Source organism: Lontra canadensis, unplaced genomic scaffold (assembly GCF_010015895.1).
Source record: "Lontra canadensis isolate GAN:19392208 unplaced genomic scaffold, GSC_riverotter_1.0 scaffold21, whole genome shotgun sequence".
NCBI lineage: Eukaryota > Metazoa > Chordata > Mammalia > Carnivora > Mustelidae > Lontra > Lontra canadensis.
In genome coordinates this window covers 101,038-222,933 of record NW_022631015.1, presented here as the reverse complement: position 1 = coordinate 222,933, position 121,896 = coordinate 101,038, and the positions used below count along the sequence as shown (strand labels likewise).

The 121,896-nt window shown below is 40.3% G+C and overlaps 1 protein-coding gene across 5 annotated transcripts; it reads right to left on the bottom strand.

The window, feature by feature from the left end:
• Positions 1-11,286: 11,286 nt before the first annotated feature.
• DUSP22 (dual specificity phosphatase 22) lies at positions 11,287-93,268 on the bottom strand. Of its 5 annotated transcripts, none has more exons than XM_032861429.1 (8): positions 92,907-93,268; positions 77,894-77,927; positions 69,112-69,194; positions 49,066-49,115; positions 39,352-39,426; positions 36,123-36,294; positions 35,573-35,645; positions 11,287-11,366 (listed from the first exon to the last, which is right to left on the bottom strand). In XM_032861429.1, exons 1-8 carry the CDS (start codon positions 92,925-92,927, stop codon positions 11,302-11,304), a joined length of 573 nt encoding a protein of 190 aa, XP_032717320.1. In that variant the 5' UTR covers positions 92,928-93,268; the 3' UTR covers positions 11,287-11,301. The 5 variants fall into 5 exon arrangements, with proteins under 5 accessions (XP_032717320.1, XP_032717319.1, XP_032717321.1 ...); XM_032861428.1 differs by lacking the exon at positions 11,287-11,366 and adding an exon at positions 91,610-91,663 and having other exon boundaries at positions 33,533-35,645; positions 92,907-93,267; XM_032861430.1 differs by lacking the exon at positions 11,287-11,366 and adding an exon at positions 33,533-33,778 and having other exon boundaries at positions 92,907-93,267.
• Between the last annotated feature and the right edge of the window lie 28,628 nt (positions 93,269-121,896).

The following is a 121,896-nucleotide window of genomic DNA, read 5'->3' as shown; positions in this document are numbered from 1 at the left end:
AGGCACCAAGGAAGACATAAGGATAACCATTACATGGAGCCTACCACACTATGGACCTGGACCATGCCCACACAATTTACCCACAGGAGGAAACACAAAGCAGAATGAAATATAATTATGACAAAATGGAAAAAGAGAAGGGCAATTGAGGGAACTAGAGAGCCTCATGAAAATGGCATTTGACCTGACCCTTGAAATCACAAGGTTTCAATACCATAGAAGAGAAAAGGACACTCTAGGCTGAGACCAAAATGGACAAAGTCCTGAAGTATGACAGAGGGGATATTGGTAGAAGAGGATAGTCCAGGGTAGAGGTGAGGATTCAGGGTAAAGGGGCCAGAAAGGATACGTGAAGCCCATCAAAGGAGACCATGGAAGGCCTTGAAACAAACTATTTTGTTGGCAGAATGTTGGTTCTTTATCATCACTATGATCCTAGAGATTCAGACTCAGTCAGTAGAACTAGGAATCTGCATTTCCATCAGACAATGGAAATTTTGATTCAGAGGTCCCAGGACCAAAAGACTTTAGACAACCTATAGCAGCAGGGAGGTACATTAACAGTTTTGGAGCAGGAAGTGTCACAACCCAGCTCAAGTTTCAGACACACAACTTTGCAGTGGGTACAGCATGGATTGCAGGTACAAGAGCATGCAGGTGGAAGGTCTAGGTATTTCTGGGTCTGGGGCACACCCTGGGGACCAAAAAGGTCACAGAGAAGGAGGCACTGGAGCAGTCATGACTCTGAGGTGTGGCAAGAGAGGGAGACACCAGACATACTAAGAACGAGGAACAGGAAATGATGACAAAGGAGTAACATTTAGGATGGAGGGTGTTAATTCTGTCTTGGGAATTTGGGCATGAGGCACCAGAAGGATGTTTGGGCTGACTGTGCTATAAAAAGTAGTTGGAATTCAACTTTGGAAGCAGGTTAGGTAGGGGATAAGGCATATATGGCCTACTGGCAGACAGGGAAATAGCGGAGGACTCGTTAACTATCTTAAACATAGTGGATATTTCAGTTAACAGCAGGCTTCTCTATTTGCCTGCCTCAAACTTGTAAGGTTGGGGGCAGTGGGAGGTCAGGAGGAACTAGGTTTCCTCTGACCATGGATGCTGATCACTTCCCTCCAAGGAGGTTTCATTCAGTGTGGCTGTGGAGTGGTTCTGGGTGGGAACGACCCAAGGTAACTTCCTTTAAAGGCTGCTGTAGGTTCCTTTGTCCTGGAAGGTAATGCTGCTCTATGCCATGCCCAGTCAGAGCAGACTTGTTGGGAGTTGTGAGGGAAAGAAGGAAAACAGGTGCCAAGTGTGAGCCGGCAAAGGAGGGAAGATGGGGGAGCTTCCTATGAATACCGTGACTTTTAGGAGGATACTTCTCCCAAACTGTTTTTGAAACATGAAACTTTTCTGCCTTGCCCTGGAATGAGGGCGTCTGGGAGACAAGCATTTAGTCAGGGACCTGTTTGCATGGTCTAGGTGGACTGTGGGGATCAGTGTTCTGTGACAAACTACAAAGAAGCCGATCTAACACCTGGTCTACAGCTTACTACATGTGTTTTTTTTTTTTTTTTTCACTGATTCCTCAATCATGTTTCACTACAACCTGATGGAGAAGTGAAGCAGACATTATGATCCCATTTTTAGAGATGGACACACTGAGATATATGGGGTTATTAGAGGTGTCTGATGTCAACAGAAAGAACTGAACAGTGAGGACAGCCCTCAGCCACATTCCTCATTATGAAGTGGGCTCAAAATGATTAATATTGAAACAATTGTTCAGCTTCATTAATAACCTCTCTGTCTGGAAAGTTCTTTGCACTTATCTGTGCCTGCTCTCTGCCTTTCATCAGGTGTTTATTCAAAGACCACCAGGCAGGGGAACTCTCCAAGCCAACACTTGCCTAATCCTGCCTAATCTTCCCACGTGGCTCTTCACAATCTACTTCTGTAACTTGACGGGTTTTTTTTTAATTTTTTAATTTTAGATTTAACAGAAGAGTTGCAAAAAATAGTACAGAGAGTTCCCATACACCTTTCATCCAGCTTCCCCTTAGGTTAACATTTTATTTATGTATTTATTCACTTACTTACTAACTTAGTTACTTACCTATTTATATTATGTTCAGTTAGCCACTGTATAGTACACTGTTAGTTTTTGATGTAGCGTTCAATGATTCATCAGTTGCATATAACAGCTAGTGCTCATCACAACACATGCCCTCTTGATAACCATCACCTGCCTACCCCATCTCCCCACCTGAAACCCTCTGAAACCCTCAGTTTGTTTCCCAGAGTCCAGAGTCTCTTATGGTTCATCTCCCTCTCTGATTTCTCATCCTTCAGTTTTCCCTCCCTTCCCCTATGGTCCTCTGTGCTATTCCTTATGTCCCACATATGAGTGAAACCATATGATTAATGTCTTTCTCTGCTTGACTTATTTCACTTAGCACAATCCCCTCCAGTTCCATCTATGTTGATGCAAATGGTGGGTAGTTATCCTTTCTGATGGCTAAGTTCTATTCCATTATATATATGAACCACATCCTCTTTATCCATTCATCTGTTGAAGGGCATCTCGGTTCCTTTCATAGTTTGGCTATTGTGGACATTGCTTCTATGAACAAGGGGGTAAAGGTGCCCCCCCCTTTTTTACTACATCTGTACCTTTGGAGTAAATACCTAGTAGTGCAATTGCTGGGTCATAGGGTAGCTATATTTTTAACATCTTGAGGAAACTCCATACTGTTTTCTTGAGTAGCTCTACCAGCTTGCATTCCCACCAACAGTTAGAGGGTTCCCCTTTCTCTACATCCTCGCCAACATTTGTTGACATTGTTGATGGCTTATCTCAGCTTACTAAAGCGTGAGCCCCATGAAGATAGGGACTTTGATGCTCTTGCTGATTGGCATAGCCAGTGCATAGAACACTTTCCACCCATATTAGATACTCAATCAGTGTTTTCTGAATAAATAAGCAAATGATCACTGAAAAGAGAAAATACATACCCATTTAATATGAGATCAAAGATAAACCATATGAGACCCCTTACTCTGAGAAATAAACTGAGGGTTGCAGAAAAGGAGGTGGGTGGGGGATGGGGTAACTGGGTGATGGGAATTAAAGAGGGCATGTGATATGATGAGCATTGGGGTGTTATATTCAACTAATGAATCACTGAATATTATATAAAAACTAATAATGTACTATACCTTTGTTAATTGAATTTAAATAAAAAATAAATAATAAATGATACTTTATGAAACAACATCTGTATGGCTGAAATAAACAGTCTTTCTAAAAAGCAACTGAACATTCTTAAAAAATGTTTATCTCAGCATTTGTTACATAAAGTTTGGAATTAATTTAAATATCTAATCATTGAGGAGCAATTAAATATATGTTAGTACATTCACATAGTTGGGAAATTTATTTATGAAAATTTTTGTTAGTTTGGGGAAAACGCTTATGATATAAAGTTAAGGGAAAAGAGCAGAATGCAAAATCGTATGCCTGATATAATCTTAACTGAGAAAAATGCACAAGAGTTAGGGAAAACCCCAACATGTGTGGTGAGGTCACACATTATTTATATAAATTGTTTTTATCTCATTTTTTTCTGATGTTTACACTTTTAAGGGCATTGAATGATATTATAATCAAAACCATCAAACAGTTCCTTAAGAACAGAAAATTAATACATATTAAGATTCACTGACCATGTTGATTTATGTCAAATGCTGTGACAGTATCTCTTGACCTCCACTTTTACTCAATCCCTCAATCTATGCCAGCCCTCCATTTTCTTCCTTCTTACTACTAAGTTCATTTCTTAAACACATCTTTGATGCAAATTACTCCTATTTTCACATATATGTTTTTTTCTGCATTGCTTGCAATCTGGTTTGAGTTGAAGCTCTTGGCAGGGAAATATAGAACTTCATTGTCAAAATTTGAAGATGATATTCTGGGTTAGGTATTTTGGGGAAATACAAAGATATATTAGAGCATGTTTCCTTTCCTTAATAAATTTTCAGTTGGGAGCTCTAGTTCTTTGGTCTTTGCCTTGGAGGAACTACTTTTATTAAACCACCAATGATATTCTTTGGCAAAAATCCAAAGGCCTCATCCCTTTCTGAGCCTCTGGGCTTCTGAATTTTGTTGCTTAAACTGACCTGCCCCTATTCTGTGACATCCCACCTAGTCTGGTCTTCAGCAGGAGTCTGCACCCTTAATCATAGCTTTCATAATCCTTTGGGCTCTAACAGAACTCCTTTCCTGCTTCTCAGAATCTCTAGGGCTCATAGCACTCTTGAATCAACCCCGATTATCTGACCAAATACTTCAAAGATGTTTATCGTCATGACACCAATTACTCTCATAACCTTGGGCCCAGTGGCCTATGCTGACCTCTTCAACGAAAAAAAATTATCCTCAAAATTTGCCTCTAACCTCTACCATACCCCTGTCTCCTAATGATTCAAGTGCTCTGTCTTTAGCAGGAAAAGGCAGATTTCTCTGCATCTGGGAATATTTTCTTCACGGCCATAATTCAACCATTCAACCACAGCTTTCTACTTCCTCTTCCTGGACTAATCCTGTCTGTTCTAGTCACCTTCATAGGCTGTCCCTTTTCTTTACACAAATTCATATCTTAGAATATGTGTAATACCTATGGACTTTTTTTTGGGGGGGTACAGTGATACGTAACTTTTAAAAATTATTTTTTATTTTTTATTTTTTCAGTGTTCCAAGATTTTTTTTTTAAGATTTTATTTATTTATTTGAGAGAGAGAGACTTTGTGGAGACAGAAAGAGAGAGAACAAGAGCAAGGGGAGGGACAGAAGGAGAGGCAGGCTGTCTGATGAGCAGGGAGCAGGACACAGGGCTCCATCCAGGACTCCAGGATAATGACCTGACTGAGGGCAGACACTTAACTGAGTGAGCTACACAGGTGTAACGGGCATGGTTTTTTAAATTGATTTTTATTTATTTAATTTAAAAACCACTTTATTGAGATATGATCGACATGTAAAAAGCTATACATATTTAATGTATATGACTTGAGTTTGGGGGTAGGTATACATCTGTTAAAATCATCATCAAGATCAAGGATGTAAATACATGCATCACCTCCCGAAGTTTCCTCTCATTCATTACTATTGTTATTGTTGTTGTTGTTGTTATTGTTATTGTTATAATTTTGTGATAAGAACACTTAACATATGGGATGCCTGGGTGGCTCAGCTGGTTAAGTGACTGCCTTTGGCTAAGTTCATGATCTCGGGGTCCTGGGATCCAGTTCCACATCAGGCTCCTTGCTCAGAGGACGCCTGCTTCTCTCTCTGCCTGCCCCTCCCTCTGCTTGTGCTCTCTCTGTCTCTCTTACTAATAAATAAAATCTTTTTAAAAAATAGAACATTTAATATAAGATCATCCTCTTGGCAAAGTTTGAGTATGCAGTACAGTATTATTAGCTATAGGCACTACACTGTATAGTGGAACTCTAGAACTTACTCATCCTTCAGGAATTTTGTACCCTTTGACCACCACCTTCTTCTATCCCCCTCCTCCTGGTTCCTGGCAATTTCCATTCTACTTGCTGCTTTTATCAGTTTGACTATTTAAATTCTAATTATTATTGAGATCATACAGTATTTGTCTTTCTGCATCTGGCCTATCTCAATCTAATGTCCTCCAGACCCATCCATGCTGTCACAAATGGCAGAATTTCCTTCTTTTTTAAAGGCTGAATAATATTCCATTGTATGTATATACCACATTTTCTTTATGCATTCAATATAGGCATGTTTTTAATCTTTGTTTTGTGTATTTCTCTTGTAATATCCTTCTTCCATCTAATAAGTTCTAAGGGCAAAAGTATGTTTCCTATGTCTTTATTATTTTCCATAGGACTTAAAATAGCACTCTGTACAAAGTAAGCTGCCTGACAGGGAAAATGAGAGTTTGGGGAATTTTTCAAATAAATGTTACTTTTTCAACCTGCTATTGAGACAAATAAGATATTTGGCCAATAAGGTCCATCTACACAGGACAAATTCAGGTGCTTTTTCTCTTATACTTCATTTTATCTCCATAGAAACCTCAGAGATACATTTTACTTGACTCTCAACCTTGTCAGATGATATCCAACTCCACCAGAGTAAGATTAAACATCTCTGTATCCAACTCTTCCCCTTTTGTTTTTTGGACAGCAGATCACCAGAGATGTTTTTTTGATGTTTCCTCAGCCTTTCCTTGTTTTTCATGGCTTTGACACTTTGATGGTGCAAGTGAGTTTGTAGAATTTCTAAAAATTTGGATTTGTCTGAAGTTTTCTCATTATTGATTCTATTGAAGTGATGTGTTTTTGGCAGGGAACCCATGGAAATTCTGCATTCTCTTATGTGCATCTTATCAGGGGTGAACCAGCTGACAGATTTCCTTGGTGATGTTTCCTTAAGCACTTCGTTAAGGTGGTTGCAGAGTTTCTTCACTGCAAAGTTACTATTTTTCTCTAACTGATCAATCTCTTTGGGGAAATAGGTTAAGACTGAAAATATCCTGTTTCTTCTCAGGCTTAGCCCAGTGATTTTTGTATGCATCAGAGAATCTTGCTTGCAATGATTATTAGGATATTTGTCTATTGGTGATTTTATATTTACCTTATTTCTTCCATATTTATTAACTTGAATTCTTATGTAAGGAAGAGTTGCTCCTTCTCTGTCATTTATCTATCTACATCACTATAAACCCATGAATATTTATTTTTTCTGTGGATTAGGATACATTATCTCTAATTTATGGATTAGAATCCATTATTTATTTGTGAGATTATCTGGTAAACTCAAATTATTCTAATCTTTGCCAATGGGAGCTCATTCAAATTATCTCTTGTTCCTTCCCTTTCTTTTTCAAAACACTTCCTATTTTCTGGCCCTGCAAGTCTCAGGTTTATTTGGCACTTTCCTTACTCCAAACCTGGAATCAACCACTTCTTTTATTTAAATTTAATTCCAGTAGAGTTAATAGTACACTGTCATTTTAGTTTCAGTAGTACTATATAGTGGTTCAACAATTCCAAACATCACCTGGTAGTCATCACAACAAGGGCACTCCTTAATCCCCAAAACCTACTTAACTTTCCCTTACCTCCTCCCCTCTGGTAACCATCAGTTTGTTCTCTACAATTGAGTCTATTTGTTGCTTTGTCTCTTTCTCTTTCTTCCCCTTTGTTGGTTTGTTTTGTTTCTTAAATTCCACCTGTGAGTGAAACCATATGGTATTAGTCTTTCTCTGATTGACTTATTTCACTTAGCATTATACTCCCTAGCTCCACCCATGTTTTTGCAAATGGTAAGATTTTATTCTTTTTAATGGCTGAATTATATTCCATTATATATGAGAGTCAACCACTTCTCCACAAAATCCATCCTTACATTTAAAAATCTCTGCTTCCCCATCATAGTTGCATTCCAGTCACCAACTTCTCGTGGAGACTTTGGCCCCAGGAGAGTGGGGACCTTGCTTGTCCGGTCATAGCTATTTTCATACCACCCAAAGCAGCCCCTGACACAGTTTAGGAGCCCACTCTTATCTCCTTTGGGGACTTCTCTTTACTCAGTAGAGAGATCTGGTGGATGGCCATCAAAGAAATTGTGGCTTTGAAGCAATTCCAGCTTTTGCCAGCCTGGGGAGCTTGAAACTAGGAATCAAATCTCTATACTCATTTCTCTAAAACCAGTTTTTAAAGCAACAGAATTTAGGAGAGCATGTCACTCCATATACTTGAATGCTACTTTAAGCAGTCAGGAAACAGGAATATGGTGTAGGACATCTCAGTAACTATTTACTCATTATGCCTGGTATATAATATGCAGTATTGACACAAATTCCAAATAATTCATTGGCACACACTCACCAAATTTATAAGCCAACAGTTGAGAGCCAGGCAATGAGCTGTTCATTCAGGTTGTCAAAGATGTACAAGAGTATTTGGAGTAAGGATGACTCCAAATAACAAGGTATGAAGCATTATAGCTGCTTATTGTTGTTAAAATCATCGAAAATAAAGTACTTTAAAATTTATCTCATTGACAAAACATTCTAACTAAATGAATGTTTCAAAAATAAATCCTGAATGTCATAAGATAGGTCAGAACAATCTCTCCATTTGCTATTATTGCATTGTTAAACCAAGGAGTTTCACTGCTTGGATTCACGAAGATTGATGAATTGTGGCATATGACAATGTAAATAATAATTCTATACACTTTATAATAAGGAGCCAAAGATTTTGCTATCTTACAGAATTGGTAATTGTCAGTCCTGGCTCCCAACTCATATTGCAATATTGCAAGATAACAACTAGGAAGCTATTTGAGTTTTTGGACTCTCCTTTGGGAGCTAGAAGTAAAAACAAACAAAAAAAATGGGCAGAGTTGAAAGAGACACCCTTATGTTCAAATCCCAGCTCTTATTCCCAGTCTTATTCATTAGGCACCTACTATATGTCATGTATGTTAGACCCTAGAGAGATAGAATAATGAGTAGTAGGCAAGAGAGGTGAATTCCTCCTCTCATGGGTCCATATAGACCCATGGACATTTATTTTATTCTATGGATTAGAATCCAATATTATGATTATAATTATTTTTCTTCTCTCAACTCTTCCTGCTTTTGCCATTGGCTTCATCAGTTTGAATTTTGAGCCCTTTTGGTTTGTCCCCATCCTTTTTTGAGTGCTTTGCTCTTTTCTGACTCCATAGGAGGAGATAAAATGTTAAAAGAGCAATTACAACAACATAGCACTACCATGCCTGAGGTGCTTTCACCTAATAGGACTGACTATACTCTAAGCCTGTGGGATAAAGGAAGGGCTAGGGAGCTGGGAATAGTAAGACTGGTGCCTATTCCTGTGTACCATGCACAGGGGAGTGGACAGAGTGTGCAGGGGAACTGAAAGAAAGATGCAGACTGAGTGCTAGTGTGGCATGTGGCCAGAAGACAGCCAAGCAGGGCTAGATGCTGCAAAGGGTGTTAGAAGTCAAGTTAAGGAGCTCAGACATCATTTTAAGGGCAACTGAAACTTCTAAGCATTTTAAACATGGAAATTTTTAGGATTAAACTAGATTATACCTAAGATAATGTTTTGCATATAAGAAGCATTCAATAAAGGGTGACTATAGCTGCCATCCTGCCGCCATATCTACTATAATTACTGTTGCTACTATAATTACTGTTGCTGCTACTACTATTACCACTACCACCACCACTGCTACTTCTACTGCTGCCACCTCTACTGCTGCTATTCTGCTACAACTATCCCTGCTACTACCACCACCACCGCTACTGCTTTTACTGCCCCTACTACTACCACTGGCATTGTTGTTACTATTATTGCTACTTCTGCTGCTGCTGCTGCTATGACTATTACTACTTTTATGCCTTTATCCCCATCTGGGAAACTATAACCAAAGTTTTTTTTTTTTTTTTAAGATTTATTTTATTTATTTGAGAGAGAGAGAACAAGCAGGGAGAGGGGCAGAGAAAGAGGTAGGGAATACTCAAGCAAGCTCTCACTGAACATGGAGCCTGATGCAGGGCTTGATCCCACAACTCTGAGATCGTGACTTGAGACAAACTTAAGAGTTGGATGCTTAACTCACTGAGCACCCCAGGAGCTCCCAAATTTTTGCTTTTAGTGAAATCTTTGCATATCTGAGAGCCTCCAAATTGGATACTAGCCACTACATTACCCCCTCTGTTAATTTATAGGGAACTTGTTCAGACTCAATGGATGTAGTATGTGAGAGTCTGGGGAGTTGGTCCAAGGTCCTTCCAGATTTGAAGGAGCTCCAGTCTGGAGAAGACTGGTCTACACATGAAGTTAGGGCTCCACCTGAATCTTTATTACCTGCTACCATGTTAGTCTTTGGTTCATAAAAAGGTTATTTCAATCCAAATACATTTGCTCCTTTAGTAAGCATGTGTTGAGTATCTACCACATGCCAAGTACTATTCTAGGGGCTGGTATACAGTTAGTATAGGGTAAATCCTGGCACCCTCAGAGATTACATTGTTAGTGAGCAGAGCATGAAAGGGGTGTCAAAATAATATATTAGAATATCTCTTTTGATTTGTTTTAATGTTGAACTCATCCTTAGCCTAGTGACAATGGCCCCATTTTGGCCACCCAGGTGGCCACAATGCTCTCTGATCCATACAGGGTGTCATAACAGGAGGTGGGCCTTCTTGAGGCAGACACTGGTAACGGTAACTTCCTTGGTGATCATCTCAGTGCACTGCAGGGACCTCCTTAAGAGGATTTGCAGGTAAAATCTTCTGGTGTTAAGTAGACAGCCCCAGAAAGAACTATTTGCTAAGAAACTATGAACAAAAGGCAGTAGTAAAAAAGAGCAAGCAAATAGAAGAAGGCAGAGCCCGTTTTCCTAAGTAAAAGCTCTTTGTCAGCTGTCTTTTCAGATTAAAAACATTAGGTACGAATATGACAAGATCTGACAAGAAATCAACCTGCCACATTTAAGAGTCTAATGAATTGGATTAGTATCTCACAAAAGACTCCAGCACCTTGGATCATGTGAAGACACAGTAAAGCCAGGAAGAGGGTTCTCACCAGATATCAAATCTGCTGGTGCCTTGATCTTAGGTTTCCTAAATTCCAGAAACATGAGAAATAAATGTTTATTGTTTAAGCCACCAAGTCTGTGGTAGTTGGTTACAGAAACTCAAGTAAATGAATACAATATATTTCCACCCTTTGTCATTAACATTGAACTTCATACTAGATATATATTTTACTCTAAGATATTAGCTAGTGATTTCAATCCTATGCCAGGGGATGAGGAGTGTGAGCTCAAGCTTTTTCTCCCTTGACAGAGATGCATTATGTAAAAGGTTGAAGTACACTGGCTTAGAATCACCCCAGTCTTACACTCATCAAATGTATGATTCATTTGATAACACTTATGCCAGGCAACATGTTGGAAGTTGGGGATGCTGAGATGAGTAATACACCAACCCCAGCCTCAAGGGGCTTTCACACATGCACACACACTGCATAATACATGTGACATGTGAAATGCCAGTAAGTTCCTGAAGGATGAACTTCTGTGGGTGCAACAAAGGATGTGGTGGGGAAGCAGGGAGGTTCAGGGGATAAGGAGTTAAGTCCTAGAGGAGATGGGGCTTAGTTGCCTCCCTCTGAGACAGGCTTCTCCAATGAAAAAGAAGCAGGCCATCCTGAGGCATCAGTTCACTCAGAATCAAGGAAGATCTAGGATGTACAGCATACTTCAGGGACAGCAACATGTCCCAGGAGGGAAGCTGGCAACCTGCAAGCTGTTGACAAGGGCACATGTTTATGGCCACCAGACTCTGTCAAATTGTCCCACACACATCCCATTGCCCAGGGGCCACACAGCCTCTCCTAGGGAGCTGAAGGACTGTAACAAATGCCAGATGAACTTCCGAGAAATTACCTACAGACCTTGTGGTTTCCAAGTGAATCTCACTGTCCTGGGAAGGAGAGTGCCACACATCTCTATGAACATACTGGCTTCATGGGGAGCCACCTAAATTGCAGTTTCTTTCACCTCAGTCCTACCCTCAGACCCTCCCCCGGAGGCCACTACAACTGTGATCTGGGCCCCTCATTCTCTTAACTATTTCTAGCCTTTATGTGTCCATGTGTGAAGAAAAGATTAAAATTTTTGCTTGTTTTTAAAGGTTATAAAAATTATATTCATAACATTTTCTTTTATAGTAAAAAGTAAATATGAAAATATTAAATTACCAATTCTTATAGTAGGAACCTGGCTATTTGCTAGATTGTACTTTGTATATTTTACATTTTAAAAATATCTTTATATTTTTATTTATTTTGTAGTTCTTGTAGATCATCTTATTAGATGGCTTAGGATTTTCCAGTAAAGCTCGGGGACCCCAAGTGGCTGACAGCCCTGCTCCTTAGCTCCATTCCATTAAAAGTTCAGAATCCAGACTTTCTTAGCAACTTCTCTGAGACATTTACATGAGAGCTTACCAAGGGTGGGGCAAGTGCTCCTTCTGAAGCTGTCAGTATGGTCCTGCCCACAGAGCGCATGTCACAGGGGGCCATGCGGACCTGTATACAAAGGATCCACTGATCTCTTTGGATTCCTGTTGGCCTCATCTTGGCTCCAGGACAAGGCATGAAATCATGGGGGCATTTTTGCCTCACACCTTATAGCACCCTGGCTCCTATGCTCTATGTGGCAGGGTCAAAAACATGCCGACGGGGCTGCCACATTCAGTTTGAGTCCTGGCTACACAATTTCTAATTATGTGAGCCTGACCAAATTTCCCAACAGACTGAGAATGGAAATATCAGTGCTAATATGACCCTGAATGACATGAGGCTTATAAAACCCTTGACAAGTTGGTGATACCATCTTCCTCTAGCCATCATCATGCTCTCTGTGATGGAGTAAAAAATGAAATAGACCTACTTTCCCTTCAGGACCAATAAAAGTACTTCTTCTTCCTAATGATAGTATTGCATGGGTTAAAAAAACTCTTGTCAAAATGTTTGTGCTTTTTCAGTGGAGGAGACAGTATATAAATACAAAAGAGCATGTTCTCTCATTTTGAGGTGCAGGAAGCCAGTCTGCCAAGGATTGGATGACTTGACAATATTGCACCATCTACGATTGACATCACTTTTCTCTCCTGGTTGCACTTCAGGTCATAGTATGTCTCCAAAGTTGGGATAAACATTTCTGGAACACCATTTAAAAAATAATAGTAATTGATAGGGTGCCTGGGTGGCTCAGTTGGTTAAGTGTCTGCCTTCAGTTCGGGTCATGATCCCAGGGTCCTGGGATCCCTCCCTGCTGAGCTGGGAACCCATTTCTCCCTCTCCAGCTCCCCCTGCTTGTGCTTCCTCTGTCTCTCTCTCTCTGTGTCAAATAAATAATAAATAAATAAATAAATAAATCTTAAAAATTAAAAAAAATAAATAGTAATTGAAATTCTCTTATTTAAAAAATGAGTGTCTCCAAAGAGGACCTAAGAATGAGAAAGAGATCACAGAAGTCAGGCTTAAAAAGAGGAGGGGGTTACTGAGGAAAGGGGAACTACTGTCAAGATAGAGCCGGGGAAGATGTTTAGGAGTAAAGTTCTAAAAAGCAACCATTTCCTGCTGAACTGAGAGTTTCTGGCTCCTAGAGATTTTTTTAGTTTTCCCGGGGGCACAGAGTAGCCCCCAATGGAAGAGCAGTCACATTCTTAAGGGGAATAGTAAGAACAACAAACAACAACTGCTCCTTTCTGAGATTCTGAGAGCTGCATCCATTAATCGGTTCTGGAGAGAGATGAACACAAATAATTCTAAGAACACTTCCCTTCTCCCATCATTGGAAATCAAAATACTTATCTCTGGAAATTTTTTTTTTAAGTTAAATTGGGGGAGGAGGACTTCACTTACGTTTCCTATCCTTGAGACAAAGAGAGAGAGAGAGAGAGGAAAGAGAGAGAGAGAGAGAAGTTAAAGGGAAAGCCACAATCTAGTATTCTACTCTATTGTGTGAAATACAATTTGATCTGGTATTTCTGAAAAGTATTTAAATACGCAGATCCATGACTCCAGATAGCACTTCTGAAAAATAATCTTAAGGAGAAAATCACTAGACTTGTAAAACTATTGTGTGAGGGTGTGCAGGGGAGTGCTGTACACACCAGCCCCCTACACCCCCTAACTTCCTTTTGTGGAGATTGACTTTCTTTTTTAAAGATTTTATTTCATTTATTTGAGAGAGAGAAAATCTCTAGGAGACTCTGCACTGAGCCTGGAGCCCAACTCGGAGCTTAATCTCATGATCCTGAGATTAGACCTGAGCCAAAACCAAGAGCTGGACTCTTAACCTACTCCACCACCTAGGCCCCAGAAATTGACCTTCTTTCACCTCTCACTAGAAACCATGTTTGTCTTGTTTGCTGAGGTATCCCTGACCTAGAAGACTGAATGGTATATAGTAGGTGTTCGGTTAATACTTGAGTAAAATGAATAACACTGAAAAAATTGGCTGCAATCTCAATGACCAAAAAAATAGAATCTGTCTTCCCAGGATTTAGCACAGAGTAGAAACACATTGATGCAAGCAAGAAGATCAAGCATAAGATCTTGGAATCCTTTCTAGAATGAAGGAGAGCAGCTCAGAGAAATGACTGAGTCTCCAGCTGAGGCAAGAGTCTTTCTGAGCTTCTCTGTAGAATGGAAAACATGCTCATGGGATAGCATGGACTCTTAAGTTTGTTAAGTATTCACTGTATTAGTTTTGGTGTCAAACATTTGCATTAGTGCAAATCTAGTTGTTAGCAGGTTTACCCAGGCTTAAAGAGTTTAGGCTGAAGGAAGCTCTACAATTTTGAGTAATAAGAAATCAAGAGGTTTTGCCTTGGTAAAGGTTTGTTTCATGCAGATGGTGCTGGCTTGATTCCTTTCTCAAAAGCATCCTTTGCCCCATTGTTGGCCACTTGAGATCTTTCTGTCTTGTTCCAACTTCACAATAGGGTTTAAACAAGGAGAGAATATAAATCAAGTAGATTATAGTTATCAATCAGTATGGGTTTTGTAATGATGATATAGAATTAGACATATTAACAAGAAGTGTCACCTTATACTTTTGGGGGTAAAAACATCTGCTGTAAAAAAATATCTCTACTATATCACTTATATAAAACTCTACCATCTATTTATCTATCTATGCATGTATATATCTGTGTACCTGTCTCTCTACCTACCTAGAGAAAGAGAAAGAGAAATGTTCAAGAGATGTTAAGATTGCTTATCTCTAGGTGAAGAAATGGAGAAAATTTTTTACTTTTTTCTTTTATTTCATATACACATATACTATTTCAGTAATTAGCATATGTCATTTTTATCTTTAGGAAAAAATTCTACTTGTTTCATTTTTTCCTTTCTTCCTCTATGATCCTCTGCCTTGTTTCTCAAATTCCACATTATCATTGAGATCAAATGATAATTTTCTTATTTCGCTTAGCAAACCTCTAGTTTTATTTTAAGAAACACACATTCATGTGCACACACACACAGACTAAGGTTTATCATATTCTTGAACTTCAAATCCAGGTAGGTCATTTGATCACTCAGTTGAATCATCTGTCTTGGAATGACTGAGCTGGAACACTTCCATGTGAAGTTATATCTTTTTTTTTTTTAACAAACTGTACTTTTTTAGGGCAATTTTAAATCCACAGCAAAATTAAGAGGAAGGTATAGACATTTCCCATATGCCTCTTCCCTACGCCACCATCAACATTCCCTACCAGAGTGGTACATGTTACAATCGATTGGCACATCATGATCACCCAAATTCTGTAGTTCACAGTAAAGTTCACTTTTGGTGTTGCACATTCTATGGGTTTGGCCAAATGTATAATGGCATATCCTTCATTATAATATCATAGAGTATCTTCACTGCTTCTGTGCTCTCCCTATTCATTTCCCCCATGCCTGCATCTACTGATCTTTTTATTGTTGGAGTTACATATTTTTAAAGTCAAATTTTTTCTTCATTTTAAATAGGATTTTATTAATTAAAATCTTTAATTAAATTTTAATTAAAATTTAAAAAAATAATAAAAATGTTTTATTATGTTATGTTAGTCACCATACAGTACATCATTAGTTTTTGATTAGTATTGCTTCTCTCTTTGGAATTTGGATTTAGATAAAACTTGGTTTCAATCCTGGCTCTACTACCAGCTGTGTGGCTCTAAGAGAGAGAGAGAGAGAAGTTAAAGGGAAAGCCACACTAAACCTCTCACAGTGTAAGTGTCTTTTACTATAATATAACACAGACACATAAAATCTATCTGGCAGTGATGAATAAATGTGCTTATGGTAATTCTGAGTAATATGTGTATGTGTGCACACATGTGTGTATGTATGTATTGTATGTTTTATATGTTAACACATATATGCATACATTTGTGCATGTCTCTACAGGCACGTTGTGTGTGTAGCTGTGTGTATACATGGGTGTGCATGTATTATGTGTGCATGTTTTATGTATGTACATGTGTTTGTATATGGATGTATATTGCCTCAGTTTACTTCCACCACATATTTCTGATGTGACTTACTATTAGTGTAAACAGAAGGTGCTAATGAGACTCAGATATTAAAGGGCATTAAAATGTAGAGGAGCTGCCAGAAGACTCCATTCTGCTTCCTCTCTCCTCTCAGCCAGCACACCTACTCCCAATCGTCCACCTCCTTGCCCTTCTCTGTCCCTGCCTGCATCTGGCAGGACTGAGGTGGAACTGCTCACTGGAACAAAAGAGGGGTCAGAGTGAGGAGAAGTTGCCCAGGGAAGCTAAGACTCCACTGTTTATTTGTCAAATTCCCAAAGGTACTCTCTGCCAAGTATGGTTTACTGACTCATGTCACATCAGTCTCCTTTTATGTTATCAAGCTCCAAACAGAGTACTTTGTTTCTAATTCAACATCATACAAAACTCAAAAGACCTAAGAGATAGAATTCCTCCTCTTGGCATCTCAACTACCCTAGAGGAAAAAAAAAAAAAAATCAAGCAGTCAGTGAGTCCCTGGTCTCAGATGAAACAAAATATTTTAATTCTGGCTAATTTCTTCTTATTCCCAAGAGGGGTTTTATGCACCAAATGCTCGTGATAAGAACCCTTTATTTTTGTTTTTTCAGATCTGTTTTCTTTTCATCTCTGCCCCTATGAACCAAGATTAAGAATAACACATTAGATTCAAAATTCTGAAGCTGAACTGACAAAATATAACTAGAGAGCATAACATTGGTGGTCATGTCACAAAAATGATGGTGCAATTTGTTGTTAAGTAGACAATGTATTTTATTAAATGCCTTTATTATGAACCTTCCAATAGTTCCTGCAGCTTCCTGGGAATTTATGTCGTATAAGTCATCACCACTTGCTTATTTTTTGTTGTTAAATTATCACAAACATTGTATTGAGATCTCAACCAGGAAACAAGAATTGTGTACTCTTCTTTTCTTGTTCAGTGCAACCTACCAAATAAGACTTTAGAAGGTTTTAGAGTTTTCCTAAATGGTAAAATAATAATAATAATAATTTTCCATCATGCAACATTTGGTTGTAAACATGTAGCCTGATGATAAGTGAAAATTCAGTGACGTTTAACTCTAGGATTCTCAATCTCAGCACCACTGACACTGTGGTAATTCTGTGTCATGGGGGCTGCCCTGTGCACTGCAGGCTGCCTAGCAGCATCACTGACCTCTTTCTATCAGGTGCCAGTATCAGCCCCCATTTCAATGGGTGACAATCAGAAATGCCTCCAGATAACCCCCAGTTAGCCCAGTGTCAAACCACTGGTGCAATCTACCAATGATCAGGCCTCAACTCCAATAAAGGACAAACCAAGCTATTCAATAAACATGAAAGAAACACCAATACTTGCTATGCCAAAACTGTACGCTAGGTGAAGGAAGCCAGACAAAGAAGACTATACACTGTATGATCCCATTTATGTGAAATATATTGCAAGGGCAAATCTACAGAGACAGACCGTAGCTTAGAAGCTGTCATTGTTGTGGGTGAGAATGAGTTAACTGCAAATGGTCATGAAGGATCTTCCTGGGATAACCAAGTGTTCTGAATCTGGATTATGGCTGCACAACTTGGTAGGTGTACTAAAAATCACTGAATTCCATGCTACAGATGGATGAATTTATGGCTTGTAAACTTGATCTCAATAAAGTTGTTCTTTTTTAAATGGAAAAATAGGAGGATAAAATATATTGCAGAAGAAGAGAAAACATGAGGAAAACCCAATTCCATAAATTTCCTTTAACTATGGGAAGTAGTCACCTAAAAACAGAGAGATCAGATTCCCCACATTCTATAAACCTAAATGACCGTTAGAGCAAGCCACAATATTTTGCTGGCCAGACAGCTGCAACGTCTGTTAGCACCTGATGCAACTCAACGGGCTGTTTAATTAGTTCTGGTGTGTATCTTTCTATGGAAAATAAAGTGTATGCATGGTCACCCATGTTCAACATGGCAAGAAAGAAGACAGGGTGATTATTAGGGGTTTGTCTTACAAGACATTCTATGTTTTCTGTTAGCATATAAAATAATTCACATTCATGATGAAACATGCCTAGTGTGACACGATATATGAAGTGTAAAAAGGTCTGAAACCACCCAGAATCTCCCTGTTGCCCATTCAAATCTCTGCCACAGTAAAACAAACAAACAAACAAACAAACCCTCTTCTTTGGTGTGCATTAAATGACAGCTGTTGTTGCTACTCAAAGAAATTTTGGGAACTCTCTTATTGTAAAAGGACAGCACATGTCTTCTTGGAGAATGTCCAGTTGCTGTTTAAATTATTTACTGTATAAAATGTGCACTCTTTGCTTAGAGGTCTAGTCATTTTTACGGGGTTCATGACTTGTCTGGGGTGTTAGCGAAGGCGTGGGGGAACCTTCCCTGTCAAGTTAAAAATATTAACTTGGCCAAATATACAACTTTAAGAGAGGCAGCACTTGAAATTTCTAGAATCTTCAGCTCTGATGGAGCTAAGAAAAGAGAGAAATGGGTTAGAATTGGGCCTTCTGGATGGTTATCCCAAGACTTTAATCTGGCAAATTTTTTGCATAAAGGAAGGTATTGACAATAAATTAATCCTCCCCACCCATTCCCCCCATTCAGCTAGAAACTATGGGATCATGAAAGGAAGAGATAATTTCAATAATTTAAATTTCCCCCAAAGGCCATACCACAAAAGATACTTTCTTCTTTTAACAACTCTATGTATGCTATGTTACAGAACATTACAATTCTGAGAAATTCTACCCCTATGATTCAGGGCTAGTAATAAACTCTGCCCCCATGATTCGGGGCTAGTAAACCAGAGACATCATATTCAACCTGAGCAAGAAGGCAGCCAGGAAGGCCATATGTCCAACCATGATGCTTGCCAACATTTCAAGAAAAGTATTTGAAACAATAAATAATTCTAATTAGGCCCAATTTACAAACTGGAGTCTGAGAGCAGGAAGGATGCTGATCTACCTGATTAAATCCCACCAATTTCCTAGAAAATGTAATATAGAACATTCTCTTTGATTTTTGCTGATCAGCTATGATAACAGGCACTGAAATATTATCAGGAGAACAGTACTTGCCCCATGCATAGTCTGTGAAATGTACAAACAATTTTGCTAAGCAGGATTCAGGCAACAAACACATTTTAAAATTAAGCATCTCCTAAAATATGGAACTAAGGAAAAAGTGACATTGCTAGAGAAGAACCAAACATTTTTTTTCACCTGAAATGTTACTTTTTTTGTTAATAAATAAATATAAGCATCAAGTTATTTTGAAAAATTTTCTTTCCATGTATTGACAGCCATGCTCCATAATCAGGTAAAAAAAAAAACCATATTGTTTGGACAAAATAAAATCTTAGTTACCTAAGTGGTGTAAGTTAGGTTATTTTCTGAAATACTAAGTTGTCTTTTACTTCCAAAGAACATAATAGTATTCTGCTTTTCAACCTTAGAGTTTTAAACTTATAGAAACCGAAGTGTAGGGGTATTATTTCAACATCTTGACTATATTTACTCTAGCTAAGAAAGTCAGAGATATATTCACCATTATACTTAATCATTGTTGTTTAAATTATTTACTCATTGTCTCTCAAAATGGTTGCCATAACCACTTTTCAGTTACCCCATTGCTTCTTATCCTACTCAAACTTTTCTTTGGAAAAAGTTGACTCTTTTCTGTGGAACTCAGAAGTTTTTTGGGGTGTTTTGTTTTTGTTTAGGAAAAGTTTTAGGGCAAGACAAATTTTTACCTCTGGATAAGAGGACATTCACTCTATGGTCTTTTTTTTTTTAAATTAATTAATTTATTTGAGAAGGAGAGAGAGAGAGAGTGCATGAGTTTGGGGAGGGGCAGCGGGAGGAGTGACATTGCTAGAGAAGAACCAAACATTTTTTTGGAGGAGGAGAGAATCCTCAAGCAGACTCTCTGCTGAGCATGGATTCCTAATGTGGGGCTGGATCCCTGGAACCAGATTTTGTGACCTGCGCTGAAACCAAGAGTCAGATGCTTAACTGACTGAGCCACCCAGGTGCCCCAACTCTATGGTCTTAATGGTATACTAACTTATAGCTGATGATTTGGTATTAAACTGAATAGCTGTCTGTGGTCCAGAATTATATTTCTTAAAAAGTGTAACTACACATTTGATGTCTAACTATAGATGGTGACCAACCCTTCTCTCCCCCGCACAGAGTCCCAGGAGCACATGGGTACTCCTTCTGTGTGAGCACCTGCTCCTGACCTGGATCAAATTCCCTGCTGTTTGCTCAGTTCTTGGGCCACACTCCCTCACTCCCACTCCTGTATAGCTTCGGCTTTGCTCCTTGCTTCTTTCCCACACTTTTGTCTTTCTCAGTTCTTCTAGCTTGGTTTTTCTTTGCTTTTCCAGCAGTGCTCCCAGACAGAACCCATCTCTATCTGCTGCCCCTCCTAATCTAGATGTCACCCACTGGCTTGTCCAGACTTCTTCAGTGGGTCCTACAAAACCAGTTCAAATCCATACACCTCAAAAACAAGATCAGATTAAAGTCCTTGAGAAAAGGAATTTTCTTGCATAAATGTATCATGTACAGACAACATTCCCTCATAGTCTAGTTAACTGTGGCCTCTTTTACTATTTGTTTCTGCTTCATTAATTCATAAATCAATCCACTGAGAACCAACTATGTCATATGATAAAGTTGCCTCAATCTTTGTTTCTAAATTATTTTGGCAGGTTATCTTTGTGTTTTGCTCAGATGAAGAGCTCGTTGTCCATTGGTTCCAACATGGTGTAGTGCAAAGAGCACTGGACTAAGAGTCAGAACTGAGTTCCATCTAGATTGGGATCTGCTAGTTAGCCCCTAAATATGGATGCTGGTAATCCCATAGGTTTGTTGGGAAAATGAATTAATATATGTGAAGTACTTCCTAGATGGAAAATATAAAGCATTATAAGATTGACTGAATAAAAGTAATTTTTCTTTATTTGGGTGGGGGGGAAAATTTTCATAATCTCAGAAAGAAGCTATTGGACAGAAAATTGAGAATCTAAACTTTTGCTCAAGAAACCTGAAGAAAAGATGTTGTAAACTAAAACAGACATATATACCTGGATACTGTTCATGCATAGCACTGTACGAAAGACACTTCAGATCTGAATCTGAAGTCTCCCTGGGGACCCTAATCATCAGTGTGTTGGCTTAGGGCTCATCAATCGCGTTGTTCGATGTTAGCTCACATCTTTTTTAGAGAGGTGGGATTCCAGTAATAGACACTGTGTATCTCTAAAAAGTTGCTTTAAACAGCCGTTTCAACTAGTACTGTGAACTTTGTTCAGAGCTAGTTTCACAGCAAATAATCAGCATCAAACTCTTCTGAGAAATGAGTGTAAATTGTGAGAAAGGCAGTGAATGAAGAAATCCAGGAAACAGAATAAGACTATCAGATAGTAACTGCGTGGATTTGAGTGAAAGGTGACAAGGTCAATGATAGTCTAAGAAATATATAATAATTTAAAAATCAAAGCCACAAGAAGATATGTGAAGCCAGCAAAGTACGGATGGACTCTGGTTGAGGCTGCAGAAGCAATTCACACAAGGAGACCCTTTCATCTGCACCCAAAGGCTGTCTTCAACCCTCTTGAGTAGACATGTAGGCTCAGCTGGGCAAGGGTCTGACCCATTGCTGCATGCATGGTGGGGCTGTCAAAAATTTGGATTGATTGGGGCGCCTGGGTGGCTCAGTGGGTTAAGCCTCTGCCTTCGGCTCAGATCATGATCTCAGGGTTCTGGGATCGAGCCCCGCATCAGGCTCTCTCCTCAGCAGGGAGCCTGCTTCCCCCTCTCTCTCTGCCTGCCTCTCTGCCTACTTGTGATTTCTGTCAAATAAATAAATAAAATCCTAAAAAAAATTTTTGGATTGATTGACTTAAACACACAAAAAAGGAAATGAATATGCTAGCCTCTTATTTGTTTAAAATGCAAAATAGCAATAGATTAGGAGGCTGGTGCGAAGGCCTTGATAATAAGAAATTTTAAGAGACTAAGATTGAATTCTCAAACATTTGATTTTATTATTATTTTTTTAAAGAAAGGCTCAGAAACAAATGATGTCAACATGTAGGGAAGATGTTGAAGCTCCAGGTGCTAAACCAGGTCCTGTCCATTCCACAGAGTGCTCGTATTTCTGCAATTCCCAAAGAGGCAAAGAAGGTCCCAAGTACATTTCTTAAAAATTGGGTTGGTGGGCAGGAAGGACTCAGTGAACAGAGGGGCTTTTAATTCACAGATTGCTGGTCCAGAACATAAGAGATGGCAAACATGTGGCTCCAAGGAGGCACATTGGCAAGGAAACAAGAGAAAAGTTGCAGGAGTAAAAGCACAGATTTTGGTGCCCTGGAGTTCTCAAGCTGGAGGACAGAGAGGGGAGTCAGGGGACTCTTGGCTGCAGCGGGGTCGGGGGATCGGGGACTGAAGCCATGCTTGCTGGCCCAAGGAGTGTAGCAACCACCTAAATAAAGCAAGGCCACAAAAGGCTCTGACAACAGGCAAGGCTGGGAGGAGCAGAGAAAACTACAGGACCAGTGATTTGAACAAGAGTTCATGGTAGAACAGAATATGAGCCCCTACTATGCACCAGGCCCTGCCTTCAAGAAGCTGAAGGTCCATTGGCAGAGGCTTATACTTTATGTTAGAGAAATGGACTTAATGATTTTCAGCACAGGGGAAGGACAAATTTTATGACTCGGGGTCATCAAAACTTCACAAATATTTAAATTAGGTCCCATCAGCAAACAGAGGTGTACTGGAGGGGGTGGGGTGCCTGGGTGGCTCTGCCCGTTAAGTGTCTGCCTTTAGCTCAGGTCATGATCTCAGGGTCCTGGGATAGAGCCCCATCTCAGGCTCCCTGCTTGGCGGGGAGCCAGCTTCTCCCACTGCGCGTCCCTCCCCCAGTTTGTGCTGTCTCTCAAATAAATCTTTTTTTAAAGGTGTGTACTGTGATTTTTGCAATAGAAGAAGTAATCTTAATAAATTATATGTACATGGGATTATTTTATATCTGACTCTATGAAACATATTAAAGGAGATGGCAATTTAAAGACACACAAATGGGCATTCTTTGACAAAGAGAAAAGGGGAAACTTTAGCCTCCATTGGCCTCTTGTGAAATGTAGAATTTCTTACAATGAGCCTCTTAATGGAAGGAATACCCACAGGAGAATAGCATAGGGAAAATAAGACAGCTTACTCACCCAGTGTCCTCAAAACTAACCACAGTAATCTTTAATTATCTTTGAAGAAAGAACACAGAAAAAATGAAAGAAACATGTGAAAAGCTGGAGAATTTTCATTATTTTTTCACTGCTGTCTCTACAAGGAAAATAAAATGGAAACAGCCAAATCTTAGGTGGTAGGAAATGTGATAAAATTAAATTAGAATAGGGAACAGGGCACCCACTGACACAGGCTCTAGTGAAATCATACAGGTTTTCAGGGCCTCCATTATTGCTTAAGGAGAGAGGACTGATACAGAATGAAGAAGAGTGAAGCACATAAAAATGCGTATTGTTTTTCAAGAAGGACCTTGTGAACTTAGAAGCATACTTGTGCATTTGACACCCGATACTCTGTTACAAGTAGTGATCATGGAATGAAAAAAGAATAATAAGGGACATGTTATGCATGCTGTAAAAATGTTTTTATTGAATTTTATATTGGTTATCACGTCAATAAATAAAAACAGAAATATCACAGTAAAATGAAAAAGCCATGTATGAATACTTCTTAATTACAATAATGTGTATGTTGAAAAATGGGGGAAACATATACCTAGTTGTTGGTCTGTGACATTAATGAGTAATTACAATTTGTTTTTGAGCCTCCTCAAATTTATCAATGACTTCGTCAAAACAGAACTTCTCCTTATGTTAGATTTGTCGATTGATCTTCACTTTTCATGGATCATAGAACACTTGCTTTATTTTAATTTTGAAAAATTGCTTTCAGTGGAGCAACATACATACAAGTAGTTAAGAAAGGTGTTAAACTAAAGGATAAGATTGGGAGAGATGCAAAAAAAGAAGACATTTCACATCAAATTCCATAAATAGCACATCTTTATTTCTTTGGGGCCAATTCTGGTGGTCTTCTAATATGTCTGCAATCAAAGAATTGTAAGGACAAGCAAAAATCCAAGTGGCCACTCAGAATGCCAGACTGAAGGGACTGCATGTAAGATCCTTGGGTATGTCAAATCTACTCTGCACGTGCAGAAATGCAATTATCACAGAGTTTGGATTCCAGATCTTTATGAATTTACTAGAAAAGAAAAAACAAACAAAAAACCCCCAAAACAATAGACAAGCTGATTCCCTATGTCCCAGTCCCTCCCATTAACTGGGAGTTCTCCACATTTACTTCCATACAGAACATGCTGTTAATAAAGGATATAATAAAAACATGGACATTTTAAGCTTATGCATACATTGTTTAGATTTGGAACTTAGATCAACAGGGGACCTAGGTGGCTCAGTCAGTCAAGGCTTGGACTCTCAGTTTTGGCTTAGGTCATGATCTTGGGGGTCATGGGATCAAGCCCCAAGTCAGGCTCTGTGGTCAGTGGGGAGTCTGCTTGTCCCTTTCCCTCTGCTCCTCCCCCTGTTCTCTCTCTTTCTAAAATAAATAAGATCTTTAAAAAAAAGAACTTAGACAAATAAAATAATTTTTTGGGGGGGAGATATATTTTATCACTGGAATGGTTTAAGACTGCGGGCTCTGGCTGGTAATAAAAGACAGATTATCTTTTAGTTACTTGTTACTAAAATTTGTTTTTTTCAGGGTGCCTGGGTGGCTCAGTGGGTTCAAGCCTCTGTCTTCAGCTCAGGTTATGATCTCAGGGTCCTGGGATTGAGTCCTAGATAGGGCTCTCTGCTCTGCAGGGAGCCTGCTTCCTGCTTCCCCCTCTTTCTTTGCCTGGCTCTCTGCCTACTTGTGATCTCTGTCAAATAAACAAATAAAACCTTTAAAAAATTTTGTTTTTTCAATAAATCTCTGGTGGCTGCTGAGGCTGCAATCATTGTGAGGAGGAACATTTGGAATCCCCTAACTCCTGGTGTTGCTTTCATGCTTCCTCAACACCCAGCTCTAATCTGAGAACTGAGGAGAGAGGAATGGGAGAGGAGTGAGAATGGGATAGGAGGACAGAGAGGACAAGGGGAGAAAGGGAGAGGAGGCATGGGGAGGAAACAAGGGGAGATGGCTTCTAGTTGCCAGAGACAGCCAATTGAACAAGCTACATTGGAGGCTCCAACACTGGAGTTTGGGTGTATTCTCGGCAGCTTGGGTGTATTCTTGAGACACTGGGGAGAAGTATCTCTGCAAGGCTGCACTTTAGCACCAGGTGTCCCTGGATAGTGTCAGGCTGTCTTTCCCTGCAAGCATGGTAAGTGTCCCGGAGCTCTGGCCTCTCAGGGCTGCCTTGCTTGGCAGCTCAGGCCATTCTTCTGGGGCAATCAGTCATGCCTGCCCTTAGGCTCCTCTGGTGGAGAGAAGGTGGGGCTATCTTGCAACCTGACAGCCCACTGGCCCATAAGCCTCCTGCCCTCCTGTCACCAATAATCTTTTGTACCCCTAACTCTGTTTCTGCTTCTGGAGAAAGCAAACCAGCACTGTCTGTCACTACTTCAAGATGGTCATTATCTATGTTGCCTCACTTGGTAGATTCATCTTTGGAGAGGTCCCATGGGGCATCTGGTCCAGGCTATGAGACTGTTTCCCTCCTAACTGCTCTACCTTCCTGCTTCCAGCCCATTCTGATGGGCCCAAATCAATCCAAGGCCCACTCACATCTGCCCACAGTTTACAGTTCAGGACAAGATTAGCCATTTTACTTTCCAACCCTCACCTCCCTCATAGTCATCTCCAAGACAGGTCCTGGACTCCAAGTACACTCTGTTCACTCTTGTTTGTGCCTTTGCTTGCATGTCACCCTCTGCCCAGGATGTCCTTCACTCTTCTTCCAAGTTTTCCATCCCCAGCAGGATACCCTCCATGGCCTGCATTCATGATTCTGTGCTCCGCATTTGTTCACAGAATATTTGTGAATACACACAAGGCTCTCTCCAGCTCAAACTCTGAAGACAAGGCTGCCCTGCCAAATTTGTCCTTTCCCTCATGGCACATAGTGCTAACTCTGTAAGCATCTCATGAAATAGTTTTCCCAGTGAGCCCCAGGCAATATGGCACGATTGAGGCACTGCAGACTATCCTCCCTCCTCTTCGTGGGCTTCAGTACAGGGGGTAGGGGCCTCTCACATGGGCACAATTTGTAGCACAGGCTCAGATGTCATGGTTGATGGCCTTAATGTTAGAGGGTGTCATTTCTCCAGAGAGGCCATAAGAAAGCACAGATCAGCAGGGGCATACTGGCAGACATGGGTGCTTCTAAAAGCTTTCTAAAGATGAAAGCAGTGAGTCACAGGCCAAGCTCCAGATAGCATACTTCAGGACAAAGTGTGTAGGAGAACCCAGGCTCCCCACTCAGGCCCACTTTTAGTATCAGCTTGTTGACACTTAGATACTTCTTGGAAGCTTGTGGCACTTCCTCCATCCTATCACTGAGTCTCCGCCCACCAGGGCTGCCTATTGTACGGTAATCACACTGTTCTGTCCCCCATGGACGTGGCATGCAAAATCCTCTGCTGGCCAGCTTCCCATTAGGTAGAGGGAGATAGGACAAGAGGATAATAGATGGGAGACTTCTACTCTGCTTCCTCCCAGTCTCCCTTACTTCTTAAAGACCTGCCCTGCTCAGGCACCCCTGCATGGCTCACTTTTTACTTGGCTCTAGTAACTCCATCTCTCAACCCTGGCCCTCAGCCCCAGGGGTTGGAAGGAGGTCCTGTCAGTCTCTGGTTGCTTTGACATCTACTGTTGCTTTCCACGTCTCTGTCCTTGATGAATGTTTCCATGTGAGTTATTTGACTTGGGTGGCAGCAAATCCCTGAGCTTCTTGAAAAAACTTCACTGAGGTTCCTCTATTTGTATAATGGTGGCACATTAAGGACAGAATACCATCTGCTTAAAGTACCAGGCACTCTTTTTCCTCTTCCTGTATACACATGGCCATTCTATGTTCTTGCAAAGGGCCTCCTGGGGCCCTAGGGTATCTCAGTACTCTGCCTGCTACTCTAGGCTAAATCAGAAATACCCAGTCAGAGGTATGTGTGGCAGCAATAGTGTACACACAATGGCCAGGCTTTGATGGAAAGAAAAAAGAAATGCCTTTCTCATGTGCTTATTTAACTATACTTAGCAATCTTCTACCTTAATCTTCCCACTAGGCCTCTAATCTAACATAAATCCACCTTCAGAAAAAAACTTGAACATGAGTACACATGACTGTTAGCATTTTATTAGCTTAGCCTCCCAGGGGTAGTGGCATTTTGAAAGAAGTAGTGACATTTAGGCACACCTGAGCCAGATTCCTTGGATTACAATCCTCACTTGGTCACTTTCTGGCCCTGAGACTGGGTAATGTTCAAGTTTTCTAGAACTTAGTTTGTCCCATAGTAAAATCTATCCCATAAGACTGTTGTCAGAAGAGATTTCAAGAAAAAGTCTCAATGCCAGCTTCTCTCCCACATTAAGTGCTGAATAACTGTTGACCATCAAGAGGCTGATTGTCTTGTAACCTACATGGGAGCTCTTCACAATTAGAAAGGCCTTTCTAGACACATAAAATGCTACCCAGGAAGGCTATGAGGCTGTCTCTGGGCACATCACTGTGCCATGACACATGGTGTCCTCTAGCTCTGCTCATCTCTTCTACGGAGCTTCTTTACTCCAGTCTTAGAAGAAGTTCCCCACATGAGTGGGTTGCCTCCTCTGGGACTTCCCCAAGGTATTCCAGAGAATGGGGATTAAAATGGACCTTAGTCAGGCCTGTCTGGCCTGTGACTATCTTGGCTGCCTGGTCACCAGAGAGACCTTGGCCTCTCATCTCCTCCAACCTACTCTATCAGGACCTGTGCCTTTCTGCTGTTGGAAGGTGGAAGATGATGGGAAGGGGTTCTGGCAAAGCAGAACATAGGCCTGTCTGCTGTAGGATAGTGAATTATCAAGGTATGAAATGGGCTTTAGCCCACATCTTTAGTATACCTCTGGGATGCACCTGATTTTGGGAGATTCATGAAGGCTTCTGCAAACAGTTGAGAAATGGTCCTCTCCTTTCACACCTTCTTGCCTTTCTCTCTGCCACCATATCAGTGTAGCTTAACACGAACCAAGGAGAATACAGACATCTGACCCCTGGCACATGACAAGCTTCTCTAGGGACTCCCATTCTGAGGAAGCTCAGTGCTACTTGGGTCTCTTGCCTTGAAGGGCACACCCTTTGCAAAGCAGAAGATGACATTTCTTTAGTGCACATGTGGAGGGTTTTTGATTTTTATTTTCCAAAAAGGCTCCATATCAGTGCCTTGGGAAAACCCATAGCCAACAAACAAAAGGCAAACCTGCTCACCAGAAAGTATGGTTCCTGTTTGTGCTGGTTTGGCCACTTCTGGTGAAGGGTACAAGAGGCTGAGGGCAAAGCACTTGGTGATCGATCAACAGACTTGAAGGGGAGAGAGGGACCAACACCATGTTGATGGCAATGTTCCATTCATGACATATTTGCTTGTCACTGATATGTGTCCTGGAAGACTGAGAAGCTAAATGGAAAGGCCACTGTAATGCGGCCTCCTTGGGTCAAGTTGGGCAAATAGACAAATGGTGTGATCAGCATAAACTACATTATTTCTAGAAGAAATTGTTAACCCCACAAAAATAAAAGTTTTAATTTTTTTTTAACCTCTGGCTCCTATCTAGTTTTCTTAAGTAGGTCTTTGAATGAAGGATGTGCTCAGGTACAATCCCATTCATTATATCTCCTAACCCCACCTCTAACTAGTCAACATCACACTCAGAATGTTGAACTGCCTAGTAATTTCAGTCACCTGCTAAAATAGCTCTTTTGACACCAGACTCTAATAAGTGAACTGGAAACTTCAGGAAAATTAACTGCAAATTACTAACTCTTGATCAACAGTTTGCATAGATATCCAGAGCCAAAATAAACCTAAACTTGCAGATGTTCAAATACGGACTGGCAGTTCTTTCCCCTGATGGAAAGAGACACAGGCACAGCACTTGCAACGTTTAGTCGGATGCTTATTAGGTGGTTAAGCCTTAGCTGCAAAATAGATACTAATTTTGATTACTAATTTTGGTACTGGCTGAACTAATTATGTCCTGTTACTGCAGTGACAGGTCTCAAGATCTAGAGTGGGGATAGGAAAACAAGAGCAAAGTATCAAGATCTGTCTGCATGATGAAATGTGGCCAGTGCATTACATGCATCCAAGTCCATGACAGTCTCAATGAGCCCAAGGCCTCAGGAGACCCTACTAAATTCTAAGAAGTGAATGATTGATATGCTCAAGCCTCCAGTGACAAGTCAAATGCAGCTTTTTTCCCCCTCCTTCTTCGCAGTTTCTCTCTTTCTCTGGGCAATAAAAAGGAAAGGGAAGAAGAACTTCCCTCTGAAGTCTTGGTGATTTCTTGTTAAGTACATATATAAATGTAAGCATGTTGAAAGCACATTCTTAATAAAATTATTAATAACTTAGGGTCAGGATGGGAGGAGTCATCTAGTGTGGGATCACAGGGTTTTGATTTTTAGTGTGTTCCCTATTTTTATGACTAGATACTGGTGTGCAGAGCAGCTCTTCGTGACTAGCTCTAGTTGTGCAATATGGGCTCTGACATTTCCTTGGGTGCCCCAAGTACCTGCCATTTAAGGTACCCGAGCTCAAGTTACCCTTGATGTTGCACACATGACTACCCTGAAAGCTAAGGATTTCTCTAAAACTAATAAAAACATAAGACACAGGTGTATGTGCACACACACACACACACACACACACACACATATCACCAGATTTTATAAGCTGTCTCTATGCAAGAGGAACACAAAACAGACCCAGAAGTTGGAAGTGAGGTTCCCTGCTGAGTCAGAAACTAGAAAGAATAGGCACCCAATAAATAAGAAAAAAAGCCACTAGTGTGAACCTATCCCCACAGAAAAGCATAAATGCTATTGAAGACACATAAGGATACCCAAGGTTAATGAAGGTGCTCTACGTATTGCAAGGAGCACTGGGTGTGGTGCATGAACAATGAATCTTGGAACACTGAAAAAAACAAAATAAAATTTTTTAAAAAATGAAGTTGCTCTAAAAATGTGATTTAAGTCCAAGATCACCTTGGGCAGAGAGAATACATAAACTTGATGGTCCACTAGACCCTGGAAAGGTAACTTCAGGGCGCAAAACAGGAGCCTGGTAGAAATACCACTTAAGTATGTTATGGGAATATCAATCTGATTATGGGGCACACCAGATCAGGATTATCCCCCGCCTCCTGCCAAGGCTCTTAGCTCCATGTCCATCTCATAAGACAATGCCTAATGACTAATTTGGCTTCCTCCAAAATCCTGACGATGAAAGAGAGATAGCCTAGTGAATAAAATTGGTTTTCATAAATCTTTTTTTTTTTATCTTTCACAATAAATTACAAAATTGGACATTTGAGTTCCACATTGTTGTGAATCTAGTTCCTGGGAGTCTGTCCTGGGTGCATGAATAAATTTGACCTAATTTGCAAAGCTGGGATGATTGTCCTTGGAGGCCCCAGGTCTGGCAGTCCCCTTAAATCTAACCTTGACATTTCAGAACCCACACACCGACATCAAAGGAAAGTAGGATGTTGACACAAAGGACCATTGTGTTGGAAGCAAGATTCCAGAGTGTAAAGGCCACAAAACCCATAGTCCCCCACATTCAATCCAGTACTGAGAGCATTTGTTTCTCCCTTCCCAAACTCCCTCAAGCCCAAATCTATTTGCCTTCTTGGTTGCTCTTCATCTCCATCACCATGACCCTGTTCAGGGCATCATCTTCTATCACCTGGATGACTATAACAGCTGCCCCTGACTGGCCTCCAATATGGACCCTTCATTCTCCACCTACACGCCAACCAACCATGGTACCGTACCTGCTTGCTCTAGCAAGTTTAGCCAGCCCCCACCTCTACTCATTACATCTGCATAATGGCATGCATGCTTCTTGTGAGGCTCTAAGCTCAGAAATCAGCCCTGTGGGAAGCTGGCAGGGCATGACCTCTGAGCTTGATTAGCTCCAAGGGCTAGTATAAGAAGTAAACCAGTTACTGAATACTTATATACAGATACTAAGCAATGGTATCAACCTGGCTGACTGGGCCCTTGCTTGTGTGTACAGTTTTGTCTGTATCACTTACTAACACTGCCCACTCCTTGGTTCTTGCTTTAGTCACACAGAGTGTCTTAGGGTCATCCCAGTGCACTGTGCTCCCTCATGCCACCATGTTAACACACATGCTGGGCCTCTGCCTGGACTCCCCTTCCTCCCACTATGCCCAACTAATTTTAGCTCTTAAGCTTGAAGTCTCAAATTAGGTATTACTTCTTCCAAGATGCCTTCCCTGAACACTGCCTTCCTCACCCTGAAACTGGAATGGTTTTTCTCTTCCCCTCCCCTGCCACATAGCACCAGGAGCACCTATACTAGTCCTTATGACCCACTCTGTAATTGTCAATTTTCCTAACTGCCAACTCCACTGATGGGGCCCCAAACAAACTCCCCAAGGAGAAAGGGGTGTGTGTGGAGGTGGAAGCAACCAAAGAGAGGTTCTGGCTTCAGCAGCCATATTGCTTTGCTGCAGGGGTGCTGGTTCTCCCTTGACCCTCATTAGAGCCTTATAAACTTCTATGTTCAAAGTGCAGGGGCAGCTCAGCTCCTCCCTCTCACTTAACCCACTGATTCGGAATTAAAAGATCAAAATTCAAGCAAAGCAGAACTAACATTTTCAGTTTTGGGTGTATTTTTTGGCCTCTTTGAGACGTAAATAAATAAAATAATACCCTCTGTGAGTTTATAAAGCTTTACAGTGATAGTTTGTAACCCACAGAACACCAGACAATTATTAGAGGATTATTGTTGGTGCCAGATCTGGTCCTATGGCAAGAAGAGGGGGACAGGAAAGGATGTCAGGCTGTGAGGGGTGGGTGACCCTACTGGACTGAGGCCATCACCAAAACACCTATTTTCCTAATTCTGCTGCCTCATGTCTTACACACAGCACAGATGTCTCGCTGAGGCTCTGTGCTTTTCCACAGAGACAAGGCTCTGGCACACCTTCACGAGTGGGAAGTGGAGACATCTCAGGGCTTTTAAGGGTGGCACATGAGAGTACTCAGAGGTTCCTACAACTGGATTACCTGGGCTACATCTAGACAGGCCTATTGAGTCAGAATAAGCATTTTAATGACTGACACTGATCAGTGAATATCATCCCACACTGGCAGGGGCTGCTGCCAGTACAGAGAGGGTCATCTCCATTCCAGCCCCTTTCCTGTGCCCTTGTCAGGAGCTTCCAAGGCATTCAAAGCAGACACTCAGAATACAGGTGAAGCCTGCCACCTACAGTTAAAGGGTCCATGTATATTAGCTCCTGTATCCACCTGCCCTTAGTTCAGGCCCAAATTATCCCTGGAGTCAAAAGTTAAATCTCCTTCTTCTTCCCCTGGATTTAGACAAGGACAGTTTAGGAAATGGACTTAAATCGCTCTTCAAGTCAGTCTGTGTTTCTTCAAATTAAAAGCTAAATATGGAATCAGAGTAAACTTCATTCAACAATGTGCAGCCAGTGTTCATGGAGCACCAGGGCTACGCAGCCTTGTGGCAAATGCAGTAATTCCATTAGTGCCACATATTCAGTGCTCGTGTGTGGGCAAGAGAAATACGAGTCCAATTTCTGGATTTCTTTCTGTTCACATTGAGGATCAATTTTTCTCTCATGGTGAAATTAATTTACTTCTCCTAAGTGCCCTGTGTACTACCTTCTGGAGGAAACTGTGGCCTCAGCCATTAAACCGGCGTTACTGCTACAGGAGCAGATTCCGATCCTGCTTCACAACCCTCACAGGCAGAAACACATATGACATCCACACTTCAGCCAAGGAAGCGTGCATTGCACATGAAGTTAAATGCTCGGTTGCCCTTTGTTAACAAAAATGTGTAGCTTTTGGTAAAGTCCACCAAGGAGAACACAAACCATGGGTAGAGCACACACCAAGAAATATTTCCCAAGCTGGGGAATTTAAGAGCACATGAGCAGAGTTTACACAGCACAATTCTCATGAGAAGCAATCATGATTACTAAACAGTTATCAAAACAGTGCAGCAGGGCTCTTGAGATTGCTTTATAAACCCCAAAGTCAAGGTTGAAGAAGTTGCTGTAGCAGTGGCATTAAGGTAAAAATATTTTCTCTTGCTGAAGAGTATCTTTAGTTCTCAACATATATCATTACACATATATTCAGTTTAAAATGAAAAACAAGTTACACATCACTTCTGGATACTTAAAAATAAACTCTAGGTTGCTTTTCTTTTTGGCAGCACCAGCCTAAACTCTGTGGCTTTGCACTATTTCAGAAACTTCAGGTATATTACAGTCTTCTGAGAAAGGCCCAGTACTTCAGAATTCCTGCAGTAGCTGTGGAGAAAGAACATTACTGGCAACAAAAATTAAAACAACATTTCAAGACCTACAGGAATATATTTAGATGTTCATAAATGTACATACATATTTAAGCATTTCAGCTGATATCCTAAATACTTTTTCTGTGACCGTATTTACATATCTTTTTGGTTCAAGAAAAAAAAACAAAAACGTACTTAATAGACAAATTGTTTCAGCTGTAGGTAGAAAATTCCATGGCCATGCTTCTCTTTCCTGGTGTATATCTGGGGCCTTTGTGGGTGAGTAGAATTTCCCCTGGTCCTCAAAGCAGCTCACCTGTGACATACACTTTATATGCATGGGGAAAGCTGCTCTTCTTAGTCAGAGGCTCTGTTGGTGGGATTTGGAGAAAGTGGGCTGCAACATCTTTTTAGGGAGAAGGCAAGTAAACTTTTTCATTCTTGTGATTTTGTGTGCTTAAACAATTTGAGCTGTTATAAAAGACTGGACCACAAAATTGCTCACAGAATTCCAGGATCCTGTTGCTCCATGCTGCAAACTGCAGATGCTCTCCAGCCCTGTTGGGCTTGGCCTGAATGTAGAATTTTACCCACCAGAAAGCATTACTGGAGCTCAAGTAGAAATTTTAAATAGCTCAATGATACTGATGCTTTTGCCCTTTGGATTCAAAAGCAATCATGACGAAACATTTCCAACCATGAGCTGATTATAATAACAAAAATACTTTTTCAAAAAAACATTTAATGAGGTAGCTGAGATCAAATATCAAATCCACAGGATATATGATGGTGCTTAATAAGTACGCAGGCGTTTTAAAATGTATTTTTAAATGCAAACTTGCTACAGTGCCTAATAAATGCTCTTTCTTTCCAATTCCTGAAGATGCATGCAGATGTTGCAAAGACACCCTTGCAGAATTACAACAGCAAGAAAACAAGAGGTTGAGAGTAAGTGAAGCTGGACAAGAGGAGAATGGAAGAGAGCTCTGGGCATATAGCTTGGGCTGATGTGGTGTGGTCTCCATGGAACTGAAATATGGTCAGTGCCACTGAGAACTTACACCAAGAAGAACTCAGGGACATTATGGGTCGAGATGAGGGTCTTGAGGTGGTAGGACTCACAGCTTAGAGCACTTTCATTAAGATTGAGGCAATGTTCAGAGCACAGCCCCACATACCTTTCAGGGCCCCTGGAACTACCCTCAGGAGGGAGTCTGGCCTCCTGCTGCCCTCACCGTGACCACTCTAGGTTCGGTCTGCTCCCAGCCACAGGCTTGTTTAGGCTGAACAGCTTTTAAGATGCTAACTTCAAATGATTTCCATGTGGAGTCTTGGACAAAAGGAAAGGTGGTGACACCAAGCCTGGCAGCATGGATTCTGTGACTGTTCCAGCAATATGAACATTTGGAGTTCACACGCCCATCCGCATGGGCACACACGCTCACTTGCCTGCACACAGGCGCATGCATGAGATGGTGTGGGGCAGTCAAGCAGACTCTCCAAACTCAGGCAGGGCAGGAGTGGGCAGGATGAAGGGGCCTGGGGCAGGGCTGGTGGATTCATGGAGAGGGAACCTGGATCCACCTTTGCCACCCTCCCTTTCCTGTCCTCCATGGGGGCAGCCAGCACACCCGGGCACCCAGCAGAAATGCACTGAAGACAAGGGATGGAAAGGTAGGCACCAGATCACTCAGTTACTAGGTCTCCGTCGTATAGTTGCTGTAGGCCAAAGGAGGCAGGGTCTGAAAGCTGCTCCACCGCCTTGTACCAGGCTGGGACTCCACACGCCCTTGCTCTTTATATTTACCCAGAATGTTTTTGGCTTCTTCTGCATCCCGCAAAGGGCTCTCTCCATATTCTTCCTTCAGCCACTGCCGGTACTGGAGAAGTTGAAAACATAACCAAAATGTCACACACACACACCCCTGCATCTACACAGATTATACCTGTTACTTAATAGTACACATTTTGTCACATGTAAACAAGGAATAAATGGGTATTGGGCAATCATAGGCCTGTGGATGGCCAGCCAGTGTCAAGCCAGAGAAATAACTGCTTCTTCTAGGTTTTAGCCTGAGGACACGAAAGCAAGCCAAACCAAGAAAATGGCACTTGGCCCAAAGAGAAATAAACAGACGTTAATATGGGGTCTGAAGATGGTAAAAGACAACATCCCACAGCTGCAGCTGGTAAACAAGGGGCCAGTGATGACTTTAATTGGGATGCAGGTGGGGCATTCTTGTCCTCTCTGGGCCTTTCAAACTCCAACCTCCATGATCCTAGGTGTGTACAGAAAGACTGAGGCATCTTCCCAGAGGATGCTGCTCACATCACCAAAGTCCCCTGAGCATGGTTACCTGGTGGACTTCATGCTTCTCGAACTCCTGGAGTTGTCTCTGGAAGCCCAGGTTGGGGTTGGCACAGGATCTCCCTGCACGCACAGTGTGCAGGGCATCCTCCCAGCCAAAGTCGGTGACGGTCATGATGTATGCGATCACCAGAGTCACACTCCTGGAGACGCCCGCCAGGCTGCAAGGGCCAAAAGAACGCATAGGGGCAAGGGGTTTTAGTCCATGAGTCTATCTCTTGATTCATCGAGGTCAGGGGATTCTGTGGATCTCATTTTAGAAAGTCTTCCTGCCTTGGATTATGAGTGGACAGCAAGCCAGTATGAAATTACTCAGAAACACAGGCATCAGTGTCTGTGTTAGCCTTTTTTTTTTTTTTTTAATTTTTTACAGATTTTTCTACTATCGCTTCTGGCACCAGTTTTATGATTCTCTATGCTCCTGAGCCCTTCTTCAGATAGTCCCCATTTCCTTGGGCAGAAAAAATAACTAACTAAAGCACGTTGAGGGAACTTGAAGGAAGGGTCTGGGATCTATGCAATAAATCTATTTACAACCTGCAGCAGTTTAGAAGGTTTCATTTTTTTTTTTTAGGTCTGGTTTTCTTAGATAAATGAAGGCTAGATCTATAACTGAAAGCCCATTAAATACAGAAGCTCTTATGAAACAGTCTGTATTCTTCTTGAAATAACTGAGCAGAGCACAAGAGTGGGCACATTCCACGTGCTCTGGGATGTGGGGGTCAATAACGGTTAATTATATCTAGCCGGCTGAGTAAGGGGACCAATTTTAAATGCATATGCAAATTAAGGTGGTCACAGAAGGCTGTGCTGCGTCAGATTTAGAGTGTTCTAGCAACGGTTTAAGATGGGGAAGTTTAGCAAAATTCTCATTTTTAGAAAGGCCGATCTTAGATTTATATAACCATATGAAATACAAATTCCTAGAATATCAGGGCTACACATATTCAAATGATGATGATAATAGTAATAATAATATAACCATTCTTACATAGTGGCTCTTCCTTAAGCTTTTATATCAGAAATACTGAGAGAGCTTTTAAAAAATACATCCTCTTTGGCTGCAAACCTGGAGATTCTAATTCACCAGGAGCCATAGAAGCCCAGGGACAGGATTATAGACCTCCCCTTATATGGCTCCAACTGCATCCCCTCAAATTCCTTAAAGCAAATGTAGATGAACATTATAAAATCTACAATTTGTTACATGTCCTACTCTTTTTTAAAGTAAGAAAAAAAAAGTAAATCACACAATCTTAAGAACTGCATAAAACCAGCAAACTATTTCTTTCTAAAGCAATCAAACTACTATCCCTGCTTTCCTAATATAGATTACAGACCCTTAGAACAGATTAGTTTTCATGAATGGCTCCTCTGGATATCATGCACTGGATCTCTTCTGTCATAACAGAACTGTCAACAACTTCAGCTGCAACCCAGCCCAGGAGACATCACTTTACATTTCCAAAGAGCTTTCACTAAAGTAGCAACTTCTCTGGGGAAACTCAAAAGACTGTTAAGCTTTTTTTTTTTTTTTTAATCTATTTCACAACATAATATTGTCTTTTAAAATATCCGAGTATAATTGACATATGTTACATACTTTCAGGTGTACAACATAGTGATTCTATAAGTTTACATTATGCCGTGCTCACCATAATTGTAGCTGCCATCTGTCACTATCCAATCCTGTTAGACCATTGACTGTATTCCTTACACATTTATTCCTATGACTTGTTCATTCCATAACTGGAAGCCTACATCTCCCACTACCCTTCACCCTTTTTGCCCATCCTCTTCCCCCTTCCTCTCTGGCAACTATCAGTTTGTTCTCTGTACTTATAGGTCTGGTTCTGCCTTTTGATTTTTTTTATGTGTTTTGTTTTTTAGATTCCACATATAAGTGAAATCATATGGAATTTGCTTCCTCTGATGTATTTCACTTAGCATAATACCTCTCAGTCTAGCCATGTTGCTGTGTTGCTGTAAATGGCAAGATCTCTCTCTCTCTCTTTTTTTTTTAATGGTTGAGTAATATTCAATATGGAGTCTGACTCAATATAGAGAGGAAACATGCTCAGCCTGCACTTTGATAAACAGCAGAGTTCTGGCTCCAGAATGTTGGCTGCTGGTTCCTTTGACATAACAGTTATGTGATGAGTATGAGTACTAGCAGTAATGAATATTTCATAATGCATATTTTCAACTCGCTATATTGTACACCTGAAAGTAATGCCAACTATATTTCACTTAAAAATAAAACAAATAGGGGCACCTGAGTGGCTCCGTGGGTTAAGCCACTGCCTTCAGCTCAGGTCATGATCTTAGAGTCCTGGGATCGAGCCCCACATCGGGCTCTCTGCTCAGTGGAGGGCCTGCTTCCCCCTCTCTCTCTGCCTGCTTCTCTGCTTACTTGTGATCTCTCTCAAATAAATAAATGAAATCTTAAAAAAAAATAAAAAAATAAAAATTAAAAAAAAAGTAAAATATGAGAGCTAACATCCACTGAGAGCCTACCATGAGCCAGGCACAGTGCTAAGAACTTTGTGTGCATTGTCCTTGGGTTGCGTGTATTATAAAATTTTCTTTGCAGTGTGTATGTACTCATTTATATGTATTCATATCCATACAAAGTATAGCTGAATGCAGGTGGAGAGCTGTATATAAACTGTTTGATTCTAAGAGTCTATTCAGATCTTTTCAAAGCTAAGTACTAAGCTAAACACATATAAAATCCCCCATCTGTAAATGGAGAAGAAATGGTCATTCTGGTATTACACTCATGCAGTGCTAAACACGTGCTAAATACGTGATCAAAACTCTCCAGAAAGAAACAGTGTTTTGAAAGAGCACTGAGGTTTCAGGATGATCCCACAAAATCTGTACCCTCCATAGGAGGCTATTCTAAGGGAATAATGGACATGGGCTAGAAAAGAGGTTCCTGTCCAGTAGCCTTGACAGACCCTAAAGAAATCCTAACTGTGAAAATGAAAATCCCAAGTGAAAATGAAAAAAAAAAAAATTATAGCGTTCTCTTTCATCAAAAACAAATGATGACTAACAAATGGCAGGGGTCAGATGGAGTGTGTATTCAAGATTCAGAGAGCAGACAGAACTATTAGGAGATGAAATAACTAATCTAAACACACAGAAAAACCCTTGAGAGAAAACAGGCTGAGCAGAAATACCAAGCTATGATTAGGCAGAGGCATACATACCAGTGTACAAGACAGCCCTCACCCCTGAGGCGGCACTCGTGAATGAATTTAATACTTTCTTTGAAATGTCTTGTCCTGTGGGGGGAGAAAAAAGAGAGAAGTGACATCTCTCTACTTTACTCAACATATGATGAAAAGAAAAATCCGCCTGAGGTTTCTTGAAAAGGTCTCAGAGTCCCACAGCTTCAAAACCGTGGTCACACTGTCTGGGGCTGGAGCTGCCTCAGCTTTAGAATCTGTCACACACAATGCTGGGACCTGGGGAGGGCTGCCCATCTTCTGGGATTTTCAGAATTTCTCTGCAAGGAATCCTTGAAACACAGAGTTGCCACTGACTGGTATGTGTGGGGGGTGGTTTCTGCCTAGCCCAGGGGTCGGTTGGAACCACTGAATGTTCAAGAGCATACTAGTGACCCCACACTGATGATCTACACACCAGCTGTGCACATTCAATATCATCCAGGTGAAGAAGGTGCCTGCAGGCTCCCCAGTGCTAAGAGGTAGTTTACTTTTGATGATCTGAAAAACCTAATAATACTCTCCCATATTGGTCTCCCTTGACTTTGTTACATACTGTCAGCATGTTGTCAGAGGGCTGTAGGAAAAGGGAAAATAGAGCTCCAATCCCTGCTCAGCCACTTACTGGCTGTGTGACCTTGGGAGAGTCACTTAGTTTCCCTTAACTTCAGTTATAAAGTGGAAATAATGTCTTATAGGGTTGAACAAGGTGATGTATGTCAATATGCTTTGCAAACTCTGAAGTCCTTTATGACAATGAAACCATGATCCTTACTTCTTCTGACCCTTTGCTTTTTTTAACACCCTTTCTCCTGCATGCATGTACCAGCATCATTTAGAGCATGTTCTGGACTGACTAGTGGGTTAATTATAAACACTCCAAGGGCACCTACAGAGTACATGCTTTTGGAGGTCTTCTACCTTTGATTGACTTACAGAGCAGCAAAACACCTAAAGTTGCCCATGGAATACATTCATCCTCTTTTAAACACCAACTGAGTACTATTTACTGAACACTGCAAAGCTGCGGGAGGTTCATGGAAGACTGAAAATTATTTTCCAACCACACAAGCTAGGTCTATTGTTTCATGAAGGATAACAGGACAAATGAATGTAATAATGAGAAATTCAGGTATGGCATAACAAACTCAGCCAGGTATTAAATACAGAAGAAACTTAGCAAAGTAGAGGTGTCCTAAGTAGAGGTGTCCCACTAGATTAAGGTGGAGAGACAAAACAGGAAACTATAAATGCGCATGCATACACATACATATTCCATAACCAGCCATAAGGCATGATCAAAAGTCCTAGGGAATCGAACCCAAGGACTCCAGACTCTTACCTAAAATCTTTAACTATGAGAACATTGCAAGACACACTTCCGCTAACTTTCCCAGGCACAAATGCTCCCAGACATACACTTATAAAATGACTCCAGGCATTGCAACTATACTCACAAACACTGGCTTGCTCTAAAGCAGGCAAGAAAAGATTCCTGCTGTAATTCCTGAAATCTGAAATGTCAGTACTGAAAGAGATCTCAGAAAGGATTGTAAGGCAGAAGGCTGGAAGCCAGGCAGTGAAGCTGAATGCACAGAGGGGTGAAGGGATGGGGACACTGTGATGTGACTGGCAGAAGCCTGGCCCACTGGAGGCAGGAAAGAAGGCTCGGTGCTGTTAGAGCTTGTCTCTCAAGCAAAAATAGTCTGCAGTGAAGCCTTCCAATTTTTAAGTATTGAAACTGCAGCAGACATCTTGAGTTGTGCTGATTTCGTTTGGGGCAGCAAAGTTTGTCAGGATAGTCCCCCTTCCCTCTAATTCCAGCCATGGAGAAGTAAAGAAAAGGTTGTGGGGTGGGGACTTCTGGAAAAGTTTTCTCTTCCTAATGAAAGTTATCTATCTCTGCCCCAGTTTTCCTGTTAGGAAACTGGACATAAGCGTCATGCTTATAGCTGCATCAGCTGCCCTGTAACCACAGGTGATAAGCCCCTGGGTGGAGAGGCAGCAGGATGCAAAGGGAGACCTCAGGGTACTGACGGCCAGGCCTGGGAGCACCCACCATCAGGTTTCTTAGTCAAGGCTTAAAGTAAATTTCTCTGTAACTTAAAACATCAGCACCCTGCTACTTTAGTCAAATACAATCTACCTGATAGCAGCAACCAATTCAACAGTTTTAAAAACACTGAGCTAGGTGGCAGCTGAGTGGCCCAGTTGGTTAAGCTTCGGACTCTTGATCTCAGATCAGGTGTTGATCTCAGGGTTGTGAGTTCAATCCCCACATTGGACTTCACACCTCAGTGTGGAGCCTACTAACAAAATAAAAATAAAAAATAAAAGAAAGTAAAAACATTGAGCCAACTCATCTGGCCTAGGAGTGGCTACAGGCTGCCCACCTGCCGTCTGCTTCATGGTTTACACAACGCAGCCTGTCCTCCTCTGTTGGTCACTGTACATAGCAGACATGCCAGAGGGTAGGGTGGATCTGACTGCAGATCCCAGTACCAGGACAGGCTGCCAGAACTCAGAGCTCATCCCTGACTTCAGTCTAGCAGTGGCCTAGAGGGTACACATTTGTCCACTAGGTCAGCCATGCTGGGGGAGCCAAAGGTTCTGAGAGTCCTCTCCATGCCTGCCTATACTCATGCCTGTCCTTTACGGGTCTCTTTCTAGTTGAGCAGAGCTGCATCTGAGACAAGACGGGTAGGGAAGAACACAGCAACCAGAAGAGGAAAAACAAATCTCGAAATGAATGACAACTGACTGAGTAGTGAGCAAACCACAGACTGCTCCAGAACACAGTGCAAAGGCCCGAGTGACGTGAAAGTTACCAGGGCCCTTGAAGTGAGTAGGACTTCGTGTTTTAGGGGAATATGGTCAGTGCCGTGGAGCTCACCAAGATCTTGCAAAGTGAAAACAAACAAATCCCTTTACTGAAACCCGAGAGTGGGAACAACTACTTCTATCTGGCTTTTATTCCTGCATGTACCAAACCACATGCACGATGAAACCCAGGTCTTAAATACTATCGGGTATATCTGGATTCAAAAGTCAGTCTTTCCTGTCCTTTCTCAGGATAAGACAGTGGGGTGGGAGTGGGGTCAGTAGGGCAACATGCAAACCTGCCAGAGCCTAGACAGTGTGTGTGAAAGAGCTGAAGGGCCAAGGAAGTCATGAGGAGATGCCCCCACTTTGCTCCTTGCCAGCCCTTTCCTCTTTCAGTTCTAACTGTACCAACCTTAAGTCTAGGACAAACCTATAGATGGCTCCTGCCCACCACCATGTTGGGGCAAGGGCTGTGGAACCCCAGGGCAGACATCTGTGAGAGGACAGCTCACAGCTCAGCCCAGGAGTGTAAATGATGCCACTGAAGAGATGGCTCAAAGCCCCACCACAAAACTTGACTCATAAACACAGTTGGGCACAAGGCCACACCAAGCAGACATTCCTAGAAGTGCTTTTTCCAAGTAAAGCCAGGAGGCAGGAACATTTACTACTGCTTTGGTGTGTTGCAGGGAGCGGGGGTTATTTCCAGGGAAGCTGATGACATAAACTCTAGCACTGGTCACTAAACTCCCTCCTCCACACAGGAAATACCCGCGACTCTGGCTCTTGTTGCCCAATTCTCCGATATGAAGCAGAAGCACACATCTTAAGCACCATCCCACCACAGGCTGTTACAATGAACATAGGTTCCCTATTCTTGCTCTTCATTTTGTTTCTCTTCATTTTGTACCCTCACTTCCGTACAAAGACATGTGTATAAGTTCTGTTGGAGGAAATCCAGTGGGGCTCATCCACCTATATGTGTCACAAACTTACCTCATAGTGCTTGCTGCTGCCAGCAATCTGAAAAGAACACCTTGGGTAGGGCAGAGGGCACTTCAGAGGAGAACCATCCTCTGTGGGGGCTCAGCAAACTCAGCCCTGCAGTTGCCACTGTCCCCCTTTCTCAGTTTGTGCTGGCTGTCCTCCCCTTGAAGAGCCTCCTCCCTCTCTCTGTCTGGAGGCCAAGAGACAAGAACAGCCAGGTTTCCCTGACCTTCGGAGATGCACAAAACAGATGGTGGATGGGATCTAGCAAAACTACACCCCATGATGCTCATTTTTTGAGGCTGACAACTAGTTCTTATTCCAAGACTATGAGATATGGAGGCTGTGAGATCACAGATAGTCTGTGACAGCCCACAGGCAGACTGTGGGATCAGAGACAGCCTTCTCCTGCTGAGGACTCTGCTTATCTGAGTAGTAGCCCAAGGGATCTGGTCATGTATCTTGAATGGTAGCTGGGCTTACTCCAAAGCCAGCAGTATCAGAGCAGGCTGTACTGAGAGCAAAAGCCATGGAGACTCAGGACACTTCTCCTTCCGACATACATACACATGTGTGTATTTATGCGTACACACAAGCATATATGTGCATGTATGTTGTATATGAAAGCAAAGGAGGAAAAACCAAGAAAGATAAGCGCTCTTTATTTTTTTCCTCCTGAAAAAAGAATGCTTAAAAAAAAAAAAAAAGCAAAAAAGCAAAAAGCAAGCGGGTGGAAAGTTCTGAGTTAGTGAACCTGTGCTCTGGAAGGTGGGCTCGGATCAGAAAGCTGTTTCTCCTGGGGCAGGTTTAGCACAGGCCCCCAGGCTCTGTGTGGGCCCAGCTGGAGCACAGAAAAGCTCTCACCCCACCCAGAAGCAAGCAGGAAGGAACATTCTACAGTAGTACATGGCAGAGCTGCTCTATCAGCACGCAGCTTTGAACACACACAAACTACTCATATTTATATCAATGATGTCCCAAATTTCATGTCCTGCACTTAGACACTGTTTTTAATTGGGGGGAATTAAAACACACATGTGGTATGATCATGCTTTTCATTTTGCCACATAAGTTCATTTTGAAAACAAAACAAAACCCTCTTTACCACCTACTATAATGTCATTTCACAAAGAGTAGCTGAACACTAGAAAAACAAGGAGGACATAGTTTAAGACTAAAAAATAGTTGGGGCGCCTGGGTGGCTCAGTGGGTTAAAGCCTCTGCCTTCGGCTTGGGTCATGATCTCAGGGTCCTGGGATGGAGCCCCATCGGGCTCTCTGCTCAGCGGGGAGCCTGCTTCCTCCTCTCTCTCTGCCTATCTCTCTGTCTACTTGTGATCTCTATCTGTCAAATAAATAAATAAAATCTTTAAAAAAAAAGGAAGACTAAAAAATAGTTAAATTCAAAAAGTCAAGTCTTATGGAAAACTCAATATGCCTTTTCTGAGTATTTCTCATTTCTATGGGCTGCAAAGTCCTCAGGGGTCATGGGTGAGCATGTGTGTGTGTGCACATGGATGCTCAGGTAAGTATGCATCTGTCTGGAAATAGGACCACCACAGCACTCTAAGGGCCCACATCACTTTGATCTTGCAAAGTTGCTTTTTAATAATTAAAACAAAAACAACTGTAAATGAGTGAAAGAGAGAACTGGATGTACAGAAGACATCAGCTAAACTAAACAAAACATACACAAAAAGATAAGGAGGTAGAATAAGGCAAGGAAGTTTTACTGATACTTTAAATATAAGCTTACTGTATTGCTAATACCTCTTCTCCCCACAAAAACCTCAAAAAATTTAGAGACCTGCTCAATACTCAAACCACTGAATGTCACAAAGGCTCTATTGTAATGATGCAATGCTACCAACTCCACAGCACAGATCAAACTTTCCTGGACTTCAAGAAGAAGATTAAAAAAGATTTTAAAAAAGTAATTATTCCCTTAACAATGTCTAAATACAAAATACCAATTTAATAAATATTAATATAAGAATGAGTAGTTCTTTATTCATTGATAAATTAGTTATTTATTCATTAATTAAAGAAGTATTAATGTATTTTGAGAGTGAATTACAGTAATTCCCTCTCAAGTAGTTCACTCTCAAGTAGTTCACTCTCAAAATACATTAATAGTTCAGTAATTCACTCTCAAAATACATTAATACTTCTTTCTTGGATAGACAGCAAATATAATCTTATTTTTAGAAATGCTTAGAGTTCATAAAAAACACTTTCACTTATCTACCTTATACTACAAAAATTGTGTTAGATAGGTATTTTACAGATGAGAGAAACGAGGCTAAAAATGACCTGTATAAGAAACTACAGAGAGAAAGCAAAAGCAACTATTTCTCAAAGTCTGAGAAATTCTAGCCACATCGGCCAGAGAACATGAGGCCTGTGCATTTGATATAAACTCAAGGATGCCTCTAATTGTGACAAATCATGCAAAACACACCAACCTCGGTCTGTGGGGTTATAATGACTATGAGAACTTGAACTTTCACATTTCCTGACTTTGAAAGGCAAGGTGGTTGGGGGAACTGAGCTAAAATTTTAATGTGCTAATGTTATCTCCACCAGGTTTCTGTGTTTTAAGTTCCTGGAAGATCAGAGGGGGAGTTTATGAGGATTAAAGCCACGACAGAAAAATGACCTTTCTGGGCAGTTTACAGCCACTGAATGCCAAGTGAAGCAGTTAGTTTCAAAAGGTCACAAACCTCTTACTAAGCATAATTGGCAAGAAGAATTCCTGTTGGTGTAAGTATCTGTGGGGAGAGACTTAGGATATTATATTAAATATATATTATATGTATTAAATTATATCCCAAGTGAGAAATAATTTTAAAAGTTTGTAAGTTTAAAACAGGGATACAGTTTTCTAGAATTTATTTTGTCATTAAATATAAGAATTCTAGGCATCTGTAATTGAAAATGGCTAGACTAAAGAACTACTAGTTCTACTCATCTGAGTTACCCAGGGCATATTTTCCAAATGACAGACATGATTTCTCCTGTTTTTGTTAACCAGAGCATTAATATTATTTATCTCCTGACCACCTACATTGGTTAATTATACAGAAAATAAAGGTTCATTTTAGCCTATATGTCCCTAATATTTGCTGAGTAATTACTTCAGGCTACCTGTAGTGAGGTGGGTCATATAAACAGAATCAAGTGTTTCACTGGCTACGGTCTAATTATATCATGAAAGCATGCTCACTGTTAAAAGGCACATTATGCTTCCAATAAAATATTTGTAACAAGTAAAGAGAAACTCAAGCTATTTCATAGGCTGTCTCTTAACATACAAAGTATAGTCATATTCCAAACTTAACTCCACAATTTCCATGTAACTTCAGTAGAGCAAGAAGTATTTATAGAATCATGGATATCGATGTGCCCAAATCCTTATTTAATGCATAAGATTTGCTATTACTAATGGATTAAAACTAAAAGTTTCCCCAAAGAATCACATGAGTGCCTATGAACATAACTCCCAACAAGAGAGTGCCAGCTTTTCTGCCTTTTGATGAGTTATGGCCTTGACTTTATTTTCCAACTGAAACAGAGTTTGTACTGCTATAGGACTTCACTCAAAATAGCACCAGTGGCACATTCTCCTCAAGTTCTCTCTGTCATTAGCTTCACACTTGGGTGCTATAATAACCACCTATTGGAATCCTACACTACACTTTCACCAAGATGTGAGGAAAGGGCTAAAAAGGGAAATTACTCATCTTAACAAGACCTCTGCACATATTTGGGATGGGAGAGAACAAATTCAAATCTTATGGGCTAGTCCTCTGGACCCAAGGTGACTGTGTTTAGGCTGGTTTTGCCAGATCTGAACTGACCCATGAGACACTACAACTCAGAGAAATATTTTCTGTCACTCTGTCCTTTCCATGTAAAGAAATCTTTCAAATATTCCACTGAAGTGGGCCTCCTGAGCACCAAAAATTGTTATTTCAACTATCTTCTTTTGTAACTCTCAAGATATATTTACACACTCTGAAGACAGTAAAAGTATACTCTGATTTTCAAAAGTGCTTAGAGTTTATAGATATGTGATCTGTCTTCAAAAATCCTGAAGGCAGGAATTTTTCAAATGAGGGAACTGAAGCTCAGATGGGTTTAAATGACTTGTCAAGGTAGATGCAACTAGTTTTAAAGTTAAGATATCTAACATCAAGGTCTACTGCTTACTTGTTTATATAGTGTAGGGCTGCTCAATGCTCAATCTTCATTTCATACATCAGTCATTGTCCTGGACATCAAGCACAGTGCCTGGCTCCTAGCAAAGCTGAAAAGTCCTGGGGGCAATCGAGTACAGGTGGCTACCTTCTCTGACAACAAATGCCCAGAATGTGTTACAATCTGATTCCTCCAAAAAGTCATTGCCAATCAGGTATTGACAAGTTCACAGTACGTTAGAATCTCAGTTTGAGATAGGAGCAAAGCAACTGTTCTAAAAATAGCCACCAAAACATGGGCAGAAGATTGCTGTGGTCTCCAGAGAAAGGCAGTGCTCACTTCCTTCCGTATACGCCATGCCCTTCCAACCACTTCTGTTTCTTGACACGACTAGTAACCAAGGAAGTTCTCTGGTGCTTCTTCTCCTAGACGTAGGCTGCTATAGCTTTCCTAGTGATCCTAGTAAAATCTTTCCTCCACCATCCTCGATTTTAAAGATTGGCTTTTTCTGTGAAATACAGAGTTAGTGTGAAAACAAGTCGTGCATAGAATGTTATCTGTCCCTGCTTTCCAATCTACCTTTCCTGGTCTAACTCTATACCACCTGTCTCCTGTCCTACCCACCTGCTTTCCCACCTTTCCCCACATCAATCGATCTGACTCTGGCAACGTTTTTTGTTTTTTCTTCCCCCCAAACAGGAAGATCTCTCAAAATTATTGTATAATCTGTGAAAAATCTGCTGTCCAGCAATAAAAATCAAGATTGGCTGATGTTTCAGTGTTCAATAGCTTTTAGAGATGCTAGACAATTGGGATACTAAACAGAAGATTATGTGGTATATAATTCCAATGTGCAGGATTTGTAAGCAATAGAGCTTAAGAATCATGAAGGATGAATCCTGATAGGTCCGCAGACTCCCAAATTTACAAACACCGCCTTAGCTTACAACTTTCCTAATAAAATGCGGTAATGTATAATACTAGCAGGGTTGTTGTATGTGACATGCAATGTAAGCATGAGGCCAGCCTGAGAAGCAGAGGCTGGTGTCTACTAGATACACTGAATGGCTCAGTACTTCAATTCTGCTCCAGTCCCTCAGCCTGCAAGGTTCAAATCCATGCTTCAGTAAAACTTAACTCCATATCGTGGTCTTTCTAGGTCACTTTTAGACACCAAACAATGTGAATGTTTAAAGCTGTGACTGCTGTGGGTCTCCAAAGACCTGTCCCTCATTCTGCTGAAGCCTAACCGCAACCTAATTATTGTCACCTTTCCTTTTTTACTCTTTAATTTGGCTCCTAGAAAATTTAAAATTACCTGCATGGCTTACATTTGTGGTTCATAGTCTATTTCTACTGGATGGTGCTGTCTTAGACAAAACCCATTAGCTTCTTTAAACCTTTGCTTCTAGAGGCAGGATAAACATGCTAAAAGTTTGGTTTGAGGCATTGTTTCTAAAAATGAGCCTCTTCTTGTAGACATCCCATCAGTCAGTGTTATATAGTTGAAGGACTGGCAAACAAACAGTGTGCCTCCCGCTACGGCTCTAACTTCGCAGCACAGACCTCTATGCTTGGCATCAAGAGTCCCATGGCTCTGATGACGTCAAGGCACTTAACTTGCTTGACTTTACTGGTCTTTATTCATTTTTAATATCTCCAAAAATATAGGAAAAAAACCACTTACAGGTTCTGAGACGGTGAATCCGCTGCTGGAATGCACAGGTACTTAACCCCCTGTAGAATAATAAAAATAAAATAAAAAGATGATACTTAGTGGAGAATACTAGTTAAAGGAACTGTTTACTCAGATCAAAAAATAAAAAGTAAAAAGGAGAAGTTTTTCCCTCATCCTTTGTTGCCAAGGAACCAGGGGAAACTTTTTAATTAAGGTTCCTGGTTATTTCCTTGACCGTGCATACGAATATTCATGCTCTGGCTTGCAAACAGTTTGTAGGCTTAGATAAGGTTTATCAAAAAAGTGAAATAATTGAGTGCTTTCCAGTAAGTGTCAACAAGTTTCAAAACTATCATTTCAGATGCTTGTTTACATATTCAACATTTAAAAAAAAATCTATTTCATTTAAGATCCTAAGTGACCAAAAAGGAAGCACTTTAAGTAAAATCCTTAACATGATGACTAAATTACAATGTTATATTATAGAGTATTCTACATCAAATTTTAGTAATTAGAAAATTATAGTTTCCCTGATGCATTATTGGGAATTTACACATTCAAAATATCTTGATTTTTTTTTTAAAGATTTTATTTATTTATTTGTTATAGAGGGAGAGAGAGAGAGAGAGACAAAGTACAGCAGGGGGAGTGGCAGGCAGAACAGGCAGAGGAAGAAGCAGGCTCCTCTCCGCCCGAGCAAGGAATGCAATGTGGGACTTGATCCCAGGACCTTGGGATCATGACCTGAGCTGATGCCATATGCTTAATGATTGAGCCACCAAGGCATCTCTATTTTGATTTTGCTTGTTTTTCAAAAGAGAAAAGGTTTGTGTACCAAACTCACATTTTTTTAAAAGAATGGCCTAATTTGAAAACCAAAAAATGAACTTCATATAGGTCTCCATAAAAATCTATAAAAAATGTCTGTGTAAATTCATGCTATAAAAAGCCATGCTAAATTTAAGTTTTATTAAAAACCTGGTTGTTTGGAGCACCTGAGTGGCTCAGTCAGTTAAGTGTCTGACTTCTCAGGTCATGGTCTCAGGGTCCTCAGATTGGGCCCCACATTGGGCTCCCTGCTCTGCAGGAAGGAGTCTAGCTGTCTCTCTGCCCCTCCCCCTGCTCATGCTCTAGCTCAAAAAAATACATTAATTAATTAAATATATTTTTTAAAAACCTGGTTGTTTCTTCTTCAGAGGGATTTATAGTTCCAAAGGTCTTCAATGTCATGTAAAAAACAAAATCTAGAAATCTCAGCAATCTTTGCAAAACAATATGGTTCTGTGAGAACTTAGAGGAACCATTTTTAAACCCTTCCTCCTTTGATAGCCTAATCTCATAGGATCTTGCCACCATGTCATGAAAAATAAGTAGGGGAAGAAACACATCAAACACTAAAAAAGTAACCAATCTAAGAGAGTTAATGAAGGAAAAACATATAGAAATATATAGACTACCACAAGTACCTCAGCAAATAAAGTCATAAAACAACTTGTCTTTTAGAATTATTTGAATTTTTTGCAGTTGATCATTAAAATTTTATTGCTAATTCATATGAGGCATTTCTGTGGTGTATTTACTAATGTAGTCTAGTAAGGAACATCCAAATTTGTGGCTACCCCAAACTCTTCTAGACCTCCACACTTTGATACTTCAAGACATTGTGAATTCTACTTTTCCAATACAGAATCCATGTAAACTACATTTCTCAATCTCCTTTGCTATTAGGGTGTAGACTCAGGACCTGGTTTCATCATATGACACACCTACTTGAGGTGGATTTGGAAACAGGACATGGGACAAGTCATATGGGTAAAGAGCACCTGCTTGGCAGGTGCAGGTGGCAGTAGAAGCAGGTGGTTCTGGGGGCAGACGTGGCAGCAGATCTCACCAGTTGTGTGATGTGGTCTGAGTGTTGTTCCTTTAACTTCAGCTGAAAGTCTGTTTCTCCAGTTCTTCTGAGAACATAAGCTCTCAATTATCTCTTAACAAACACCTTCCTGCTTAAACAGTTGTCTCTCACTAAGACCTAAAAGATAAAATTCCCCTCTGGGTCTCCTAGTATTAGGAGAGGTCAGAAAAAAAAAAAAAAAAAAACCTTTCTTGCTTAATTCATATACACATACATTTTTTTTTCCCCAGCTCTGGGTCAATCATTACATCTTCCAACAAACTCTTGAAGATGAGTTTTACTACTGCTTCTCCATGTGAGAATACTTTACATGAGACCTAACAGGTTTGAACATGTTAAGGGTAAAGTTTAAGGATATGCTGCCGGACTATGCTCCTCCCACATTCAACCTTCACTTTGTTATCCCTAATTGCCTCCTTCTGTCTGTCCTCATTTCTTCCTGGACTCTGGGCACTGGGCTCTGTTGGAAATAACAAGGCAGTTGTCTGAAGTTCTAAAGCACCTCCAAACTCAGAGAGGTATTAAAGCAGTGATTTAAAAGGAAAGAAAATGGAAAAGGAAATGATACTGTAAAAAAAAAAAAAAAAAGTAATTTCACTACTTCCCTTCATCAGGGCCAAGCAAGCTTATTGGTATAGATACACATACTGATCATTTCATAAATCCGTCACTGGAATGACTCATTTACTTTTTTTCTTTTACTTTTAAGTGAGAGTTGGCCATGGATCAGGTCCAGAAGCTTATGAAATTCTTTCCTCCCACACACTTCCTCCAATTCAGACCAGAACTTCCAGAGGGATGGGAAGGATTCTCAGGTTTCCACCCTCCCTACCACTGTGACTGTCACCTGGGTAACTTCAATCAATCAAGAATGCTGAGGTGGATCCCCTCCAACATAGGATAAAAATGCTTGCCTGTCACACATGCTGATGGACAGCCACTTAATCCTAACAGAATCTAAAATCACCCCAGGCCATACGATGAGAGGAAAGAAAAAAAAAAAAATAAAAAAGAAGGAAAGGAAGAGAATGGGCCAGAAGAGGAGGCTAAATAGCTCTTAGCTTATTAAGAGCATTCACCATAAATTCCAATGGCAGTGTGATTGGAAAGCACCTCACTTCCTTCAGGTGTTCCCTGAGTGGGGTCCCATTCCCCTTTTTGGTGCCTGATAAGAAAAAGAAAAGGCTGCTGGCCCCATAACGACAGGAGTAAAATGCAGGAAGATGGCAAAGGGTATCCCTCCCTTCAAGCCCACAGATTGATGAGGAGGCAACTTTCAGCCATGCTGGGCCCCTCACCCTCACTAGCTGGGATGGGCATGTGGCAGCTACAGCTTCCCATCTGTGAAGCTTCTAAGGAGGAACAAAGTAGCTCTCAGCCACAAGTTTGGGGATCCCCTACTGTTAAGGAAGGACAGAGAAAATAGAAAACATAAGATCATGTTCTGTCAAAAGTAGAACAACAACAAGAACCTTCCTTGCCACATAGTAAACACTAAATATCTGTTGAACAAGGTGAAAAGCAATTAACATGAAGATCACACTACAGGAATAGTACACAGGAAGAAAACTATCATAAAGTGCCCATGCCTGGGGACTATAAAAATAAGAGAGCTGAACTTTCAGCCATGACATAGGAAGGGCACACTGCAGGCACATGCTCCAGACACCAGCCTCCTGCCTGTCCATACCACCAGAACTTGGTTAAGAATCAGCTCCCCGTGATCTACAATAAGAAGGGAACAAACTATGCAAATACAGTAAAGAAAGGAGTCAAAACTGTCAAAGAGGTTCAGCTGCTCACTGCCCAAAAACATCTATTTATCTTGGCTTAGTCATTAACAAAGCACGAAAGGTATCTTTCTTGCAGGCCACAGACTGCAGAACATACAGTACCTGAAAAAAGTCTTCAGATGCCTGCACATGTGTACAATTCATGGCAGTTAATTACTAATTCAGAAAGCAGCAAGAATGCTGACAGCATTAAGGACCTCAATGCTACAAGCTGGAGAGACTTAAAATTGTCCTAGTATTAATGGAATCCCCCTCCCAAAAATCATTCTCTCATATTGAGGTTTGTAGAGACAGAGATATGGGACAGGATGTGTTTAGCTAAATTATGGAAAACATGACAAATGAAGCAAAAAAGTAACAGATCTTATTCTAGAACAAAATTCTAGAACAATCTGAAAAATTCATAAGTAATAAAAATAACAGAGGGGAGGTGGATGTGGAGATGAGTGAAATAGGTGAAGGGGATTAAGAGCACATTTATCATGATAAGCACTGAGTAATGTACAGAATCCTTGAATCACTATATTGTACAGCTGAAACTAATATAACACTGTATGTTAACTATACTGAAATAAAAAAAATAACAGCAATTACTACAGGATTTGCTATGTGATATTTGCTCCTACATATTACCTCTTAAACTAAAAAACAAACAAAAAAAACCCCAATATTAAAACTAAAATTATCTTCTTTGAAAGAAAATTATTACATAGATAAGAATTTAGTACTTTTCATGATGTTCCAAAACAGTGATTGGTGGAAAGCCAATTAATATTAAACTTCATGGAGCTAGTAAGTGTCAAGTTACAGATTTTCAATTTAGGCAGCTAGCCGAAGAATATAAAAACCAGTTTAGCTAAGGGAAAGGGCTCAGTCTATGCTTTAAGACTGTCTTGATTTCTAGGAGGGACAAAGAATGAGCAGATAATTTCTTCTGACTACATGGCATTTTAAATGGCCTATAACATCCTGAGAATGCTATTAATACTGATAAGGTGAGGACCAGAAGGAAGAAAAGGCAAAGAATTAAGAAAAAGGCTCATATTTACACTGACCACATATACACTGAATATTCATAATAACAGGCAACACATCAGTTAGTATTACATAGTGTGGAAAGACATTAGGAAAATACCAGAAAGAAGTTAGATTTCAATGGGATCATCCAAAGAAAGTTTTGGGGGTGAAGTTTTTAGGTTAGGTTTTGAAAGAGACAACAAATATCAATTGATTGAAAAGAAAGTTAGAAAGTATTTCAGAGATTCTTCTTGCACAAAGTTTAAGGCTTTCTAAGTCCTTATTCTCAAAAGTTCTAATATTTTTGTTTTCTGTTTCAACAAGCATAGTAACCACCAAAAGTAAGGTTTTTGCCTTTCTTTGGGGCTGAAACTAAAGATTACACTTAAAACGATACATCGTCAAGTACTTGAGAAACAGGGGCAAGATTCTGATTTCAGGACTAGTAAAAAGATCAAACTCTCGCTTGTTTCAAGTACAATTTCTAAAATTCACTGTTCTTTTCTTTCTGAAACATAAGTAAGAGGCTTCTGGAGAAGCTAGCTAAAGAAAAGAAAGATCAAGGCCTTCAGAATCTGTTTTCTCCCTCTCAGGAAAACTAATAAAATCAGTTTCTGCAAGGACTTATTCACAACCTAAGAGGAAACATGAGTAGGAGACAGAGTTACTAAGAGGCCAGAATCAGGAAATCCATGTGATGGAAAAGTTATTGTAGCTGCTAATAAAAGTGATTTGATCTTGGATCTTGGTTTCTCATCTTATCCCATTCAAATACCAATAGCAATATGGGTGTACAAAGGAGGAGTCTTCTGAAAGAGATGACATTTTTTCTTTGACAGTCACATTTATGAGGTAACAGAGTGGCATGCTGAAGTGGGCTCTGCAATTCCTACACATGGAAATCTATGAACACTGATAATCTAATGCCCATTAATGAATTAAGCAAAGTAAGCTGGGGACCCCACTTAGACCTAATTCCCAAATTATCCAAAAATCTGACTCCAAAAAAGAAACAAAACTAAAAAAGAATTAAGTTTGATCAGAAGCAAGACCACAGTTTATACACCACTATAAAAAACAAAAGTCTCTCCCACTTGAGACAATCACTCTGTACTTTCTATTGTAGTAAAATATACATCACATAAAATTTACCATTTTAACCATTATTAAATACACAGCTCAGTGGCATCATGTATATTCACATCCTCATCACCACCACTCATCTCTAGAATTCATCTTTCCAGATGGAAACTCTGAACCCATTAAACACTAACTCCCATTAACCCTTCTCCCCATCCCCTGTAACCCCCAATTCTACTTTCTATCTCTATGAATTTGACTACTTCTACACTTTTTTTTTTTTTGACAGAGATCACAAGTAGGTGGAGAGGCAGGCAGAGAGAGATATAGGGGGGAAAGCAGGCTCCCTGCTGAGCAAAGAGCCCAATGCAGGGCTCGATCCCAGGACCCCGGGATCATGACCTGAGCCGAAGGCAGAGGCTTTAACCCACTGAGCCACCCAGGCACCCCACTTCTGCATTTTTATATAAACCTAAAGGCAGGTAATCTGAAAAAATTAGTCTAGCCACACTCCTAAAGGTCATAGACCAAGAGATGGCAACTGTTGACTTGAAATTGCTCAGATGTACCTGCAAGGTTTGACAGCCTTACATTTCATGGAGTATCTTACTCCAGAGAAAGCACAGAAAGATCTTCACCTAGGCTATGTATATGGATGCCATGTACATGGATGCCAAAGCCGGTACCTGGCCCATGGAGTTTGATCATTATTTCTCCTCAATTTAAGAACTTTCACATAGCCAGTAACATTTTTTAAAGGGAAAACGAATACAAAATTTTATCTGTAGAAAGATTACCTCTGGAAAAACTTTTGTATGTCTGTGGACTAAGAACTGGAAGCAGGCATAAAAGCAAAAAACAAAAAACAAAAACAGGGCTCCTGGGTGGCTCAGTTGTTAAGCATCTGCCTTCAGCTAAGGTCATGATCCTGAGGTCCTGGGGTTGAGTCCTGAGTCAGGCTCCCTCTCCAACGGAAATCTGCTTCTTCTGTCCCACATCCCACCCATTCTCTCAAACTCTCTCTCTCTCAAATAAATAAGATCTAAAACAAAACAAAACAAAACAAAACCAGGTAAGGTCTAGGGGGTAAGATTCTTGATAATCTCCTTTTTTGTTTGTACCATAATAGAAATCTCATAGGAATTACTGTAGAAAATCACCACAGAAGATAAATACAGTCCTTGAGTTGTGCTACATAACACATGTTCTGAGTCTAGGCTCTAAACTGAAGATGCATTTTCTTCAGGCACCCATTTGCCACTGATTCTTCCTGCACCAGCTAAATTTAGGAAACACTACTACAAATAACAACTTCCAAGAACTCTGTGGTACTTGATGGGGTGGGGAGGGGTGGGAAGGTCAGAGTGGAGAGACAAGATTTAGCCTTTGGTTTGATTTTGTGAGAAAAAATGCAAATGAGAAACCTCCAACACCTGTTGGCTTCTTTCAGGTTAGTCAAAAAACGACAGACATTTGACTTGTCAGATCAACAGATGAGGACCCAAATGCTTATTTTTGCTCAAGTTATTTCAATGAAAGGCTAAAGCAGGCATGGTCAGCACACTGAATTTCCTTGAGCCAGCATGGGTGGGTTATAGGAAGGTGGTGAGGGAGATTCATGCCAGCTCCAACCTACCACTGAAAGCCCTCTTCTGTGATTTCAGTTGTGTCTGGCACCCTTGATGTATTCAGTGTGACTCATGAAAACAGGGCCAGTTTCAGCAATCTCTCCAAACCAAGTAATTCTACAATATTACTTAATGAATGTTAATGATAAATGACCATACCAGAAAAATTACCATGATTGAAAACTGATGCTTGGAAATCAGGAGAAATCAGCAGTAGCTCCTTCAGAATCACAAGCTACCACTTGTTAAAGATATAAAGGTAAATTTGCCTCAGCTGCTACAACATATCAGTGGATCCATCCTCTCTGCAAAGTAAAGATCCTCTTCAAAATCCTTCAGCACTTGTCTACAACTCACCTCCCAAGCTCACCTCCACCAGCTCACCAAACTCCAGGTACCTGGCTGCCTGAGAATCTCTCCAAATGTTCTGTACTTTCCTGCCCACTCCTCCCCAGGGTCCCTTCTTCTCCCCTGCGTTTGTTTCCTCTGGAATACCCTTCTCTTTCAGGACTCCTCCCAGGGGCACTCCCTTAGTGGAACCACACCTGATGTAACCCACCAGCCCTACCCACAGAGCTTTCCCTGACATCATCTCCCTCCACCTCAGGTTGCTCCAGCAACCTGTTCTAAATGCCCTGACACCACCCCACATGGCTGGCACACAGACTCCTGGAAGATGCCAACATGGTTGGCAAAAAGGCCCATGTTTACTGGGACACAGTCACACCTGTTCATCTATGTATTGTCTAACGCTCCTTTCATGTACAGGAGAGAGCAGTGTACTCTCACAGGAAACTTAGGACCCACAAAGCTCAAAATATTTACTATCTGTCCCTTGATTTAAAAAAAAAGGGCGCCTGGGTGGCTCAGTGGATTAAAGCCTCTGCCTTCGGCTCAGGTCATGATCCCAGGGTCCTGGGATTGAGCCCCACATTGGGCTCTCTGTTCAACGAGGAGCCTGCTTCCCCCTCTGTCTGCCTGCCTCTCTGCTTATTTTTGTCTATTTCCCAAACATAATTGGGGGGGGGCATCTTCCTTGCTCTGTTTTAAGGATTGGCTGGTCAACATTCCACAGACTTCCTTTGGGGGCTTTCATTCCTTTGAAAGGGTAGCACTTCACCAAATCTTCCCTCCCCCACTGCTGCCATTGAAAGCAATCTGATGGTCTATTTTTATTTTGACAGCTGCATCCTCTTGCACTGGGCATAGAAGGAAGTCCCAGGCCACCTTCATTAGAGCCTGAGTAGGACTCGCAAGGAGTGAGTGAGCACTGGCTACCAAGGAGGCCAGAGATCCTTCCCTCACTGGGGTCATTAGGACCTCAAGATGACTGGTTGAGGCTATTCAACCACAAGGCCACCACACATGCAGGAGCAGCAGCAAGAGAGGTTTCCATGAGAAAAGGTGGCTAGCCTCAGTTTAAAGGAACACTTAAAAAAACCCCAAATACTTGGAAATGTTATTCTGACTTTCTTTGTTAGCTACAAGATCATTTTTGTTCTTTAGGGCATAGTATCAGAGCATTCTATAATGCAGTTTAAATTAACCATTTACAGTAGATTTGTAATTGCTGTCTGCTTGGGTGCTGTGGGGCTGGTCGCCTTGACAAGGTATTTCATTAATTTAATGTAAGGTAAAGTCCTTTTGGACCAGTTCCACCACTGTTAAGCCCCAACTGCTTTAAAAACCAGTACACTCTGAAACAATCTCTGTACTATTGTGCTTAGGAATAGTTTCCATAACCAGAAGGCTCACTTCAAGGTCTGGGCTCAGCTATGTTTGTCTGAGATGCCTTCTCCTGATCACACAATATCAGAAAAACTATCTCTTTGCAACCATTTAAAGGATAAGAGGACAATTCAAAGGCAGCTTTCCCACATGTTCTCTTCCTTCTTTGGCAGCTGGCTGTGCTTTTCACCAAGGGAATCTTATGTATTATCTCCCTTTAATTGGGGAAAAATCTGAGAAGCAAACAAGCATGTCCATATTGGTCCTCAAGAGAAGGAGGCTCTAATTCAGATTTTAGGTGCATCTACTTCTTTTCCCTCACTAGTGCTGTATGCAGGTATGGCTCGACTAGCTCAAACTTTGACCATGCATTTCGTTTGTTTTCCCATTAGAAAAGCAGATTAGAGCTAGTTGAAAATGCCACTGCTCAGTACTGAATGTTGAAACTCAACATCTGTACTAATTGTGGTGATAACTGAAAGGAGAAATAATTTCTCAATTCAAACCCAGGGCTTGACAGCATCCTCTGCCCCAGGACACACACAAAGGTCTACAAAACATGTCAGGAGTCAGACCACAGAGAGGGGGAAACACTTCAAAAAGCAGTACAGGCACGACGTGTCCACCTAGCCTGCGCTGAGATGATGACACTAGCTAGGTGCCACTGCTTTAGTCATTTTGGATCACTGCTTTAGTCAGTTTGGATCACTTCCCTTGCAGCTGTGGCAGGCACAAGGTCCACCTGCAATGCCTACCAGCAATGAAGTATTAGGAGCACCTGAAAATGGCAAATTTGCTTAAACCAGTCTTCAGTAAACCAAGCTACATTTAAATCATTCTTTTTCTTATGGCTAAAAACAACAGCACCTACAGAGCCATTGTACCCTGCTTTAGGTCTTAACCAACCAACCAACCAACCAACCAACCAACCAACCAACCACATATAACTTCTCATTCCAACTCTTGACTGCAGACTCAAAGTTCCTTCACCTAAGAAGCCTGAAACCTGTTCAGTCCTCTTGGGCTACATGTCCTCTGACACTACCATCATGATGGTCAGATTTCCCACAGTCTGCCAGCCACATGCTGTGCTGTCCTAACCTACAACTACAAACATATTTCCCTTGGGATACTGACTTTGGTTGTTTCTTCCAAACTAAGCTGCTCTTCACTTTTAAACTCCTTAGCAAAACTAGGCCCCTATTAAAGCTTTCCAGATTTTGCTGCTAGATCACTCTCCCCCTTCCAGTGCTCATGGCACTGGAAGGGTGCCATGTTAAGGGTCGACGGCCAAAGAATGGCCAAACTGCATTGTATCTGCACCAGAGCTCCTTCTCTCCAGCCCTTCTGTGCCCTGGGGTGCCCCTAAAGGGATTTCTGTGCCTGTCTCTTCTGAACACTGAGCCCCATATTACTTCTCTTTGTATTTTATTCCCAATCCTTACTACAAGGTAAGTAAATGTCTGCTGAATCTGAAGGAATACCTCCTAATTTAGCCAAAAAGAGAACTGAATATGGCCCCACCCTTACCCCACCACGATGACCACCTTCTCCACTCTAAAATCAGCCAACTTCCACACATCTTCTATGGCTCCAGGGCTTATTTCCCCCTTCCTGACCAGCCCGGAAGGGCTGCTCCTACTCAAGACATATCTCTCCACTGAACCAAACCATACTAGTCCTACAAGGCTGCCTAAACACCCCTATTTACAAATTCTTCCCCAAATTCCCCAGTCTATTAACCTAAAGATCTTGTATAAATGGACAGAGCTTTTACCCTGTGCTTTAGCATTTATGGGCAATTTATGTAGTTGTGTCAATGCCTACTATCACTCCAGCTAAAGCACAGAGGGGAGACCATGTGCTACATGATTTTTCTGAAGTCCTGGTTTGGAGATACCAGGAGATCTTGCCACTGTTATATTTCCCATTGAGGAAAAGGAGGGATGCAAACAAGGCAAGCCCACTTCAGAAATACAGCCCTCAGCACACAATGTGCTCATGACTTGATTGCACAGGGAGTCAGGACAAGATGGACAAGACAGGGCACTCTGCAGGAAATATTAAAAAACAAAACTGGGACTTGAGTTAGAGAAAATTTTAGCAGGAGTGTTTTATAAAAGTCCAGTTTTTGGAGAGGCTGGTCAGTAAGTTTGAGCACTAAAGAGAAGGTCCACACCTGAAATGCATGATACTCTAGAAAGCCAGAGAAAAGAACAGTTAACATAGATCTGTTTCAATTAGAGACAAAAAAGCACTGTTTCTTCTCTAGAATCAATGAGGTACTAGAATATTTCCAGTTCCATTTAGTCCATTCATGCTGGAATTCTGGTTTTAGAACTCCATTTGCAAGTGAGCTTGTCACAGAAGGGTCAGCAGCCAGATGGAGCTGTATTATGCACTTGACTGCCCACACACACGGAACTCAGATACAGCTTGATTCAAGAAAGAGTGATTACTAGACAGTTTTCGATACCTACCATAATCATTTCTATTTGAGTCATTTCTATTTAAGTCTGGGGTTGGCTTCAAACAAATTTACCTCAACACATGAAAGCTGCTGGAAGACTTTGGTATGGTAGGTACCACTGATACTTGGGTGGCATCAAAGAGACTTTCTTAGAGAGGTGAAAACAACCGGGGTTCACTGGAAATAGTTGTCAATCTGAAAACCATGGTCAAACAATGATTTGTTTTCGAAGGCCCTGGACCTCGATAGTGTGATGTTTTTTGCAATGCCAGTAAAATAACAAAAATCATCCATACTGGATACAATGGCCAATCCAAACAGGAAACCTTGCCCAAAGCTTCAAGTTGCATCACTAGGGAATCTGTGAATCTTTAAGAAAGGACATAAACTCATTTAAGTGAAACAATCAAGTAGAAGATAACTGATACCAAAAATAAAATCTATACAGTTGAAAGGTTTTTCTTGGGCTATCTTCTCCCTTTTAAGATTAAGATGATTGAAATGAATGGTTTATACCCCCTGATCATGGGCAACAAGGATGCAACTTGCTTAATGTCAAACATGCACATATGAATGCATAGGGAAAACTGTTACCACAGAACCCATTCTGGCCAAACCTGAACAACCAAATGCAATCTACTAGTCACTACTACAGACACCAAGAGTATGGCCACCCACCTGCCTACCTTCCTTCCCTACCTCCCTTCATTCAAAGAGAAATTATGAAGATACTTCTATTGTGAAAAATAAATAAAAATAAAGACAAAAGTGAAACTTATCCTTCCTACCCTCTTCTCCCATCCTATTCCACTTTACGATTCTGAGCAATCTAGTATGGTCCTTCTAGACCCTTAGCTGTTCATTTATGTGCATATATATGTACCCACAGAAATATATAACTAATATTTAGTTTTACATAAATGGGATCATATTATGAATATTATTCTACAACTTGCTTCTTTTGCTTAACAATTACCTTTTCCCTGTGCATACATATAAACCTTACTCTTCTTTTTGAATTGCTGCAGAGTATTTCTTAATATGGATATATCATAATTGAACATTACCCTTCTGCTGAATGTGTGGGTTGGCTCCAATTTTTTGCCATTACAAACACAGTTGCAGTGAACATCATTGCCCATACCTCTGTGGGTATAGGATGAAACATGTGGCTTTCATCAGTTATCTCTCCTCTTAGGGGAAATATGCTATGAGAAATGTGGCCTATAGCTCCTGTGATTTGAAGGTCATGAGCAGGGTGGGCCCCTGGGTCCCAGGAGCTGAGGACTGACATGGGCCTCATGCAGAGCTGGGGGTGACACCATGCAAGTCTCCTGTGTGGCTGCCAAAGGAGGACCACAGGCAATGAGGATCTTCCTCCTGAACCAGAACACAAGCCCATGTACCTTGAATGTTCTCCCAGCTTTTCATGATCTGCCTATAAACTCCTTAAAATCTGAAACAATGCCTCAACCAACTCTGCCTCCACTTCAAGCTTGCTGCCTTGGCTGTGACAAACCTTTTAACTTTTCATTCACTGTGTCTTAGATATACTTTCCTCCTCATAGGACCAAGCTTCTAATGCAAACCAAAGGCAGCTGAAGGATCCTTAAGAAATCAATCAGAAAGTCACAGAAGTGTCACAGGGGATTCTTGTTTCTAACTTAGCAAGAGGTTAATTCTGAACTAGAGTCCATTTGCTAACACTCATTGACATGGGAGGAATGGAACAAACAACCCACATAAGTGAGGTGGCACTGCATTAACCAGATCCTCTGGCTTCACTTATTACTCATGGTTAATAAATCATTCTTGGTACAGCTCTTTTTTCACACTCCTTAATGAGCCACAAATGACCAAAGATATGATTTCTCACTTTGGTATGGAGCTGAAAATGCATGTGGCTCTCAGTTCATCAGTAAGCATCTGCAGAGGGGCCCCTGTGTGCCAGGCCCAGGTTGAGTGCTGGGGAAGACCAAAGAAATCCCAATGTGGCACCTGCCTGCAGTGAGCCTGAGGCCAGCTGAGGACCTTGGACACAGGCAGTGAAGAGCTAGTTCATCAAACAGTGGTTAAATGGCCATTCAATACACTATAGAAGCTGTCAGAGTGTATACAATTCATCATCCAGTTAAGAGTACAAACTATAGCTTCTCTTTAAAATATTATAGAGAAAAGGGAAGAAGTCCTGAGGTTGGAGGGTACTGGGAGTGTCCTTCTCAGAAGAAGGAAAGCTGGGGCTGAGCTGTGAAGAAGGGTAGGGCTTAGGGAGGCCAGAGGGTAGAAAAAAGAACACACAGAAGAATAGTTTCTTATACTTTAAATACCATTTAGCACCTTGGTTCTAGTTTGCTTTACACTTGGGAAACCAGCTAAACTTTTGAGGTAGTGAAATGGGGTGGGTCACCAAACAGACATACAGCAGATGACCAAGGTCTGTCAAGGAGGCTCTCAGTCCCCCAGCGCTGCTGTTCAAGTAGAATGAACATATCACCATGGTAAGAATTTTCTCATAAATAAATGGCTAATGAAGACAGCAGTGTAGACATGTAAATAACAAGATGTTTTAGAACCAGAAGACATGACCAACTATAAAGAAAACTAACAAAATTAAATTGTGAGCTAGGACACCTCAAAAAAAAATGTCTTTAGTGTTAAAGGAAATACAAAATAGAACCATCAAGAATATGTGCCTTCTATGGCAACATCTTTTTCTTTGGAAAAAAAAAAAACTTTGGTGGTTCAAAGTATAAAAGTCAAAACTTAAAATGGAAAAAAATATATAGCCAAGCTGAACTCAAGTTCAAAACCTACCTTTTGTAAACATACAATACCCTGGTTTGAATAGATGCATATAAACTACCGTTTTTTCTATTTAATCCTAAAATATACAACATTTAAAAATTTAAATTATTTGGAGAATTAGTCCAGCAAAGGAATAAGAATACTTTTTAAAGCATTTTTGTTGATAGCAAAAAATAGTTTTGTTTCCTGCAGGTGCTCTGGTTAAATACACAGAATGAAAAATGAAACAAACTCTGAAATTTTTACATTAGAAAGATAGAGTTTTGTTTCTTTTTTCAGGGGAAGGGAGAAATCTTTCATTGCTCAATATTACTTCCTCAGCACCTATAAACAATATGGGGTTCCTGATATGAAAAAGCACCATCGTTGTGACAGCAATTTTTATCACCCTACAAATCTGGAGCAATCACTAGGCACTGAAGACACACTCACAAATAAGGAAATACCCCAGAAAAAGCAAGCAACCCCCAAAACAAGTCTTAAACATAGAAAGAGACAGAGGTTTTTTTCCTCTTAAATATTTTAATTACAGTTCTAGACTTAATTCCAATGTGAAATTAAGAAATGTGGCAATTAATTTTTCCACCTAGTCCTGTCACTTGTTGGAGGTGATATGAGCAAGTCACCAGGTCTGATTATGCTATGAAGGAACTAGGACAATGCTATCTGCTTTGCTGGGCTCTCAGAGTTCTTAGAGGATTGAAAGAGATTGGTGTGACTGTCATGGATTCAGAGCTCTACCAGAAGTCATATCTTGGCACGACCAGCTTTCTTCTGGTTGGAATGCCACTGACCAGATTTTTCAAATTCCCAGTCATTTCCAAAAACCCAGTCAAACGTCTCCAAATTCATGTGGCAGAGGAGGGACCTTATTCTCTGAGCTTCCAAAGCCTCTGTTCCTACTTGACCTCTAGCACTGAGGGCCTGTCCTAAGCTGAGCTCTTCCTTCACTGGACTTAATTATTAGTCGTATTTATAAAATATCCACAATATATATCTTGTTTATACTCTAAGGGCTTCACTGGGGCAAATATTGGTATTGATTCACTTCTGTTATTCCAGCATCTGTTCCAGGGCCTGACATGTAGCAAGAACTCAACTGCTCAGTTAATCAATAACTCTTTGTCTTCAAAGGAAAGCACTGTCTGGAAAAGAGGCTTGATAGTGTGAGGATGGCATTCACAGCAAATAAAATGAAACAAAAATTTTGTTAATTAATAATAATGAAAAATAAAATTCTGTGCTGGTGCGAGTATGGGCAAACAGTAACTTTCATACGCTGCCAATAAGGGCACAAATGGGATAACCCTTTCCAAAGCCAATGTGGAAATATCTACTAATACTATTTGCAGATTCACAAGCATCAGTCATGCAAGGAGAGGACCAAGACAGTAAGGTGCTCTGGGGGAATCTCTGGCCTGGGAAAGAAGACTCAGGTTTCTACCAAGCCACCCAGACCAACTATGGAATTATAGGCAAGTCCCTTCATGTCTCTGAACTTCAGCTTCTTTGTCTGAAGTGATAGAAACACGGTAAGTGATTCTTGTGAATCTGTTCAGCTGGGATGTCTAAGTCAAACATAGAGCAGTAGGCATGGAAAGGGAGTCAGAGCTCTTCAGAATCTTAGATTTTAGTTAAGGGCTGACTCAAATGAATATAAAGGCCCCTAAGTTTCTACTGTTCCTAAAAATCTTCATTTTGGAAGATCTACTCCTCAGATATTCTTTTGCAGAAAGAGGAATTGGAGCTTTGGACCTCCTTCTCTTGGCTCACCACCTTGCCCCATGGTTCAAAGGATAAACAATCTTGTCTCATCCACTGGGAAGCACCAAAGATCACCTGGCTTCACTAGATGACCAGAGGTGAGGTGAGGCCCTGTCACTGCAAAGGCCTGAGAACAGCACCTTTTATTCTTTCATTGCTTTCCACCTATAGGATTGCTAGAAAGATACAAAACCCTGCTAACACTCTGTTGGGCAACCTGTCTAAAAAGTACCCGAATAATAGAGAATCACATCTAATCTAAGTGAAATCAACCAAGTCACGATTTCTTTTAAAGTCCCTGCCAAAGTAAAATCAATAAATGCATACTAAAGATGAACTGAGCATGTTCATGAAGTTTTTCACAGCAAGTGCACTTTATAGTATCATCATTGGTCAGTGCAACAGGCTACAAATCATTACAGCCACAGAGGATGTAACAGGCACAACAACTGTGCAATCTTCCATTCTACAAATATTGGGCTCTCACAACAATCTATACTATGCTAATCTATACAGCCTCATTTGGTAATAAGATCAGGTTTGGCGCCTTTTCCTTGACCACAGTTGGCTTAGTTTACTAGTTATATAAGCACCCCTCTTAAAAAGTGCTCATCCTAGAGTCTCACCCTGGACTCTAAGGGATAGCATATCCCTTTCCTGAGTTCTTCTTAATCTGAATGTTCACTACTGTATTCAGCAGAACGTAGTCCCATGGGATGTTAATAGGTAGTGTGTTCCATAAGCAGGCACACACACAAACTGGTTCCCTATTTAGAGTGACAAATGTGTGTCTTCAATGCAGAACTTGGAAGATTGTATTCTGTCAATAAATCTGTGAATCCTCCGGAGGAGCCTATGGTGTGCTAAATTCCCTAAACTTCTTTATATTTTTGAAAAGCATCATATCCCAGGCATACTGTTCAACTATCTATCCTTTCAGAATCTTCACGAAGCCCTTGACCTATGACCTCTGCTCTAGAAACCACATTGCACAATATGACTGCCCTCTCTCATTTAGCCTCCATCAGATTAAGAGCATACCTAATGATTGCAAAAGCCTTTGATACCTGATACTAAGCACCCAGTGCTTTTAAACCCATTCAGATATTTGCTGGAAATGAACCAAAGACGTACCTACAGTGTAGTGACCAATATACAGCTACCTGACAGCAGGGCTTGGAGAACTCCTGCATGGAATAAGTAGCACTGAAACCCTTCAATTTTAAACGATAACAACCTTGCCATTCCCACCTGGCCCCAGGCTAGTGCTGCCCAGAGTAAGTTAGGGGCCATTCAATAAACATGCATGGAGCTTTGAAGATCTTGGAACATGAAGGAGGTCCTAGCATCCCTTATCCTTCCACCTTTTATTAGGGCTTCTTATCAGGTTGGGGTTCAGCTTATTGCAGTTGCCTGGCTCTGAACACAATCTGTCCTCTCACCATCATCCCTGCTTTACTTCCTCCCAGAGCTGCTGAAGAATAAAATCCATCCCTCAATTCACTACCAACTCCAAACATTATCCCTGACTCATCTCAGGCTGGGTGAGATCATGACTTCTGGAACTGAATTTAAAATTTAAGACTGGGGCGCCTGGGTGGCTCAGTCCATCAGGCATCTGCCTTCAGCTCTGGTTGTGGTCCCACAGTCCTGGGAGACCCGTGTCGGGCTCCCTGCTCAGTGGAGAGTCTGCTTCTCCCTCTGCCTGCTCCTTCCCCTGTTTGTGCTTTTTTTTTTTTCTCTCTCTCTCACTCTCCCTCTATCTCAAATAAATAAATAAAATCTTTAAAAAAAATTAAGATAGAAGAGTGCCTTTCTGAATAGGCAGAGGAGTAAACAACATCCTGAAACTTCGGGGATCCTGGCAAAACTCCTCTACCCCAGTACCTTATGTGAGCACATGAGTTCAAATGACTTTCAGTACCTGAGTTTTCCCCACTTCTGCAATCTGAGAGGTACTATTTTAATTTTTTTTATAAGAATGTATTCATGAATTATTTGTGAACTTAAAAATGAACAAAATGAGAGGGGCAACATTAACCTATGTTATGCTATAAAACAATGGTCTAACTCTTAATGAATATGAAATCACAGGAAAGTACTTATAATTAAGCTGAGGTAATAACAGCATTCAAAGACTACAACAAGATGTTGCTAAGTAAAAGCTGTCTCTGAAGGAAAGGTATGGTTTCTCTTTTTTTTTCCAAAGCAGAATTTGTCCTTATAGACTGAAATATGAGAGAATAAAAAGGAATACTGAGGAGGGAAATGCAGTTTTCCCACAGCTCTGAGGTTTTTATACAATGTCTCTTTTTATGGGGTTACAGTCCCACCTATTTTACTTTCTAGGTCTTTGTTTCCCACATGTAACCTGGAGGAGGTTGGACAAATAAACACTAGAGTTCCTTTAATTTCTAAAACCTGAAAGTCTTGCATCTAAACAGAAGTTACAATGTGAACAGATTTACGGCCCATGTTCACACATGGCAATGTGTTCCATTAAATGAAACATGAAGTAGTGAGGCAGGCCTGGAGGGTGAGAGTGGGAAGGACATCTATGTAATTTATTAAAATAAAGGAAACCTCAAGCCTCATCTTGTGATTTAAAGAGGAAGTTAATCATGACCATTTTGCATTTAACTTATTATCTTGGCCATAGCTTGGCTATATTTTAAATATAAACTATTGTTAATGGAGATGAAGAAACAGAGTAGCCATTTTCAAAGAAAATGTTAATCTGGAAAGAAATGATGTGCTATTGTTCCTGTTTCCAACAAAATCATTCTGTCACACGAATTATAGCACCTTAAACAACAACAACAACAACAAAAAACAGAGCCCAAACAACAGAAGGAAGTATGAGTTCACAGGTCTGGAGAAGTGAACGGAGGTTTCTTCACCACCTATGGCTCTCTGGTACTATTAACATTTAATAGAATCACTTATTAATCCATGTTCCCATTTCTTTTACAATAACTGAAAGCCGGCAATTCTAATGGCTAAGGAAAATAGATAAATTTAAAATGCAAAGTATACTATCTACTCTTGCATAATATGAATTTAAATGAAAACAGCTTGAACTAGGATTATTTCTTCTAGAACCAGTCACACCTCCCCTCCTAAAACCCCACCCTAAAACAGAAGAACACATATGTACCCCAACCACACACATATTATTTTCTTAAAAAAGGTAACTTGGGCTCTGTCGAGGCTAATAAACAGAAATAGATTACTCCTGGCCAACAGCTCAAACCGTTCATTAGCATAAAATTGAAAATGTTTTTGGAATTAGTGTACAGGCAGACACACCCTGTTTACTTGAAAACTTAAACCTTAACAATAGCTTCTACACAGATAGCCTCTGTATCAGAAGCCCTGGAACTCTCCAAGGACAATTTATCTTCTATTGTTTTTTTGTCTTTAAATGCAAATGGTATATAATTGAGCTTCAATGGAAAAAAAAAGAATCAAGAAATGAAGAACCTGAATTCTTTTGGATTCTAAAACCAGGGATAATATTGAAGGGAATGCAAATAAGTTTTAAACATCCTTAAAATCCAGAAGTAAATGCAGCATCAGCTTATTCTTTTGGCATTTAGCCAAGAAAGCCAAACTAACAACGTAGCAAGAGAATAATCAGAGAAAGAATACACTCTTCCACCATGCCACAGACAGGGCACAGACACAAAATTATGACCTGGAAACAAAATTAATACGACCTGGAAACAAAATTAATATGGCCACAGGTACATAGCATTAACAGGGGCACACTGATGTCAGAGAGAACATGGTTGCCTTTGCTAATGTTTTACGCACTCCCAGGGAATACAAAGACACATGCACGTAGCTCTCTCTTACCTCCAACAGAGGCCTGGCACTATCATGGACAGACAGAATATGTGTCACCTTGTTCTTACTCAGTTGCTCTGCATCTCTGGCGTCTGTCATAGAAGAAAGAAGATGATCATTTTATTCTTCACTGCAAGTGAATTATTTACAATGTTTAGCTAGGAAAAAATACAAAATGCCTTGCATATTTTTTTTTTTTGCCTTGCATATTTCTTTCTTGAAACCTCAAAACTGACCATACCCAGAAAAACCTAGACCTAGGGAATTTCAGACTATTGCTTTAATGTATTACGCAGATAACTAAATTTATTTCTGATTGTCAGATTTTTTGGATATGAAGTGGTCCACTTAAAACTAGAAATGTATTTAGATTAATAAACATTATAATCATGATTGTTGCTCTTTAAAGAAAGTGAACTTATAAGGTCATTTTGTAGTTGTCATTTGTTATTAATGATCAATAATTTAAGTTAAAATCACATACAAAAGATCCACTTACTATCCACCCTCATGTCAAAGGCAGGGATGGGCTTAAACGCAGATTAGACTGTGGTTTATAACATCTATGATTCACCTTCAAGGCAAAAATAAAAATGGAACATTTTCTGGAAATCCCAAACAGAATAAGTTATCAGTTAGCTATTTAATTATCTGCATATAAAACTAAGGAGACACCAAATTTACATTCCCTTCTAGTGCTCCTACCTAATGCTGCATGAGAAAGACTGAATAAGTATCCTCAACTTGAAACCCTTCTGTTAATCTACAAAACAGGAGTCCAGCAAGAAAAGGCTCCCTGCATGCCCTTGTCCTAATCTGGGACAAACTTTTTTAAATGATACAGGGTAAAATGAACTGAGTGAAATATTTATTTATCATGTTTCTAGAGAATATTAATGACATGGGAAAATGCTTAGGATATAATGTTAAGCAGGGTGTAAAAGCATGAATCAAACTATAAATACAATATGAACTCAATGTATAAAAACATAATAAAGACAAACACACATACAGAGGAAATACTGCTATAGGGAATTAGCTCCAATAGTGATAATCTTAAAAAGATGGAATTACAAGAGCTTTAAAAATTTTTAAATATATATATATATATGTAACACAAGAGGTTCTGAAAGTTTAACATGCCTATGAACTAAGTTGAAGCTCCAACTTAGTTCAAGATCTATGGCAAGGCAAGGAATCTGCAGTTGTTGTTGTTGTTTTTTAAAATATTGTTTACGGGGAGCCTGGGTGGCTCAGTGGGTTAATCCTCTGCCTTCGACTCAGGTCATGATCTCAGGGTCCTGGGATCAAGCCCCGCATTGGTCTCTCTGCTGGGCGGGGAGCCTGCTTCTGCCTCTCTCTCTGCCTGCCTCTCTTGTAATCTCTCTCTCTGTGTCCAGTAAATAAAACCTTAATAAATAAATAAATAAATAAAATATTGTTTATTTGTTTATTTATTTACTTAGGAAGGGGGAGAGGAAGATAAGCAGACTCTCTGTTGAACACAGAGCCAGATGATCCTGGGCTAGATCTCATGACCCTAAGAGGAATCTACAATTTTGAGAAGCTTTGATGATCATCCAAAGACTGAAAAACTTTCCTAAATGTTCTGCAATAAACATGTACTACTGTAAGCTCAGAAAAAAAGTCTTTAAAAGTAATATTAAAATGTTGGTTTTAAGACTTTCTTACAGTTCCAACCATCCCAAGCTTTAAATTGGGATGTGCTTAGCAGCCATTGACATAACACGTATAAGACTCAATTCCAAACACCGCCCAGCCCCCTCTGCCCCACAACTATCACAAGTTTTGGCGTCTGTAAGTGGGAACTGAACAGGAACAAGAATCATTTAGGATCCCACTGGCAGCCAGCTTCCACAGTCTCACCAAAAGGCAGTTTTCCCAATTCCCACCAGTATGTATGTTTTAGCCAAGTGGAGAAGCAAGATCAAGCTGGAGCTTTCAGTGTTCACAGTGGAGTGCAGACGAGCCATAGCAGCAAATGGTTCAAGGAGGAGCAGCAAGTCAAGGGCTCCAAACCAGTCTCCTGACACTCCAGGACAGAATCTTCTGGATTCTGACCCTGCCCAAGATTTGAATTTTAAAGATCTGTTTAAAGAGGGACTCCTGGGGCGCTGGGTGGCTCAGTGGGTTAAGCCTCTGCCTTTGGCTCAGGTCATTATCCCACAGTCCTGGGATCAAGCCCCACATCGGGCTCTGTATTTGGCAGGGAGCCTGCTTCCTCCTCTCTCTCTCTGCCTGCCTCTATGCCTACTTGTGATCTCTGTCAAATAAATAAATAAAATCTATAAATAAATAAATAAATAGGGACTCCTGGGTGGCTCAGTCGGTTAAGTGTCTACCTTCTGTTCAGGTCATGATCCCCGGGTCCTGAGATTGAGTCCGGCATTGGACTCCTTGCTCAGCAGGGAGACTACTTCCCCTGCTTATGCTCCCTCTCTCACAAATAAATAAATAATCTTTAAATCTTTAAATAAAATCTTTAAAAAATAAAAAGATCTGGGGGGCGCCTGGGTGACTCAGTGGGTTAAGCCTCTGCCTTTGGCTCGGGTCGTGATCCCAGGGTCCTGGGATTGAGCCCCCCATCAGGCTCTCTGCTCGACAGGGAGCCTGCTTCCCCCTCTCTCTCTGCCTGCCTCTCTGCCTACCTGTGATATCTCCCTCTTTGTCAAATAAATAAATGAAATTAAAAAAATAGATCTGTTTTAAATATACTTTTTCCTTTTTTATAAACAGCTTTGAGATAATTTACATACCATAAATTCAGCCTTTTAAAGAGTATGATTCAACTTTTTTTAGTATATTCAGAGTTGTTTAACCATCACTGCACTCGAACTTTAAAACATTTTCAGCACCTCATAAATATACTTTTATAACACAGATTAAAAATAAACAAAAAAAGTGGTTTGGTAATAAAAGTGTACATTTTTGAATATGGAATGAGATCATAAATGAGACAACAGACTGTAGGGTTCCAAAGAAAACAGAAGCAACTCTTGGACAATGTTCCTTTTGCTCTATGCTCCTTTCTATTTTATCACAGGGCTGTGTATACTGATATGCCACCTGGGATTACCCTATCCCATAAGCATGGTATCTAACTACTTGAGCATACATAAAGCACTTAATCAACATTTTGGGATGATACCATTGGACTTCTTATTCTTTAGGACTACAAATTATTGACAGTTCTGGATGACTGCCTATAACCACCAGCACTAAGGTAACAAGCTGTGAATGCAGCTGTAAGACATGGGGTTATCAGCTTACTCACATGCATGTGAACAAGCCTGGAGGTTTCACACCAGCTCTCTTCGTACACAAATCAAAGGGGTGGAACTTAGTCCTTTGCTGCTCAAACCAGGGTCTGCCAAGCAGCATCATGGCATTACCCAGGAGCCTACTGGAAATGCAGACTCCCAGACCCCCTACATATCTACATGATCAGAACCCACATTTAAAAAAGAACCCCAGAAGACTATGTGCACTGTACACATGGAGCTCTGCAGGGCCCTCAGGGCATGAACTATGACTGGGTGCCAATGGTGCCCCTTCCCCACCATGGCATTTTGATGCCACTTCTAAGTCAAAAAACAACTCACAGCCTCTTGCAATTACAAATGCAATATTACTAATGCAACACTATTAACAAACCAACAAGAAGATTACAAATTAGAATTCACATGGAAAAAATCTAGAAGAATATACACTGGCCATGGTTATATTGGGATGTCAGTTTGGGGAATTTTCACTCTATTTAACATATTTCTATCACATTTGGATTTTTAAAATTTTCATTTTATTTTAACTGATGAGCCTACATTCCTTTCATAACCAGGAAAAGAAAAATTTAAAAAAACCACTATAAAACTCAACTGAATTACACTAATAAGTAAAATATTCAACTCCTTCATCGGTAAAACAGCTAACTGTACTCTTTTCTCTTTCCACCAACATTTCCTCTGGCCCCTGGACTCCTGCCCTCTCTTGCTGCCTGCCTCTGTCTACTCTCCTAAGGCCTCACATGCCCTTTAGAAGAAGCAAATGTCATTTTTATACAGTGGGAGCACTGAAATAGAAACACCTACCTGAACTTTCTCCTTTGCTGTGACATGTTCCCTCCGTGGAAGACCCCATCCATCACTGATAGGACCTTGCTAAGAGAGCAAGTGGATTCCTGGAAGATACTGTCTTCAAAAGGCAAAGTGGCAGCCACAGGCTTCCTTAGGAAGGGGAATTAGTGCTCTAGATCTTATTCTGATACAGAAGATGTACAGGGGTAACCAGTGCTAAGATGTGTGAAATGCCAGAGTGGCCATGGCAAATATGCTAGTCCAACAAAGTCAAGCAGAATTGTCTCTAAACAAAATTAACAGAAGTGTATTTGAAGAAACACTAGAAAACAGTGCCATCAATATAAGCGCTCTGAAAAAAACAGATATTTGGAAGGAAAGAACTTCTTTGGTAATGCCTTTCCAATATCACAGCACCTTGTTACACTGATTTGTGGACTCAAAAGCATGATCATGCAGGATGAGAGAGGGAGGAAAGAGAAGGAAGGTCTCTATTTTAAAAGGACCTAATTCTCTCTGTTCTGACCCTGAACCCCAAGCCATGTTCTGAGTCTTTTCTCAAAAAACTTTTGCTTCCCAAATTGAGAATCTGCTCAGTGGTAGGTAAGTGATTCTGATCTGTTTTTCAATTATGCTTGATTCCACTGTGAAATTAATGAATCCTAGAGTTACTAATTATTGTACATAACTATAACTTCTAGAATTGTAAATTAGCTGTTACTGTGTTCAACCTTTAGGTGGGTATATTTCCAACCTGGGATAGGGGCCAAAATGGGCAGCTCCTACCTGTTTCCTTCTGTACAAAATGGTGGGCTCTGATATTTATTGGTGCCAACCTTGGACAAGTTTTTCTGTGCCTCACTCTTCTCACCTTTAATGTGGGAAAATGGTAAGAGTACCATCTTAAAGGGCTAGTACTAGCCCTTAGTACCATCTTAAAGGGCTAATATTGGAAATACTAAATGAAATAAAATGCTTACAATAGTGCTTGGCTCACCTGTAGTAAATGTTATCATTGCCATCATTAATATTATTATCATTGGGACCAGATTAAGTCTCAACGCTGCAGTATGGGCTTCAATCTCCATCACCTCTGCATGTTTCCAAATATGTGCTTACTACAAAGACATCTGAATTCTAGCTCTTGTTCCACCACCTAATGTTCACCATTCACAATGCAGTTCTCTTGGGCAAAGTTAACAGCAGACTACCAGAGATCAGTGTTCAGTAGTTCACCAGGTCAGTCTTATCTTAACAACTGGGGAACCACCACTGGGAACCATGACCATTGTCACTGGCAGACAGAACAAAAGCTCTGAGACCTCAAACATGTCTCTATGTACATAACCAGTACACACACATGGTGTGAGATTTGTTTCTCAAATTTCTAGAATTTGTGGACATCTTCAATGAGGGCTTCTTCCGTCAGCTCACATCCATTTTGGGATCTGCCAAGTTATGAAGCAGCAGATAACTGACCCCTCTTGGTCTGGGATGGAGCTGCCTTCAAGCTTCCACTCCCACCTTCCCTTCTGGCTTCCGGGCAGAGCCAGCTGCAAGTTAAGGCACCTCAACTGAGAGACTCATCAAAGACTAGACTCCAGAACCTGAGTTGGTTTGTGAGTTTTTCTCTAGGTGGAAGAAACACCAGGACCTGGTGTTGGAAAGTGCTTTGTGATTCATTGCAAGTTAAAAAAAAAAAAAGAAAGAAAGAAAGTTGCATAGTGACATGTAAAGGATCCCCACTGGAAGGAAGGAAGGCAGGGAGGGAGAAAGGAGAGGCAAAAGAGGAGGAGAGAGAGGTGGGGGAGGGGAGGAAGGAGATAGGACTGGAGACTACTCAATGATTGGATTGAGACCATATCCACCAGAACCAAGGCCTTGGTAACAGTGCCAGTCCGCACCATACAAAAATGAAGATCTCTCAGAAAGTTAAAAAAAATTCCATTAATTTTTCTTTATACATTTTTGTACTGGTTATTGTGTTGCAATAGGCACATATTGTTTGTAATTGAAAAAGAAAAGTAAATTACTAAATGAGACATCGTGCTAAAGCACATATGACAGCTGGATTCACTTTCCAGGAGCAGTCATGATCCTTTCACCTCAGTCTTCCATACTTGCTAGCTAATGATGATCAGCACCTACTGCATACCCAGTATGGCATGGGCGCTGTGAGTATCTAGCTCTCTTCCACAACAGCCTGAAGTAGGTGTGTGATTCCTAGTTCACAGATAGAGAGGGTGAGAGGGTGAGGAGAACCAGACACTGGTTGACCAGTCATGTGCCAGACACTGAACTGAGTGCACTGGCTACACTGTCCGGTTCATCCTCACCACAGCCCCTCTCATGTCCAGGCTGTTACCCTGTCTGAGGGTAACATATGGCTCATGGACAGTGGGGGATTACCAGATTCCAAGGCAGACTGCCTCATAGCTTTTCTTCACAGTAAGACGTGCTCCCCTGTTCTGTTCCCGCTCTTCCTAACTCCGAACCACAGAAAACCGAAATGTATATACACATCATACTCCCAGCACACTGCAACAACTTTCTGGAATGAATGAGTTAATTCACAGGCAACTCTATGGAGAGCAATGCTTCTTTCCAGCTTCTTGTCAATTCACTACACTATTATTCCTTTGCTTTAAATAAGCCTTCCACCTGGTTAGTGGTTAATAAATGTTTGGTGAATTGATGAGTGAATAAAACACAGCCAGATATAACTCAGAATAACTGAAGATGACCAAAAAAAAAAAATTAAGCATCTCAACAAGAAGAGGTATGGGATAGTGTAGCCCTCTCTAACAGGTAAAACCCACAGCAAGAATCCAGAAACGTGAAGGATTCCCATGTCATTGAATACTTTGAAAATAGCTATAGATTTTTTAAACTTATTTTTTTTCAACCATAGCACATACCTCCCCAATGAAGATAGATATAGATTTTATTTATTTTTATTTTTTATTTTTGGATAGGTATAGATTTTAGTACAAAAAGATTTAAAATGTGCCTTAAAATTGTGCACACATGACTTTCTAGAAGAAAGTAACCTACTATGAATAAGGATAAAATTCTCATAAACTGTTGGTAGAAGTACTGAATTTGGTTGGCAAGCATTACAATTTTTTATTTGTAAACACTTTCATGTAGCAATTCTATTTCTAGGAATTTATCCTAAACTCTGTTCTCAAACATAAAGACATTTTCCTGTCTTCATTAAAGCAGTTAATAACTCCCTACAAAACCCCAAAAGATAGTTGCTCCTTAATGCAGTCCAGAGCTACTGCCTACCTACCACAAAGCACTTGTTGCTTTTTCAGAACTATAAAGCTTACTAATTTAGGAACTCTAGTACTATTTTTAAAATGTTCTAGCAGCAATTAGCAGCTGTCAGCTCCCTATGCTTAATTCTCTCTGAGGCCAATTAACAGAACTAGAAGCAAAAGGCATTTAGGGGAAGAGAGGAGGAGGAAATAAACATTGTCCTGGGGCATTTTTGTTAATCAATGGGTATAGAACCTGAAATTTTCTGGGCTGTTCCTATGTATGTCTTAGTTTCTCATACTCTATTTTAGCACAATTTACTTTACAAAGGTGTCTCTTTTTTGAGGGTTCTGAGAAGTAAACATAGCATGCTATAGTTTTTTTTTTTTTTTTACCAGTTCAGAATTGTTTGGGGGAAGAAAACCTGACACAGAGGCACAGGAAAATAGATACACAGTGGTGGGATCGCACAGTTGAATGATTTGTAGATACAGTCATCATCTGACTATGAAAGATGCTCCTTTGTGCATATTTTAGTAATTATCTAAATGGCTAATTTACTATGACATTAAAGTAATTTAAAATATATTGGGAAAAAAGAGACTGTTTTTAGTCAGTTTGAACCTGAACTCAATTTTAAGGAGCTACCTGCAAACAGACAGAGTGTGTTCTTTCTTGTTCTAGGAGGGAGGAACTTCAGATGCTTATGAGAATGGTTGGCTGTCACCAGCCTTGCAGCCTTACAAGTTTCCTAAGTCTATCCCATCCTGTTAAGTATACACACCTCCATTAGTTGAGAGGTTAGGCACAAGTATAAGGGCCCAGCAAGAGGCGTGGACAAAAGTGGTGGCTATGTCCAGATTAGACTTTGCATAAACTGAGTCAATACCTTGACTCAAATCATGCTTGATTCCACCCTTGGTGGAAGTAGTGCAAAATGTCCATCAGCAGATGAAGGGAAAAATTATATATATATATATATATATATATATATGTATATATATATAATTTTTAATATATTTTAATTATATATATAATTTTAATATATATATTATATATATATATACACACATCTCCTTAAAGAGTAAATACATTCTGACACATACTACCATATGAATCAACTTTATGATCAGTGAAATCAGCCAAATGCAAGACCACTCATGTGAAGTACCACAGCACTCATGTGAAGTACCTAAGCAGTCAAATCCACAGAAACAGAAAATGGAATGGTATTTCTAAGGACTGGGGGAAAGGGAATAGTGTTTAATGGGCACAGAGTTTCGGTTTGGAATGACAAAAGAGTTCTAGAGATGGATGGTTGCACAGCAATGTGAATGTACTTAATGCTACCTGAAATGTACACTTAAAAATGGCATAAATGGCACATTTTATATTACGCATATTTTACCACAGTAATAAGAAAGACAACTCACCTTTGAAGTTGCCAATGTATAGGCCAGGCAGGATCTAGAAGAGACACAGATCAGATGTTAGTGTAACAGACCTGAAACTGATAGGGTTTTGTACACATAGGCCCTCACCAGAGCAGTGGGAGGACATCCCAGGCCTGTTGCCTGCCACACCCACTTCTCAGCACCTTCCCAGATAGCTAACAGGACCCAGCGTCCTTGTCTCCAGGGCTTTGGCCTGCCCATGGCCACTAGGAAGCCTGCTCAAATAGCATGTGAATGGTTGCACATTGGTGCCCATGAACTCATGGGACTTTGAAGACCAGAATTCCCCAAAAGATCTACATGTAAGCCCTTCAGTGCTCATTGGCATTCTGAGAGTCTAGTCTGAAACCCAAGGGCCTCCAGCCCTCCACATCTCTTGCCTACCCTTCCCCTTTGACTCCACCTTTTCTCACGTCAGCATCCACCACTTAACCCACAACTCCAGCAAACCTCCCTTTGCTGAGGCCTTTATGCATGCTGTTCCCATGTCCAGTATCTATGTTCCTACTCTCCTCTCAACCTTCAGGTCCTAGATCTGACTCACACCCTGAAGAGGCCTGTCCTGAGCCCAGGCTCTGCGGTAGACCCTGGCTTCAGCACCCACAGTCCTCAGTACTCCCCTTGCAGAGATATGTCACAGGGGTATTGCTAGGTGAAGCTGTCTCCTCTGCTACACTGAAAAGCTGTTTGGACAGCAAACACATCCTGTCACTTGCTGCTGTATACCTAGCTCCTGACCCAGGGCTTTGCTCACGATTAGTATTCAATAAAGAATTACTAAATGAATGAATGAACTGCCCAAATGCACAAGTTAATAAGAACATACAATTTGATTCAAAATGTCTACTTTTCCTGAGGCAGTGGTTCTCAAGTCAATCCATCAGAATCACCAGAAGCTGTTAAAAATTCAGATTTCTGGGGAGCCCGGGTGGCTCAGTGGGTTAAAGCCTCTGCCTTTAGCTCAGGTCATGATCCCAAGGTCCTGGGATCAAGCCCCACATCGGGCTCTCTGCTCAGTAGGGAGCCTGCTTCCCCTCCTCTCTCTCTGCCTGCCTCTCTGCCTACTTGTAATCTCTGTCTGTGAAATAAATAAAATCTTTTAAAAAAATTCAGATTTCTGGGGCACCTGGGTGGCTCAGTGGGTTAAACCTCTGCCTTCGGCTCAGGTCATGGTCTCAGGGTCCTGGGATCGACTCCCACATCGGGCTCTCTGCTCAGCGGGGAGCCTGCTTCCCTCTCTCTCTCTCTGCCTGCTGTTCTGCCTACTTGTGATCTCTCTCTCTGTCAAATAAATAAGTAAAATCTTAAAAAAAAATTCAGATTTCTGAATAAGCCCTAGCCCCAGCTCCCACATAGAATGATTTAGTAGATCTGAGATAAGAACAAGGGGCTGGGTTTTTCACAAGCAACCCCCCCTTTGCAAAATACAAAGCTAATTCTTGTCCTGCGACTAATTTGTATGACAGGTCTTAAATTCAAATACAGACACTGCTTTGGAAGTTACATCACCTGACACGATTTCCAAGTGCATAGAGCATACTGCCACTGCAGACCCCTGGTGCCCTGGTGACACCCTCCTGTCAGCACTACCATCCCACATCCCCACTCAGCTTCATCTGCTTCACACTCCCTATTTTTTATTCACTTCCACCAAGAAAGCTGAAAGCAGCATGTTGTAATATTCTTCACGTGTGCAGATTTCTTAGAGCATCTTCCTGACAAACAGCTTCTGTGCTAAAAATTAATGGCATCTGTACAAGTCACCAAAGGGAGAATGCACTGTGGCACTATCCAGGCAGTCTGATGGAGCTCAGTAATACTAGGTCTAGGGCTAGCTTCTGTGCTGGGTTGGGAAGGTTGCCAAGCCGAGAGACAACAGAATATAGTGACCAAAAGGGGACACTTGTGAGAAGGAAAAGAGACTCTGTTAATAATTACAGTTGACCCTTGAACAATGAGGGGTGGGACATCAACTCCCCACATAAGCTGAGAATCCATGAATAACTTCTGACTTCCCCAAAACTTAACTACTAATCACCTACTGTTGACTGGGAGTCTTACCAATAAACAGCCTATTAATGCATAGTTTGCATGTTATATGTATTACATACTATATTCTTACAATAAAATAAGCTAAAGGAAAGTAAATGTTATTAAGAAAATAACAAGGAAAAGGAAATATATTTACGGTATTGTAAAAAAGTCCTTGAGTAAGTGGACCTGCTGCGTAGTTCAAACCTGTGTTGTTCAAGGGTCAACTGTCCTCCTGGAAAACAGGCAAGGCCCAGAAGTGAGCCAGGTCACGGAGATGTGTGATCACCCTGGCTCACGGAATACTCAGGGAGGCAAAATTAGTTTGGAGTGCCCCATGTGACTGAGAAGTCAGTTATATCCACGACTGAAGTCATAGCACTGAGGCAAGCTGGTTTAGCTCTGTAACTAGGAACATGTGAAACAGTATCTCAGAGGAAAACACCAGCATCCACTGCCAAGGAGCAAAAACATTTGACAGGTCTTTCTTGAAACAGAATCAGTCTTTGAGATCCTCCTGTGAGGAAGGGTGGAATAAATACTGTATTGTTCCTGTTTTAAAATATAAAAACAATACAGGTCCATCTTGGAGATGGATCAAACTGATATTCTCTGGCAGCTCTTGGCTGCATAGACTATGCTTTTTCAATGTGTAATCTCCCATTCTCCAGGGTCTCTCCTGTCTTTATTAGGAGGCGACATTATATACTAAAGGGCATAGTCATCACATGGCTCTCTTAGCTGACAGTAACAGCAACTTCCTCCTTAACCAAACTTTAGTCAGGCTCCTTTGAGCCTTCTTCTTGACTAGGCCTCACCTGTGGCCTGCCAGTTTTAGCAAAGAATCCTGCTAAGCCAGTTTATCAAGAATCCTCCCAATCTTGATATCCAATCAAGCTCATCTTCCTCTACCCTTGATATTTAATCAAATTCTTTTCAATAATTTTCCATCTTTCCCTCACCTTGCCTGTTGGCTATAAATCCCCACTTGCTCCTATTGTATTAAGAGTCGAATTCTCTCACTTGCAATAGTATCTCTACCTATTGCACTAGCCTCAAATAAAGGCTTCCTCGCCATTTTTAGTAAGAATCATTTTTCTTTTATAACATTGACCACAAATAGCTCCAGATTCATAAAACTGACAGTTATAATGAACCATAACATGAGTATGTATATTTGCCCCAAATCACAGAATGTACAACAGTAGATGAATGGTTTACTGATTCCTGTCACATGTGAACTTCATGCTGGACACTCAGGATACAGGTGTGATGGGGAGAGATAGGGCCCTGCCAGAGGCATACTACTTCCCTTGTGGAGCTTCTTGCCTAGGGAAGGAGGAGGTGACCTGACCACTCTGGGATCCCCAAGGATTTTCAGGAGGAAGGAACACTTAGGGGACCTGCAGTTCAAGAGCAGTGGGTCAGGAGAGAGGGAAAGACAGGCAGGGGAGCAATGGAAACCACCAGTGCAGAGAAAGGCGGCTAATTTTTACCAGGAGAGAGCATGAGGGAGGCAGAGACCCAGCAGAGAACAGGACCAGGCTGTGGACCAGGCTGCATGCAGCAGACAGAGGCAAACATGGAAGGCTTTCAGGGCTCTAGATAAAGTACCACTAAGATGATTAAAATGTGTGGGGCCATTAGAAAGATATTTTCATATATTTTTATTTAATATATCTTGGAAATGTCATGATAAAAATAGAGGAAAGGTAAAGTTGTGTATGCAGTCAATGTCTTCATTATCATACTACCTCTGTAAGGGGAACACTGGGGGCTGGTGGGGAGGGTCCAAGAAGGGCCATTTCTGTCTTTATCTTTGAACTTTTCTATATGGTTTCTATGTTCTAATTGTGTGCATACTTTACTTCAATTTACTTTTTTCCTTTTTAAGTCAAGAGGGGTTATTTAGGGAAAAGATTATGGCTTTTGCTTTTCTTTTTTGTACTTCTACTATTTTCTCTACCAAAATAAACTAATACACTTCATATTATTTTTTAAATAAAATAAAGCAAGGACATGAGATTAGATCACCTCTGTGCCCCGCTGCTCTAGAGCCATGGTTTTATGATTACTAAATCCATCCTTTAGAAGCCAACTCTAGTCAAGCTTCTACTCCCTGCACTGGTATCTAAAACATAACATTATCTTTCCACTCCCATTATCAATTCCTCAAGTCTCCTGATGATGTCACCTTCTCCCAGTCCCCTAGAATGAAAATCTGGACCCCATTCCCACCATGGCACTCCCCTCCACACTCCCTTGTGACTCTCTCTGACCCGTGAGTTACAAAGTCCTAGCACAGTCCTGGCTGCTTGTCCCGCAGTCAGAGCATGAGCTCATACATGGGCTAGAGCAGTATCCATTGAACTAGCTTCTCTGTCCCATCAAATTAATTTTGTAAGGTCATATTCTCACTGGGTCATTTTCTAGATAATGTTTAGTAGCAAACCCTTTCCAAAGAAAATGAAAGCCAAAACTGAAATTCAACTGAAAATTTCAATTTGGCTTCCACATGATGGCTCCAACTTACCCCTGAAGGATTTCCCCCATTTCTCTCCAATTTGCAGCCAAACCAAGTAACCTCCAGTTTCCCAATACCCTTTACTGGTCCTACTTTGCAATATCACACTTCTTTGCTCTCAATATTCTCTTTAAACAGAGAAGTGATCCCCACTATTTGGGGTCCCTCATCCCTCTTGGCTATACTAAAAAATTATAAACCCTATAATAGACAATTATTTCACTGATTTCCTAGCCTCTGAAGCCCTTTCCTATGTCTGAGGAATTTCCCCGCAATTTAGAGTCTTGGTAGGAAGCAGAGCCCAGCTCTTACTACAGAAGCTGCCAATACCAGATGACTGACTGCTTGCATTTGCCTTTGCTGCTGTGACATGGAAATGTGACAAATGTGCAACAGCTGCTCCAGACTAGAATCCAGAGATAACCCACGATATTCTCTCCCCCAACAGGGGCAGTAGGGCTGGTAGCACATCTAGAACCCAAAATAGCATCAGCAGTATCTTGGAGCAGCCCCAGAAATGCTCTCACCAGATCAGTTCTAGGATCTGCTTCTGGCAAGTTAGCCTTAATCTAGTTCTCCCAACTTCCTGGCCATCCTACTTATTGTTTTGTGTTTTTTTATGGCTAATATTTTTTTATTAATAATTATTTTTATTAACATACATTGTATTATTAGCCCCAGGGGTACAGATCTGTGAATTGTCAGGCTTACACATTTCACAGCACTCACCATAGCACATACCCTCCCCAATGTCCATAACCCAACCATCCTCTCCCTACCCCTCCTTTCCCCGGCAGCCCTCAGATTGTTTTGTGACATTAAGAGTTTCATGGTTTGTCTCCCTCCTGATCCCATCTTGTTTCATTTTTTCCTTCCCTACCCCCCAAGCCCTCCACTGCCTCTCAAATTCCTCATATCAGAGAGATCATATGATAATTTTGTCTTTCTCTGACTAGCTTATTTCACTCAGCATAATACACTTTAGTTCCATCCATGTCATTGCAAATGGCAAGCTTTCATTTATTTTGATGGCTGCATAGTATTCATATATATATATATATATATATATATATATATACCACATCTCCTTTATTGATTCATCTGTTGATGGACATCTAGGTTCTTTCCATAGTTTGGCCATTGTGGACATTGCTGCTATAAACATTCGGGCGCACGTGCCCCTTCGGATCACTGCGTTTGTAACTTTAGGGTAAATACCCAGTAGTGCGATTGCTGGGTCGAACATCCTACCTATTGTACCCAAAGCAGCCACATTTGGATTTTGTTGCTTACAAACACTGACCCTGGTGTAGGCCTTTCAACCCAGTAAAAATGCATAAATGCAAATGAGCTGTACAGACCTTCAGGCAAGTCACAGACTAGCAAAGTCCTACCCACCTTGTAAGCAGCAGCCCCACTGGTACTCCCAAAAAGAATTAGAGATCACTCCAACAGGAGATTCCTCCCCCACTCTGGACTTTACTCAACCTCATTAAGCACTTCACCACTCCTCAATAGCTCCCCAATTTGTCTGCTCCTCTTGAAACTTCGGCGCAGTACCTTTGTTCAGTTTCTTAGTGCCTCCCATCTGACTTGTAACAGCCTCCTAAAGATCTCTCTACCTTTGGATGGATCCCTTCAAAGGAATCCTCAACCAGACTCCAAGTGCAAAACTGACTATGTAACTCTTCAGATTAAAACCTTCTTAGGGTTCCAAGTAGCTGTCACCATAGAAACTAAATCTGGTACCTCAGCAATTGAGACCTTCAGGTACTGAGGTTGCTATGTCTGCAACCTCAGCCCCATGCCTAGTTCTTTCCCTAAACTTCCCCAGAGCTGAAGTAACCATTCAAAGATGCAGGGAGAGACCCCCAATTCTAGCATCCAGGTTTTAAGGGAAACAACCCAATTTTCAACTGCTATCAACTACATAAAAAAAAAAAAACCCACAAAACCTTAAATATTTTGATAGACAAAACACATCTGCACGCTGACTATAGCCCATGGACATCAAGTTTATGACTTCTATCTGCTGCTTACATCAGATATGATGTATTGTGAGTATGCTCTCTCTAAACTTGGATGGTTCTCCCTTGATTCCTAGTTACTCAAGTAAATGTTTCTTCAATGAATAGATGAACAAAAAGAGAATGTGAATAAGGTAGGAGGAAGTAAAGCAAGAAAAGCAGAGACGTGAAAAACAATGATGGGTAAAGCCTAAGAAATCAAACCTTGCCCCTGTTCTGCCCTGGGCAGGTTTCCACAGGGATCAGTGATGGGTCACAGCAGCAGCACAGGGGCCAGTGCTGGATGAGAGCAGCATCCCAAAAGGAGGCCAGGTCAGAGTGCTGGCAAAGACCAAGGCTTAATCTTACCAAAATCAAAGAGCCAACTTACTAAAAATCAGTTAAGATGCACACTTCGTATGCATTTAAAATTTATTTTTAAAAAAGATTTATTTATTCCTTTGTCAGAGAGGGAGAGAGAGAGCATAAGCAGGGGGATCAACAGGCAGAGCAGACAGAGGGAGAAGCAGGCTCCCCACTGAGCAAGCCATCCCAGGACCTTGGGATCAGGTCCTGAGCCAGAGGCAGAGGCTTAACCGACTGAGCCACCCAGATGTCCCTAAAATTTTTTTCTTTTTTTCTTTTCCAAGTCTTTATCTAAACTCCAGTTAGTTAACATACAGTGTAATATTAGTTTTAGGTGTAGAATTCAGTGATTTATCACTTATATCCAACACTTGGTGCTCATCCTTATTCTCCATCAACCATCTAACCCAAGGCCCACCCCTCTCCCCTCCAGCAACCTTCAGTTTGTTCTCTGGTTTGTCTCTTTTCTGCCCCTCCCCCAAATTCATCTGTTTTATTTCTTAAATTCCACATATGCAAAAAGAAGACAGAGCTATGTAAGTAAACTTTAAACTCCATTTTCAAGACCACAAGAGTAAACTAGCATTTCGAGGGCCAGAAACAGAAAGTGAATGGCTCAATTCCAGTTTCTGTAGTTTCTTCCATATAGAATTACAAAATAAGAGAAAGGAAGGCTAACCACTGGCATGGTGCGAAATTACATTTTTTTGTTTTCAAGAAGAATAGAAACCCCATAAATATTTAAACTTCTACTCTAGTCAGCTTCGTAATTCAAACTTGAAACAAAAAATTTGACCTCCCCCCTCCCAAAATTTTGACCTATCCACTTCCCTGGCATGATTGTTGCTGGTAATCCTTAAGTACAGAGAAAGAGAAAATGAAATGAAATAATTTTCCAGCAGAAAGATAGCTTATAGAGACCATGGAAGAGTAGAGTGTTCATCTGGGACAAAGTAGATGAATAGTCAGTCAATTCATGAAGTCTGAACTTAAGCCAGAAGCAAGAACACAAGGGAAGTGAAATCATTGCCACCTGGGAGGAAAGAAAAGCATAGATCAAAGAAAGAAGTTTGTATATGCAGTTTGGATATGTTTCAGAATGTTCTATGACTCTAGGATAAGAACCACCAGATTGGTCCTAATTGTCTTTGGGCCTCAGAAATAATTTTTATTCCCTCTGCAGAGGATGTTCTTCCTCCATTGTTCACCTGAGTGGGGCCTTGTCCTTTAAGTCTCCCATAAGATGACAGCTCTTAAGGAAGTCTCTCATGACCATTAAATTCCCTGACACCCTCCATCACAACCCCTTGTTATTTTCTTCATCATATTTATCAGTACTTAAAATTATTTTATATTTGCTTACTTTTTTGATTGACCTTGAAGCAGGGGGTTTGTCTATTGTCTTCCCTGCTCTGTTTCAAGAGCCTGCCACAGAGTCCAGCACATAAAGAGATAATAAAAGGCAATGGAAGATGCTCTCTAGCACTCTTTCTAGTCAAAAAAAGATTCTTGCTTACTGATAAAAGACTGTGTAGAGACAGGAAATGAAGGCAGACTCCTGCAGAAATACTTTGAAACCATGCTAAAGATTCTCCATGTTTAATGGCTCCTCTTGATCAATATCCTTCACACCCACACTATACTAACACTGTCTATACAGAAGTGCATAAAATCAAATCCTTCACCACAAGAAAGCACTTATGAACAAAACAATACTGCTTCTAAGGGCAATAAATATTTTGAGTTTATTTTTTAAACATTTCTCTTAGTGCTTCAAGATACCATGCAATCTAAGACTACCACCCAAACAGATTTAAGAGATAAAATTCAGATAAAATCAAGCAGCAGGACAAGGCTGTTGGGGGTGGGATAATCTTAATTCTTCCTAGGTCAGAAAGACCTTTCTGGGTTTCAAAGCCAGGAATGAGGGGGAGAACTTTGGTGGATTCTGTGAAGGGTTAAATGTCACAGACTTTCTTAATGCCATTTGGCCATGGGCTTAACTAGTTTGCATTTGCAAAAGGATGAATCTGAGAATACTCTTGGAGCACCTGGGTGGCTCAGTCAGTTGAGAATCCAACTCTTTATTTCACCTGAGGTCATGATCTCAGGGTCATTGAGATAGAACCCATGTTGGTCTCTGCACTCAGCACAGAGTCTGCTTAAGATTCTGTCCCTTTCCCTCTACCCCCTACCTTCTGCTTGTGCTCTTAAAAAAACATAAAGAAAAGAGAAAAGAATCTGAGAATAATTTTGTATGCACTTAGAATAAAGCCTTAAGCATTTGTTCCTTCAACATAAAATAAAACTCTAATGTTGAAAAGAAAAAATATCCAGAAGGTAGTATAGGGGACAGGAGACAGAGTACCAGCATACAGCAGTCTGTCTACACAGCTGCGTACATGGTGTGCTTATCTCCCACAGAAGGACTCCTCTGTAAGCTGCCTGGGGCTGGGTGACAGGGTCTTCCTGTCTTTCACATTCATTTCCCAGTACAGGCTCTAGCACAGTGCCTTGACAATAGCAGGTACTCAATAGTATAATCTGATGACTGGGTGGATGGACAGATGAATAAATTATGAAGGTGGCCAAGTCAGGTGCTGTCACATGGTAACAGCACAAAGATGTCTAACCTTCTAGCCCCTCAACATATGAAAACAGAGCTTCTCAACCTTTAAGGCCCTATTCACTTTTTTTTTTTGGCCTTCCTCTTTCATTTTTATTTTTTTATAATTTTTTATAAACATGTAATCCTATTCACCTTTTGATAATGATCCAGTTCTAGATTACCCAGACTTTCTCCTCTGAAGGGAGAAGCCTAGGCCAATGGCTCTCAATGGGGGACAATTCTGCCCTCCAGCTTCGAATTCCTGGAGATATTATTTTTGGTTGTCACAATGGGGGAAGAGTGCAACTGGTACCTAGTGGGGAGAGGCCTTGAATGTTACTAAACCTCCTACAATGCAAAAGACAACCCTCACAACAAAGACTGACCCAGCCGGGGATGTGGGAGGGATGGGATGGCTGGATGATGGACATTTGGGAGGGTATGTACTATGGTGAGTGGTGTGAATTGTGTAAGACTGATGAATCACAGACCTATACACCTGAAATAAATAATATATGTTAATTTTTAAAAAAAGACTGACCCAGCCCAAAATGTTAATAGTGCAGAGGTTGAGGAACCCTCATAGGGGAGGAATATTTATATCTTTGATCTTTTCCTCTTGAACTAAACTTTCTCCACTCTACTGCCTTATCTTCCTAAGGAGAACAGAGCTATCCTTAACTAGTATCATTACTATAATCATTAATGGGACAAATCAACTCACACAAATAGCAGTGCACATTTGCACTTCACAGGCTGCAAGAATGTCTTCTAAAAAATTCTCATTTGCTTCTCTCAAGAATTTGGGAAGTATCATCATATTCATTTTTGAGCAAATGACACTAGATAAGCTAACCATCGTTTCTATGAGTTGAAAGAGGTAAAGAAATTGAAGCTCAGGGACATTAAGTGACTTGTTCAAGATCACATGCATAAAGCAGCAGACTGTTAGAGACACCCCCAAATCAGGCTTTGTGATAACCCTGGCCCCCTCACTTTCACCACAGTGGACTTCTCATGGAACGGTGGTGGCCCAATGGAAATATAATGTAAGCCATATATATAATTTAAAATTTTCTAGTAGCCACATAAAAAGTAAAAAGAAACAGATGAAGTCAATTTTAATATATTTTATTTAAGTGAAATATATTTAGAATATTTATAATATACAACATATAAACATATTTCTGCAATCAACATACAAAATTATTCATAGAATGGTTTACAAGTTTTTGTACTAACTCTTCAAAGTCTGGTGTGTATTTTATACTTAAATCACACCTCACTTGCAATTAGCCACATTTTAGTACTCAATAGCCCTGTGACTAATGGCTACTGTTTTGCACAACACAGGTTGCATGTATGTGTGTGTGTGTGTGTGTGTGTGTGAGGGTGGAGAGAAAAGAGAAAAGGAAGAGAGACATGGGGAGGTGTAGAGGTTCCTATGGGTTAAGACAGACAGCTTGAGGAGAGTGGGGTAAGTAGATGGTGAGTGCGATTTTAGGTGGCATTCAATCTAGGTCAAGATCTGCTGGAGTAAAAATGTTTAAGCTGAGATCAGAAGGAACTGCTCAAAGTTACAGGAATAGTGGCAAAGTACATTGCTAGAATCTAGAAATTAAAAGCCTTAGCTAGAATTTGTTCATATATGTCTTAAACTAGGCTTCATATTTTCCCCATCCGTAAAAGCAAGTTGATTTGCAGAATCAATGCTAACCATAGAAATGCTTTTCTAAGTCCATTTACAAATAAAAACATACAATGCCCTTGGAACGAAAAGCATGATTTGCAGTATCTGTGCCGTAAGGTTACTGGGACAAGATTTCTTTCCCATCTCACAGAAGCTGGTCATCCTTAGCAAAAGAAAACTTAGGAACTAAACAACATAGATTTTTCTTCTGACTGCTTAAAGTTTAGCAGTTTTTATGTACGTTTCACATCCTCATGGAGAACGTTCTCACCATACATTCCAGTCTCCTGTGTGGCAAAACGTCAGATCTACCTCAGTGAGGCAGACACAGCTTGTTACATAGGCAACGTAAGGCCAGAGGAAAGAGGCTTCTGTGTTCTAGCCAATCAAAGATGATGAGGAAGTAGAAAAAGAGAACCCAACAGTTGTAATCTATTATTTTTTAAGCCTCATATCATGTGCCTACAAGCTTATAAAATCTAAGCCTCACTATAACCATGGTAAGTCAGTGTTTCTTACCCTTTGTGCAGATTGGGAAATGGACCCTCAGAGAAATTAAATAACATGACTGAGTTCCTAATGCTAGGTTTGAAACTTAGTTCCTGTTGATTGTGAAGAGAGTGGAAATCTTTCCTTTGTGCTAGGATGGCAGTTCATCCCAAATGAATTCTAAAGACTTTGAAAAGTAACCCAAAAAATCTCCCCGGAGTTAAAAATTAATTGCAAAATAGAAAAAGCCACCTTCTCTTTTCCTTCATGTTTGACATTCATAGAGAGGAGAGAAAGGCAGGCAACTAAAATAATCTTTGATTACTTTTTGTGCAATTCCCAAGTAGACCCTCTGAATTGGCCAAAAATGTAATCACTAATGAGTTTATGGTGTATCAGGCCCTATATTGAGACTTCACCACACAGAGTAACTCATCTGATCTTCACCATAACCCCATGAAGTCGGTGCTGTTATTTTCATTCCCATTTTACAAATGAGGTGCACAGAGGTTAAGTGACCTGCCAAAAGTCACCCAGCTGGTAAGTGGCAGAGCCTGGACTCAAAGCCTAGGTGGTCTGGCTCATAGACATAATGCAGAGTGCCTCATTATGCTGCTAAAGATCAACTTAGTAAATGTCTCTAGTGGGATTAGATTTAAACTAAACAGCCTGTTGCATGCAAATGTCGTGTTTCTGTGGAGTCTTTGAAAACTCTCAGTTGACTCAAAGTTCTCTCAAGGCTCTGAACCTGCTACTCTTTTGGGTGAGGGCTTATCACGGAAACTCCTATCCTCGTTGTCATCTTATTAGTCTTAAGTATTATAATACCCCATGAGAAACAAAAATCTAATCTCTCTAGTCAAGCATTTTATTAGAGAAATCTGCCCCAAATCCTTCTTCATGTGCATTTTTAAAAATATTTTATTTATTTATTTGCCAGAGAGAGAGAGAGAGAGAGAGATTGAGAGGAAGAAGCAGACTCCCCACTAAGCCGGAAGCTCCATGCAGGACTCTATCCCAGGATCCTGAGATCCAGGCCTGAGCTGATGCTTAATCAACTAAGGCACCCAGGCATCCCCTCTATGTCATGTTTTTATCTTGATCAACCTGAATCAATGATCTAATTGTGGGCTGAAGGAAGCATTACCATTCTAGGCAGGATGTGAGGACCCTCTGGATCCAATAACTTAACCTCCCAGTAACTGCCAGGGTTGGTGCACTTCATCTGGAACCCAGCTGCCCAGGCTGATAGCTTCTTCTTTCCTTGCTGCTCTATGTCCTCCAAAAGGCATCCTGCCTGGTGAAAATCTAGCTGTCCCTTGATTTCAAAGGAAACCTAGCTTGTGACAGTGGGAAGCAAACACATCAGTTGGTTCAACCGCAAGACTGTGTAATTCACCCTCGGCCCTTTCAACTAGCACAGCAGCTGGCTAATAGTAGGGACACAATAAATATTTGTTAAATTAATCACCTCTCTAAACCTATTCTGTTTCTGCATCTCTGCATTAGATATAGTGGCTCTATTTACAATATAAGATGATTATGAGAATAGCAGCAAGAAATTCATTACTTTCTTTGAAAGGTAAAAAATCATGATATGAATATGAATGACTTTTGCTGAAAAGCCTTAATTTTGAAACTTAATCATTCACATCCTTAAGTATGTTATTTGAAATTATAATATAAAAATACTATAAATTAAACGCTAAAAGCGGTGCAGAATGAACAACAAGTTAAAAAAAAAAACGTAGAATAAAACAAAGGAAAACCAAGCTATGACTACAAGCCCACCAACTGTGGAAGCAGCTTTATTGTTCTGTTCTCATTTAACAAGCTGAAGGTTCATGGTGCTGATGGATTTCAGTTTTAATGGGGACAGAATGCAAGTATTTATCCAAGAGAAATAATGTGTTTCCAATCTTGGTCACTGCCCACCCCGCCCCAAGAAAAAGCCCCACACAAGGAATACAATTCTGGTTACCATAAAGTCTCAGATATGCAGGCCCAAATCACACAGTTCTCCCATAAACTGGGTCTGCAGAACACAAGAAACATGATGTGGGCAGGTGAAAAAGTTAACTGGGTACCCAGGATTAACTGTGGACTGCACTTTCTTCCCAACCTTAACTTCTAACACTCCCTATCGCACTTCACACTCTAGCTGAAAGATCCAAACTACTGCTAGTGCAGAGATGAAAGAGAAAAGAAAAGAAAAGAAAGAACAGGGAGGAAAGGAAGGAAGAAAGCAAGCAAGCCAGCCAGCCAGTCACATGGTTACATCCACCAAATATGAAAACTGATTCTATATGGATGTATGTGAGCGAATTAGAATGGGGACAGACAAGCTCTAGGCCGGAAACTAAGATCTGATCCAGGACCACTTAAAGACCTGAGAAGAGGTACTTGTCTTTGCTGAGGGCTTTTTAAAGTTTTGTATCTCATTTAAATCCAAAGTACAATATCACAAAATCTTTAACCCCTGGTGGACATGAATGCACATCCTAGGCAGCCCTAAACTGCAAGAGCTAATTCTTGTATCTTCCATTGTCAGGAAGGACACGGGCTATCTCACAATTTAGGAAGGGGGTTCTAGAGAAACTGAAGAGCCAACGGTGGGGGCCAGAACAGAGACAAAAAGAAGACAGTAACATGGATTTTGTATAAGGCAAAATCAGCACAAGCAGCCAGCCAACAGGTTGCCCTTGTTACACAAGCCATATAATCCAGGATAAATCAGCTCTGAATCTGTTTTCTCAACAACCCCCACCCTTGCCAGGTAACACCTCAGGACTTTGGTCTCTGCCAACTTCTCTGACCACACGAAGAAAAAAAAAAATGTGGGAGAAAGAGGAAATTAAATAATATAAGACACTTATCTACTCCAGTTTACTAATAATGTGGGTGGTGACGCTTCAAAAGCCGAGTTTGGGAGTTAAGGGGAGGAGAGAAAAAGAAACCACAATCCCTCTGAGCTCAGCTGAGGTCTCCGCAGAACAAGTGTCAACGCTTTTAAAGGGCACGGCTTGTTCTCAGTTGCAAAGCACACCGGCTGGCAGGGTAGGCGCGGGGGACTGCTTACCCGGAAGCCCTCAGGACGCCCGTGGCGGAGGGGGGGCACCCCAAAGACATTGACATCACAAGCACCAAGCCAGGCGCGCTGCCCCTCCTTCGCGAAGAGGGGCACCCGTTGAGGGCTCTCCTTGCCCTGCAAACACCAGCCGGGGGGAAGCCTGAAAAGTGGAAGCAAAACCAGCACAAATGAAAGAAAGACACGTTACCTTGTTCATCCCATTCCCCATGGTGGCTGAATGCGAACTCTAGCACCCTTGGAAATGAGGTCGCAGGCTCACTAATGGCATTTTACAACAGGAGGGAGGAGCAGGTGGAGCGGGCGGGGGAGGAGGCCCTGGGGAGTAATTTCGTGCTCGCAGTATAAACAACAACAACAACAACAATCAGGGACATCCAGGCCACTCGGCTTGCTCCAGGTAGCTGGCCTGGATGGAAGAGCTTTCCGCTCGTCCGCCCCGGATTTCCCAGCCGAGCAGAGCAGAGAACTGGCGCTCTTGCCGGGAAATGGTCTCGCTTTGCCACTGCACGCCCCGTGAGCGCCCAATCAACCCTCCCAGGCGGCTCCCTGGGACTTGTAGTCAGGCTCCCCGGCCCTGCGACCGCTCGCCCCGCCCTGCGCAGCCCACGGCTTCCCGGCTGCCGGAGCCTGAGCCCAAAGCGCACGCGCAGCGCGAGCGCCTGGAGCAGCTGCTATGATCCGTTGGGGAGGACTTCAGGGCGGGGGCGGGGCCTGGTGGTAGAGCAGGCGTCTCCCCAACCCGGCCTCAGCACGTCACCCAGCAACCTCCCCCGGGATCAGGGTCACCAAAACTCCCGCAGACCTTTTCCCCTGGGGCGACTGAGGAGACCTGTTACCAGTAGTCACCACCCTTCCTTGACTGCCTCCGTGAATCAGGTGCTAATCAGAGCCTTGGTCTTCGCAGCTCCCCTTCTTGGGTTTTCTGAGGGCGACAGTTTTAGGCCCGGGTTGGGGGATTCCTATGGCCCTGCCCCACCCACGAAGACCGAGAAGACTCACCCGGTGGGGAAAGGTGGACTCAGTGACTCATCTCTGGGATGACCTAACCTCCCTACTGTGGGGGAGCAGATGGCCAGATCTCAGACCTCATACTGTCATGAGACGTCTAGTATGTGCCCATCTTCAGATATAAACTGGCTGTAGTAGGTGGCTTAGCTATGTTGATAGAGTTGCTTCTGGAAAGCCCCTGTCCTTGCTAAACAGCATAATGTCTGCATTATAATTGTGTCTACTGTAGAATACTTTCCAACCTATAGTAGAATTGTTTTGAGAATTCTGTCACTTCTACTAAGCAGCTTTCTTCCCTGGGGACGGAATCCTTGAGGTAGGGGTTTCTCAGTGTTATTTTTATTTCGTTAGCAATGCTCTGTACAAAATAGGTGCCCAATGTTAAATGAACATATATTATCAATCTAATATGGCTGGGCTCACCCCTGATGACCTCATTTCAGCTGCTCCTTCTTGCTCAACAACTTAACAGCCACACTGACTTTCTTTGTGCCTCTTGAACCTGCCAGGCTGGATCGTGCACTCTGTATGGGCTGTGCTCTCCATCCAGACCTAGCCCTTTGCAAAGCTGGATCTTTCTTTGAGGTCTCAGCCCAAATGTCACCTCCTCAAAGAGGCTTTTCCCTACCACCCAATTTAAAGCAGATTCTTAAGTCACAGTTAAGTTATCCTGTATTTTTTCTTCATGGTATTTAACCTAATTGGACATTATATGTTTGCTTACATTTTATCTGTCTCACTAAAAAGCAGCCTTCTGATGTAAAGGACCTTACCCATCTCATTCATTGCCAAAGCCACATGGTCTGGGATAGTACCTGGCATGAAATAGGGGTTCAGTATATACTTGTTGAATAAATTAATGAATTCTGGAGGACTGATACCATCAATTAGATTCTGAAGGATGCTGACATTTTGTAAAGAACTTCCAGATTCCATCTGAGTCATATCTCTCCTTGGACTCAATATATTTTCTGGGCAGTAGCAGGGACCAGAACCCTCATGTAGGAAGCCCCCACTCAGTGTTCACCCAAATTGTCTCCCATAGGTTGGTTGGAATCCAGACCTGCCCTCTTGCTTATGGAGTGTTTCTTCTCTACCACCTTCACTTCCTCTTGTCTTCCTCACCTTCCAGACACCTGGACAGCATATCTCCTATCCCTCTGCTCCTCACCATCACTATTTTTTTTTACTGCCTTCCTGCTTATAGATAACACAAGGTGGTTAGTAGACTGCCTGGGGGAGTCTGTCTGGGGAATCCCAAGACCAGCCTTTGTTCCTGAATCTCATAGTGATCTTTGGCAAGATGATCAACTTTTCTGAACCTGGTTTTTTTTTTTTCCCTCCTCATTTTAGAGAGCATTGAACTTCAGATTTTTGAAGATCCTATTCAGCAATCAATGAACTACTTTTTCCCCTCCACTTCACTTTTGCTGTTGTTGTTTCCAGTAGACAGATGAACTTTTAAGAACACAACCAGTTCATAAGTTGGTACTTTCCAATAAATGGCAGATCCATATGAATTTTTTCTTCTGTAATCCATTTGGAACATTTCCGTTTTCTTACTCATTTCTTATAACCTCTTCTAAGCTCATAACTTGTGATGGTTATCTCTTAACAGTCAAAATGGGTACTCTGGTCTTCATAAGACCAATACCCTGGTCTTAAAAGATCCACATGCTCAAAACTGATTTCAAATCCTCAAATTTTTATTTTTGGTTAAATGAGAAAAGAGAATACCATTAACATTAGAAGTCAGAAGAGTTATTTTAAAAATATATTCTGTGGGATGTTTCTCCATAAGAGACTGTCTCCCTTCACTCCCCTCATCCTATCCTAGAGCTTAATCCTACCTCTCTTTATCATCACACAACAATTAACAGTTTGTCATATCTTGCAAGTCTATTACTAAAGAAAAGGAAAAGGAAAAGTCTGATCCAGTTTGGGCACCAAGTCCTGGTTTCCTTTCTTTTCATTTTCACAGCAACACCTCTGAGATTTTCAGGTTCAGTTCTCCTCTTGAACGGGGGAATGGCCCATTTCCAAGTGCCTTTCTGTCTTCTTTTATTCTTGATAGCTCCTGATTATAGAAAGAAGGAAAGGAAGGAGACTCCTAGAAGAAGCTGGCAAATTTCACATCTAAAGTAGAAACTATTCTTTTGCATTCTCTCTGGCTCATAAAATTTTTTAAATCATCACAAGCCTAGTGGAATCTCATGCCATATAAGATTTTTGCTTCCATTTTCTTTCCTTCCATTTTTGTGTCTCTCAAAACAATCAACACCATGAATTTTGGTAATGACTCCAAATAAGTAAAGCCTTCACATGTGCATGGTGAAGAATACTCTGTTAAGCTGAGTTCATAGGCATGTGGTGAAGGATAACCACTTAATGCTGTATTTAGTGAGAAATAACTGAACTTTAAGGTAGTAGTGTGCAAAAGTCCACAAGCAGAAGCTCAACAATTAAAGTCAGCCAGATTATGAGGGGTAGTACTGATAATTTCAGAGAACTGAGATAAACATCTGACTTAATGAAAAGGAGCTACATAATCTTCCTTGGCCTTTTGAACATTCTATAATCCAGAGTTTCTCAACCTCAGTATTGCTGATATTTGGGGCTGATTTTATTTTATTTACTAATTTATTTTTTGCTTGTGGGGCTGTCCTGTGCATTGTAGGATATTTAGGAGTATCCCTGGTCTCTATTACTATATGTTACTAGCATCCCTATAGTGTCATGACAATCAGAAATATCTCCAGTCTTTGGAGAGCAAAACGCATTTTCTGCCATTATCATCTGAATGATAGGGCCACATAGATATCGTCTTTCAGACATGAAATCTCTTTCTTTCTGTAACTCTTTCCTTCTTTCTTTCTCTTGCTTTATAACAAGTTAACTTTATACTAATAGATAATGTTAGTCTTCCACAGAATTCTTAGGCCATGCAGTCATAAGAACAAACTAAGAACAGGAAGTTAAAATGAAGAGCTAATATAACTAAAGCAGGACTGAAAGAAAGGAAGCTAATGAATTATGGAAAGAAGAAGAAAGATGGAGTCTAGAACTACCTAAGCAAAAGCACAAAACATTTTCTTTATTTCTTCAGAACTGCCCAGAAAGAGGTCACCCGGTTGACTGAGGCCATGCAGAGAAGCCTGATCATAAGAATGGGCTCCTCAGTGACCTCAGCCTTTCAAAAACCGCCAGTTTCCAGACCTCCAAGCAGTCTTCTGATTATGACCTTGGTGTCCTCCTTCCCCTTAAGAGGTTTGGAGAGCTCAGATCTCAGAGCACAGCCATCTAGTGAGGTCAGAGAAGAACAGTAAGAGGAATGGTTACATAGGTAGGTAAGCAGGGTAGAGATAGAGGGCCAGAGAATCTGGGGGTAGGTAAATGGAGAGATACTAGCAGACTTAGTTAGGAGTCAATAAAATCTGCTATGTGTAGAGTTTCTGGGAGTGTTGGCAGAGGTAAGGCCAGTGTTGGAGGAATGGGGTTATCAAGAAGTTTACAAAATGGACCCCTAGGCAAAAGGGGAAATAATAGCCCTTATTCCTAAAAATCAGGTAGAAAGAGACACTGTTGCCAGGCTATGGTTTATAACATGGATGCATGTTTATTTTGAGTATACCTAGCTTCCAAAATTGCAGGCTTCATGAGGACAGGAACCAGGTGTTATCCCTCTTTATATCCACCACCTACAATAGTTCCTAGTATATGGGGAAATTTTCTGATGTTTTTTGATTAAAGATAGAAAACACAAGTGGGAGGTTGTTGCATTTGTCCAAATGTGAGGTTCACTAATAATTCATTCTTTTATATACTACTCTATCATCACCTCACCTACCTGTTTCTCCTTTTGTAGAGCAATTTTTATGTGAGATGGCTCTTTGATCTAAGGATGACCAAAGTCCTATTGTCCTTTGTTTTTGAAAGTGATGTAGTGCACGCTGGTGTAATGGTGGTGGGCGGGGAGACTCCTTGCACATAGTGCTTTCATGCATTGCTGTACTCTTGTACTCTGCCACTTGAGTTGCTATCATAGCTGTAGCTGGAAGAGCCCAGTACTGTCTGTAGTTCTGCCCTTGATATCATGTTGTTCTTTGAGCTTTGGTTAAGAAATCATTCCTGGTTTATGAACATCCATTTTGCTGGTTGGCTGTGGTTATTTTCCTTGTCTGGAATGGTTTTCCTTGACCTCTGTACTTCCCTATCTTTGTCAAGAAAGGTCTACCTGAGACAACAAATGGTTCTTTTAAGACTTTCCATTGTTGGGGGCCTGGGTGGCTCAGTGGGTTAAGCCTCTGCCTTCAGCTCGGGTCGTGATCTCAGGGTACTGGGATCGAGCCCCTCATTGGGCTCTCTGCTTGGCGGGGAGCCTGTTTCCCCTTCTCTCTCTGTCTGCCTCTCTGCCTACTTGTGATCTCTCTCTCTCTCTCTGTCAAATAAATAAATAAAATCTTTAAAAAAAAAGACTTTCCATTGTTTAAAAAACAAACAACAGGGGCACTTGTGTGGCTCAGGGGGTTAAGCCTCTGCCTTGGGCTCGGGTCATGATCTCAGGGTCCTGGGATCGAGCCCCGAATCGGGCTCTCTGCTCAGAGGGGAGCCTGCTTCCCCCTCTCTCTCTGCCTGCCTCTCTGCCTGCTTGTGATCCCTCTCTCTCTGTCAAATAAATAAATAAAATCTTAAAAGAAAGACTAAAAAAAACAAACAAACAAAAAAACAAACAACAACAACAATAACAAAAACCCCACAACTTTACAAGGTTGATGATCCCAGCCCAAAGCTACTAAAATTTGAACCACTAATATCTTTTTAAATTCAGTAGAATAATTGTCTTTTTTAAAAAGATTTTATTTATTATTTGACAGAGAGAGACATAGTGAGAGAGGGAACACAGCAGGGGGAGTGGGAGTGGGAGAGGGAAAAGCAGGCTTCCTGCCGAGCAGGGAGCCCGATGCGGGGCTCAATCCTGGGACCCTGGGATCATGACCTGAGCCGAAGGCAAACACTTAATGACTGAGCCATCCAGGTGCCCTACAATAATTGTCTTTTTAATCTGCCTGACAGTACTGATATAAGATATGGCTTGGGCCTTGCTTTCTTACCCTAACTCACTTGGGTATGAAGAGATACAGCCGGGAGCCCTGACCAGTTACCTTCTATGTAGTACTATATTGCTGGCCTCTAAATTTTCATAAAGCCCTATTCAAAGTGACCACATGGCCTTATATCTAGTGGGAAGTGGGATGGCCCCTAAGTGTCCGTGGTGAGAGGATCACATCTATCTGCATTTATGACACCTGCATGGCCATTCATCCTCTTAAAGGCACACTTCTGCTTCTTCATATGCCTTCAAGGGCTTGGGGCCACCCAGAAGTGAAGATAGAAAGGAAGATGTCAAGGGAAGCTACAGCTCTGAAGAATGATTGGTCAAGAGCAGCTCTCCTCAGCAAATATAACATCTATCTGCTAAATGTTACTTTAAGGTTTTTCTCTAGTAAAGAGCTTTGTGTTGGTTAGTTTTATTTGTTTGTTTGTTTGTTTCACCCTTTTTTGTGTGTGAAACAGAAATAGAACTAGGTCTGAAGATTCTTCAAAAAGTTTGGGTAGGGGGCTGGAGAGAGGAGGGGGTTTCCTCAAAGAATGGAATGTCCCAAGAGAAATTTCACTTGTCATGAGAGGGGAAGTCCATTTCATATGACATAATGGTGTCATTATTTAACACTCTGTTGGATTTTACATTTGTTAATTATTTATCATTATTTTGATTAGTCACTCATCATTAAAACCCTGTGAATTATGAGAAAATCATCATACATAAAGAGCTGCTTGGGCTAGACTACAGACCAGCATCTTCTTTCCTATCCACACCAAGGTGCTTGTATTTCCCCAATAAAAACTTGTTCTGCAGGAGACTACCTTCTCCTTTGCCCCCTAAACTCCACCCACTCCCCAACCCAGCCAAGACCTCAGCTATAGCCACATCGTGTTATTCAAAGACCAGCACCCTTCAAGCACTGGTAGACTTGTACTTTTCATCATCTTGTTCACACCTGTGTGCCTTGTCTATGCAGAGCTTCAACTTCAGGTCTGTGTAAATGACTAAAGCAAGAATAATAGCTGTAGAGAAATTCAAGCCGTTGCAGCATGGGGTACATTCAATTCAAAGGAATTTCAGAGCCCTAAGAAAGGGCAAGATAGTCTAAGGCAAAGCTTTCCCTACTTCATTGATACACAACTTGCATACCAAACAGACTAGAACAGTGTCTCAATCTAAAAGCATTTATATTTGCCTTTAAAATGACATCAGTGTCTCCTCTAATCTGCTCAGGAATACAAGGGAGTGCTCTATCTCTCTTGTAATCAAAGGGTCCACGAAGGTGCTGTTTCCCTATCAAAGGCATAGTTTGTCTTGAAAGTGATATGAAATCCATTTCTACAGATAGAAAACTTTGTGATTTTTAAATGGCAGTTCCTCTTCTTGGTTGTCAAGGTTTTTGTGGGCAATAACAGAGGGGCTAGCACAGTAGATGGTTAGCAAGATAATTAGATAAATGATATATAAGGCAGTGTGGTATGTGGCTATTTTCAATGCATGCTCGCTGCAATGCTTTTTAAGATACGTACAATTTAAAATGAACCTTTGCTTTTAAAATCTCACGATTTTTGTTGTAGTCACAACAACCAAACAAGTGGAGCAGGAAGCTCTCTGCATTGTAATTATTTTATTCAAACCATGATATGAAGCTTTTTTTTTTTGGTATAAAAGTATGGTTTGTGGGTTTTTCTTTTCTTGAGTAATAGCAAATCTAGAGATTTATAATCAGTGTAAGTGTTGAATCTGATTGCCAGATTTACAGAGCTGTCTGTTTTAGGACTGCAGAGGTGAAATATCTAATCAAATGGTTGCAGAACTACTTTGAAACAGACCATGTTCACTTCCAGTTATTAAGTATACTAGTTCCACAGAGTTAAGATAATAATCTCTTAACCTTCTTTACCTATTTCCTAAAGAAATATACGGTTTTTGTTTGCATCAGTCTCTTTCTGTTCTTCTTAACTTTCTTTCTAAAATATTTAATGATCAAATAAAAAGAGGGAAGAGTTTGGTTCTCTAAGTAGGCATAAGCATCGATCATGTGGGGTGACCAACTTGTCCCAGTTTTCCCAGGATTTTCCTGGTTTTATGACTGAAAGTCTTGTGTCCCAGGAAGCCCTTTAGTTCTGAGCAACCCAGGATAGTTAGTTACCCTACAGCTATGCTGTATTTTGGGGAAATATGAATTCATTTGAAATGAGAACAAATACTTAATTTTCATTTAAGCATCTTCTTCTTTATTTAAAAATAGATCTATGTGTTTAATGTTAAAAAGGAACAGTTGCCTTCCATTACTGGGCAGGGCCAGGCAGTTCATAGCTCTGAAAGCTGCACACTAAGCAAGAACTGGGCTCTCCTAAAGGGTTGTAATGGGCAACTGATACTTCCTGGAAGGAAATATTGACTGAAGAAAAGTCAATGTCCGTATTTCTCCCTAGAGAAAAATACATTTTGATCTTTCCCAAAACAAGTCAAAAGTTGTCTTAGGTTCCATTTGAATATTTTCCTAGAAACTATCTCATAAATGAATCATCTTCTTCCACTTCCTAAATCCCCTCATTGCCTACCACCCCTTAGTCCAGTTACTGGTCTCCAGGTGACATGGTCTTGGATGTCCTTGTACACGTTCCCCATCTCCAAGCATCGAGGCATCTTATTTATTTATTCAACCAACATTTATTGAAAACCTATATTCTAAGCATTGTGCCAGAAGCCAAGGATACAGAAATATTAAAAAAAACTGGCCCATTCTAAACTCACATTTATTTATTAAGTCTTTGGGAAAGGTCTCATACATAAATAATTTCCGTGTACTGTGGTATACTTTGAATTTGCAAAATTTGCTTTGAGAACTTAGAGAAAGGCACTCATGGAACTGTCTTAATTGGCTCTTATTTCCTTATTTGTGGCATGCAAGTTCTTCTGCTTCTTCTTTTTTTTTTTTACTATGTTATGTTAGTCACCGTACAGTACATCATTAGTTTTTGATGTAGTGTTCCATGATTCATTGTTTGCATATAACACCCAGTGCTCAATGCAATATGTGCCATCACTGGGCTAACCCATCCCCCCAAACCCCACCCCCCTCTAAAACCCTCAGTTTCTTTCCCTGAGTTCATAATCTCTCATGATTCATCTCCCCCTCTGATTCTCTCCTCCCCTTCAATTTTTCCCTTCCTTCTTCTAATGTCCTCTGTGCTATTCCTTATGTTCCACAAAGAAGTGAAACCATATGATAATTATCTTCTTCTGTTTGACTTATTTCACTCACCATAATCTCCTCCAGTCCCACACATGTTGATGTAAAAATTCATCCTTTCTGATGGCTGAGTAGTATTTCATTATATATATAGACCACATCTTCTTTATCCATTTGTTGAAGGGCATCTCTGCTCTTTCCACAGTTTGGCTATTGTGGACATTGCTGCTATAAACATTGTGGTGCATGTGGCTCTTCTTTTCACTACATCTATATCTTTGGGGTAAATACCCAGTAGTGCAATTGCTGGGTCACAGAGTAGCTCTATTTTTAACTTTTTTGAGGAACCTCCACACTGTTTTCCAAAGTGGCTATACCAACTTACATTCCCACCAACAGTGTAAGAGGGTTCCCCTTTCTCCACAACCTCTCTAACATTTGTAGCTTCTTGCCTTGCCTGTTTTTGCCATTCTAACTGGTATAAGGTGATATCTCAAGGTGGTTTTGATTTGAATTTCCCTGATGACTAATGATGATGAACATTTTTACATGTGTCTGTTAGCCACTTGTAAGTTTTCTTTGGAGAAGTTTATGTTCATGTCTTCTGCCCATTTTGTGACTGGATTGTTTGTTTTTTGGACATTCAGTTTGAGAAGGTCTTTATAGGTCTTGGATACTAGCACTTTATCAGAAATGTCATTTGAAAAGATCTTCTCCTATTCCATGGGTTGTCTCTTAGTTTTGTTGACTGTTTCCTTTGCAGTACAGGAACTTTTTATCTTGATGAACTCCCAGAAGTTCATTTTCACTATTGTTTCCCTTGCCTTTGAAGACGTGTCTTAAAAGAAGTTGCTGTGGCTGATGTTGAAGAGGTTACCGCCTATGTTTTCCTCTAGAATTTTGATGGAATACTGTGTGACATTGAGGTATTTCATATATTTTGAGTCTATCTTTGTGTATTGTGCAAGAGAATGCAAGTTCTTTATAAACATATATACTCACGTGTGTTTCAAGTACAATGATTTTGGTTATTTAGAGCTAGGAATATAAGATTGCCTGTCTTAATGCCACATTTTGAAGCTCTTGCTTCATAAAGTGTAATTTCTAAAAGTGTGGTGATATAGGGAGTGATGCATGTGCCTTATGTCTAGATATAATAAGGGCAGTGCCAGAATATGTTCTTGCTTAGAAGTCAAACTGATTCTTGGTTGTCAAAACTGATTCAAATTCTCACAGGTACAATCTTCAAGGGAAGACTGGACTTCAGAGAATTTGCAAATAAGTAAAAGATATATATATAGATAGATATACATCTCTATATATATATGTGAAATATTTAATCTTGTGAAGTGAAACCTGTTCTTCTATACTTCTTGAGGAAAACCTGGCATCAAGAGATAGATGGTTGATAGTGAGCTTAATCAGCAAATCATATTTGGCTTATATTAAAGAAAATCAAATTATAGAACTCAAAGTACCTTTGACTAGTGTCAGATTCTAGTCTAAGGTATTTGGCTACTAAGGCACCAAAACGTTAAGTGATTTTCCTAGGGCCACACAGATAAGCAATAGCAGAAATTATTTGCTGTTTCAGGTTTCCCTCTCATTAACCAGGCCCATTCTCTGGGATTCCCTACCTTCCCACCACCTGGAAACTAGGTAAATCCATGACACAACTTAAAGCCTTCAGGACTTTAAACCCTGCTCCTAATTCAAACTGCTTTTATAATTTTTATAATACCCATGATATAGTGATATTGTGAACATCCATACCTCAAAGGCTTGTTAAGATTCCAGCTGAAAACAAAGGGGTAACAGCTGCGTCATGTGGAGGGAAGCATGTGAGCAATAGTACAAAGGCTGGCAGCTGGAAAGTGGGTGGTAGTTATTGGCATAGTAGGAGAATGAGAAATTGAAGGTAGGTTAAGGTTGAGTGTGGTTGTATTGAATGCTACATCCCTCTGAGAATCATTTATTAGGAAGATTAACCTGTTATTAGTACTGAAGGTGGAACAGTAAGATCCACTAGAAATCTGTTTCCATAGCCTAGAGATGTTGTATTAGGGTTCTATAAAATAATCCTGGAGAGAGAGTGATGGCGGGATTGGGAGGAAGCGAGTCATTAGTCAATAATAAATTGTACAACAAATTTTTAGCATGTACTATAAAACAGATACCAGGCTAAGCCCTAAACATACAAAAATGAAAAGGCCTGGTTTTTACCTCAAAGGAATTTGCAGTTCCATAGGGTACATGGACAAGGAGTCAGAGAGTTGCCATACAATGTGCGGCACATTGGAAGCAGGAGAGAGAAGTTGATAAGGGTATCCACAGAGTAGGTGCTAGAACACTATCTAGCAGGAAATAGTATCCAATCAGATTGAACAGTCAGATTGTTCAAGTAATGAAATGAAGATTTTCTTAGTGAAAGGTGTGTCAAGGTTAACAGAACCCAAGATAACTGCTGAGGCAGCAGGAGACTAAGATAGTGGGAAGCTGTTGTCATCCCTAGGTCTGGATCATTGAGAGGAAGACTATACTGCTTGGAGCCTACTAGAAGTTGGAGCCATGGCAGTGGGCCACCTGATTGGAGCTGTAGTTAAGGAGGGTTATGAGCTGAATTGTGCTCTCCAAACTTCATATGTTAATGCCCTAACCCACAGTACCTCAGCATGTGACTATATTTGGAAATTGGGTCTTTACAGAGGTGATTAAGGTAAAATAAGGTCATCTGGGTGGCCCTAATCTGAGTGCTGTCCTTATAAGAAGAGAAGATTAGGACACACACACAGAAGACCTTGTAAGGACACAGGGAGAAGGTGGCCATCTACAAGCCAAGTAGAGAGACCTCACGAAGGACCAACCCTGCGGCCACCTTGGTCTTGGACTTTTAGCCTCCAGTAATATAAAATAGAGAAAACCTCATTGAAAGATGGCTCTCAGTCCACCTAAAAGTCCCTTCTGAAAACTGTGTGGTTACACTGTTGTTCAAATAATATTCCTAATGTAGATTGTATATAATAAAGATAAGGTACTATGCACTTTTTTTTTTATTACAATAGAAAAACCTATGCACTTGTAAGGCCAAATAGGAAGGTCTTCAATACAAACATTTAAAATTCTATTTCATTGTGTATTAATTAAGATTTCAATTAAGATATAAGAAAGTAGGGGCACCTGGGTGGCTCAGTGAGTTGAGCCTCTGCCTTCGGCTCTGGTCATGATTCCAGGGTCCTGGGATCAAGCCCTGCATCGGGCTCTCTGCTCAGCGGGGATCCTGTTTCCCCCTCTCTCTCTGCCTGCCTCTCTGCCTACTTGTGATCTCTCTCTGTCAAATAAATAAATAAAATCTTTAAAAAAATGATATAAGAAAGTACAGGGGTGCCTGGGTGGCTCAGTGGGTTAAGCCTCTGCCTTCAGCTCAGGTCATGATCCCAGGGTCTTGGGATCAAGCCCTGCATTGGGCTCTCTGCTTAGCAGGGAGCCTGTTTCCTCCTCTCTCTCTGCTTGCCTCTCTACCTACTTGTGATCTCTGTCTGTCAAATAAATAAATAAATAAAAATTTTAAAAAAGATATAAACATTGGGTTACAGATGGCCCTTCTTTTCACTACATCTGTATCTTTGGGGTAAATACCCAGTAGTACAATTGCAGGGTCATAGGGAAGCTCTATTTTTAATTTCTTGAGGAAGGGGAGGTGAACCATGAGAGACTATGGACTCTGAAAAACAATCTGAGGGTTTTCAAGGGGCAGGGGGTGGGAGGTTGGGGGAACCAGGTGGTGGGTATTAGAGAGGGCACAGATTGCATGGAGCACTGGGTGTGGTGCAAAAACAATGAATACTGTTACGCTGAAAAGAAATAAATATATATATATATATATAATTAAATAAATAAATAAAAGATATAAGAAAGTACAAAGATTAGGAGTTCTGGGTATATAGAAAATAAGGAGTATTGTTCTCACTCAAATAGGCAAGAGCTAGATAAACTATATATTTGTAACTTTTCTCAAACCTCTTAGACAACTGAAGTCTTAGTTTAACAAAGTAGCCCCAAATTCAAAGAAAGGCAAGTCTTCTCCAGGATAAATTGGATACAAGCACTTGCCCAATCAATGGTAGAATATGACAGGAAAAGATGTCAGATACCATAGAAGTAAGTAAGAGGTAAATATTTTTTGACAGATGCTAGAAACCAGGTATAAACTAGTGTGAGTGCCACCCAAATCATATGAAAATTTGTACCCACTCACAGGCTCTTCCCCACAGACTTTCACCAGATTCTCACTGGTGAGATTAGAACCAAAACAGGCAGAAGATTGGAAAGAGCCTCTTGTGGTGGTACAGACATAGAGGAGGGGAGCAATGCCACTGGGAAAATCATGAGTCCCACCCAAACCCTTCTGCCCTATGGAACTAAAGCCTTGACTTGAAACCCAGAAAACAAAACTGTTATCCTTGAAGAATTTAAATTCTAGTCAAGGGAGGTAACACATAGTAACTTAAAATAGTCAAAATATTTATATAATTTTTATCCACATTCACATCCTGTGAAGCCAGTATTGCCTTGGCATCACAATCAGACAAAGACAATACGAGAAAAGAAAACCATAGACCAATTTTATCAGGAATATATTTGTGAAAATCCTGAACAAAATGTTAGTAAATAAAATCTACTTATATGTAAAAAAGCAATAGATTATGACCAAGTGAGATTTATTCCTTGAATGCAATGTTGTTCAATATTGGAAAGTCAAACAACCTAATTCACTATATCAATACAATAAAGAAAAAGAATTACCATTTGGATAGATCTAGGGAAAATAATTTGACACAATCTAACATCCATTGCTGATAAAATGCTCAGCAAACTAGGAATACAAGGGAACTTTCTCAACCTGAGAAAGATATGTGTGTATGTATGTATATAGCTATACTTCATACTTAATGGTGAAAACTAAATGCTATCTCTTTAAGATCAGGAACAAGGCCAGTATGTCCATTCTGACCACTCCTATTCAACACCATACTAGAGATTCTAGTCAATGTATCAAGGAATGGCAGGGGGAGAAAGAATAGACATTGAAAAGAAAGAAATAGGGGCACCTGGGTGGCTCAGTGTTTCAGCCTCTGCCTTTGGCTCAGGTCATGATCCCAGGGTCCTGGGATCGAGCCCCACATTGGGCTCTCTGTTTAGCGGGGAGCCTGCTTCCCCCCTCTCCCTGCCTACTTGTGATCTCTGTCTGTTAAATAAATAAATAAAATCTTAAAAAAATATTTATAAGTAAATAAATAAAGAAATACAACCATCTCCATAGATGAGATGATTACTTATATAGAGAATCTTAATATACAAAAAAAATCACTAGAACTAGTAAGTGAATTTAACAAATCCACAGGTTACAATATCAATATGAAAATAACATTTTTTATAAAATAGCAATGAAATAATGGATATTTAAATTTTAAAGAATATTGCCATTTTTTCCTTAACATATATTATTTTTTTTAAAGATTTTATTTATTTATTTGTCAGAGAGAGAGGGAGAGAGAGCAAGCACAGGCAGACAGAATGGCAGGCAGAGGCAGAGGGAGAAGCAGGCTCCCTGACGAGCAAGGAGCCCGATGTGGGACTCGATCCCAGGACGCTGGGATCATGACCTGAGCCAAAGGCAGCTGCTTAACCAACTGAGCCACCCAGGCGTCCCAACATATATTATTATTATATTTTTTGGTTTTATTTAAATTCCAGTTAGTTAACATATAATTTAGTGATTGAACACTTATGTACAACAGCCAATACTCACCATTAATGATCAAAACTTACATACAACAGCCAATATTCATCACTTAGTGCACACTTAATCCCCATTACCTAATTTAATCCATCCCCACCCACCTGCATTTATAATAGCACCAATAAACATGAATAGATGTAAATCTAATATGTGTAAGGTCTATGTGTTTAAAATTAACAAAATACTAGTGAGAGAAATTAAAGACTATCTAAATGGGAAAGTATACCATGTTAATGAATTTAAAAACTCAATATTGTTGAAATGTAAAATCTCCCCCAACTTGCTCTATAGATGCAATATAAATCCCATTTATATTCCCTGATTCCTTATAGAAAACAATAAGCTGGTTCTAAAAATTTATATGAACAGTTAAAGGATCTAGAATTATTGGATAAACAATAAATTTCCTTATGGTTTAAGCACACTTAGTTGAATTTTATGTTGTTGCAGCTGAAAGCATCAGTTAGTAAGAAAGCAACTGTTTTGGCAACAATATTTCTTAATGATGTCCAAATGTAAAATGAAAGAGTCTTGCCAATTCAGGATGATAAAGTCATTAAAGATATTTGAAATATTTATTTAAAATATTTTCTTCATAAGATGTTCAATGAATGGTAATAAATAATAATATTTGTCAAGTATTTGCGTAGGCCGGAACTCTTCTAAGTGCCTTAAATATATTAACTTGTTTAATACTTACAGCTCTATGATTCAGGTACTATAATTCTGTCTTAATTGGGAATTAAGAGTTAAGAGAAATTAAGAGAAGGTATATCCTCATCATCATGTGCTGAGTAAGTGGAAGGAGTGTTATTTGTACCGAGGCAGAGTGGCTTCACACAGCCATTACTCTACTGTGAATTCTTTCTGTACTATGCATATTTACTTGCTATTTTGTATTTCATTTTAGATAATCATACAATCCCACATGGAATACTAAAAACTATTTTAATAATAAAATTATTTTAAATGCTTAATAATACTAATGAAGTTCCTATATGTTGAACTGATTAAAAGAATCAGACTTAGAACTTTTTGTTTTTTTTATTTCATGTACTTACATTTCTAGATATCTACTGTGACTTTAATTCTGCTAAAAGGACAACATCTGCTAAATATTTGCCTTTGCATGGCTGAGTTCATCTAAGTTGGTGGAGGAAGCAATAAAGAGGAAACATAACTCTAGATCTAATTCTGAAGAACAACACATAGCAATGTAGAAGTATCCTTGTCTCTTTAGAGTAAGGACTAACAAAGGAAAGACAATAGTGGGCACATCCAGGCGCATGGCTGAGAATTTGGGAAAAGCATATTTTATTTTTAATTCAGAGAATATGTGGGTTTAATTTTACAAGTCTGTATTATTGAATTACTGAAGATTCTTTCAGTTCTAGCAGAGATGAACTGAATTTACTAAGATGTTACTATATATGTATCAGTTTTCTATTCCTGCTTTAATAAATTACCACAAACTTGGTGGCTTAAAACAACACACATTTATTAGATTACAGTTCTGTAAGTTAGAGGTCTGACATGGGTCTCACTGGGCTGAAGTCAAGGTGTTGACAGGCAGACTTCCTCTCTACCATCTTTAATGTGTTAGCTTTCTGCTGTTCCTGCTGCAGTTCCAGGCACTATGTCTGTATTGAAGGCCAGAAGGAAGAGGAAGAGCTATTTCAGAATCCCTCCTCCAAATTCCTCTTATGCATCCTTAATTAGAATTGGATTGTATGGACACTTTTTTTTTCTTTTGCAAGAAAGGATGAAAAACATAGTATCTGACACAGATAAATTATATTGTCTGGAAAGTCATCTCATGAAACCACATGGGAAATATACGGTACAGGGTTTTTAAGCAAAGAAGAACAAAGGATGTTTTTGGGTAGGCAGTGAACAATGGGCCATCTACAGAATCAAAAGAAAAATAAAGCAACTGAGAGAAGAGAAATACCCAGTATGTCTCTAAGGATTTGATCATCAGGAATTTGTGAAGCTTCTCTCCCTGGATGCTATAGTAATGTGATTCTCCTCTAAAAACTCCTCATCTTTGTCTTCTTACTTCCAGATTTTAAACCCCAGAAGAAACAGTTTGGCTCAGGTTAGTTCAGATGCCTGCCCCTGGGTTGATTCACTATGGCTCTGAGGTCAGTGACATTTATGCAGATAAGTCCTAACCCTGGAAGCTTATCTGTGTTTGGGGACTGTTCTTAGAAATGGTAATTATGAGATGGACCTTTAACCAAGAGATTCCAGTTACATTTACAAAGTAAATATGGATGAAAGACATGTAAAAATTAGAATTCTGACTAGTTGGTTATGTAATGATTTTATTATGTGATAATAATGGCCAACACAATGTAGTAGCAGAAGTTTTTCAAAATGAGATTGGAATATTGCATTATCACTAAATTAAATTGATATTACCATCTTATATAACTCATTTAATAAGGACTAAAGTTAATGTGATAATTCAAAGAATATTCTTGATTATGAGCTCTTCTAAAATTCAGTATAGGGAGACATCAGGAAAGATGATGGAGTAGGAAGCTCCAGAAAGTCATATATCTACCTAGACAACAATTTTGTTGGCAGATTCTTGTCTGGCAAAAATATTTTGGAACTCTGGAGTCTATTTGAAGTTTTGCAGCTTTCAGAGAAAGGCTTGTTGGACATTGAAGGATTAGGATATTCAAAAGCAACTGCTTATATGGGAGAATTTAGAAAGTTATCCCACATGCCCAGAGAAAGAAGCAGATTCAGACAAGACCTGAGAAGACCCTAAGTTTACACTGTAGGTTCATCCCCAGCACAAGGCATCCTTCAACAATTAAAAAGCATAACCCCTCAACATAATAAAAGCCATAAACAAGGTCATGGTTAACATCATACTCTATGGAGAAAAGCTAAAAGGTTTTCCTCTAAGAGCAGGAACAAGACAAGGAAGCCTGTTTCTGCACTCTTACTCAAAATAATATTAGATATTCTAGCCAGAGCAATTAGGGAAAGAAGAAAGAAATAAATAAAGAAAGAAAGAAAGGGAGGAAGGAAGAAAGGAAGGAGGAAAATACATCTAAATTAGAAAGGACGAAGTAAAATGGTATCTATTTGCAGATAACATGATATTACATATAGAAAATCCAAATTTCACTGAAAAACATCTAGAATAAATTAAGTAAAGTTGCAGGATACAAAATCAATATGCAAAAACCAGTTGTATTTCTATATACTAACAGTGAGCTATCACAAATAGAAATTAACAGAACAATTCTGTTTACAGTTTCATCAAAAGTAATAAAACATCTATGAATAAACTTCACTAAAGAGGTGAAAGTCCTGTATATGAAAACTGTAAGACATTTGTAAAAGAAATTGAAGAAGACACAAATAAATGGAAAGATTTACTATGCTCATGAATTGTAAGAATTAATATTTTTAAAATGTTTATACTACCCACATCAATCTACAGATATAATGCAATTTCTATCAAAATTTCTATGACGTTTTTCACAGAAATAGAACGATCTTAAGTTTATATGGAGCCACAAAAGATTTTGCATAGCTAAGGCAATCTTGAAAAAGAACAAAGCTGGAGGCATCACTCTATAATTCAAAGCTATAATAATCAATACAGTATGGCATTGGCATAAAAACAGACTAATAAATCAAGCAAACAGACTAGAGACCCCAGAAATAAACCCATACAGATGTGGTCAGTTAATTTATGACAAAGGAGCCAAGAATATACTGTGGAAAAAGACAGTCTAGTCTGTTCAATAAGTGGTGTTGGAAAAACTGGACAGCTGTAAACAAAAGAACGAAACCAGATCCCTATCTTACACCGTCTACAAAAATAAACTCAAAATGTATTAAATAATGAACACAGGACCTAAAATCATAAAATTCCCAGAAGAAAACATTGGGGATAAGATCCTTAACATCCGTTTTTATAATAATTATTTTTAAATTTTACACAAAAAGCAAAGGCAACAAAAGCAAAAATAAACAAGAGTATGTCAAACTAAAAAAGCATCTGCATAGGAAAGGAAGCCATCAACAAAATGAAAAGGCAACTACAGAATGGGAGAAAACATTTGTAAATCATATATCTGATAAGAAGTTAATATCTAAAATATAAGGTGCCTTGTTAGCGCAGTAGGTAGCGTGTCAGTCTTATAAAATATGTATTGAACTCTTATAACTAAATAGCATAAAAATCTGAATAAAAAATGAATAAAAAACCAGACAATTTTTTAAAGAAGACATACTGATAGCCAACAAAGACATGAGAAGATGCTCAATATCACTAATCATGAGGGAAATGCAAATCAAAATCACAATGAGCTATCATCTCACACATGACAGCATGGTGTCATCAAAAAGACAAGACATAGGGGCGCCTGGGTGGCTCAGTGAGTTAAGACCTCTGCCTTCAGCCCAGGTCATGATCTCAGAGTCCTGGGATCGAGCCCCACATTGGGCTCTCTGCTCAGCAGGGAGCCTGCTTCCCCCCCCCCACCCAACTTCTGCCTGCCTCTCTGATTACTTGTGATCTCTGTCAAATAAATAAATAAAGTCTTAAAAAAAATAAGACATAAAAAAAAGACAAGATATAACAAATGCTGAAAAGGGTGTTAAGAAAAGGAACCTTTGTTCACTATTGGTGGGAATATAAATTGCTACAGACATAGTGGAAAACAGTATGACGGTTCATCAAAACATTAAAAATAGAGCTATTGAGGGGAGGAGTCAAGATGGCGAAGAAGTAGCAGGCTGAGACTACTTCAGGTAGCGGGAGATCAGCTAGATAGCTTATCTAAAGATTGCAAACACCTACAAATCCAACGGGAGATTGAAGAGAAGAAGAACAGCAATTCTAGAAACAGAAAATCAACCACTTTCTGAAAGGTAGTACTGGTGGAGAAATGAATCCAAAGTGACGGGAAGATAGACTGCGGGGGGCAGGGCCGGCTCCTGGCAAGCGGCGGAGCAATGGAGCACAAAATCAGGACTTTTAAAAGTCTGTTCCGCTGAGGGACATCGCTCCAGAGGCTTAACCGGGGTGAAGCCCATGTGGGGTCAGCGTGGCCTCAGGTCCCGCAGGGTCACAGAAGGATCGGGGGTGTCTGAGTGTCACAGAGCTTACAGGTATTAGAACGGAGAAGCCGGCTACAGAGACAGAGCCGAGGAGTGAGCTCTAAGCTCGGGGTTACCTTGAACCGGTCGCAGGCTCAGTCAGTTTGGAGCGCGGCTGTAGGCCAGGGTGACGGGAGTAATTTGACGCTGTTCTCTGAGGGCACACTGAGGAGTGGGGCCCTGGGCTCTCGGCCTCTCTGGGCCGGAGTCTGGGAGGCCGCCATCTTCATTCCCGTCCTTCAGAACTCTACAGAAAGTGCTCAGGGAACAAAAGCTCTCGAAAGCAAACCCAAGCGGATTACTCAGCCCGGCACCTGGTAAGGGCGGTGCAACTCCGCCTGGGGCAGAGACACTTGAGAATCACTACAACAGGCCCCTCCCCCACAAGATCAACAAGAAATCCGGCCAGGACCAAGTTCACTTACCGAGGAGAGCAGTTTCAATACCAAGGAGAGCAGCGGAATTCTAGAGGAGGAGAAATTAAAGCACGGAACTCAGGGCTTTCTCCCCATGATTCTTTAGCCTTGCAGTTAATTTAATTTTTTTTTCTTTTTCACTTTTTTTCTCTTCTTCTGCCAATTTTTTTTTAACTTTTACCCTTTTTAAACGTTTTTTAACTAGTTTATCTAATATATATATATTCTTTTCTTTTTTTATATTTTTTTCTTTATTCGTTTTCTTTTTTTAATTGTTTCTTTTTTTTTTTTTTCTTTCTGAACCTCTTTTTATCCCCTTTCTCCCCGCTCACGATTTGGGACCTCTTCTGATTTGGTTACAGCATATTTTCCTGGGGTTGTTGCCACCCTTTTAGTATTTTACTTACTCCTTCATATACTCTTATCTGGACAAAATGACAAGGCGGAAAAATTCACCACAAAAAAAAGAACAAGAGGCAGTACCAAAGGCTAGGGACCTAATCAATACAGACATTGGTAATATGTCAGATCTAGAGTTCAGAATAACGATTCTCAAGGTTCTAGCTGGGCTCGAAAAAGGCATGGAAGATATTAGAGAAACCCTCTCAGGAGAGATAAAAGCCCTTTCTGGAGAAATAAAAGAACTAAAATCTAACCAAGTTGAAATAAAAAAAAAACTATTAATGAGGTGCAATAAAAAATGGAGGCTCTCACTGCTAGGATAAATGAGGCAGAAGAAAGAATTAGTGATATAGAAGACCAAATGACAGAGAATAAAGAAGCTGAGCAAAAGAGGGACAAACAGCTACTGGACCATGAGGGGAGAATTTGAGAGATAAGTGACACCATAAGATGAAACAACATTAGAATAATTGGGATTCCAGAAGAAGAAGAAAGAGAGAAGGGAGCAGAAGGTATATTGGAGAGAATTATTGGAGAGAATTTCCCCAATATGGCAAAGAGAACAAGCATCACAATCCAGGAGGTTCAGTGAACCCCCTTCAAAATCAATAAGAATAGGTCCACACCCCGTCACCTAATAGTAAAATTTACAAGTCTTAGTGACAAAGAGAAAATCCTGAAAGCAGCCTGGGAAAAGAAGTCTGTAACATACAATGGTAAAAATATTAGATTGGCAGCAGACTTATCTACAGAGACCTGGCAGGCCAGAAAGAGCTGGCATGATATATTCAGAGCACTAAACGAGAAAAACATGCAGCCAAGAATACTATATCCAGCTAGGCTATCATTGAAAATAGAAGGAGAGATTAAAAGCTTCCAGGACAAACAAAAACTGAAAGAATTTGCAAACACCAAACCAGCTCTACAGGAAATATTGAAAGGGGTCCTCTAAGCAAAGAGAGACCTAAAAGTAGTAGATCAGAAAGGAACAGAGACAATATACAGTAACAGTCACCTTACAGGCAATACAATGGCACTAACTTCATCTCTCTCAATAGTTACCCTGAATGTTAATGGGCTAAATGCCCCAATCAAAAGACACAGGGTATGAGAATGGATAAAAAAACAAAACCCATCTATATGTTGCCTACAAGAAACTCATTTTAAACCCGAAGACACCTCCAGATTTAAAGTGAGGGGGTGGAAAAGAATTTACCATGCTAATGGACATCAGAAGAAAGCAGGAGTGGCAATCCTTATATCAGATCAATTAGATTTTAAGCCAAAGACTATAATAAGAGATGAGGAAGGACACTATATCATACTCAAAGGATCTGTCCAACAAGAAGATCTAACAATTTTAAATATCTATGCCCCTAACGTGGGAGCAGCCAACTATATAAACCAATTAATAACAAAATCAAAGAAACACATCAACAATAATACAATAATAGTAGGGGACTTGAACACTCCCCTCACCGAAATGGACAGATCATCCAAGCAAAAGATCAACAAGGAAATAAAGGCCTTAAATGACACACTGGACCAGATGGACATCACAGATATATTCAGAACATTCCATTCCAAAGCAACAGAATACACATTCTTCTCTAGTGCACATAGAACATTCTCCAGAATAGACCACATCCTCAGTCCTAAATCAGGTCTCAACCAGTATCAAAAGATTGGGATCATTCCCTGCATATTTTCAGACCACAATGCTCTGAAGCTAGAACTCAATCACAAGAGGAAATTTGGAAAGAACCCAAATACATGGAGACTAAACAGCATCCTTCTAAAGAATGAATGGGTCAACCAGAAAATTAAAGAAAAATTGAAAAAATTCAAGGAAACAAATGATAATGAAAACACAACGGTTCAAAATCTGTGGGACACAACAAAGGCAGTCCTGAGAGGAAAATATATAGCGGTACAAGCCTTTCTCAAGAAACAAGAAAGGTCTCATGTACACAACCTAACCCTACACCTAAAGGAGCTGGAGAAAGAACAAGAAAGAAACCCTAAACCCAGCAGGAGAAGAGAAATCATAAAGATCAGAGCAGAAATCAATGAAATAGAAACCAAAAAAAAAAAAAATAGAACAAATCAATGAAACTAGGAGCTGGTTCTTTGAAAGAAGTAATAAGATTGATAACCCCCTGGCCAGACTTCTCAAAAAGAAAAGAGAAAGGACCCAAATAAATAAAATCATAAATGAAAGAGGAGAGATCACAACTAACACCAAAGAAATACAGACAATTATAAGAACATACTATGAGCAACTCTACGCCAACAAATTTGACAATCTGGAAGAAATGGATGCATTCCTAGAGACATAGAAACTACCACAACTGAACCAGGAAGAAATAGAAAGCCTGAACAGACCCATAACCAGTAAGGAGATTGAAACAGTCATCAAAAATCTCCAAACAAACAAAAGCCCAGGGCCAGATGGCTTCCCGGGGGAATTCTACCAAACATTTAAAGAAGAACTAATTCCTATTCTCCTTAAAATGTTCCAAAAAATAGAAATGGAAGGAAAACCTCCAAACTCATTTTATGAGGCCAGCATCACCTTGATCCCAAAACCAGACAAGGATCCCATCAAAAAAGAGAACTACAGACCAATATCGTTGATGAACACAGATACAAAAATTCTCACCAATACTAGCCAATAGGATTCAATAGTACATTAAAAGGATTATTCACCACGACCAAGTGGGATTTATTCCAGGGCTGCAAGGTTGGTTCAACATCCGCAAATCAACCAATGTGATACAACACATTAATAAAAGAAAGAACAAGAACCATATGATACTCTCAATAGATGCTGAAAAAGCATTTGACAAAGTACAGCATCCCTTCCTGATCAAAACTCTTCAAAGTGTAGGGATAGAGGGCACATAACTCAATATCATCAAAGCCATCTATGAAAAAACCCACCGCAAATATCATTCTCAATGGAGAAAAACTGAAAGCTTTTCTGCTCAGGTCAGGAACATGGCAGGGATGTCCATTATCACCACTGCTATTCAACATAGTACTAGAAGTCCTAGCCTCAGCAGTCAGACAACAAAAGGAAATTAAAGGCATCCAAAGCAGCAAAGAAGAAGTCAAACTATCACTCTTCACAGATGATATGATGTTATATGTGGAAAACCCAAAAGACTCCACTCCAAAACTGCTAGAACTTGTACAGGAATTCAGTAAAGTGTCAGGATATAAAATCAATGCACAGAAATCAGTTGCATTTCTCTACACCAACAACAAGACAGAACAAAGAGAAATTAAGGAGCCAATCCCATTTATAATTGCACCCAAAACTATAAGATACCTAGGAATAAACCTAACCAAAGAGGCTAAGAATCTATACACAGAAAACTATAAAGTACTCATGAAAGAGATTGAGGAAGACACAAAGAAATGAAAAAATGTTCCATGCTCCTGGATTGGAAGAATAAATATTGTGAAAATGTCTATGCTACCTAATGCAATCTACACACGTTTAATGCAATTCCTATCAAAGTACCATCCATTTTTTTCAAAGAAATGGAACAAATAACCCTAAGATTTATATGGAACCAGTAAAGACCTCGAATAGCCAAAGGAATATTGAAAAAGAAAGCCAAAGTTGGTGGCATCACAATTCCGGACTTCAAGCTCTACTACAAAGCTGTCATCATCAAGACAGCATGGTACTGGCACAAAAACAGACACATAGATCAATGAACAGAATAGAGAGCCCAGAAATAGACCCTCAACTCTATGGTCAACTAATCTTCGACAAAGCAGGAAAGAATGTCCAATGGAAAAAAGACAGCCTCTTCAATAAATGGTGTTGGGAAAATTGGACGGCCACATGCAGAAAAATGAAATTGGATCATTTCCTTACACCACACATGAAAATAGACTCAAAGTGGATGTAGGACCTCAATGTGAGAAAGGAATCCGTCAAAATCCTTGAGGGCAGCACAGGCAGCAACCTCTTCGACCTCAGCCGCAGCAACATCTTCCTAGGAACATCGCCAAAGGCAAGGGAAGCAAGGGCAAAAATGAACTATTGGGATTTTATCAAGATCAAAAGCTTTTGCACAGCAAAGGAAACAGTTCACAAAACCAAAAGACAACTGACAGAATGGGAGAAGATATTTGCAAACGATATATCAGATAAAGGGCTAGTGTCCAAAATCTATAAAGAACTTAGCAAACTCAACACCCAAATAACAGATAATCCAATCGAGAAATGGGCATAAGACATGAACAGACATTTCTGCAAAGATGGCCAACAGACACATGAAAAAGTTCTCCATATCACTCGGCATCAGGGAAATACAAATCAAAACCACAATGAGATATCACCTCACACCAGTCAGAATGGCTAAAATTAACAAGTCAGGAAACGACAGATGCTGGTGAGGATGCGGAGAAAGGGGAACCCTCCTACACTGTTGGTGGGAATGCAAGCTGGTGCAACCACTCTGGAAAACAGCATGGAAGTTCCTCAAAATGTTGAAAATAGAACTACCCTATGACCCAGCAATTGCACTACTAGGTATTTATCCTAAGGATACAAACATAGTGATCCGAAGGGGCACGTGCACCCGAATGTTTATAGCAGCAATGTCTACAATAGCCAAACTATGGAAAGAACCTAGATGTCCATCAACAGACGAATGGATAAAGAAGAAGTGGTATATATACACAATGGAATACTATGCAGCCATCAAAAGAAATGAAATCTTGCCATTTGTGACGATGTGGATGGAACTAGAGGGTATCATGCTTAGCGAAATAAGTCAATCGGAGAAAGACAACTATCATATGATCTCCCTGATATGAGGGAGAGGAGATGCAACATGGTGGGTTAAGGGGGTAGGAGAAGAGTAAATGAAACAAGATGGGATTGGGAGGGAGACAAACCATAAGTGACTCTTGGTCTTACAAAATAAACTGAGGGTTGATGGGGGTTGGGAGAGGGGGGTGTGGTTATGGACATTGGGGAGGGTATGTGCTCTGGTGAGTGCTGTGAAGTGTGTAAACCTGGTGATTCACAGACCTGTACCCCTGGGGATAAAAATATATGTTTATATAAAAAATAGAGCTATTATATGATTTAGCAATTCCATTTCAGGTTATTTATCTGAAGAAAATGAAATCACTGTCTCAAAAAGATAGCTCCATCCCCATATTCATTGTAGTATTAAAATAGCCAAGACATACACGTATTCCATGGAGTACTGGGTGTGATACATAAACAATGAATCTTGGAACACTGAAAAAATAAAGTTTTAAAAAAATAGCCAAGACATTGACTCTCTCTGCTTGACTTATTTCACTCAGCATAATCTCTTCCAGTCCCGTCCATGTTGCTACAAATGTGAAATAAGTCAAGCAGAGAGAGTCAATTATAGGTTTCACTTATTTGTGGAGCATAACAAATAACATGGAGGACATAGGGAGATGGAGAGGAGAAGGGAGTTGAGAGAAATTGGAAGGGGAGGTGAACCATGAGAGACTATGAACTCTGAAAAACAATCTGAGGGTTTTGAAGGGGCAGGAGGTGGGAGGTTGGGGGAGACAGGTGGTGGGTATTAAGGAGGGCACATATTGCATGGAGCACTGGGTGTGGTGCAAAAACGATGAATTCTGTTGTGCTGAAAAGAAATAAAAAAAATAAAAATAAAAAAACAAACAAAAAATAGCCAAGACATAGAAACAACCTAGGTGTTCATTGATGCATGAATGATAAAGAAATATTATATATATATGTATATATATACACATACATATGTACACACACACACATATGTGATAGACTACTATTTAGCTATAAAAAACTCCTGTCACTTGTGATTACTTGGATAGACCTTGAGGGCATAGTGCTAAGTGAAATAAGTTAGAAAAATATAAGTACTGTATGATTTCATTTACATGTGGAATCTAAAAAAATCCCTCAAAAATAGAACTTAGAGAGTCAGAAAACAGATTGATGGGTACCAGAGGCAGTTGGTGGGGTTGCTGGAAATAAAGTTGGTCAAAGGTACAAATTTCCAGTTACGAGATAAATAAGTTCAAGATATAATATACAGCATGTTGACTATATTCAACAATACTGTATTGTATATTTGAAAGTTGCCAAGATAGTAAATCCTACAAGTTCTCATCATGAGAAAAAATATTTGTAACTATGTGAGGTGATTGATGTTAACTAAACTTTTTATGGTGATCATTTTGCAACATATACATATATAAGTTCATTATCTTGTACACTTAAAACTAATACAATCTTGTATGTTAATTATATCTCAATAAAACTAAAAAATGTATTACAGAAATGAAAGTGGAGCAAACAAAAAAATAAGGAAGGTTTATACAAGTGAAATTCTTTTTTAAAAATTAAATTTAATTTTAATTCCAGTGTAGTTAGCATACAGTGTTATGTTAGATTTAGGTGCACAAAATAGTGATTCAATATTCCAAACATCATCCAGTGCTCATCACAACAAGTACACTCCTTAATCCCCATTGCCTATTTCACCATCCCCCTCGCTTTCAATCTCCCCTCTGGTAACCATCAGTTTGTTCTCTATAAATAAGAGTTTACTTCATGGTTTGTTCCCCCCCCCTCTTTTTCTTTGCTCATTTGTTTTGTTTCTAAAATTCCACATATGAGTGAAATCATATGGCATTTATCTTTTTCTGACTGACTTATTTCACTTAGCATTATATTCTCTAGCTCCACCCATGTAATTGCAAATGGCAAGATTTCATTCTATTTATGGCTGAATAAAACTACAGTAAGACATTACCTCACACCTGTAAGAATGGCTAAAATCAAAATCACAAGAAACAAGTGTTGGTGAGGATGTGGAGGAAAAGGATTCTTCTTGCACTGTTGGTGGGAATGCAAACTGTGCAGCCGCTCTGGAAAACAGTATGGAGATTCCTCAAAAAGTTAAAAATATAACTACTGTATGACCCAGTAATTGCATTACCGGATATTTACCTAAAAAATGTAAAAATACTAATTGAAAAAAATCTAAAAACAGCATTATTTACAATAGTGAAATGATGGAAGCAGCCCAAGTATACATCAGTAGATAAATGGATAAAGAAGATGTGTCTCACACACACACACACTCACACACACCAGAATATTATTCAGCCACAAAAATGAATTTCTTGATATATTTTTCCATTTAAACAAAACAGTGCATCAAAAGATACCAGGAAGAAATCATGTGAAAGAAAGAAAAAAAAACCTACAAAGGTTGAATTTTGTGGAATTTGGAATAGAAAAATTGCTAATTTACTGCGGAGTGGAAATGAAATAGGCTATGGCATCAAATTGATTTGAGTTTAAATAATCATAACTCCACTCAGTAGGCATGTATCCCTTGGAAAGTAACTAAGGTAAGCCAGTATCCTCAAGTATAGCACAGAGAAAACTATGGCTTAGTGTTGTGATGAGAATAAGGTGAAGGTATAAAAGTGGCTTATGAGGTAGCTATAAGCACAGGACCCCACTGGTGACCAGTTGAGCAGGTCTCAGCTTGGACCTGGTTATCGTGTTTTGAAAAGCTCCCTGGATGATTATACTGCATGGGCAGGGTAAAGAGACCTGCAAATATCTCAATGTCTAGGACATGATATGTATGTATAATCTTATGTACAATTTATAGGACTTCTATCATCTTTCATTAAGGCTGTGATATCTTTTTTTATTAAACACAATGACAAAATCTAAGTGAGAAGTTTAGATATTTTGCTTTAAGAAAGAGAGAGAGAGAGAAGATGAAGAAGGAGGAGGAGGAAGTGGAGGAAGAGGAGGAAGAGGAGGTAGAAGAAGAGGAGGAGGAGTGGGGAGAAGAGGAAGAAGAAGAAGAAGGAAAAAGAAGGAGGAGGAGGAGAAGGGAGAGATGAAGGGAAGGAGAGAGAAGTAGAAAGAACTAAAATAAATAAAGAATACAAATACCATTTATGGTCTAAAGCAGTACCATGACATTTAAATATTCAACATGAGGGACACTAAAGGTTTTTGACATATGGCATGTGTAATTTTGCTGAGGCAAATTTGAATCATTTCTATCTCATAATGTATAGAATGAACTCACT

Coding starts and splice junctions, on each gene's coding strand:
- DUSP22 (XM_032861426.1), bottom strand. CDS start 92,927: ATGGGGAATGGGATGAACAAG. Junction 49,116..69,111: donor GTGCCAGGCCTCTGTTGGAG/GTAAGAGAGAGC, acceptor ATTATTCTACAG/GGGGTTAAGTACCTGTGCAT. Junction 39,427..49,065: donor GATTCACCGTCTCAGAACCT/GTAAGTGGTTTT, acceptor CTCCCCCCACAG/GACAAGACATTTCAAAGAAA.